The 124,797-nt window shown below is 43.6% G+C and overlaps 6 protein-coding genes across 10 annotated transcripts in view; 2 read left to right on the forward strand and 4 right to left on the reverse strand.

Annotated features, from left to right (window-relative positions):
* The window catches only part of LOC118236211, a 7,565-nt gene extending 1,962 nt beyond the window's left edge, over positions 1–5,603 (forward strand). The window contains exons 2-7 of the mRNA XM_035434383.1: positions 691–820; positions 1,232–1,436; positions 3,104–3,171; positions 3,286–3,513; positions 3,958–4,041; positions 4,302–5,603. Of these exons, the coding sequence (XP_035290274.1) occupies positions 691–820; positions 1,232–1,436; positions 3,104–3,171; positions 3,286–3,513; positions 3,958–4,014 (688 nt within the window). The 3' untranslated portion in view covers positions 4,015–4,041; positions 4,302–5,603. The remainder of the gene's footprint in view (positions 1–690; positions 821–1,231; positions 1,437–3,103; positions 3,172–3,285; positions 3,514–3,957; positions 4,042–4,301) is intronic.
* Positions 5,604–7,031: 1,428 nt separating this feature from the next.
* slc25a1a (solute carrier family 25 member 1a) lies at positions 7,032–15,204 on the forward strand. 2 transcript variants are annotated; one of them, XM_035434381.1, is made up of 10 exons: positions 7,068–7,194; positions 7,312–7,539; positions 8,276–8,383; positions 8,729–8,828; positions 9,011–9,149; positions 9,705–9,789; positions 10,295–10,399; positions 10,908–11,023; positions 12,211–12,284; positions 13,039–15,204. In XM_035434381.1, the coding sequence occupies exons 2-10, from the start codon at positions 7,341–7,343 to the stop codon at positions 13,151–13,153; spliced, it is 1,041 nt and encodes a 346-aa protein (XP_035290272.1). In that variant the 5' UTR covers positions 7,068–7,194; positions 7,312–7,340; the 3' UTR covers positions 13,154–15,204. The 2 variants fall into 2 exon arrangements, with proteins under 2 accessions (XP_035290271.1, XP_035290272.1); XM_035434380.1 differs by having other exon boundaries at positions 7,032–7,539.
* Positions 15,205–15,507: 303 nt separating this feature from the next.
* Positions 15,508–23,750, reverse strand: nle1 (notchless homolog 1 (Drosophila)). The gene is made up of 13 exons (XM_035434379.1): positions 23,673–23,750; positions 22,770–22,912; positions 22,309–22,526; positions 21,760–21,839; positions 21,573–21,649; positions 20,598–20,695; positions 19,687–19,879; positions 19,025–19,160; positions 18,157–18,203; positions 17,773–17,975; positions 16,745–16,904; positions 16,552–16,622; positions 15,508–16,434 (listed from the first exon to the last, which is right to left on the reverse strand). Exons 2-13 carry the CDS (start codon positions 22,902–22,904, stop codon positions 16,422–16,424), a joined length of 1,431 nt encoding a protein of 476 aa, XP_035290270.1. The 5' UTR covers positions 22,905–22,912; positions 23,673–23,750; the 3' UTR covers positions 15,508–16,421.
* A 948-nt stretch (positions 23,751–24,698) lies between these two features.
* On the reverse strand, positions 24,699–45,595 carry inpp5kb (inositol polyphosphate-5-phosphatase Kb). 2 transcript variants are annotated; one of them, XM_035434044.1, is made up of 14 exons: positions 45,450–45,595; positions 43,367–43,424; positions 38,837–38,941; positions 38,311–38,419; positions 37,262–37,378; positions 36,020–36,195; positions 35,015–35,126; positions 34,254–34,363; positions 34,073–34,099; positions 30,604–30,799; positions 29,013–29,150; positions 27,565–27,648; positions 27,307–27,411; positions 24,699–26,774 (listed from the first exon to the last, which is right to left on the reverse strand). In XM_035434044.1, the coding sequence occupies exons 2-14, from the start codon at positions 43,414–43,416 to the stop codon at positions 26,694–26,696; spliced, it is 1,410 nt and encodes a 469-aa protein (XP_035289935.1). In that variant the 5' UTR covers positions 43,417–43,424; positions 45,450–45,595; the 3' UTR covers positions 24,699–26,693. The 2 variants fall into 2 exon arrangements, with proteins under 2 accessions (XP_035289935.1, XP_035289936.1); XM_035434045.1 differs by lacking the exon at positions 34,073–34,099.
* Positions 45,596–48,542: 2,947 nt separating this feature from the next.
* Positions 48,543–72,573, reverse strand: LOC118236778 (phosphatidylinositol transfer protein alpha isoform). 2 transcript variants are annotated; one of them, XM_035435403.1, is made up of 12 exons: positions 72,400–72,573; positions 64,654–64,684; positions 58,061–58,206; positions 57,753–57,844; positions 56,893–56,900; positions 56,133–56,207; positions 55,183–55,266; positions 54,389–54,466; positions 53,976–54,086; positions 52,905–53,027; positions 52,508–52,573; positions 48,543–51,300 (listed from the first exon to the last, which is right to left on the reverse strand). In XM_035435403.1, the coding sequence occupies exons 1-11, from the start codon at positions 72,414–72,416 to the stop codon at positions 52,526–52,528; spliced, it is 813 nt and encodes a 270-aa protein (XP_035291294.1). In that variant the 5' UTR covers positions 72,417–72,573; the 3' UTR covers positions 48,543–51,300; positions 52,508–52,525. The 2 variants fall into 2 exon arrangements, with proteins under 2 accessions (XP_035291294.1, XP_035291293.1); XM_035435402.1 differs by having other exon boundaries at positions 48,543–52,057; positions 72,400–72,568.
* Positions 72,574–77,847: 5,274 nt separating this feature from the next.
* On the reverse strand, positions 77,848–116,801 carry slc43a2b (solute carrier family 43 member 2b). 2 transcript variants are annotated; one of them, XM_035434705.1, is made up of 15 exons: positions 116,681–116,801; positions 113,837–114,117; positions 101,682–101,952; positions 100,029–100,084; positions 99,586–99,662; positions 91,567–91,659; positions 91,264–91,397; positions 88,190–88,386; positions 85,937–86,080; positions 85,280–85,297; positions 84,495–84,627; positions 83,587–83,719; positions 81,854–81,927; positions 80,935–81,058; positions 77,848–80,322 (listed from the first exon to the last, which is right to left on the reverse strand). In XM_035434705.1, the coding sequence occupies exons 2-15, from the start codon at positions 113,994–113,996 to the stop codon at positions 80,161–80,163; spliced, it is 1,776 nt and encodes a 591-aa protein (XP_035290596.1). In that variant the 5' UTR covers positions 113,997–114,117; positions 116,681–116,801; the 3' UTR covers positions 77,848–80,160. The 2 variants fall into 2 exon arrangements, with proteins under 2 accessions (XP_035290596.1, XP_035290597.1); XM_035434706.1 differs by lacking the exon at positions 85,280–85,297 and having other exon boundaries at positions 80,161–80,322.
* Between the last annotated feature and the right edge of the window lie 7,996 nt (positions 116,802–124,797).

The following is a 124,797-nucleotide window of genomic DNA, read 5'->3' on the forward strand; positions in this document are numbered from 1 at the left end:
GCTGGTAAGGTCATTAAACTGATCCGAACTGGGGTTCTATGATAGTGTTGGGGATTTTCTAATTGGGTCGATCACGTTGCGACATTGCAGCGGTGACAGGCGAGCCTGTTTTGGCGTAATCGCCGGTGAGATTGCGTGATAACCTCACAGGACAGGGACTGCTGTAACCGAGCCCGGGCTCGGAGGCGGCCTGTGGAAACTGCCGCACCGCTTAGAGCCATTAAGGGGCAGGGAAGTGGAAAAACAGTCTGGATTAAGTTTGAGGCTTTCGCTTGTCCACAGGGAAGTCCACCATACTGCTTTTTCGGTGCAGTGGCTTTCTAATCCTCTCTTTGGTGAGGGAATGCCAGTCAGGTTAGGAGAGTGGAGATCATGTGTGCCTGTTGGGACTGCAGGACATACAGTACAGTAGCTGTGCATTTCTCCACCTATGCTGCACTCCAACTGTGCCCTCTTTTTCTGCTGTTTCTCTCACTACACAACACATGCTCACGCTCACATTCCCACATCGATACAAACATAAACACATGCACACACATGTGTATGCATACACATACACACACACACACTCAACACAAACAATCTCTCACATTTGTATATCCGAACACACGCCTACACATCACAAATGCACACATAATTACAATCCCTCTCTCTCAACTTACCCACACACACAAACCCACACACACGCAGTACTGAGGAGGCGGCCAGCTGCGCCCCGTGCGGATGTGACTGCGCACAGCTGCCCTGCGTTTGCCCAGGCGGTGAGGAGCTCCACCCATGGCAGCAAGCGGAGGAGCACGGAGCAGACCAGCACAGCCAGGTCAGAGCCAGAACCAGCAGCCTTTCTGCCAATCAGTCACCGCCAGGTCAGAGCCAATCACACCATGTTACTCTTCTCAACTGACCACTGTAAGAATCAATCACAACCCATTAATCATCTCAGCTGACAGTGCCTTATGTTATATCGGATGATCTTTTGGTGATGTAAGATGGTGCTCCCTTTACCTGCTCAATAGGCAAGCGCCAATGTTTTTAAATTGGGAACTGAAACATTTGGAACAGACCTTATACATTCAGAACAATGAAAGCAAGCTGCAGGCTAATTCAAACACTGCCATGGGTATACTGCCCCTGTCTTCACCCTTTTCTTCCAACACATCTTCTTCACCCTTCCTCTCTCTCCATTTCCCTCAACATTTATCTCCTTCTCTCTTCTCGTTCCCGCTCTCAGTCAGGGGAACGTGAGGCCTTGCCGCCATGTTCCGAGCTCCATCAGGAGCTCTCGCCAGACAGTCCGGCCGACCAGACAGAGAGAGTCTCAAACTGCGAGGAAGAGCCCCTACCGTTGCAGGACGGCCCTGACCACGCTGCGCCACCGCAGGGCGCCGCAAACCACACCCACCATCACAGCGCAGAAGCCCAACGCCGTCCGCAGAGTGAGCCTGCCGCCCTCCTGGGCCTCTCCTCACTCAACCATTCAGAGCCTCAGGGGGGGCAGAGTGAGCCTGCCGCCGGGCCGCCCTCCTGGGCCTCTCCTCACTCAACCATTCAGAGCCTCAGGGGGGGCAGAGTGAGCCTGCCGCCGGGCCGCCCTCCTGGGCCTCTCCTCACTCAACCATTCAGAGCCTCAGGGGGGGCAGAGTGAGCCTGCCGCCGGGCCGCCCTCCTGGGCCTCTCCTCACTCAACCATTCAGAGCCTCAGGGGGGGCAGAGTGAGCCTGCCGCCGGGCGGCCCTCCTGGGCCTCTCCTCACTCAACCATTCAGAGCCTCAGGGGGGGCAGAGTGAGCCTGCCGCCGGGCGGCCCTCCTGGGCCTCTCCTCACTCAACCATTCAGAGCCTCAGGGGGGGCAGAGTGAGCCTGCCGCCGGGCGGCCCTCCTGGGCCTCTCCTCACTCAACCATTCAGAGCCTCAGGGGGGGCAGAGTCCCCCCAGGTTGGGCTGATTCCTGATACAGGGAAAGGGAGACCAGCGCCTTGCTTGCGCGTGCGAGTTGGGCCACTTTTTACACAAACCTGCTGGTATTACTGTGTGCTAGCATTACTCCAGAGCAACGTCAGATGCTTTATTTGAAGGGGCTCAAATGAAGCATCTGACTCTACCACTGAATGGTCCAAGTGGATCTATCATCTGAAAATCCATTAAGAGGATGTGACCCCCATTCAATACATTTACAATTGACCGGGATCTAGAATCTCTTGTTGCTAATTAGAACCACCTATTTTTAATTGGGGAGTTCACCTTTGAGGGTTTTTAAAAAACTATATCGTTCATTGTTTTTGATTGGCCCAAAGTGTTTCTTTTTCAAGACCTGAATATGGTTGACACTTACTGCTGTACAGGGACTGGTATAGGGGAATTAAGGGTTGTGGCCTGTGTGCTTTTAATGAGATATCCCAAAACAGCTTGCTTCTGTAACATTATGTTTTCTGAAACAGAGGTTGTACATATAAACAGATTAATTTCATAGCCTTTATTCATAATTCTAAATATAAAATAGAATTTTTATATTGCGATGGTACTCCCTTCCTTCTCAATTCACAAGAGGCACAAGCTCTTCTCTCCCAGGGACCAGAGAGGCATGGTTTACATGTAGCTGGTCTGGCCAAGGTCTAGCCTGCCTGTTCATGCAGTTGCTTGTCTAATGTTACACAAGCTACCTACAAATTGAAACTGAAACCACCATTATGTCTGACTATGAAACAGAAGAGTGTTTCAGCTACATTGACAACTTCCCATTGCAGGACATATTTTCAATAGATAATAATAATAATAATAATAATAATAATAATAATAATAGAGGCATAAAATCACGTAAAAGTTGTTTTGACTTACTTGAAGTGTATTTTCTAGGTTTAGATCACAAACCCCTGAATAAAAATCATTGTAAAGCTGAAAGGTCATTGGATTCTACTGCAAATATCTGAAGTACCCTTCATAGCACACAAAAACTGAAATAAAATACTGTACTACCCCTTTAAGCAAAAGGAAGGGAATCTGGCTGTCTGGTTTGTTTATAAAATCTGTGCTGTCACACAAACCCACCATTATTACTGTGGACAGGAGCTTCACTTTGCCCTCTGTTTTTCTGTGCCTCTGGCAGGGCAGATTCCAGAGCCATGCTGGTACTGCATGAAGTCCCTGACCAGAGACACGCTAAAGAAACTCCAGGTAACTACACGGTCCTGCAGTCACCTGCCACAAAGACTCACTGTGGTCCCTGGCCTTTTTCCATTCGCCTTTTTGTCGTGGTTGCATAATTCCTCCTTCCTCTACCTGCTCCAGCTGGACTTTGAGTCCCTGAGACTGCCCCCTAAAGGAAAACGCTTCAGCTACCAGCAGGACCCCAGGCCTCACTTTGGAGTGGCCCACTCCGCCCGATCTACGCCTTTCCCCCTGTGGGGGTGTGAGGGGCCCCTGAGGAGGGAGAGGAGGCTGGAGGACGGGGATCAGATGAGCGCCTGTCCGCACTGTTACCTGGCGCTCCCACTGGACACTCTGCAGTGGCACGAGGTACGGCACAGGGAGAGACTGGAGCAGTGCGTGCTTTCACTAAGGGCACAGTGCCCCACTAGCGGCCCACTGCCAGCCCATCGGCATTTTGCTAATCGTCACTATGGCAGTCTGCTAGCGGACAGCTGAAACGAGGTAGCTTGGGTAAGAACTGGCTGTTAAGAGCCTGAGAAATAGTTGTTGAATGTCCCTGCCACCAGTGGACTGCTGTAGCAACTATTTGCAAAATGGCTGTGGGCTAAAATCTAGCATCAGTGGCAGTCTGAAAAAAGGCCCCTTCAACACCCACCCACAGCCCAATCCACACCCAGAACTGTTGTCCTTCTTGTCTTTTTTGTTAGTCATTTGTCAAATGTCTCAGATCTGACCTCACCAAACAGGGATTGAGCAGTTTGCTGTTCTCTCCCCCCATACGCTCATCACCCTCCTATTCTCTGTTTCCAGACCAAATGCCTAGTATTTGAAGGCCTGAAAACCTCTTGTGGTAAAGAAGCAAAGTGAATCAGCTGAAGCCATACAGATGAAATGGTGTGTATTTACTTTTGGTTTAGTATGAGTACATTACAGATAAACCCTTAAACTCTTGTAGTCACCAATTATCGTGAGGTCTGGTCCAAAATAAGGAACTTTTATTTTTTTAATAGGTTTTGCAAATTCACACATTACACAGTATGCAGTCCGGTCTAGTAGGTGCAGTGGTTATGCAAATACCTAAAAAAACATTAACTATATGACACAGAATGGTGAATTATAAATAATCATAAATATTTTAATTTGATCTCTTACAGGACAACAAACCAGACCAAATGGGTGAAGAGGAGCGACATTAACATACATGCAAACAAACCTCAGCAAAGAATACACCTGACTTTGAATATCTATCCATATCTTTAGGTCAACTCTGTATCCTTAATGCTGACAGTATCATTTCCCTTCCGGTGAAGCTAACACATTCCAAATTCTACAACCCGCCATAAGCTACTATTATACAGCATCAGTAACCATTACTAACCAAATCCTCCTGTAGCTAACCAAAATGGAAGGCAAAAGGAAATTGAGGGCTGGACATGTGGTTAGTCTATTATACAATATATAACTTCACCTTATCTATGCTGAGACAGGACAGAAGTGGCTATTAGAAATGAAAAGGTATTATACAAATATGGCGGTCTTTTTCAATCTGTGACTTTGTTATCCCTTGAAAGACATTGATTGATCCATCCATTAATCAGAAAGTTCAGTGTACCATGAACTCTAGTGAGATTAATACATTCAACACTGCAGACAACAAAGCCCGTCTTGTTCAATAATACAGTACTCAGGTCCTTTAAATTTCCTACATTATTTAATAACATTTTTTGATACTTGTAGTTTTGTTGTGTTTTAAAAACTACAACTACTTTGAAACACGAATATACAGTTGTAATATAGTTCCATTGTGCAATAGAATTTTGATTTTGGGATACTTTTTTCTCACTGTTGTAGTCACTTTTGAAAATAATATTACTGTAGGACATAACTTCTGAATGTTGGAATATTGTATACAAAAATTTCCTTACAAAATGGTTGGCATTATTTATTACATGGTTCAAGTTGTTATATTAGATTTTTTTTTTTTTTGCTAATAAATTGCAATTGGTATTAAAATATGTTTTTTTTTGTTTGTTTGTTTTTTTTACCACCATTACCTTAGATAGCCAAGGTTGGATACCTGCAGTTGCTATGGGTTTTTGGGCCACAACAGAACTCAGTACCATCTTAATACAGATTCTAAAAAGCTACCAGACATTTGTACAAATGTATCAACAGTAGCAGGTTCCTATTATTGCAGAAATGGCTGTGAGCCATTTAACCAGTGTTAATTCTGAAACTCCATTACAGTTCTCTGTCCTTAAGCGTTCCCTTTCTGTGGCAGCAATTACTCAATTATTCATGGTCATTTAATTGACTAAAATATCACATACAAGATACATAAACTAAATGCTACCAAGGCATTAAATTAATGATATTAGTAAGTGTCATAAAACCACACGAGTGTGGCTGTTTAACTAATAGTTTGCAAATTACCAACCAAACAGAGGTTCCTACAATCAATTAGAATAAGCTGAGGCAGAATGCTTATGATATAGTGCAGATTGGCTACTCCTTGGACTGATAGAAATGATAATTAATTTTTGACCAGTTGTACAGTTACTGCCCATTCAGAAATATATTCAGAAACATCATTAACTATGTCAGCTAACAGGAACAAAGTTGTAAAAGAATGAAATTAGCAGTACAAGTCAGTTAAAAATGAGGTCTCACAATGAGCACATTGATGTGGGTGTTTAATGCAACATGAGATCCAAATAGTGCCAGAATTGTCGGTGCATCAGCTGCAAAATAATTTACTTCGGCAATGCGAACAGTGCCAAAAATGATGGCAACATATGCCAGAAAATTGACAAACTGCATTGACAAAGAGAAACAGCGGTTGTAAGTTGCAAATTGCCAACAGGGACAGATGGACACTTAACAGGACAGTTGATCACTGCACAACTACGGACTTAAAAACGAGCAAAGAATTGAATCAACACCTCTGTGACCCAGTCTCAAGAAAACCTGTGTGTTGTGAACTTCACAAATCTGGTATTTATGGCAGGGCCACTATTCCTCCTTCATTTCCCAAAAAACCAGAGAATTTCCTTCTTGAAGAATGATCCAATATCCCACTACAGACAGTTCAAAACTATCATTCCAAGAAGGAACAAAGCTGTTCTGAAGGCAAAGGGTGACCCTACTCATTATAGTCTGTTACTTAGTTTGATATTCATATATTTGTTAGATGTTATTATTATTTTGTCCAACTGCTGGACATTATTAGTTACTTTTGGAAACAGCTACAGTTTTACAGGTGGAAACATTGCTTCTTCAGAAAATTTTACTATTTCACACCAACAGAGTCAAGAAAATGTTAGGATATTAATATAACCGGCATAACAAAAATGATGAGGAACATTTTCAATTAAAAGAAAAAAGACTCATACTTTCCTAAAAGCAAATTCCTTGAAAAGGGATTTAGTTATGGCTAGCTAGGCAACCCAAAGCATGTCTTATTGGTGTTAGGCTTATATATTTCCACGAAACCCTGGCCTGGTTTAAAAAATAATAATAATAAAAAACTACTTTTATAACTAATTCAGCGTCGTCTTTGACTGCATTTGCTGAGAAGGCTTGATGTTTGTTGTCCAAATTATATTCAAAGGCTGCGCATGAGCGACATTCTTCAGGTCCCTAACTTAATCTAACCCAATATATACACCTCATCCATTGCGGTAAGAGACCTCTCACAGTTAGACCAGTGAAATTACACATGCACATTAAATCTGCACACCCGTCTCGTCTAATAAGATGCCACCTGATTCTTGTATAGCCAATACAATTATTTACATTTCAAGAACACTGACCAATGAAAAATGTGTCGTCGAAGTCAGACAGACTCCATTGGATACACTGATAAATATAGTAATGCAATTGGTCATCTATTTCATTAATATTAAACAAACTGATTGTGAATACAATCAACTGGGCCAATAGATTGGACCGTCGACATGTCCTCATGACATGTCCTAATGTAATATTCATGACTTCCCGCTTCAACAACAGAATCTGTGATTGTGCGGTCGCTAAGTTTTTGACCAGGTAGTTTTGGTCCACAATTTTAAGTCGTCATTCATTGAATACAATTTGCTTTGAGTAGTAATCTGTTATATTTATCTATTATACACGTAATGTCGTCTTTATGTAAACCGTTTTCAGTGTCCGAAGCACCGTGTGATCGCATTAGTATGAGACGAAGATGCTCCCAGCAATCGCATCCCGCTACATTGACCCAGAGTCCATCCCCCCGTTTGTGTGCTGTGTCTGGCGCGGTGATGTCGTGTTGTTCCCCGGAAATCTACACATGGGGTTCGCCAAAGAGAACGTTATCAGCTGCGGCGATCGGGGGGAGAAAGATAACACATCCAGGGAAAGCAATTTTAGCAGGTATGTTCTTTGATTGTTTGTTTCCCTACGCCTAGACAAACCAAATAATCGCAGTCTGTCGCCACGGTTGCAAGTCACTTCATACAGCGACCAATGAGGTGCGTGGAATGATCTAAGCTACATCTTGGGCATTATCCTATTATTCAGAATTTTATTCAAAGACTAAGGATAGTGAAATTCAATATATCCAGAGTTAGCTACATAGCTAGCCACTGAGATGTCAAATATTTTGTACCGGAATTGTAACGAAGCTAATTGCATGAAGAAATGTCTGTGTGCCGCTGTTGAAGCTAACCTGTACTCTTGCATTGCCAAATGATATACAATTTCAGTGCATTAACACCCTTCCACAACATATCATTGATCGGAAGCTACATTGCCCACGAGGAGCTGCACTGCAGACCCTGTTTTATTTTTGTAATTTTAGGAGCGCATTGCTCGCATACCTTCCACTGGCTTCTAAACCAGCGTCACGCCCATTCTTTATTCTTGCACGGGAGGGAGTGGGGGTTGTAGTTAAGAGTACCGTATTAGTTTAATAGTTATACTCGTTTCTATTTGCAGCCAAATTTTCACCAGTGATAACAACAGAATGCTTCTGGGAACAGTCATTGCCAAGCAGGAGTTAAAACAGGAGTTGTATTTTAGAACTACAGTACCGTTAACCCCACAGCAGATTGAATGTACAGTCATTGTTCTGACCTGGAGGATATAATCTTTTCTCATGTACTCACAGGTGGAATCGCAGGGGGCATTGAGATCTGCATAACATTCCCCACAGAATATGTGAAGACACAGCTGCAGCTGGATGAAAGAGCCAACCCACCCAGATACAGGGGAATAGGTGAGAGCAGTTAAAGGATAGTGGAGGGGGGTAAGGTTTGGGGGGGTGGAGCACATGAATTGGCACGGGGAGAGACTGAGGGGGTAACTGTGGCTCTCTATGTACATTGAATAGGCAGGCCACATACTTGGGCCTAAACAGCAGTTTTGGGGTGAGCTCAATTTCAATTAAGTCAATTCAGAAAATTAAATGAACTTCAATTTATGACTTGAAAAAATAGTCATGAATTGAATTGAATTTCAGTTCATTTCATGAATTGACCAAATTGAAAATGGAGTCCAACCCTGCTGATCAGTGTGTGTGCATGCATGTGTCCCCAACCTTTCCATGTCTCCCCAACTGTAGGACACTGCGTGAGGCTGACAGTTCAGGATCACGGTCTGCGGGGTCTATACCGAGGCCTTAGCTCACTGCTGTATGGGTCCATTCCAAAAGCTGCTGTCCGGTAAGGCCCAAAGCGCACACACACACACACACAAACAAACAATGTGCTCTTTGAAAGACAAAACATTAAGACAAATGCACAAAAAGCAAGTTGGAAGGGAGGGAGGGAGGACAGTACTTCAGCATATTTGCGAAGGGCCACGGACTCTGCTTCTTAGTGTCTGCGCTCGACCCCCACTCCAGGTTTGGCACCTTTGAGCTGCTAAGCAACCCCATGCGGGATGCTAACGGTCGCCTGGACAACACTCGCAGCCTGCTGTGCGGGCTTGGGGCGGGCGTGGCTGAGGCCATCATGGTGGTCTGTCCCATGGAGACCGTCAAGGTGAGCAGAGTGGCAGCAACAGCACCATTTCCTGTGTCCTTCGCAGCTGTGAACGGCCCGTGTCTGCGGTCCTAATTTCCAGACATTTTGGTCTGTTTCTGGGATTGGTCACATTTGCAGTGACCACATAATTTCCTTTTATTGTCAATAGTCTTATAGCCAAGAAGGTTTATAATGTACAACAGTGAGCTGCACTTGCATGATGAATTCTACAGTAGTTTCTGTGTGTGTTTCTCTTGCCTCAAGCTCCCATGGTTCATTGCACAGCCTTGCGAATCATTTTTGCTGACGTTGACAGAATTTGTGAAAGGATCATGAAATGAATATATTTGGTATATATTACTACCACAATAAACTTAAATAACACATCTATTTAAGAAAATGAATACAGATGTTGTCCTATTAATATATTGTGAATTTTGAAAGATTAAAATATGTGTAAGTGTATTCCCCTTTTATGTGTTGTAATATTGTGAAGTGCTTTGAGATGAGCGTTTCAAATTATGCTGTATAAGGTTTATAATCATTCTCATTCTCATTCTCCCCCTCTCTCAGGTGAAGTTCATTCATGATCAGTGTTCCCTGCAGCCACGTTACAGGGGGTTCTTCCATGGCGTGAGGGAGATCATCAAAGCCCAAGGTAAGAAGCATTTGTGTTGAAGTCACGGGCACTGGAAAAAAAACGGATATTAATTTCTACTCTTCGATTTTTGCTTTGCAAAAGGTCCATATTTCTAGGTCCATATTTATAAAGTTCCTCAAAGTAGGAGTGCTGATGTGGAGTCAGTTTTGCACTTCTGATTGCAATGCATTGCAATGTAATGTAATGCAAGTTATAATGTGAACAGGGGAACCCTGACTCTAGATTAGCTTTTGTATGCTTTATCAATATGCGTGCTGGTTATATGGTGCAGTAGCCAAATCCAATCACAGTATTTATATTGGGGGGGGTGGGGGGCAAAATCAAATGATGTTACACAACAGCTGATAGCGGGACAGAATGTTCAGTAATAACGGCAAATACCAGTGGCCCCTGGAGACATTTAAGGTCTGAAAATCAGTATTCCTAATTACCTGGCGAAAATCTGGAAATATATTTAGCGCATGTGTTGCCAGTGTGTGACAAGAAACGTGCCATTTCCTAGGAATCCGAGGAACTTACCAGGGCTTGACGGCAACAGTGTTGAAACAAGGCTCCAACCAGGCTATTCGCTTCTATGTCATGAACTTGCTCCGCAACTGGTATAAAGGTAGGGGTGGCTACTTTATTTAAAGTAGGGAGCTAAAATGGCTGTGCTATATATTTAGATCAGTTTTGGTCTCTGTTCTATTCATGTATACCTTTTGTTTGGTGAGAGCAGTAAAGGCCAATGGAGGGGGCTGGGGGTACTAGATGTTATATACATTACGTTACATTTATTTGGCAGACACTTTTATCCAAAGTGACGTACAATAAATTCATACCAAAGGTCATTGTAACAACTACAAAACGCAGGTCCAATAAGGTACAATACTTATTTTGTACAGTTATGCATAGCCATGAACACATTAAGTCCAGTTCACAGAGTGAACATTAGTCTGACCTAACCTATGCTAAGTCAAACTAGGAGGATATAAACAACATAACTACATAAACCGTAGTGCAAATGGTCGCAAGTAATTTTCAGTCAATGGACCTGCCCTGCAAATGAAAACAGGAGCATGCGTGCAGAAGGAGACACAGACATCCGCAGTTTGACCACAGGTCGTGTCCCCTAGGCGATGACCCCACACGCGAGATGCACCCCGTGGTGACGGCAGCTTTCGGAGCGACAGCTGGGGCCGCAAGCGTGTTTGGGAACACGCCCCTCGACGTGGTCAAGACCAGGATGCAGGTGTGTGCGTGTGCGGTTCGACGACGGTCGTGGCCCCGGGCCAACAAATGTGGCGACGTGGTCAGCTGAGCATCAGCGAGAGTGACCCCGATCTGACCTTACACAAATAAATGGTTGTGAATGCCTGACTTTAAACAATGTGGAAAACAAATGCCCCATTTGGGTCAGTAAGTGTGGCGATAGTATTATGCTTAAAAAAGCGCATGTTTCTAGTTCAAATTAACACAAGCCTCCAGCCTCTCCTTGAGCATGGACTAAAGCACGTACTGCACTCCACAGTACATCCTTATCTTTGTGTAGCAGCTCATCTTATTTAACATGGAGAAAATGCACCATACAGTGGTTTAGAGAAAATAACTGGACACAATTCCAAACCTAGAATTATTTGCATATTTAAGAATTTAAGCTTATAAACTGCAACAGTGCTTCTACAGTTTCACAATGAAGGGAAACATTAGAACAACACTGCATCTGGTGTTGTAGAAAGTGAAAATAATGATAAAAAAGAGAGGTGGAGTTAAAGGACGCTTTTACTGGGAATATTATTTTTTTAATGCATTTGTTGTTTATGGTGCAAGTCACTTTGGCCAATGGCATCAGCTAAATTGAGGCAATATAAAATAAGACTTAGCCCACGCTTCAGATTTTCCTGTGGTTTGCACAAAAATACAGCAGGTTTTTCTCAGATTTCGGAATTCGCATTCAATATGGAATCCATGCCCACAGACACAGCACAGCAGATGTGTTGCTGCCAGCTGTCCAAAGTGAACCAGCAGTTATCTGTAGAGGAAGCTCAAAGAGCACCTGATCAGCATTTCTAGCCTGGCACTGACTACTTCACTCTGGAGTGAACCTGATTATTGAAGCTGCCCCCTCAATAGGGGGGTGCTGATCCATGGGGAAAAGACCCAAAGGAGCCTAGCGAAATACAAGGTTTACATTTCGTTCAGGAAAAGTACTAGTTCAGCTGGTTACATTTAAACCATTTGAAAAACCTTTTGCACTTCATGGAATATGCACGTTGAGGTAATCTTAAAAAAGAAATGGTTCAATTTTAATTAAATTTTTTTTTTTTAAGCATTTTACACTTGGTCACGCACAATCAGTAACCTGGAGGTCTGACAAAAATAGGGTCTATCCCTGGTGTGTGTGTCTGTTTCTGAATAATTTGCTTTTTGTTTTTTAAGGGGTTGGAGGCTCACAGATACAGGAACACTGTGGACTGTGCCTTCCAGATACTGCGCAATGAGGGGCCACAAGCGTGAGTGTTGCAACTGGCCCCCTCCAGCCAAAACACAATGCACACCCACAGATAGATACAAGCATATACACACCCTCTGCTGCCCCATAGCCTGAACTGTCAGGCTCGTAACCGAACACCATAATGACTAGGCTGACATTCTGATCTAAGTACACCCAATTTCTAAAGTTGTGATTTGCCAATAACCCGATGGTCAGTTGTTACTTCTAATGAACCAGGAAGTAATCTAGGCAGGGCAGGGCTCCAATCGGAGGGCGAGATTCAACCACAGACCTGTATAACTCAATGCTGGCTAAAACCAGCTAACACCAATCAGACTGCATGATCTTTATCAGAAATGAATACTCCAGCTTCCCGTTCCATGTGCTCTATTGGGGAACGACTAACAGCTACCCTTGCTTTGTGTGCCAGGCTTATAACTCTCAGCTGTAAGTGTTGTGGAAAAGACAAAAGAAAGAACATTTAACCTGCCCATCAATATTTTCAAACCAATTGCAAAGCAGAGAAGACAGGTTTAAGCAGGAGGAGGAGATTCAAAAGTGGCAGTTTAAAAAACTGAGACGCAAGGAAGTGGTTGAGCAGTGAGAGGGGGTGTGCACGAGATGCATCACATTTCTGCAAATCGCCTAATTGAGAATCTGACCCGTGACTAGGCTGTTCCTAGACAGGAAGGTGAGTGAGTCTCGAGATCTGAGGGTCTGGGTTCTGAGAACAGCTATCCTCTAACCTCCTCCTGCGTGGGATTCTTCTGCAGGTTCTACAAGGGCACAGTCCCACGACTGGGGAGAGTGTGCCTGGACGTGGCCATAGTGTTCGTCATCTACGAGGAGGTTGTCAAGATGCTGAACAACGTCTGGAAGACAGAGTGAAGAAAACACTGAGGGAGAGAGGAGAACGGGAGGGAGAGTGGGCGAAGGAGAGAGCGAGAGACAGAGAAGAGAAGGAGATGTGGGGAGAATGACCGGGGAGTGAGGGAAGTGGGTAGGAGGGAGAGGGGAAAGAAGGAAAGGGAGATGAGAGAGGGAGTGAGAGAAGGACGGGGGCTAGACAGGTATAGAGGGAAAGTAGCCATGTTTGTACGCACAACGATTTAACAAGTTTTTCTAACTCAACATAGGGAGATGTGCGATTGATTGACGAGCACGGTTTCCTTTTGTGTCTTTTTCACCTTAACCACCCCACACACCAAGTGTCTTCAACTTCACCAGGCTTTTACAAAGTAATTCAGTAACTGAGCAGTGGGAGTCTACTCCGCTCCACAGAGAAGTACTTATCAGCACATGTGCATATGAGGTCCGAGATTAGTGCTAACAGCCACTAAACTCACCCCACCAGACTAAAAACTCTTCAGGGGCACAATTCTTTGTACCTTTATGTGAATGTCATTTGTCTATATGTGGCCACAAGCGTTGAGTATTTATAATCGTTTCACTTTGTTTTCCCCGTAAAAAGGCCTTTGGTGTAAGAATTCCATGCATGACGAGTGCATCCATGGCATTCATAAACCAGCAAAACTGGGCGCATCTTAAGCATGTCTTACGAGTGAAAACCTAGGCTGTTTACTTTGACAGCGTACCAGTCAGACAGCTGAAGCCATTAAGTAGCACTGGGCAGCACTTTATGGCATTGGCGTTCAGAGGTGTTGGCAAAACTGTTAATGTTGACATGAATTCTAGATGTTGCTTTTGATCTAATGTTGGTTTTTTCCAAGGGCTTGTCCTGTTCTGAAGCCAGTGCAGCTAAACGCATGAGTGCAAGCCTTTAATGGAATGTTCTAGAGCTGGGATGAGTCGTCTCAGCTCGTATGCTGGCTTCTGGTCTGCCTCTGCTTCCACCTGTTCACTGGAGTTAATTTGGTTAGTAAGTCAGACACCCTGCTGTTCCAGGTAAACATCACGTCCTAACTGGAAAGTATACTTTAAAAGGAAATTGACTGCGCGACTATTTCAGCCTGTGGGATTACTTCTTGGAATCGCTCCCACGAGTTGAGCGCTCTCTAATAGCCTAACTGAAAACAGAGGCTCAGATTGGTAGTTCTTCTCAAATTAGCTTTTACACCTGCGATGACACAGAAGTCTTATATACCCAAGCCTGTAATCAGCACAAAGAGTCATTTCACTGATGAAGGCAGTATGCCAAAACCTTTGAATGCTTTCAGAACTTGGGCCCTCCAAAGAATACGACTGCCCATCCTAGCTTTAGAGATAAGACCATCTGATTCTTTAGAGAGACGAAGGAAACTTCACTCCTCCAAATATTCACAGCCTCATGCAAAGCCTTCATTGATGTGGCCTTTAGCAGTCTACGCAACACCCGCACGGGCGTGGCCAGCTCCACCGCCTGTTGCCATTTTCAGAAAGACTTACACAAAATGAAAAAAAAAAGTTGACAGTGGCTTTCTAGGATTGTGTCCTTTGCTTTATTAACAGTTTTTTCTTGTGCAGAATGCAGTGTGGATAAAACTTGTCCAGCAACGTCTGGATCTTGTAACGTATTTGTGTGCTTCAGTACTGAACAGGGATGAAGAAATTCAGAAAATATGCGGATTTCCCCATTTCAGCACGCAGCACCTTCAGTAATTATGACATCAAGTCGCTGTGCTCCATTAAGTGAAAACCTATTCACATGATTGACAACCCATGATTAAATGTAATAAATGCTAACTTTGTGGATTGTGAAATTAAAAAAAAAAAATCTACACAACACGGAGAATTTGAGTTGTTGCTGAACTCTGAAATGCAGAAAACTGAATATCCGCTGAACTCTTTCGCCTCCTGACTGAAATGCGCAATTGTGTTCCGCCAGCAGCCTTACAACAAGTGCAAGCCTCTGAAATGTATTCCACATATCCTCATTTTCACCCGGATCTGAAGTGTACTACTTCAGGACTGAAATGGCTGAATAAACTGAAAAACCTGTATTGTGTTGACTCATTCCTGCTGGTGACCAATAAGCCATGTGCACAGCAGTCCTGAATTCACAGAAAGGGACGTAGTATTGTATAATACACCAGCTATGTTTACACAAAACGTCCGTATGACTTGCGGTTCTAATCTCCCACCCAGCACGTTCTTTAGGATTGAATGCCACCGTCCACACACCTCTCATAAAGCTTGAGCACAGAACTTCATTCCGTTTCCTGGTTTGGCCTCAACATTGCACTATATTTTTAATAAGACTACAACTTTTTAGTCACATAAAAACCTTTAACCTCCTTTAGGGCATGATGCAATAATTTCTTCTTGCATTTTAATTGGGTATTAAGCCACATGTTAAAGATGCTTTTTTAAATTTATGAACAGGAAAAACATCTCCTTTTGATGTAAAGTATACCAGACACGGGGGTGTCAATTCTCTGCACTCACTTGAAGATTACATTTGATTAGCAGCCCAGTAGTCACGACTGATATGTTAAAATGCCATGTTAGTTAGTATAAAACCAAATCTTCCTCTAGTGGGCAGAATGAGGACTTTGTTGCTTCCAAGATAAGAAATAATTTTAAATTTCAAATTTAAAAAAAGGCTTCAAAATATTTTTCTTTGATTCTTTGTCATAACCATTACACTTGACATTGACTTTTTAATGACATTTTATATCCACAGCTAAGTCTGATATCAGTAGACCTACACATGTGTAACAAGCTCTGTCAAGCTGAAAAATACTTTGTGACTCTCAAAGACCCCAGAGAACTGGAGTCTGCATTTATTCAAAACTGGAATGAGGAGTGGGGACCAATGGGGGAGCCCACATCTGATCTGTATTTATTCAGAAAATGAGTAAATACAGAGAGACACTTACACAAGACAAAACAAAGATGAGTTTGCGACCTCATCCATATCTATTTCCAAGATATAACCTCCAGAGACAGTAAGGATTAAGGTAAGGTGATCGGTGAGAAGCTGCGGTTCGATTACCCTCACCTCCTCTGACTTTGTCACATGACTTGACCTCCAGGCAGTGAAGGTCTTTATCACTCGGCAGAGAGGTGCATTGAAGGTAAAAGGATAAGGTTCACTCTGTGCTCCTTAAAAATGACCAGAGTCCCCTTGGCACTCCGTTTGTGATGCAGGGCGACGCCAGGTTGCGAGGAGTTGGGCAGGTGTAGTTTTCACAGGGTGTGTATAGCTGCAGAAGGGCTACCTCCTCCATCTGAGAAAAATGAAATGGAAGTGAAGTCAAAACAGAACAGAGCTGAACAAAATGGCCTTGGGAAAGGACATTTCGATATTTTGACCGGTCAGAAAAACTGGAACTGAAGTCACTCACATCCTAAGACACTTGTCCTTCCCACCGCTGGCTACTCTCTGTCCATCTGGACTCCAGTCCACAGCAAAGACCTTAAAACACACACACACACACACACACAGGGTTCAGTGTCAGAAATGGCCCAATAAAAAGAGGGCAGACTCACTTTGGCGCAGACCTCCGAGCCTGGCAGTGACCAGCAGGGGGCGCTCACCTCATCGGCGTGCCCAGGCAGGTCCACGCTCAGCTTGCCCGTCTTCACGTCCCACACTTTCAGGGTGCTGTCGCTGCTTCCGCTCACCAGAAGCCTGCTGTCGGCCGCCCAGGCCACCTGGTACACGGCCGCCACGTGCCCCCTCAGGGAGGTCAGGTACCTGCGGAACACAGCCCCCGACACTAAGCACCTCCAGAGCCAAGCGCAGGCAGTCACACAGCAAGAGCCGCCATGTTACCAGCCTCTACCTGCCCGGTTTATAGCTCTCCGTCATAAGCAAGGGCAGTGTACACAGCAGGGACGTAAATCACACACATTTCTGACCGTCAACTAGCTGCTGTCCTAATAGGGCAATTACAGACTAACCACTTTTTAACTGTTTGACGTTAATGAGAACACACTTGAATCAGAGCAGATCATTTTTCGCTGATCAGTGTTTTCACTGAGCTTTTCAAAATCCTTCCACACGGCATTCTTTTGCAGGCTGCCCATCTTTTCAATTGACGGTAAGTAAATCGAACGACAACAAGCCAAACGACAACGTCCACACCCCTCTATTACCCATTTCGAGTAGCACCCCAAGTAACATTTGGTGATCTTTTATTTTGGACGGTTTGAGACTAAAAATGTCCAGGTGCCAAGTTGCTAATCCAAGTGCTCAGTGACGTCACATGAACTCGGGACTAAGGCGCAGGGAGAGGCTCAAAGCAGCACTTCTATAGGGGCACAATGCTTTGTACCCTCATGTGAATGTCGTCAGTCTATATGTGGCCACAAGCATTGAGTATCTTTTATCATTTCACTTTGTTTTCCTGGTAAAAGGCCGTTGGTGTAAGGATTGTGCATCCATGGCATTCATAAACCAGCAAAACTGGGCGCATCTTAAGCTTGTCTTAACGAGTGAAAACCTAGGCTGTTTACTTTGACTGCGTACCAGTCAGCCAGCTGAAGCCATTAAGCAGCACTGGGCAGCACTTTATGGCATTGGCGCTCAGAGAGGTGTTGGCGCAAGGAAGCGCGTCACTCACTTGCCCGTCTTGCCGTCCCAGATCTTGATGGACTTGTCGAAGGAGGCGCTGGCCAGCAGCCGGGTGTCGGGGGAGAAGAGCACCTCGTTGATGAGGGCGTGGTGACCCGTCAGGCGAGCCAGCGGCTTCTTCTCCTCCGCGGGGTTCCACAGGAACAGGGTGAAGTCGTCAGAGCCCGACACCAGCCGCTCCGTCCCCTGGCCCTGAGAGACAGCGTGGGGAGGGGAGAGAGAGAGCGAGAGCGAGAGAGAGAAGAGAGGGAGGGGGAGAGAAACAAGGACAGGAGAGAGGAGGTAAGGAGGGAGGGAGAAAATGTTTGACATCGATGTGCACTCTATACCCTCACATCACGCACCACTACAAACACACAAACAGCACACTTACCCTCACACTGTTGTATCTCTGCAGGGCTTTCTCCTTCAGCTCCTCCACTGCAGAAAACACACAAACGTTCCTTCTGAGCCCGACGAATGCATGTCTTTAAAATAGCATCCCATGAATATGTACACACAAACACACACAAAACGCACATCGATGAAGGAGCACAACTGATCTGGTTCCCTTTAGGTTCAAGAGCTGTATGGGGAAGGACACCTTCCTGTACTCAGCTGCCATTCTGTGGAATGGGCTACCAATGAGCATTAAGATGATTAACTCTGTAGTTAGCCTCAAGTCCTCATTGAAAAAATGGCTGAGTGGCCGTCTGCCCTCTGAAATGAGCAGCATGGAACAGTAGTTATTAGGCTGATGTTCTTGGTACAGCACTTTATCTGCATTGTATATTGTTATGATTGCATGGATTTAATTGTTGATTGTGATTGGAAGATTTGTGATTGAATATTTATTAGGATGATGTTCCAGGTATTTTTCAATTGAGGAAATTGGGACCAGTACAGCACTTTACCTGAACTGTAAATTGGAATGTTTATGGATTAATATTGTTATACATTGTATTGTGATTGATCTTTCTTTTCAAATGAAATGATGTATGTTTAGAAGCCCGTTGGCTGCCTTTTCATGATGCCCCTTCAACACCCTCCATACCCATACCCCACCCCAAAAAAAGGACCATAATGGAAATAAGCCTTTGGGCTTTATTGTGTTTTTATCTTTTTGATGATTTCTGTATCCGGGGCATCTCTGGCTAGAGGGGCCACTTGTATTTTAATGATCAATAAAGAATTTCAATCAATCATTCAGTCAATCAGTCAATCGACCAGGCATGCTACATAGTGGTGAAGGCGGCACTGACGCGATCCAGGGAGATCCTGGGCGTTGACGGTGGCGGTTGCGGGTTCGAACGCTCCAGTCCGGAGAACGTAGTCGGTACTGAGTGCCAGAGTGTTAACCCAGTGGGCGTGGCCCTGCAGGGTGCGGCACTGCACCCCCTGAAACACAGAGCGTGATAGAAACCCTGAAACACACTCATGGCCAGCATTTCACTCCCTGAAACTGACACATAACACAGAGACACTAGTGCAGCACAGACTAAACTGGACAAACAAAAAGACACTCGCTCACTGAAACAGGTACTAGTTATACTGTGCTTGCTGAAACAGGTACTAGATATACACCCCTGAAACAGTTACCCTTCTACACCCCTGAAACAGTTACCCTCATACACCTCCGAAACAGTTACCTCTAGTACACCTTGTACTACAAAATACAAATTCATATTGAATAAGTAAAACACTAAGGCACCAACATAGATGTGCTGGTTTGCGTAAAAGCAACACACTTTCTACATGCACACACACACGCAGACACACTGGTGGTTTCCCTAGAAGTGACATGATGTTGCACGTACAGGTACACATACATGAATAGCAATACACACACATGCGCGCACGCACACACACACACACACACACATACACACACACACACACTCCCTCTCTCTCAGACCGCCCTTACATCTTTGGCCCTCCACACTTTGATGGTCCTGTCCTGAGAGGAGGTGAAGAGGAGCCCATCCCCGCCCCACTTCACGCAGGTGACTGACTGAGTGTGTCCCGTCAGGATCTTATCACTGCGGCCCAACACCGTGTCCCAAATCCGCACCGTGCAGTCTTTAGAGGAACTGGCAAGGTACCGGCACTCCGGGTTACTGGAGGAGAGGGAGGCGGAGAATCAGTACGCTAGAGGGGGAATCAGAGAGAGAGGGAGGGGGAGACAAAATGACAGTATGACAGAGGGGAGAGAGAGGGGGAGAGAGAATGAAAGGGAGAGAAAGAGACTGACCTAGGGCGGGGAAGGACAAGTCTGACAGAGGAGGGGAAAGAGGAAGAGGGAAGGAGCAAGAGACTTTTTATGCTGAAAGACAGACTGGTTTAAGGTGAGAAACAGAGGATTGGAGGGAAACAGGCAGAGGACTGGAGATGGGACAGTGTGAACAGAGAGAAAGACAGAAAGACCAACCACAGTATGGACACCATATGATCAAATGTAAATTAATAATAGCATCAAATCTAAGAATGAGGCAACATTCTTAATCAGAATGTGATCTTAGATCACATGTCTCACCCATTCTAACAACAACTAAACCTCTTCACCACATCTGCATGCTGTACATACTGAATTGCCGCCACATGATTCGTTGTTTGGAAGAGCAGGCTATTTGCGTTAACAAGCAGTTGCACCTAATAAAAGTAGGCACTGAGGGTATATATGTATAAATAAACAAAATATTTCAATCAGTAAGTTTATAAATAAAGCACAAACCCCATGATTTTAATTCTATATTCAGGGTTTCTTACTAACCTTTTCTTGCTCTCCTACAGCCCAGTGAAAGGAAACAAAGAACTGAACACGCTCAAAACACTCACAGATGCAGGGGTTCCCAGCACAGCCATGTGATCCACTTGGTGTGTCCCGTCAGGGTCTTCCCAACCTGCTGGCCCGTGCTGGGGTCCCACAGGAATATCTGGGGGGGGGGGGGGGACAGCACCGTAACACGGTTACTCAGGCCACGCCCTCCCACCCCCGTGGATACACGGGCAGACGTCCTCATAAACCTCTGTACATACAGCTACAGACGTCCTCATAACCCTCTGTACATACAGCTACAGACGTCCTCATAACCCTCTGTACATACAGCTACAGACGTCCTCATAACCCTCTGTACATACACCTACAGACGTCCTCATAACCCTCTGTACATACAGCTACAGATGTCCTCATACACCTTTCTGTTCACATAGCTACAGACATCCTCATAAATCTCTGTACATACAACTACAGACGTATTCATACACCTTTCTGTACATACAGCTACAGACGTCCTCATAAACCTCTGTACATACAGCTACAGACGTCCTCATAACCCTCTGTACATACAGCTACAGACGTCCTCATAAACCTCTGTACATACAACTACAGACGTCCTCATACACCTTTCTGTACATACAGCTACAGACATCCTCATAAACCTGAACATGTAGTAGTCAGGGACCGCTGATGTTTTTCAAGTGCACGTTTGCTGCAGTGCTGGCTACCTTCTGTTCTTTCACTCCATATTAAATCAAATTGTGAAATCAGTAAATGAGTTTACAGCTTTATAAAGTGGAATAATATTTTCAAGTAAAACTCCTCTTTTTGTGTTATTGTAGGTAGACATTGAAAATAAAAGTTTATAATTTGGTTTGTTATTCAATTAATCTATATATAGTAACTGAATTCTTCTTCTAAAAACCACAGGTGGCCCAATACTTTTGGCCTATACTGCACATTCTGATATTCTACTGTTAATTAGTGCAGCTTCCAGTTGTTCTGAGAAGGGGGCGAGACGGCCACACACACACCTGGCTGTTCTTGCACCCAGAGGCTAGCTTCTTGCCGTCAGGTGACCAGGCGATTGAGAGAACCCAGTGAGTGTGTCCTGAAAGAGAGACTCCCATGTCACCGCCTCTCCAGGAACAGAAATGCAACAGGGGTCCACACGCGGCGTTGAAAGCGACGGCGTTCAGCGCCGGTGAACTACGCACTGACCTCTGGCAGTGTGGTGTGGCGTCTCCGTGGTCAGGTCCCAGAACCTTACCGTCGTGTCCCCCGAACCACTGGCCAGGTACCTACAGACAACGCAGCGCAAGCAGCTGTAGATCAAACGCTGCAGCTAAAACCATCGCGGCACACCAGGTACATGCACGTACATTCACGCGCCTTACTTTCCACCTTAAATGGCACTACACCCCAATTCCATGTTAATATGTTTTGCAACATTTTCCACTGTTGACTTCACACACAGTAATTATGAAATTACAAAATGTAGCAAAAGGCTAAAAGTCTTGTATATCACAACCTCATTTACATATACTTCAATATGCACCACAGTTAAATAGACATTGTACTGCAGTCTGTAATGGCTGTTGGATGAAGATGTCACTTGAGGTTAGGGAGGGGGGTTATGAGGCAAAGAGGCTTCTCATTTAACCCCCTTGAGAGTGAACAGCACAGAAACCTCAGCACTAGCCCATAAATAGCCATAAGCCCTCTAGCCACAGCCTCAGCCCCAGGCCCAGTCCCAGTCCCGACACTTACTTCCCCGTGGGGCTGAAGGCGACAGAGATGACGGCCTCCGTGTGCCCCTGCAGAGAGCTGGTGCAGCGGGCGACGGCACGCACGCGAAACACCGCCTGCGGCTGGTACACCACCGGGAGCACCCGCTCCGTCTCCAGGTCCAGCGCCTGCATGCACACACGGAGCGACGACACGATCTCCGCCTCGTTCACGAAGAAGGCCAAGGGCACCGGCTCCTCCTGGCGGGAAAGGGGGGAGGGGGGGGGGACGCAAAACATGAGGGCCAGCGACGGATAACTGTGATTCCGGATAATCTGGCCTGTTTGAACCAATCAAAATAAAACCTTTTCCACAGAAAAACAATGATTGCACTTTGGTGAGTAAATGGTAGCTCCTCCCATTTTGGATTTTTAAAAGTTCAAACATTCTGAATGGAATGACTCTGGTAACAGTCCCAGTGCCTTGTAACGGTGGCCACGTACCTTCTGCAAGAGTGCATTACAGACCAGCTGCAGTTTGTCTGGGGTGATGTCCAGCGGGACATCAAAGGGGGACCCCAAGGCCTCGCCACCCTCATCCTGAAACTGGATCAACAAACGCTCTGCCTCCTCACTCATCCTGACCTGGAACACAACCAACAAGCGAAAAAGGTTCCTGAGGGGCTGGGTCAGATTTAAACACAACCTCTGAAAGTGAAGAAGGCGTACTCAATGACATCTGTTCAATAAATCAAACCACTGTCATTAGGGTCCCTGCTCTCTAAATAAAAATGTAGTATGAGTTGTAACAGCAAGATTGACTTCTGTGCAGAACCTTTTCTGCTCATTACATTACAGTGAACATATGTTCATACAAAAACGACAGCATATTAAAAGATTATATAAAGATTCATAAACATACATTTGTTTTTTAAAAAAAATGTAATTTAATCTTTTTTCTCTAAGTCTAGCACTTTTTTTAAAAAAATTTTTTACCATGAATGTGGCTATTCAGCAGAACCACAAACTGAAAATGCACTGTTTGGGCTTCCCAGGTAGCATTTTTTAGCTGAAGACTTTTAACCGATCAACGCGTCAAAGGAGCCACCTAGGTTAACGGGAATCATCTGACAAGCTATGTTAGCTGAATCTGGAATAACATCGCAAAAATAAAATAGCACGTTTGTTTTTGTTTGACGGCCACATAACCAGAAGTTAATGAACTATACAGATTCGCTTAGGTGGCTAGAGCGAACCTGAAATTTAGCTAAGTACACTATTTACTACAAAACGTCTACATGAGGATTCTTAAATCGAGAGCATAAGCAACATCTGACACGGATGGATATATCAACAATATCAAGTATTATAAAGGAAACATTCTGTAAATTGGATGATTAACTTGCCTTAGAGTTGTCTTGAGTTGACAAGTATCACACGTGTTTTCTTTTTTATTTCAGGAGAGCGCATTATGATTACATAGCAGTGACGACAAAGTAGAGCGACAGACGGAAGCAACCGAAGCAACAAAGACGAGATTGCCCTCTAGTGGAAATAGGAGTTTTGATTGAATCATTGGGAAGTGCAGAATTTTTTGACAGTAAATTAAAGCGAACTATTCTTAACTAATTAGATATGCCTTTATGGTCCAGCCAGAACAGCAAACTTGTCATTGGGTTCAACTCTCATCATACATTGATTTCAAAAGACAACAATTCATGCATCCGTCCATCTGTACATTCATACATATTTCCCCTTTGTTCTATTGCATTTTGCACCTGTAGATTTGGTCAGTGAAAAACAAAGGTGAACCCTGTTGTGTAAATGTAAATGAATGTCAACATCAGACACATTACATTACTTTATTAATCAGTTTTGGTACTTGGAATACAGGACATTTTTATTTTTACATTTATGTATTTACAGTTGTATATATTTCTTGGCCTTGGGCTTCCTAATGTATCAGCTTGATGCATTTCTAATTTAGAATGTAGCAGGTGATAGATCACCAACAAAGACTTAACCTGTCAACTTAACAATAGCAATAGTTCACTGGGATGTTCAATGTTTTCACCCGCTGTGTTTACAATCCCAAACACTTTGCTGTTGGTGCTTGGGTTGGTCGCCACCTTACTGTTGGACACAAAAAATCTGGGTTAACTCGAAACCCCTTCAGCTTCCTGGATGAATACAGGCTGATCCGCTTTTTGGTCTGTTCTGTGTGAACCTTGCTTGCTGAAGAACACAAATGTGGAAAATTAGTACACCCAGGAATATGGTAGTAAGGACAGTCGGTTAAAAAAATCCCAGATCAAGTGGATGAGACTCCCATTCCCAATAGGCATTTAAGAGTTGAATTCAGACATAAAGTTGAATATTCACTGTTGAGCGCTGGCCTTAAATATATAAATAAAGCATGCGGCAAGACAGTCATGCACGTGGGTGTACATGCATTGTTTTAATTTAACAGAAATCATCCTTCCTTTCAAATGTGGTTTTCAACCAAAAGGTTATTACCATGACAACTATTACTACTACTACCACAAATAATAGCCGTAATAAAGGAAGCAGGTAACAGTGTAACAACCGAAGCACACCAGAACATCAAATTTATTTGTGTTTAATAAGATTTTTCATAAAACAATTGTGTTTGCCAAATGTTCTCTATTTTTACACCAAGTAAAGAGCACTTCAGGCCTTCCATGGAGGGAGAAATGGAGGGAGGGAGGGAGGGAGGGGGGAAAAAGATAGAGTGACAGCACTTGCTGCACACCATATATGCTAATCATATAATATTCAAAAGATTTTATTCTTGGGACTTTAAAGAAAAAGATAATTGAGTTTAAGACTGATGGCAGAGTTTTAGTTAGAGATTACAATGAGTACAGTATTTTCCGTACATAAAATACAATTGTGAGTTTGTGCACAGATCATTCTGATGCAAGATCCAACACTTCAAGTGTATCAAAAATCAAAGTTTTTAAATTTACATCAATAAATCAGTTTGCCAGATGAAGATGCAGGACAAGAAAATTTAAATAAGAATTATCCTGCAAAAATAGGCTACAAAATTATCTACAGTACATGTCACGCCATATAGTTTTAATGCACATGAGTACTGCAACATACAGCCACATATTCACACATAGGCACACAGGCTCAGATGAGTGGTTGGGGACTGTTTCATCTCTGCAGTCCTGAGCTTGTTTGTGTGTTCAATTGCAGGTGCATTTATTCTTTTCCTTTTTTTTCACATTAGGCCCATTGTTTAATGTTCATTTATCTCCTAGTTTTACAATTCCAGATCAGAAAACAAAAAATTCTGCCGGTGACAAGACACACATACGCAACTAAATGTCATTAGTAACATGAACAGTCTAACAACTGTGTCTCAGAACATACATCTTCAAAAATCCATTAACAGAAAATAAAATTGTGCAAATTTGTGACCAACTTCAAATATTGTAACAGACAGATATCTAAAATAATTCTGAATGTGATCAACACATATATTAAAATTACAGCACATCTCAAGACACAGGCAGTTAATGATAACAATATATAAAAATTACAACTAAGAAAATATATTTATACTTATGTTTTGTCATAATATCACTCTATTTGGTATCTCTCATTCATTTTGACTTTCTACTCTGTTTTATACAATAATATTGACTATTAATGAAATACTGATTAAAATATTGATTAAAAGAAAAAAGATTTCCTTCCAGAGGGACACCAGTTCACCACCATCCCCGACCTTGGACTCAGATATACAAGACTCCAGTCATGCACAGAAAATGCATGCACGCATGTGTGTGCGTACACACACACACACTCTCTCTCTCACACACACACACATGCACGTGCACACACACCCTCTCTCAAACACACACACATACATACATACATATACATACATACATACATACACATGCACGCACGCACCCAAGCCTCTCTGTGCTTCTCTACACAACCACTTCCAATGACATTGCACAAAACCTCACTTTATAATCACCTTCAGTCCTTTAGATCAGGGTTTCCCCGACTCATTCCTAGGGGCCCCCCTGTTTATGCCGGTTTTTGCTAATTAAGAAAAATGAACAGCTTGTTAAAATTCTGGGATTGCAATTGTGGTTAGAACAAAAACCAGCAGACACAGGGTGGTCCCAGGACCATGTCTGTAAACACCTGCTTCAGATACCACATGCTTTACCATACAAGAGGACGATCTTTAAGAGCAAGAGAGAACCACTGATATCAGTATTATTCATAGAGAGGATTTTCAGGAGAAACGGCAGAAGCACAGCTGCGCAAACAGATCTCCCAGCTTCTGGGAAACGAGTGGGCGTGGTTCCAGAGAGGCGTGGCCTATCAGATTGTTCCAAGGAAGGGGGCGGGGCGTGCCCGCACAGGGGTCCGCCTGCATTACTTTGCAGTAAGCTTGTCCAATCCATTGATGTTCTCAGGCACCAACCCCTGTTCGATGGCCGCCTTGGACTCCTGCACCTGAAACACATAATTTCACGCAGGTTTAATTCAGAAGCCTTGTGCTGCGCTGTGAGCTGCTCAAGCCCAAGCCTCCCGTCGCTCCCTTAAAACTCACACTCTTTCTTTCCTACCTTCTCTTCTCTTCTCCATCCTCCATTTAGCATTCCTATCCAACAACTCTGTATCACGTCCGCGCAGAAAGAAGGCGGGGCAGCTTTGGGACTTTACACAAACCTCAGCTCTTAAAGGGATAGTTCAATTTATGTGGTTTTTTCCAATGTCATTTCAGTTAAAATGGATGTTTTTTGATTTGCTCAGACAGTCCTTGTGCACGATGAAGGATATTTTAGATATTTCAGGATTCATGACCAAGCATAAAAATGACAATTCAGGTATCATACAATAAAACAGAAACAATACTAGACAAACCAGACAGCAAGCTATTGATTTCAGTATCCCAGGTTAGTACTGTGCTAATCCTGTGCTATACCTGTGAGATACTGCATGTTCACCTGCATGCCAGTGTGCTCCAGCTTGTACATGCACTCACCTGGAAAGGGGGGCTGATACCCACAATGCTCTGCATATTGCTGCTATAGTAACAAAGCATGTATTCGCCTCCGAGCAACGGGATCTCCTCCTTATTCATGAAAACCTGGGGGCACAGAGACAGGCAATGTTAAACCAATACACTCATTTCACCCCATCCAAACACACGCACACACCCACACGCATACACACGCACACACCCGGACACACCCACACACGTGCACGCACGCACACACACACACGCTGCCATGGGCCATACCTTTACAATCTCATCGCTGCTAGACACCTCATCGTCCTTCACCCAGGTGTAGGTGACGTAGTCTCTGGGACTCTTGAACCCAGTCTGCAGTGAGAAATATAAATGAGACGTCACTCAATTCTATGGGGGCATCATGCAAGAAATATAAAACATGAACACGTGTTACGGTACTCACATCACGGTTTCTACACCTTATTACATTTACATTTTCCGTTTAGTTATTTACCGGACCCATACAGAACGACTTGCAAAAGCGGTGAGGCAAAGGGTAGAGATCACGGCAAGTTATCAACCTTATATAGGCCTGAAACATAACATTAGGCATGACAGCAGGAGAGAGTTTGGGAATGTCATGCTTTAAGTAGAAAATCAGTATGAGGGCATAGTGATAACAGTAGCATAATTAGGAGTATTCATCCCAGACTAAGTCCTCAGAGTTTAGGGTTTGCTTAACCACACACAGTTTTCAGAGTACAGTGGAGGACAGACAGGGGTCTCCTGACCGCTGAACAGCTCATTCTACCACTGGGGGGCGGAGTGGAGAAGTGTCCTGACCAAGAGAGCCGCCTTTCAGACACCTGCACTTTCTTTTCACGTGAACACAAACTCAACCTAATTTTATGCCTACACTCAGGAAGAGCAAATGGAAGATTATTCAAATAGCCTTGCAGTGGCGGTAAAATGGAGTTCACCGTCTTGTTCCCTGGAGATGGTTTTGTTGAGAGAAGCAGTTACTGGTTTGAGGATGTAAGGGGGCAGGAAGTGAGAGAGGAACAGAAAGAAATCAACCACAGAAAGCGAGCATCCGGCTGGGGTGAAACCCTTCAGCTTTATCTGAATCCTCACTCTCATTCTACCTCCACATCACTCTCTTGGTTAGTACTTGGATGGGAGACCACCTGGGAAAAACTAAATAGCTGCTGGAAGCAGTGTTGGTGGGCCAGCAGGGGGTGATCTTCCCATTGGTCGAATAAACCCCAATGCCCCAATGCAATGACAGGGACACTGTGCTGTAGGAGATGCCGTCATTTGGATGTGATGTTGAACTAAGGTCCTGACTCACTGTGTTCATTAAAGACCCCATGACACTTGTCGCAAAAAATAGGGGGCTCCCTTTCCCTTCTGTCTCTCTCTCCCTCTACCCCCCCTACTCTCCCCATTCCTCCTTAATTGATACCTCGCTCTCTCTCTCACTCCCTTTGCCTCCACCCCTCTTTCCTATTACTCTACCACTATCCTCCCCTCCCAGCTTCTCCCTCCCACTCTGCATCTCTCCTTCTCCCTCTCCCTCCTCCAGCTTCTCTACTCCTCCTTAATCTCTTTCTCCTTCTCCCTCACCAACCACTCTCCTTTCCGCCCTGCTTCCTCCTCTTTCCTCTTTCCTCTTTCCTCTTCCCTCTCCCTCTCCCTCCCCCTCCCCTCCCCTCATCTTTCTCTCCCTCTCTCACCTTATAGAGGCCGATCCAGTCCCAGGTGCTGGAGGGAAAGGGTTCCAGAATGCTGTAGGTTGCTATGGCGTCGTGGTCCGCGCTCCACTCGCCCTCTGCACTCACCCGGACCAGCGGGGTCCCAAACTTCTTCTTCAGCTGCAGAGAGGCCCTCATTTAGCAGTGAAAACCCCATCACCCTCATTTTCTGAAAAACTCCATTACCCACATTTTCTGAAAAAACTCCATTGCCCACATCTTCTGCAAAACCCCCATAACCCACATTTTCTGCAAAAACTCCACAACCCACATTATCTTCAAAAACCCAATAACCCTCATTTTAATTGACCCTTAAAATATATATTAATGAAGAAACTGGTTTCAATAAGAAAAAAATAGGACACCTGATGTTTTGAGATTTGTTCTGTTTCATTTGTGTCCTGGAGAAGACAGAACTGAAACTGTGACACAATATGGAAACAATATGCACCATATGACCAAAGGTATGTGGGCGCCCCCTTGGTCTGGGGATGTTTTTCACGGTTTGGGCTAGTTCCCTTAGTTCCAGTAAAGGCAAATCCTAATGCAATGACATTCTAGATGATTCTGTGCTTCCATGTTGGGGAAGGCCCTTTCCTGTGTCAGCATGATAATGCCCTCGAGCACACAGCGAGGTCCATATAGAAATGGTTGATGAGTTTGGTGTGGAAGAACTTGACTGGCCTGCACAGAGTCCTGACCTCAACCCCATCCAGCACCTTCGGGATCAATTGGAAAGCCAACTGAGCCACACGGCAGAAGCAGGGTGCAATACCACCATGCACCCTACTTCTGCCGAATGGCTGAAGCTAAGCAAGTGTGGGCTTGGTTAGTACTTGGATGGGAGACCACCTGGGAAAAACTAAATAGCTGCTGGAAGCAGTGTTGGTGGGCCAGCAGGGGGTGATCTTCCCACTGGTCGAATAAATCCCAATGCCCCAATGCAATGACAGGGACACTGTGCTGTAGGAGATACCGTCATTTGGATGTGATGTTAAACTAAGGTCCTGACTCACTGTGTTCATTAAAGACCCCATGACACTTGTCGCAAAAAATAGGGGGCTCCCTGGTGTCCTGGCTAAATTTCCAACCTGGCTCTCTTAAACTTGCCACCTAATCCCCTGATTCAATTGGCTAAAAAAATGTTCTCTCCCTCTCCACCTCAGCTAATGTGTGGTGAGCGTGTCAGTGCCTGACCTCACTAATGCTCTTCTGGCTGAATGGAAGCAAATCCCTGCAGCAATGCTCCAACGTTTAGCATAAAGCCTTCCCAGAAGAGTGGAGGTTGTTATAGCAGCAAAGGGTGGACCAACTCCATATTAATGCCCATAATTTTGGATGATATGTCAGGTGTCAACATACTTTTGGTTATGTAGTGTATATATACAACAGAGATAATCTGAAGCATACAATAAACTCCTAAAATAAAAATATGTTGGCGGGGAGACGGTGCAAGTCCGTAGTCTGAGAGACTCCAATGTTGATTGAATACAGGCCCCCTTTTTTACGACAGAGACGACATCATTGACCTTCTTCACCCCGTTTTATCATCCATGAGCCAGACAGCCCTTACCTCCAGCCTGAAGGTGCTGATAACGGGCTTGTGGTCGCTCACACCGTAGTCCATGTTACAGGTGTAAGTGTCCTGTGACACTTTAAGGGAAAGTTCATCGTCTTCGTCCTCCAAATTGGTCCGCTCCTCCCCGTTCTCTTTGGGCTTCACTCTCCACAAGATCCTGTCAGTCCAAGCCGGCTTCCTCTTCTTACTACTGCCCAATCAGAGGTGGAGAGAGCAATGATGTCAGCGGCAGTCTCGTGACAGAGGACAGGGGTTTTTAAACTCAGTCCAGGGGCACTCACCATGTATGCTGGGTTTTTTACAGCCAATCTTTTGATCATTTCAGGTTGTCAAAAATGTGTTTACATTCTTCCACAATTGTTTCCTCACACCTATTTTGACACTCACTAGGCTCACTACCATTTGCTTTGTCTTTGAACTCAATTGTCAGTGACCAAATGTAAAAACCATCAGAAATTAATCACCAATAATTCCACCTGTCAGTCTACAATTTAATTAGTAACAAAGGTTAATGTCTTTCTAAATGAGACATTTGCCATATATCACATCACAGAAAACAAAATCATTAGAAGTCTGTGACTCACTTAAGAAAGATCTGGGACGTAAACATGGGACGTCCATTCTTTGTGGCGAGCGCAGCCACTCAATTAGGCTAATTAAGACCAACTGACAGCTCGCTGCGACTGAGAGCTAGCAGCAATGGGCTGGAAGAAAACGAATGTACTCAGGAGGCCCAATGACTGAGTTTGAAAAGCCCTTAGGCGGGACACCTGATCTGTACACGTGGAGCTCTTTCTTGTGTATCTCTTCGTTTCCCCGTCGTGGTGTTCAGGTCTACAGCTGATTGGCCAGCTCGCCCTCTCGCCTGCCATAGAAACACAGCAGCAGCTGGAGCAGCAGCGAGCCTCTCTCTCTATGCATGCAGACCTCATCAGTCATCTCTAGCGCCTCATGCATCACAGCGGCAGCTGTAACGGACATGCTCACTCAATCAGGTGAGCACACTCCAGGAAACACACACAAACTCAGGTCTAAACTACCACATACACACGGATGGTGCGGTTTGGAATGAAAAACAGGCTGTTATTATGCATGTGTGCAAGTGTGCATGTAAACGAGTGTGCGTGCAAAGTAACTGAATGACTGTGAGTGCGTGTTTATGTTTATGAAATTGTGCATGTAAAGAGGTGTGTGTGTGTGTATGCATGTGCGTGTGTGTGTCAATGTGCATGTTAGAGAGCATGTGAGGGAATGTGCAAGTTAAGGGAGAGTGTGTATGCAGGCATGCATGTGAACAGACACACAGAGTACACAACCTCCCAGAGAACTGCAGGCTAACTAACAAAGGCCCGTCAATTCCGGTCCTGAAGGGCTGGTGTGTGTGCAGGTTTTTCTTTCCAACAATTTCCCAGTGAACTAACAGGCTGTATACATCAACACTGTCCACTCATAGAGTAAATCACAGGAGAACATTTCATATAGGGACACAAGAACAGTCTTCAGCTGCCATGCGCATATCAATAACTGTAGCTAAAATGTCAGATGGCATAAATGTTGGGGCTCATTAAGTGATTAAGGCCAGAAGTTGGCCCGAAAACCAAAAACAGATACAGCCCTCGTTGCCCACCTCGGCTCATTACAACAGCACCTGTTGGTTTTACATCTTATTTCATTGTTAAATGCTAAAACGTTATTGAATAGTACTGAAATCTGAAATGTGTATGCGAGGGAGAGATTGACATGGAGAGAGAGAGAAAGAGAGAGAGAGAGAGAGAGGAGCTATTTTCCCCTATTTTTAAAAGTTGAGAAATTTCACCCTAACAACTACCGAATCATTTGTGTTCGTAGCAATCTGGGGAAGAGTCTACGTGGAATCATAAATAGAAGACTTCTATACTTCCTTAACAAGCACAATGTCTTGAGTAAAAGTCAGACTGGACACAGCACAACTGATCGTATTTACACCCTACACACCCAAACAGACAGACCAAAATAAATATTTCAATCCACAATTGAACCAATTGCACTATAAGGCAGCAAAGTTTAGGGTCTGCTTACTAAGAAAGATTTGTGAGACAGAAACTGAAACCCTACATGCAAAGTTCTGTAAAAGCACCCTCCATGTGCAGAGAAAAACACCAAACAATGCCAAAACCCGTAACTCATTAACAGAAACAAAAGAGCCATGGAATTTTGGAAGCACCTAAAAACAGTGACCTCCCCCCACTCATATCATTAGAACGCTCTCAAATGCCAACATCTCTGAGCCCAGAGAAGAGCCCCCTCAGCCATGAGGCTCAGTTGAGTAACCCCCGCTAACACCACCCAGCCTCAGGACAGCCCCCTTCCAATTAAATCAATTAGAATCAACCAAACCATCACACCACAAAAACAAAGTTACATGACTTATCGGGATTGGGAACCTCAAACAAAAAAACATCAAAGCAAATTGGCATGCTATTTGGCCAAAAACGGAGAATACACCGTGGCAGACTATTGGAACACAGTGAAAAACCACAAGCTTAGGAAAACACTGATGAAGAACTGACACAGTGAGCACAGCCTGGTGATAAGAGACAGGTCGACAATGTGAGAAATAAAAAAGAAATCTGAGAACATTTCCCCAGATTCACAACACAATTCCTAAACTTCCCAAACCCACTGCAAATAAATAGAGACAGAGAGAGAACTATCTGCAGGTACAATGACTGTAATCTGTAGAACTGAGTCAAGTCAGTACTGAAGAATCACAAACTTTCTCTCTTTTCATGCCGAAATATTACAGAACTTCACCATTTAGGGGCAATGTGTGAGGTTGCTCCAGCAACTGGCTGACTCAAGGCCAAGTAACATTTATAGAAATGTTCGGGGTTTTTTTTACGTTAGTGTGAACATACTGTAGCCATTATATTGCTGGATCAAACGCGCAAAACTTGTTTAGCGAAAGCATCTATCCAGCTACGTAGTTTCTTACTACAGCAACAAACACAGCCATATAGTTATAACGTTCCCATAGGTGTACATGCACACTGTGGCAGATACTTTGCTGATGTGGTTCAGTTTTTCTTCATTAGCAAGGTTCTTAACATTAGCTAGCTTCTCCGGCTAGTAAGCCAAAGTGAACAGCATCATACCCTCTGCGACTCTATACACCTTGGTTGTGCTATTGACCTACCTCCATCACTTCGTTAGCTCTTTTCAAGTAGTACAGAATAGTCACCGGGACCGTCATGTGCCAACTCGCTACGTGCCATCATCACTACCGGAGAAGTTAATAAGGCAATATTCCGTTTTTCGTGTGCGAACGCCGCTACAGCGAGATGAGGCCAAAGCGCGAAGCCTGCTGTTCTGAGGGCAGCATTCCGACAGAGGGGGGACATTATCATTAGCGGGTTTGTGCGCAGGAAAGACAAGGGGGTGATGTTAAGCAAGGGGGGAGGGGGGCACGTTTTTAAAGTCTTACTTAAACCCCAACCAAGTCTTCTGTGGCCTGCGAAGTGGAAAAGGAAAGAGGACAAGAGTGAACATCGCACGAGCAGAAACTCGACAGCCGTGCGCAGGAAGTACGGCTCTCTGAACATAAGAAGCAGATATGAGCGTGTCAGGCGTGTGTGTGTGTGTCTGTGCGCGTTTGTATGTAATACCTTGTGTCGTAGTTCTCGGAAAACCGATCAAATTTGTACGTGGGCCTGAAAGTGAGAGGTCCCTCCTCAAACTCCTGCAGGAAGGCCTCCTTCTTCTTCATCATCGTCAGCTGAGCGAGACAGAGAAACAGACCTGGGTGAGATGATCTGAGCGGAGAGACGCTCTGCTCTGCTCTGCACAGTGGTTAGGCTACAGCATACATCGGAGTGCAAGAGCAAACAATGACAGAGCCTAGCTGTGTACCCAATGATAAATATGCAAATGACTTTCAACTTCAAGGGATGTAAATCTTTTACAAAAGGGTCTCTGTATAGATGCCTACAAGGAAAAGCAAATAAACCACAACAGAGCACATGATTTATGTGTGTGTGTACACTGTACACAAATCTAAGTTGTATATATTAGGGCTGTAAGAACAAATTTCACAATTTGAACATAATTAAAATGTCAAAAATGCATGAATGTATTTCTTTGTGCGTGTATGTTTGTGTGCGTGCGTGTGCGCATGCGTACATACATGTGCATGTGTGTGTGTGTCTGTGTGTATGTGTATGTGTGTGTGCGTGCGTGTGTGTGTGCGTGCCTGCGTACATGTGTATGCGTGTGTGTGTATGCGTGTGTGTGTTTGTGTGCATGTGCATGTGTGTGTATGTGTGTGCATGAGTGTGTGTGTGTGTGCGTGCGTGTGTATGTGTGTGTGCGTGTGTGTTTGTGCACACGCATGTGTTTGTGTGCGTGCGTGTGCTCCCACGGGCCTGACCTGGTCTCTGTCCCACAGTAGATTCAAGCGGTTGCTGTTGATGGCGGACCGCAGGAAATGCATGCCGTGATCTGCAATCCGGAAGTTCAGATCCCCGAACCAGAAGACCAGCCTGAGAGCCAGACAAAATGTTCAGCGGAACGGAGTGTTCCGGATATCCATATATTACCTCTGCAACCAGCCAGTGTGTGCATCCCTCTCAGCTTGAGATTCAATCATACCACGTTAAAGCCTTTAATTTAAGTTTAAGGCCTTATGCTTCATGTACAATTCAATTACATATAAATATGGAAATTTAGTAGATGCTCCTCTTATCCAGAGGGACCCACGCAATTTACACAGATTTACTAGGCATTTGTTCAGCCAAATACTATTTTTTGCCTAAATTACTAACGCAATTCAGGTTAAGAACCTTGCTCAAAGGTGAAATGGCACTGCCCCACCTAAGATTTAAACCAGCAACCGCTGTTCCAAACCCAGTTCCCTAACCATAGTACAGTGTCACCAATGGCTCAATCTGTTTGTGGGTCCTTGCCCCCCTGGAGAAAATTTCAAACCGGTAATCTCCAAATTACAAACCCAGTTCCCTAAGCAGCAGCAGTTAGGGATGCAGCAGTATTCTTTTCTGAAGCGGCAGGCAGAGTCCAGCCGGGATCTGATTGTGAGTAATCAGAACACCGTGTGTTCGGTTCAGGACGTGCAACATCCTGGACGTCTGTATGTATTCAGAATGAGCATTTCTGTTCTTGATTAGCATAGCTAACTTGCAGTAGCACTTTAAGTGATGGTGTAATATACACAGCCTATACTAGGAATGTTGATAGCTAGGCCTGGCACTGTTGCTCACTTAACTCTTGTGTTTCCCTGTTATTTGCAATGAGCTCTGGATAACCCCGAAAAGCTTTGGCTAAATGCGCGTAATGTAAAACACAGGAGGCGTCAGGCCAGATGTGTGGCGTGTTACCTGTGGTCCAGTATGTGTAGAGTTTTACATGTGGAAGTTACCTGTGGTCCAGTACATGCGGCGTGTTGTGCATGTCGAAGTCCTGCGAGTCCAGGATGTACTCGAACTCGTCGACCCGCTGCGTGGCGTACTGCATGTGCGCCGCCAGGTGGCAGTTGAGGAAGCAGAGCATGTGGCCGTAGAAGGACAGACGCACAGACACCCCTCCCTTGTTGCCCTTAGTGGGGGAGCGGAGGAAAACAATTTTATCTAAAATGTACTGATACTGTGCTGTAGTCTCTTGTTTTATGTGCGGGTTTTTCATTAAATAAAACATTTGTAATCCCATCTGTGTTGGGACTACAAAGTAATCTAACCTTGCAAAATTTAGGTACAACATATTACATTATGGTCATAAAATATTTTTATTTGAACAGCAGAGCTGAGGCATACTGAAGCACAGCCTTCCCAGCACAGCTGAGGCATACTGAAGCACTGTGTCCCCAGCACAGCTGAGGCATGCTGAAGCACAGCCTCCCCAGCACAGCTGTGCCAAACTGAAGCACAGTGTCTCCAGCACAGCTGAGCCATACTGAAGCACTGTGTCCCGAGCACAGCTGAGGCATACTGAAGCACTGTGTCCCGAGCACAGCCGTGCCATACTGAAGCACTGTGTCTCCAGCACAGCTGTGCCATACTGAAGCACAGCCTCCCCAGCACAGCTGTGCCAAACTGAAGCACAGTGTCTCCAGCAGAGCTGAGCCATACTGAAGCGCAGTCTCCCAAGCACAGCTGAGCCATACTGAAGCACTGTGTCTCCAACACAACTGTGCCATACCAAAGCACAGCCTCCCCAGCACAGCTGTGCCACACTGAAGCACAGCCTCCCCAGCACAACTGTGCCATACCAAAGCACAGCCTCCCCAGCACAGCTGTGCCATACTGAAGCACAGCCTCCCCAGCACAACTGTGCCATTCCAAAGCACAGCCTCCCCAGCACAGCTGAGCAATACTGAAGCACAGTGTCTCCAGCACAGCTGAGCCATACTGAAGCACAGCTGTGCCATACTGAAGCAGTGTCTCCAGCACAGCTGTGCCATACTGAAGCGCAGTCTCCCCAGCACAGCGGAGCCATACTGAAGCAGTGTCTCCAGCATAACTGTGCCATACAAAAGTACAGCCTCCCCAGCACAACTGTGCCATACCAAAGCACAGCCTCCCCAGCACAACTGAAGCATACCAAAGCACAGCCTCCCCAGCACAACTGAAGCATACTGAAGCACAGCGTCCAGACTCAGTCTTACCCAGTAGCCAAAGATGCCGGTGCGTGTGTAAGTGGTCTGAATGTCCTGAATGAAGGGGACATGGGTCAGTCTGGAAAAGATCAACAGGAGGAGTCCCTGCATTCTAATGGAGGAGACCTAAGAAGTGGGGGGGAGGAATGAATGAGAGATGGAGGGAGGAAGAGAAAGAGAGTGGGATGGAAGGATAGAGAGCGGGAGGGGAGACACAGAGGGAGAGATTTACGTTTGCACCCCTTTTACATACACATCATAACGAATATAACACATACTGAATATAAAAACAATAAAGAGAAAGAAAGAGAAGGGGGCTATAATCCAGCATATATGGGTGACAAATTAAAGGAAAAACCTGAATAAATGAGTGGAGAAACATAATGAATGCAGATGCTTCCATCCAGGTGTACTGCATGATACAATTAAACCATTAACATTCTATCATGCTCTGTGGCTTGTACAAAATTGCTGAGCAGGCCCAGTTGACCTCCATTTTGGATCAAGATGGCAAGAGGAAAAGCTCTTTTCCTTTAAAAGAGGGTTCATTATTGGGGCACGGATGGCAGGAGCTTCAGCCACAAAGAATGGTCAACTGGACAGTGTTTCAATAGGAACAAAGTGACATCTGCATTTAGATCTATGGGAAAGACACCACTGCCCCACTGCCCTCATTCTCTAGCCACTTCCTCATTATGGTTTCTGATAATGCATTCAGTGAGGTTTGATACGCAAACCAGAAGGAGATCAGAATACAAAGACTTGAGAAGAATACTCAGCCAATGGAATCTCAGAAGGTAAAGGTCTGATGTAGCGCAAAGAAATGATTTTAAAAAATGATTGTTATGTAAATGTAGTCACAGAAGACAAAGAAAGGAGTGTTTGCTATTCAGCCTTGTCCAGTCCTAATGAGGACCCTGCATAAAGTCTCATTGTTTCAGACATTGAATCCACACACACACACACACACACACACATACACACAGACACACGCACTTGCACGCACACATACACACACACACACACTCAAGCAGACACACAACAGAGACCCACTTTACCTTTACATAGCCCATTGGTGCCAGACTAGTCATAAATGCTTGACTCCAGGAGTCCTCGTAGACCAGATCCACAATGAATCTCACAGGAGTCGCATTCACCTCCTGCAGACTAAGAGACAGCACACACACACACACAGACACAAACAGACACACACACAGACACACCATTTCTCAAAAGCGTAACACACTATTGTTATAATGTTAATGATGTCTGTCAAAACCATGACAAGTTTAATTTCTGCATTTTCTGTTTGCACAGTACTGTATATATTCATAGGACTAGCCTGTTTAGAATTTCTACAGCCAATACAAAACTGTACTGATACAAATATTCAGAGTACCCCTTACAAAAACAGTCATAAAAAAGCCCACTCAACAGTCAAGGAATCAAACCTCAGGCCCTTCTAACATGGAGAGATGCTTTTGTGTGCCATTCAACCAAAAGCAGCCTCTCGTTCGATCCCTTAAGCTATAAACAATGTGGTCACGGCAAGCCCAATCAGAGCAGAGTACCCCTGCTTCTCACCCAATCGCGTAGAGGTCGACTGCATCCTGGGAGTCCAGCTCCAGCAGGGAGGTGACATCACTGGGGGGTTCCGCAGTGCCCACGTTCCATGTGACCACGTGCAGCCTGGGAAACAACAGAGGACAGAAAAGAACATCAGATGAATCATCGCCCATGTACTTCCAAGAATTTCCTCCAAAGAAGACCAACCACGCTTCCCCCAACTTGCTCGTTATCTGCCCTCACTCACTGTCATTTTAATGCAGCCATTTTGATTGTCTAAAATTCAAACTTACATCTTGGGTACTATTCAGTTTTGTTTCTGTCCTTACTGAAAAATAATATACGGTAACATATTGCATGTGGACTTCTTGAAATATTTCACAGTGTCACATTTGGAAAATATACTGCATATGCATGAAAGCTGCAAAAATGTGTCCATATATTTATAATATATTTTATTTCAATATATTTTTTGTACATTCAATTCCCAAAAGTGTGCACTATAAGACCACATTAAAAACAAGAACTGGCTAAAAATATTATAATCTGCAAAAACGAGAGTGGGAATGAAAAACTCCACATAAACACAACCTTGTGAATAGGATTAAACCAGAGGTTGACGTAAATAAAATGGATGTCTGTCTGTTCCCTGATCACGTGCCTCCGAGTCAAATTTAATCCACATCAGAGCGCAAGCACACAGACGTACGTGCGGCGCCAATGACCTTTCTCTCCATTCATTTCCCTAAGTGCAAAGTAGTGTTCATCTGACCAGATCTAATCACAGCTAAAACAAACAACCAATGGGAGGGTTTACTATCTAAGGCTGCACAACGTGCAAATCTGACATTGAACCTCCCTCAATAGAGCCCTGAACACGAGGGCAAAAAGCATTCCCCTCCCAAGACACAACAATCAATATTCACACAAATGTACACACACAGCAAGCAATGCCAAGGCAAATACTAAATTCTAATTTAAAAATCCTCCTATATCGTTAAGAAACTAGTTGTAATCTATGGATCGGGATGACCCTAGCTTAACGTAGGGTGTGATTCTACTGTACAGCAGATCAGTTAGAGTAGCAGATTTTGGAGCGGCCCCAGTAGGACGCCGGCCGTCGCTGAGGGGCCACCTGAAGGGGTCGGTCCCACTCCAGAGGCCGCAGAGGAGGAAGGCCTCGTCCAGCGTGCGGGACACCTGGGCGTGGATCTCAGACTCCTCCGCGCTCAGGTCCTCCACACAGGCCAGCAGCTGGGAGACCCGCTGCCGCAGCAGGAGGCGGCCGGCCCCCGACAGGGAGGCCGTGCTGGCCGTGCTGTCTGAGCGGCTCCGCGGGCTGTCCGTCTCCTCGTCCATCGTCTCTCAGCCAATCGGCGGGAGGGGGAGGGGGAGGGGAGGAGTTCGAACCAGGAATCAGGAAGGAAGGATCAGCAGCTAAATTTGGTTCTGGGATCTTTCTCCACTTTCTTGGGCTTTGGAGGAAATGGCTTTAGCTGTAAAATTTTGTTTCTGTAAACAGATTTATGTAAGGCAGGTTTTTAATTTAATTAAGGAAACTATAAAATCATGTCAATTAGTCAAATTCTGGATTCTGAAATTTAAAAAAAAATGTATCCAACTAAAGCCAGAATACAACAAGTGTCCAGCAACTTCTTTACCCACTTATCTCCTTTAGTTATGTCTTCTCAGATTTTTCAAAAGGGTTCTTCCTCAATTTCCCGTTTATACGAAATCACACGTCTGTTATTTCAACAGCCTCTTCTGCATTCACGCAACTTTCCTGGTCTCTTCTTCTTGTGATATGACTGCTCCCACTTCGCAAATGCAAAGAGCCGGCTGCAAAAACCCTTTCACAGCACCTCTAGAGCTCAGGAACCTCTCACAACCCATAAGACACTGAACTCTGCAGGCTAAAAAAAAATCTCAAACACTTAACAATGCGCGCCAAGAACTGTCTGAAATTAAAACGGATAAAAAATAATGAAATGCTCGGCATACAGCAGCGTTTTAAATCTGGCTCCTGTCCATTTCTTCTGCCCCCACCTAGCCAGCGCTTTCTGCTCCACCACCTTTCCTTCGGCTGAGAGTGAGCGAGACTGAGATGTGGGCAGGTCTTTTTTGAAGAACGTGCAGCGGAAGGTGCTGGATTTCCAGGGTAATCTGGAGCAGGGGGCTGCCCACGTGAGTTGGGGAACATTCACCCAGACAGGGGAGCGGCTGATCCCCAAATCACTGCCAGTGTTGTTGCCAGCGTTGGGGAATGCGTCGAAAATGGCCTGAGTTTATAATCGGGTTAATTTACGCATTTACTCGATACACATTCACTACAAGGAGACCTCTGACACACATGGGTGAGAGACGCATGCGTGAGCATGTGTGTGTGTGCATGTGTATGTGCGCGTGTGAGAAAGACATGTGGTTAACTCAGGAGTTCACAGTGAATTAGTCATTTTTAAATGTTTCAAGCTTACAGGAACAAAGGTCAAGCATCTAAGGTTGAGATGGCACACTTTATGATACCCCATACCCCATCTCACAAACTTGTGTGCCCTCATTATTGTGATTGGTTAACAGAACTGAAGTCAATCAGATTATAATAATCACAGTCATAATCAAAGATATACGCAATGTTACAACACATGTAGTACCACACATTCATACAGCAAACAGAGCCGATTTAACGACCCTGGGAATAACCAGTCATTACCCAAAGTTCACACTGACTAGCTCTTTCACATCACAGCAAATTGACCATTGTTAACTGTAAGACTTTATATGAGTCCAGCTGGAATGAAATGTAATCTGTCAGAACATTTTACTGTGATTGATTTGAGCACAGGATTCCTTTTCCTTCCACTTCCTGTGTTTCCTATTCTGTTTTGTTTTTTTCTGGCATTTTCTGCTACAGTTACAAGCTCAGAGACCTTAACGACGGTGGCACTGAGCAACAATTAGGAAGACAAATACTTCAGTTCAGATTAGCAAAATAAGACAGAACAAGGCACTGCCAAAAGCTGATTTTCATCTCCGGAGTCTCCCAGGAAAACAATGCATTCCAATTAGCGCTGCCTCCCAAACACTAGTGCGAAAAAACCCACACAACTATGAAACTGGCCACAGACAAGCAAACACAAGCAGGGCAGAACAGGCCTATCTCCCTTCCCAAAATGTCAATACAGAGGTTGTAGGGAGAAAACCCAGGATAAACAAGTGCCTGACAGAACATTTTAATAAATCTTCCTGAGAATGACTGTGTCGTGACTGTGTCGTGACTGTGTCGTGACTGTGTCGTGACTGTGTCGTGACTGTGCGGAGCCCAATTTAGTAGAACAGACTCTGGGGTAACAAATTAAGACAGCGGCTATTTCGGAAAAAAAAGAAAGAAGAAAAGGCCTGTTACACAAGAAGAAAGAACAAAAAAGGCAAAATGCACCCTTTCAAAAAAAAACTAGCTAATCCCTAAATGCCGCTGGGTAATACGGTCACACGCAGATTCTTAAGAGTCATTCCTCTGAAAGCGAGGACAAATGGGGAGGAGAGCGAAAGGGAAGGGGGAGGTTGTTGTCCTGGTCTTGTGAGAGATTAAAGACTCCGTGTAATCACTTTTTGGGTGTTAACCATTAAGCCACAAAACATGTATAATTGCTTTTTCTCAAATTTATAAACAGGAAAACAATATCATTTCCTTTCAATGTCATGCATGTCATTTTTAGCACAAGCGCTCCGGGTCTACGGTATGTCTGGTCTGTATAGATATTCACTTTAAGTTCACTTGCGACTGCAGCCCATGAAACGATTTAACCACTGATAATAAAATTCAATAAACACGCTCTCATAATTATGAATGCCAAATCCTCCTGTAGCAGGCAGCATTAGAACTGTCAGGGTTTTAAAAAAATCTAAATCTCAAATAAACCACTTTCATTATCACAGTATTTGTTTTCTTTGGTAATAACAATTTTAAAAATTACGATTTGCATGCAGGCTCTTTAAACTTCTCTTTGTAGGGTGCCCCCTACTGGAACCACCCCACTCTGCAGGACTAACTTGAAGCCTTTCTCAAAGAGTCCTTATATCACTGCACGGCTTGTGAGTTTCTAACACTGCATTACACAACCGTCATTTAGCATACACTCTTATCCAGAGCAGCTCACAAAAGAAGATAATGTCCAGAGTCATGAGAACAACAGTGCCAGACCTGGCTAATAACATTCCCAAACCAGCATGTGAGCGCATCATCAATAATACACTAAACATAAGCTAACTTCTACCAACCTAGAAGCATAATACTGGTGCGAGTAAGCAATCGCAACATAATACACCATTCGCATGGTGTAAGGCTCCCTTGAATAGACTCCCTTGTTCGAGCCCTGTGAGCCTGGACGAGGTTGCAGCTGCACACGCTCATACGACTTCTACGTCATTCACATCAGCAGGGACAGTAAGAGGGGAAGGGATGGGATGAGGATAGTAAACATAGATTGAGGAGAACTGCGGGAAACAGCACAAAGGCGACAGGCCTCAGAAGGCTGAGCAGGTGGATACCTGAAATTCTCCTTGGAAGCCCCCTGGCTGCTGCTCCTCCCTGCCTGCATGCTCACACCTAGAAAGACAAAGAGCATCAGAAACACACTCTGTGTCGTACACATGCTGTCTCTCTCTCCCACACACAAACACACACACTCTCTCACTCTCTCAATCACTCACACATACACACACACACACACTCTCTCTCTCTCGCACTCACACCCACTAAATATGCAGGCCCTCAATATATTAAAGTTATTTACCAAGCATTATTTTTTCATACCCTTTAATACAGTATAATCCATTATGAATGCTCACAGGCAGGCCTGAAGTGAACAATCTAAATTAAAGAGGTTTCTGAGCTTGTTGTTTACATGGCCACAACACACATCCAGGGAGTCAGAACGAGCCATGGTCCTATCCCTCTCCTGCAATTGCTGGGGGTAAAACGAAAATGGTGGAATCTTGTAATGTGTTTTTGGTCACGGGATACTTTCAGAAATTAGGGTTGTTAGTTCCTGGCTTTGAGCTAATCCAGTAGAAACTGTCAAATTGATCACTTCTACTTTTGCACCGATTTTCTTGCAATAGGTGGCCCCCGGCAGAGATGAAACAGAAAGCACCAATAATTCTGAGTTCCATGCACCCTTGTGAACACTGCCCTGATGCTCACTAACCCTTGAGAATTTAATCTTTGGAGAATCCTTGAACGCACACAGCTAGCATTTTCAAGTCATTTTGAGTACGTCAATGATTTGCTTCATATCATTTCAAAGATGTAAGGTTTTAACTACAGACTGTAACCAGTATTCACAGTGTATAGTCAATCAGGCTATGTCCAGGTTTCATATGAGGATAGGCAGCGAGTTTTTGCGAGCTAATTACCCAGTTACAGTTGCTGATAATTAGACCAGCACAGTATTCTTGAAATTTAGGTCTAAAACGAGATTGTCTTCATGTCTACGTTATTGGGTTCCAATGGGTTACTTTAAGACTGATTCCAGTAAGTCCAGACCGGAATCAGCGTGAATAAACCACATATACGCACACCAAAATTAAGCGTTTCTTTTTCATTGGACTAATTTCGCTACCGCCTGCTGTTTATGTGCTAATGTAAATTTGTACGGAGAAACCAATGAAAATGCACCTTCGTTATCGCCAATTAGACTAGTAATAGAGGAAACATCATCAGATTTTGATTATTATTTTACGCACTAACGGTGATAAGTGTGACACAAACTTGTGAGTAAGTATCGATAACACAATGCCCGTGAAAGACAATGTGCAACAGCCTGACTGGTCAGTAGCTATTTAACTTCTAGCTAGCTAAAGTATCAGTCTTGTGTACTGTAACCTACTGCAACTTCCAGCTGTCACCGAGCGATGACATAATATTTTGCTGTTTACCACATAGCATAACCGGCTCTCAAGTGCCAACAATTTCGCAAGCAAACTATGATCCACGTCAGCTGCTAGTTGACGACAAATAGTAGCCTAAAAATAAAGACAAATTACAAAGCAGCGAAATCAGGCATGAACAGAGAGCTAAATTAAGCTGCTGCTATACTAGCAAGCTAGCAAGGAAGTTTAAATTGCAGAGATGGTGTTAGCTAGCGTTAGCTAGCGCAAAGTGCTGAAGTCCGGTTGCTGTCATTAAATATTTGTTTTCGCTATGACAGCACGCATCAATGAAACCGGTCAATCTATACTCCACCCATCATCAGGGCATCCACACCATGAACAAATTAGTTAGCTAGCTGATTTAGCCAATTATATTTTGGGGAAGAGCAACACCTTATAGCTTACATTAGACCAGCTAACTTAACTGTAGTCTTGCAGTCACTGAACTGATTAAGTAGCCAAGTAAATGTATTCATAGCTTGACTGCAACTATTTAGTCACAGTTAGCTAAAAGTGGTAAAAATGAAAAGATAGTTAACTAACAAGCAAAATATCCTGCTAGCATGCTAGCTGTCATAGATTACATCCTCTTCCCACGGCTAAATTATTCATATTTGCACCACGCGCATACCCTTGCAAAGTTCTCCTTATCAGTGCATTCCCGCTTATCTGATTCAGTAAGCGCGTATTCCGTACTCACAAAAAGCAGGTTCGGTGTTCCAGGCAATCGAGCGAGAACGCAAGTGTAAACTGTAGTAGCGCGCTCTGGCTTGTTTTGCCCATTCACTCCCCCTTAATGCTCCTTGTTTCCACTTCCTCCTCTTATCCAACCCAGCAGCGCCCTCGGTTTACAGCGTCAATTCGACGAATCAGCGACAAGCATAACGTTGTACAATAGGCCTACAAAAAAAAAAACACGGCAATATGTCTTAAGAGGGTAATGAATGATGTGATTGTCACAAACAAATCCCTGGATATTGATCAGAATGTGACATTGGGAGATATGGCCATAACATTTAATGATTTCTTATGAATCTTTTGTAGGATTGTCAAGTTAGGATGTTTAAGTTTTCAACTGATTTCCTTACCAACATTCATTGCTGAGGTACTTTAATCATGCAGTGAATCACCATCACCCAAGTTAATTTCCAAAGCAACCAAAGTTCAACATGTTGATGCAGATAACATAGGCTATGTAATGGCACAGAAGACTGCTCAGCTCATCCTTTTAAAAAGGCCTATGGTAACCTTCAGATGACCCTATGTACCGGTAATAAGTTTCTTATTTGGCAATGTTGTTACTGAAGTCACACTGTGTTGTAAAGTATTCAAGTTTTAAAGCACTATTTAAAAACGACCAAACTATTGTGATTGGGTTTGTCATATCACTTACAATTTTTAAAACGAATAAATCTTATTTTACCTGGACTCCTTAACCCTTATCAGTGCTGATCCGATCCTATACAATGTATTATTATGCTAATATCAATGTTATACTATATATCTTTATATTAGCATAATTAGGGAATCTCCTCATAGTCACCAGGCCCTAAGCAGCTGCCTATGGTGATGTGATGTTTAGCTACAGAAAGCAAAATTGTGGTTGTTATTTTAAAAAAGAAACATAGGATTTCATGTTGCAATCTCCCTTCTGCTATGCAAATCCAGATTAGATTTAGGAGTTCTTGCTGCATACGCAGTTATCCAGTTATCCGTCGACAAGAATGGCTCACTTCTTCTCTTCTCTGATTGCCAACTTTGCTTCGACCATCTGATTGGATGAGGGCTTTTGGCTCCTTTGTTGATCAGGTTAGATAACAAAGCCGCAGTCCTCGAAGGCTGGGGAGGCTGAGGGGGAGGGGGAGATGAAGGATCAACGGTTTGGACCTCAGCATGCATGTGACAGTTAGGCACCCTGATGACGTCAAATTACACTGTGAAAATATTGTTTTGGGAGATTCTGAACAATGATGAGGCAAGAAATGGGATTATGACAAAGTGGAAAACTTGAAGAAAAAGTTCACTTTCTGAAGTTTTATTTTTTTAAATATTATTAAAATTTGAATGCATAATGTTTAATGTTTTTGATTGCCGCAGACATTTTTTAATAGGCCTACAATCGAGGAAATTTTAGACCAGTGATGTCTTCATGTTGGGCTAGAAATTACCTGAACCCACATTGCCCTTTCGGTTAAGATTGGACACCCATGTTTTAAATATTTTAAGTTCCTGACAACCTGCTGGCTTTAAAATGGCTGGTATAGGGGCACTTGGGATATGGTGTAGAGCAAGAAAATACACTTGTGCAGCTTGTAGAGGCATTATGTTTCCAGAGGAGGCACATGAGTATATAACGAGTTTAAACTTGCTTTCATTTGGCATGATTTCCTATGCTGTACATTAATTGAGAAGGCATAGCTTCCTTTTGAAACATCAGAATATGACACATGAAAATAAGATTACTGCATGAGAGACCTGAAAGCAACAAACTGACAAGAAGTTCTCGCTTTTAGAAAACTGCATTTTCAAAATGAAATATAAAAAAGAAAGTGAACTATCCCTGTAAATGTATGAAGAATGTATAAAAGGCACATATACATATAATGAATACATGTAATTATTTCACAATATACTGGAAAATAATAACCTTTGAGGAGTAAATCATTTTTCAGAAATCTTTTTTAAAGTGAAAGCTGACTCTTCTAGTCAATGAATCAAGCCAACAGCACTGAAAATTCATATCATCTGGAAAAGGAGGGCTTTTGGGTGGCTTATTCAGTTAATGCAACACGCTGTGGTGCAAGGATGAAACCCATGGATTTGAATCAAGTCCAGACTACACCAGTATTAGCCCATAGCATTGCCCAGGGTATGGGGGGTTAGTTTGGGGTCCACATTTCATCACTCTCCAGCGACCCCTGTGGTCGATCAGGAGTCCTTGGACTACTGAAAGGTCTTCCTCCACTCTAATCGAGCTTAGCTGTAGTCTGGGGTGTTAAAAAAGCATCTGGCAACATTTTTCAGAGGAGAATTGCAGATTCTGCTCTCTCCCTAATCAGCAATGGGGTTCACTCTTGAATGCAGCTGCGGTTGTAGATAACTGGACATTCTAAATTAGGGTGGGAGTTGGACATGTTCAAGCCAAGAAAATGTAAATACATGTATAAATACTATAAGCAAGTAAACACTACTCCATCAAGAATACATTACATATGTTCAATTGAAGAAAATGGACATACAAGACATGGCTGAAAGTATGTGGACACCTGACATCCAACATCTCATCCAAAATTATGGGCATTAATATGGAGCTGGTCCACCATTTGTGCCTATCACAACTCTTCTGAGAAGGCTTTATACTAGATGTTGGAGCATTGCTGCAGGAATTTTCTTACATTCATGCAGAAGAGCATTAGTGAGGTTGGGCAATGATTGGGCGATTAGGCCTGGCTTGCAGTTGGCTTTCCAATTGATCCCAAAAGTGTTGCATGGGGTTGAGGTCAGGGTCCTGTGCAGGCCAGTAAAGTTCTTCCACACCGACCTCAACAAAACCATTTCTATATGGACCTCACTGTGTGCTCGGGGGCACTGCCATGCTGAAACAGGAAAGGGCCTTCCCCAAACTATTGGGGAAGCACCGAATCGTCTCGAATGTCATTGTATGCTATAGCATTAGGATTTGCCTTCCCTGGGAATTATGGGCTGAGACCAAACCATAAAAAACCCCAGACCAAGGGGTATCCACATACTTTTGGTCATATAGTGTAAGCCAACAAAACAGAATCCCAGAAAATCAGACTTTACTTGTTTTTATTTTCTTAATTTTTTCACATCTCCAATATAACTTTATTGGAAGATAAGATGACAAAAAGGCACAAATTCACAGTAAAAGAAACAAAAACAAAACAGATGACACAAGAACAAAATTTTTAAAAATGATTTGGAATTCTAAAATCATGGAATTCATCATCCTAGCTAGAAAGCATGGGAATCTAACAACAACATCTATAGAATCATCTGAACCATTCTTTCCATGTTACTGAATGTGCCATACTTCTCATGACAATGACAGTGTTTTCCTGGAACGGCACACGTTTCTCCACAAGTTCCGGCAGTGCAGAATGCACCATATCCACCTGTCACCTTCCTACTGTAGATCCAGTGTTCAAATCGTATCAATTCCCCCTCCGTTCTGTGATTTCCCCACCCACTTCCAGAGGAAGTGGTTTGGAGGGGGGGTTGAGCTGCCTTTTATACGAGAGATCAGAATGGTTCAGAGTCAGACGACGTAACTACGGCATTCAGAACAAAAATATATTTATGCACTGTCCTGCCAAAAACATTCGCCAGAGTGCCTGCTGGGAGGCTGACATCACGGCTGGGTGAGGGTGAAGCCAGCGCAAGTGAACTTGGTGCCCTGCATAACGTGTGGGCTGCAGCAAGGCAAAAGCCTGCTCTCCAAATAAGCTCTGCCTCTAGCTCTCAGTGTGCAACAGCTCTTGTTAAACTAATGCAATGAGAGTTCTAAAGGTGACAACTTGTTTGGATAGGCTAACATCAGAAATAAAAATACTTCAGAGACATTAAAATGTCTTATTTGCAGCATCGCAACTTAATACTATTTTTTCCTGCTTTCATGAGTTGTCAAAGAGTATCAATAGCCAAAAGCATCATGTGTATAATTGGGTACACCTATCAGTGGAGCCCTATCTCTTCATCTGGCCTGAAATCAACAGAAAAATCGACAAAATGAAGCAGTAAATGGTAGAAAGACCAATTAGTATTTGTGAAGATCAACGGCGAGAAAAAGCAGTCGGCTCTGGAAAGAAATATATCTCTGTGTGAAGCTTGGATCAGCCCAGCCTATCTGGATTGAGAGTAGCATGCTGAAAGCTACACAGCCTTCCCAGAATTCATTTCACACAAAGTCCCTGCCGAACATGGCTGTGAGAAAATTGTGAATGGCGGATTTTTGGGTGTCAGGTGTGCTCTTCATTTGGCAGGACAGTTTTACCTATATATGTGTTCATCTACATATATTTATAGACTATATACATTTCAGTACATACATCTCCATTATTAGATTTTTCATAAAGGATCCATATCATTACATAAATAGACTTTCTACTCTTTACAACATTGTGAGACAATTTGGGGTTGTAAGCTTTTGGGGACATCGCAGTATTGTATTGCTAATGGATTTGCGCAGAGCTGAGAGGAAGAGGAGGGATGGGGATTAATGACAGAAATCTTGGATTTGCGGTGTGAACATCCCACCATTCCACTGTGGACACATGTACAGACTGACCGACTGACAGATACACCCATTCACCTCTGTCTTTTCAATAAATCCACAGCCATAGAACTGGTAATCCATGCACTCTCTCACACACATGAACACACGTGCATGCGCACACAACAAGCCATGAACCCAGACCCAAACTCCCCTACTCGACACCATTACAATATGGGAACAGTTTCACGCTGAGCTCAGTGCCTGACAGTTTAAAAAACTGAGAAAAGCAGTCGGTTCTGAAAATAAATATATCTCTGAGTGAAGTTTTCATCAGCCCAGCCTTTCTGGATTGATAGTGTAGCATGCTGGTCTATTTAATACATATGCACAAAAGATATTTTTAATATATGTGGTTATATATTTGACCAAAGAGATCCAAAGACAAGAGGACGAGTTATTGCTTATGGTGGAATAAAATAATCCTTTATACTTCAGAGTTGTATAAAGGCGTTTAGGGCCACTTTGCAGCCCCAGTGGTCACAACTGTTGGAGCATAAATGGTTTCAACTGTCAATATACTCCATACAGCATAAGTATTATCAGACTATAGGCCCTATATGGTAGTTGGTCAGAAGAAACCTCAACTTAATTTTCTCATACAATCAGAATGCGTTATGGAGTCTTGTAATAGAAGGTAAGTTGAGCAAACCTGTAGCATTAAGGCCAACTGATTTTGGGATTTTCTGTGGTCCTGCTGCATAGGATATTCTTGTAATCTTTCACAGATTCACGTCAGCTGCCCCTGGAGAGGTGAGTGGGAGATACATATCTGTTCCCAAAAGGCTAAGAGAGTGAGGGGGAGAAATGGATCTGGGAATCGCACATGAAGAGAGAGAATCGTTTCCACATGTTTTTAAATGCAGAGGGAAAAAAGCTTTTAGGACTGTGAATGTTATATTCATAGAGACACTTATTGCATGTGTTGTAGCTAAATAAAAATTAAATTAAATTAGGAGAGGTCAACAAAGACAGGTGAAAAAGTGAAAGAGGAGTCGGTAAGGCAGTCTGAACGACTGCAACGGTTCATCACAAAAAGGACTAAACACGGAAACTAAAAATCCAAAAACTTTACACAAATTCAAAAACACAAACAGCCAAATAAAAATTACAATCAAGATATACATTTCTTTTTTAAAATTAAGAGCAGGACAGTAGTGACCCTGTAGTAAGCATTAGAGTGCAGGTCAGCACAACACAACACACAGTGTTTCCTTGTATCCGAAGAGAAGTCTTTCACAATACTGCAAACAGTACCCTGTAAAAACAGAGCGAAATCAGGGATGTGACCACTCTCTAACCTCTTTCACCAAAAGACAGAGCACACATCATATCCCTGGCCCAAAAACTTGTATCTACCCCTTGTTACCCCTGAGGGCAAATTTAAGGGGGCAGGGCAGGGCAGTGGAGAGAGAAGTTAGATAAAGAGGGCATTCCGTTAAACATGGGATATTAGCTTATCTCCGATAGACAATGAACAACAAAAAATACAAACTCAAATCCGAAAATTGTGTGGGAGTGTGGGACTACATTAGTATTACAGCAAAAAAAGAAACTACAAGGGGAAAAATCACAACATGATTCAAATTAAACACTGATAAGATTCAGCTTGGTCCATAACACACAGGAACGTACAGAAAAGAATCTTAAAACCCTGATATTAATTTCCCATAATAATTTGTCTCTCAACATACATATACATATTTATATTCCATTAAGTGAAAACAAAATAATTTTTAGACTCTGCCAACCTATTCTTTTTAAAACAACTGACATCTTGGATAATATATAGGAGTTATTACAGGTGATAGTCCATATTTAGTGTGTTATTTTGCACTTGCTCTTGCCATGTCGGTGGTCCCCCCACCCCTGGCTCCACCCACTGAGCTGAGAGGAGAGGAGACAGGCAGCTCACAGAGGACTGTACCACACAGGAGAGGGAGAGGGGGGACCAAGTTCACAGAGATGGTGTGCCAATAAAAGTGGTTGAGGCAATGCCGCTGGTGTTTAGGGTACTGGTTTGGGAGACAGACAGACAGATAGACAGACAGACAGACTTTTACCATTATAAATATTTAAATATAACACAAATTAAAAATTTAACACATAATATATCATTTGAGTCACAGATTTCAAATGCGCCTTTGTGTGCGTCTGTTTGCACGCTCACGCGCGTACGTGTGTGTGTGCTTGTGTGAGTATTATTGGATCAGATCCAGCCATTAAATCAGCCCCAATCTTCACAACTGTTGCTGCATGTGTGTGTTTGCGCAGCGCTGTTTGTACGTGTGTGTTTGGATCAGTGCGTCTGTGTGTAACTGGATATTACTCAGCCATAAAAAACACTCCCAATCTTCTGAACTGCCAATGCGTCTGAACTTTGAAACAAACTCTTAATGGTGTACCATCAATCCCCAGAACTCCCAGAACCCCCATTGATTACCAGTCCGAGCGGCAGCACTCACAGTCACAAGGGGACAGCCTCAGTCTTCCAAGGCCACCATTCCTTTCACCGGATCCTTCACCCGCATCTAGGGACACAAAAGAGAACCCCAGCTCTTCACAGCCATAATTATAAAAAGCCGCGTGATTAAAAAATAGAAAGATTACATTTTTGTGAGAATAGTTTCTTGTATTACTTGCATTACCAATAAAACAGATGTAGCAATACATGTGATGTACAAATGATGTATGCATATACTTTTTTTTGGGGGGGAGGGGTAAGAATTGTGTGTGTGTGTGTAGCTATCCATGGAATCTCGTTTTATCTATTATATGTACATGAAACATAAAGATCTCTTTGTCTTCTCACATTCTTTCTCTCTCACACGCTCACAAACACACGCGGGCACACTCACAGACCTCATCTAGTTCCTTCCTAGTTTCCTCCTCCATGCGTCGAATGTCTTCCATTGTCAATTCAATCCACTTATCAATCCAACAGAACAGTTGCCGGTGGAAATTGGTGAACAAGCGCTTCTCTTGCTGCAAAGAGAAATGCAAATAGAAAATGAAAGCCCAAAGTCAGATGGGCCATGAAAACCCAAAAGTACCCTACATACTACAAGGCAGGGGTTCTCAATCTTATCCAGAAAGCGCCGGTGTGGCTGCAGGCTTTTGTTCTTTGCTACGGACCTTGATTAGTAGAATCAGGTGTATTACTGCTTGGCTGAAACAAAAGCTTGCACCCACACTGGCCCTTTCTGGATAAGATTGAGGACCCATGCTATACGAGAACATTGACACAAAAAAAATAAATAAATAAAAAATCACACTGCAATACAAACAGTTGCCCACTAGAGGCCAGACAAAGCATGTGATCAAAATGTCGCAAATGACATCATGCGAACAGTTAATTAACGTAATTAACACCAGAAAGGTGAACAGTTTAGCTAGGCTTTCCTTATTAACGCAATCTACAGGCGAGTCAGTACACTCTACAAAAATGGATGACTGCAGTCCAGTTTCAGGGTTCTCCAATTTTGGGTTACAATGCTGGAAACGGGTTGGAAGTACTGCATGCCTGTTCATGCTCTGTAAATCCCACAGGCTGGGATGGCGGTGGGGGGGAGAGAAAGGGGGACTGTGAAAGAAAAGAGATCTGCTTCTTCAACAGCCCTGTCTACTGAGCAGTGTTGTAAGAACAGAGGAACAGTAAGACAGGAACTCCTCAGCTGAACTCCAGGTACAGGACAGTACATACTTAGGCTCATGTTCATAAGGTATCTTAGCATAAGATCACTGCTCTAGCATCAGGCTTCCCTGGTCCATATCCTAACCATATCCAATGTGAGCTAAAAGGCAAAACCCCTCCTGGATCAGTACTCCTACTCAGAGGACCTTTACAAACGCAGGTCTTGGTCTGTTCTCATACAGGAAACGCTGCACACGCATCAACAAGACAGACACACAGAGGTCCCGCCCCTTCCTTGCCTTCTGAATGAAGTTCTCCACTTTGTTCTGTAAGCCCCACCATTTAAACTTGACAGTGACCAGCTTATAGGCACACATGTGTGGGCAATCTGTCTTCTTAGGAAGGTCTTTCTGCACAGAAGGGAATGGGAGAGACAGAGGAGGACAGTGAGGCACAGACACATAAAAAGAATGCAGCGAGTTCACATTTCATTCAGTGGTAAAAGTACTACTGTACAGTGCAAACTGTAAAAAAAAACAGCAAGGCAACATGGGGAATTTCAGACTAAAATACCAAAAAAACAAAGATGTCTTAAGTCTGGCATTCCCCCAGGTATTAGATTACTATGAAGTTACATGAACACCAGAAATACAGACCATATGAACTGCAGAGAAATATAAAAGAGGTAAGAATGATACACTGCGTTCTATACCTTCCAGTCAGGGCCCAGGGGCCCTCGGCCAGTCTTTACAGACTTAAACTTGGAGGGGTCCTCCTCTGGCTTGTAGTCCTAAAGGGAAAGAAGAAAAGGGGGAGGAGAGATCAACAGTGGGCGTGCACTGCATCACCTAAACGCTGTCCTGTGGCCGAATATGCAGGGTACCCTCAGGAATAATAACCTTGGGGTAAGATGATTGTGATGTCATCTCACTCATAGGAAGAACAGAGAGGGGGCTGCTGGGTGGCACATCCTGTTAAGGCACATTTTCAGTGCACAAATAGGCCCAATAGTCTGGTATGGCATCTGGGCCACACCAGTGCTGAAAGTGGCCAACTGCCCTACAGGGTGATGTTAAAGTCAATTGCACAGGAATGGGAGGGTTTTAGCAGGTTGGGATGACGGCGTCTCATCTGCTGGTCGATCAGATGCCCGCAAGCCACCAATCCACCAGCAGCACAGCTCCACTAATCACAGACTAAATAGGTAACAAGGAGTACAACAGTGCCAATGGTGAGTGGTGGGTACTTTCTGGTTATGTCCTGGTAATTAGAGCAGAATATCCACCAATTGCCAGTGTTGATGTTTTGCTGGTTGTTACCAAAACATTCTGTGATTGGTGGAGTTGCTCCTTGTTTTTCTTTAAGTAGGATGACATCACAACTGTCTCATTCCCACTGTATTATTTCTGCTCTCTGTGTCAATGATGCATTACAGGCATTTATGCACTGTACTTGTGAGCCTTGTTTCCCTGCAATATCATTGCAGGTGTAAGATTAATGGCCCACCTTTGTTTCCACCTGGCTTCTGTCTCCAATGTCAATGTAGACCACATCCACCTTCTTCCAAGTGTCAGGGTCCAGACCATGCACCTGCACAGGCAAGAACAGAGTGTGGTCAAGCGTAAGCTTTAGACACACATCAAGGAAAAAATACAGGTTGAGCACAGGCTGAGACACAATGCTGAACGCAGGGTGAGACAATGCTGAACACAGGCTGAGACACACAACACCGAACACAGGCTGAGACAGACACAATGCTGAGCACAGGCTGAGACAAACACAATGCCAAACGCAGGCTGAGGCACACAAGATTCCAAGCACAGGCTGAGACACACACAATGCTGAACACAGGCTGACACACACAATTTTGAACACAGGTTCAAATACACTATTCTAGACACAGCAGGAGATGAAGACACAGAGCTAGCATAACTCTTGTTAATGAGCCTAATTGGCCTTGTCAGGCAATTACACAAACCATAAATAATTCAGTGAAAAAACAATGCTTTCAGAAAATGCAATCAACTCACTCAGACCGAATTAAAAATCGAACAAAGTGGTCAAACAAACTGTGCACAACAATCGCTCAGCACTTCACAAAAGGAGGAGGACAGAGAGAACGTAAAGTGAACAACAGTTCAAAAAAGGTTCACCCTGCAGTCAAGGTATGTGGCCAGGAAGTTTCTGAATATGAGAACTGAGCTCTCAATGAACACACCTGAGCAAATATATATTTAAAATATGAAAAATAATAAAATGGAGAGTTCAAATAAAAGGCACATTCACAGATGTGCAGTTGGAATGAATGAAACTAGCAATGTGTTATATGAAATTTGCAAAACAATAGTCTAATATGGATATGTGAGAATTTGAAGTCTGGGCACTAAAGCTGAGGGGGGTATGGGGGGGTGGGGTCAGATTTTATTAAATTTTTTTCCATTCATGTTTTCACTCACATTCTCCTGATGGCCCATGTCAGGTTTGTGCCACGTCTCTATCTTGATCAGGAAGTTGTCCTTCATGTACTCATTCTGCAGGAAGAGGGCGGAGACCAAGAGAACAGCTGGATCATTAATGAGGATTTTTGCGTACAGGCACCTGCACAGGGCCCCTGCTTCCCTGAAGAAAACACAAAACACAGATTATCACAGGCTTGAGCAAAGTATGTTTCATTACAGGGGAAATCCCATGAAGCCAAGACAAACCAAAACTACTGACAGCGTTTATGTTTACAGGACGTTTTTTCTGGTAACAGTGCTCCGGAATATTCTAGAATAGAAGTAAAACTCAATCAGTCAAAGCCTATAGGCAGGCACATATGACACAGAGTCTATGCACATGTGCACACACACACACATGCAAACATGTATGTGCTTGTGTACATAGTAAATCTGCATTTGTAGCGACTGCCCCCCTCTCTCCTTTCTCCTGCACAGGTACAGTTACCTCCTTCTCTTTCTCAGAGGCCCATGTGTTTGCAAGGCAGCCTTTGTGACTGACTGTAGGTATGTGTGTGTGTGTGTGTGTGCGCGTGTGACAGAAAGACAGAATATGAATGAGGATATGCGTTCTTATGAGAGTGTTTCTGAAAGAAGAGAATGTCAGCGCCACTTTGGGTGCAGATGTGCATTTGTGTGTGCGTGTGTGTGTGTGTGTGTGTGTGTGTACACATGCATGAACGTGTCTGCCAAAATACACAAATAGAGGGGTACTTACGGTGATTACTGTAAGGAATGGGGGGAAGAGAGAGAGAGAGAGAGAGAGAGAGAGAGAAAGATCATTCAGATCATCTGTTTCACATCATCAACCTTCAGAGTGCTTTTATGAAGTATTACCATGCTAAGTACTTATTCAGTTTATGATTAGCAGTGTTATAAACATTCAAATAACAAACTGCATTTTCGCAGCACATATAGATATCATCATCAGATACATATTCATAAACAGTAAAAGGACATGCATGAACTGGTCTGTCTTTGAATCGATCTCTCCAGTCATCAATCTGAAACTCTGCCTGGCTGCTTGTGCAGCAGTGGCGCTGTGTGTTCAGACTGCGTCCTTATATAGCACGGCCCTGCCCTCTGCTGTAACTCCACTCCTCCTATCCCCACAGCCACAGTCAATTATTCAACAGTCTCCCACACTGGAGAGAGAGACTGAGAAAGAGGGAGGGAAAGAGAGAGAAAGGGGGGGGGGGGGGTGTAGAGTGACAGCATTTGCTCTCTCCATCTTTTACTTTTTCTCTTTTTTCTGTCACTCTCATGTTCTCTCTTTCTCTCTCTTGCTTTCTCTCTCTCCTCACCTAATCTATTGATCCCTGTCCCCTGTTTGTCCTCTCCTATGGAGATGTAGGTTGTGTGCACTGGGATGTAGGGTATATGTTTTGGGGTGCAGGGAATAGGTTTGGGAGTGTAGGGTGTGGGTTTTGGGTGTAGGGAGCGGGTTTTGGGTGCGAGGTGTACGTTTTGGGTGTAGGGAGCGGGTTTTGGGTGCGAGGCGTACGTTTTGGGTGTAGGGAGCGGGTTTTGGGTACGAGGTGTATGTTTTGGGGAATAAGGTGTGGGGTGTGTACGCACCGGTGCGACAGTAAGGGTAGGCATTCCAGGCCTTCTCGTGGATGTTGAGGGCTGATGCAGGCGCCAGCATGCGCACGAAGGTCGGCACTTTGCTGAAGGGAAGAGAAGAGATGGAGAAATTGTGAAATTAATGAATCCGTTTTCTTTTTTTGGGCAGGTGGGGAAGATCCCATTTAAAGTAGACACTGGCAGCATGATTATAAGAGCTGGCAGCATGATTATAAGTACCAACAGGAACCGTTACATACTGTAATGAGCATGACAGCTCAAGAGACCGTGGCCTATGGAGGTAGTGGTGCAGGACTTACCTCTGCAGGTGATAGATCTTGTGTGTATACTGGCCCCTCTCCCCATCTTTCTCATAGGGTTCGTTCTTCAGCACCTCCACCCCCTCTCCACCCCCCGTCTCATTCTTACTGGCCTCTGCCACAGAGTACAGCTGCCCCACTTGGTACTGAGACAGGTTGGGACAGGAGAGAAAGGACAGGGGGAAATCATGCCTCCATCCTTTCTTCCTACCAATGTCAGAGCAATCAGCACACACCATTACACTGCAAAATGTCTTATGCAGGCTAGCAAAATGCCTTTATGTAGCCTACAAAAATGTCTTCATGTAGGCTAGCAAAATGTCTTCCTGTAGGCTACCAAAATGTCTTTATGTAGGCTAGAAAAATGCCTTTATGTAGGCTAGCAAAATGTATTTATGTAGGCTAGCAAAATGTCTTTATGTAGGCTAGCAAAATGTCTTTAGGTAGGCTATCAAAATGTCTTCATGTAGGCTACAAAAATGTACTTACTGTATGTAGGTTACCAAAATGGCTTTACATGTATGTAGGTTAGTAAAATGTATTTATGAAGGCTAGCAGAGTGTCTTTATGTAGGCTACAAAATGTATTCATGCAAGCTACCAAAATATCTTTATGGAGCCTAGCAATGTCTTTATGTAGGCTATAAAAATGCTTTCCTTGCTCCCCTGCCATATTCATCCTCCCTTTCCTCATTCACCAGCTATTCTTCTCCTATTTTCCCTCATCCTCCTCTCCTGTCACTCGACATCCCACAGCACAATGATTTCTGTCATAATCACCTTTAATCCACTATGTACTGTGTACTACACACTCACAATCACTTCCCCACTCCCCCCCAAACGCACCCACATCCACACTCAAAGACCATTTATCCACCACACACAAAGGCCATTCATCCACTTACAGTACACATACATACACACACACACGCAAGCATGCACACACACGCGCACACACACACACACACACACACACACACACACACTTTATACTACTATGTCACAGTACATACAGCCGGGCAATCATAAATGCAAACGCACACACAAACACACACATATTCTATCACTCTCACTCATGCTCACTTGCACAGATACGTCACAGTGTTGTGTATCCCTTTAGTAATGCTCCTCTAAGGTTATGATATTGTTTTCTGAAATCATACTCATAGTAGTTTTATATATACAATTATAACAGCAGGAATAAAAGTTAAGTTTCGACATATGAGAAATTATAAGGACCATGCTAAACCATGTGATAAGACTTTGTCAAGAGCCTCATTGTAGGAATGACAGGGAGAGAAAGAGAAGGAAAAACACCATGGAGCACTATATGGAAACTTATGCATCGCTTTGCAGGGCTGCAGGCCACAGTCAGCAGTGGCAACACTAATGTGCCTTCCAATCACCCCATTGAAAGGAGTTTAGGAGGAAAGTCCCCGCATACTCCACAGTGAATTTAGCATATGTTCTTATCCATCTTGATTTTTTTGTCACATACAGTTAATTTGTCCCACTTGGGAATCAAACCTGCAACCACTTTGCCCAGTATCTCTTATCATTACATTACACTTTCACCCAAGAAATCAGGGTATCGGCATGAGCTGCAGCTCAGTGCCCAACTGTCATCGAGCGGCATAGATATGAGCTGTGGAATTCTAGTGCACGAGGGCCACAAGGTCAGCGCGGCTGCACCTACATCACCGTTTGGCAGAGCGGCCGCATTTCCCTGCCACTCTACCCATCAGCAAGATGCCCTGGCAGACTGTCAGCACCTCCTCCGGCTCTGGCATCGTCACCGCACCAACGATAAACACGGCGCGGTGCTGAACGGTGCAAGCAGGGTGGGGGAAACGGTACATCACATCACATTTCACCCCGTTCCACGAGTCTCTTTCTCCCTCGTTCGCTCTCTCCCCAGTTGCGTTTTCTGTCCCTCAAGCCCTTCCTGCAGCTCTCCTTCTTTCAGCTTAGTCCAAATTGGCTCAAATCTCTCTCTCTCTCCCTCCCCCGCTCTCTCTCTCGCTCTCACTCTCTCTCTCTCTCGCTCTCCCTCTCTCTCTCTCTTGCTCTCCCTCTCTGTCTCTCTCTCTCTCTCTCTCTCGCTCTCCCTCTCTCTCTCTCTTGCTCTCCCTCTCCCTCTCTGTCTCTCTCTCCCTCTCTCTCCCTCTCGCTCTCTCTCTCTCTCTCTCTCTCTCTCTCTCTCTCTCTCTCTCTCTCTCTCTCATTTCGGAACATGGTCGTCTGGCGGCGTCGCGTGGCCCGCGCGCACGCTTGTCTGCGTGTTTCACGAGCGTGTGCGCGCATCTGCGGCACGCACGAGAGCGAGACGAAACCACTGGATGCAGGGAAGAGTATTTTTAGCTGTATGTACATCTCATCTTTAGCACTTAGATGCAGAGCCGGGAGGAGGGTGGGGGGGGGGGCATAGAACAGGAAGCAGGAAGCAACCGCTGTATTTATAGAGCAGCATCACCGATCCGGTGACAGAAACGATGAAGCAGCAGGGAATGTGGTGCCAGACGAGACGTAGGGAGAAACGAGAACATGGACAGAAGAGACAGCGGAAGAGCGGAGAGAAAAAGAGATTCACAGAACGGGAGAGAAGTGAGAAAGAAAAGAAGCAGTTTAGTTGTAACGAGGTTGGAGGCTAAGATCAGACAGCCCTCCGCTCCCACTGCAACGTTTCAACACTTAGCTACGGCTCAATGCCACGCCCAAGACCCCCGTGTCTCACGCAACAGCACTCCCATTATCCTGCCAGAAAACCTCTAGCGCCTGAACCAGCTTTGCAAAAAAGAACCGGGCCCTGCCTACACTGTCCCCCATGGCTCCACCCCCACATACTGCTACGCACACACACACACACACACACACACACACACACAAACAAGCAAACACACCCGTGGACACACACTCCCTGCCTCCCTGCCTCCCCGCCCTCAGCCCAGGGTTGCGTGGGGTCGCGGGCAGGTCACGCTGGAGGGCATGGGCGGCACAGGACAGCGGAAATGAAAGCGGTGGCGGTAATTCAGAGTGCTCAGAGCCGCTCACGACTACCCTCACGCGTCACGCAAGCTGTGGGGAAAACCCGCCTCCTCGCGTCACAATGGCACGCTAGCGTTAATGCAGCAGAGCTCGCCGCTGTGCGCGAGCGAGCAGAGAGAGGAGGAGGAGAGCGGAGAGGAAATCAGAGGAACTCACACACCAAATCCCCTCAGGACCAGCCAGGGCAGGAACCTATGGTCTTTCACCTCTCCTCCACAGTCCTCCACACAAACACACACAGGCACACACACACAGACACACACATCATGCACTGCTGCAGCTTTTTGCATTCCCTCTGTTCAGTAGTCTGCCTACGTCTCTGCGAGATGGTGAATTCTGTTTTCCGAGCAGGGCATCGTTGCAGGCAGAGTGTGGAGGGAGGGCTGGAATCTGGAGCACAGCCATCTGACAGCTATCGGTCTGCAGAGGGACTGTGGGAGGGATTAGAGTCCAGCTTATCTCTCCTGCACATCGCTGCGGTCTGTCATCTTCCACCTCCCCAGTGCCCGCCCTGAGGCTGCCCTGTCAGACAACAGCCAGGCTGCCACTCACTAGCGTTTAAGCCAGTTCTGCTCATTTCTTCTGCACTGACCATGCTGCCTGAATGACAGGTGAACTGGCTGGTGAACTGGCTGGGCGGATGGTTAACTGACCAGCTGTCTGACTGATTTACTGGCAGGTTGGCTTGCTGAATGACTGGGTGACTGACTGGCTGATTATTTGACTCATTTAGCAGCCAGACGACTCCCTAATTTACAGGCATTCGGAGCTGATGCCTGACAGCCTGACTTGCCAGCAATGTGAAAAGCTGGCCAGCTAACTGGCTGCCTGAAAGGCTGATTCACGACAGGAAGCATTAGATGCTTCCAATGGCTTCTCCCAACTGTTCTTCCACTGAGGAACCGACAGTGACACCGCAGTACATGTCTTAATGTGATCCTCTAAGACAACTTCCATAAAATATTTGGATACACCACAATAGATTATTTTCATCAGCAGTTTTATTTTGGGATATCTTTTTGAGAGCAGCAGTGCAGCATTAGGCTTGTAACTCAGAGGTTGCAAGTTTGATTCCTGCCATTGTACCCTTGAGCATAGCATTTAACCTGAATTACTTGGGTATATAAATGGACCATATAAATGGATTGCAAGTAAAAAAGAGTAAGCTGTGCAAGTCTGTCTGAATAACAGCATCTGCTAAATTTCTAAAATGTAATATAAATCAGACAAATATTGTTTGTACTTTGGGAAACTGGCAACAGAAACTAATCAAATTTAGTGCATGCTTAATCAAGCATATTACTTTAATCAACTGCAAAAACTGCAGACAATGACTTATAGATTATAGATTGGTGGTTGGTAAATTTGTGGTCAGGACTCAGGGGTTAAGGGGATTTTCAGTTATGGGTACGAAAGAGCAGCAATTCCCTGGAGCTGCCCTAGGCTCTGTTCCCACAATGCCCCAGCTGAGACCGAGCGTTTGAATGGGCAGTAAAAATAGTGTGTGCTGCATAAAAGCACCGGCCAAGTTAAATACGTCTTTAAGATTTCTGTACACGTGGGGATCAGTGAAAAGACGTTCTGGAAGAAGCACAGATTTTCATTGTTACCAAAGAAAATAACAAATGCTGAGGATTTGTTGTGGAGAGGTTGGTGACAAAGCTGCTCAGAGCCAGTAGGCTCAACTTGAATTGCTGGTTGGATACACTTGCACCTGATTTTCTTCAGAAAATGCAGTTTAGCAGTATATTGTAATTTCTATGGTTTTGATGCAAAGAGTATAGCTGTCCATGTGTACAGCTGTTCTTGACTGAAGCAATTCAGGTGAAATCCTTGCTTGAGGTTACAATTAGAGTGCCACCACTGGGAATCACACCTGAAACTTCTTAGCTGCTGCAAAAGGACTTGGATTTTCTTCCTGTTTAACTCTCAAAGATAAATATTTGGCATTATTACACAGTATTGTCTATACTACAAGAATACTCAAGAAGATGGTAATTAATTAATGTGCTTTTGGGAGCGCTGATAGTACATGATTAGAAGGGGAAAGTGCATGGTGTGTAAATTTGCCAGTTCTCTGCTGAAAAACCAAAGATCATCTACTGTTTTTACTCAGCACAAGACTGCTACAACAGCAAGCTCTTGCCTCTATAATTCGCATTTCATCCTGATATTTTTCATTATAACAGTTGTCATTAGCAGGTCCTTAAATAAACATCATCAGTCATAATTACGTAAGTAATACAAATTAAATTTGATGACTGATTATTATTAGGTTACCAGCAAGCTTGCTTACCAATGTAGCTTAAAGGTAATACGATTACTAGTTTGCTACTTTAACTGTTTAAAGTTATTCACCAAATAACCACTGTGCAACTCTGTGGCAGATTTCTGAGCACCTCTTTCACTCAGTAACATTTGTGGTATTTTTCCAGTGCTATGTTCTTACGCGGCATTAGCTTATTATTTCTAAACACCTGTCTCACGATAAACTACTCATGTTATTTTGCCAGTATTTTGGCTGTACAACATTAAATTATATATTTAAGCATATTTCCTCCACAGAATATCTGTGGCATTGTGCCGTATTAGGTTTTTATACTGTATCAGATAATGACTTCTAAGCACCAAATTGGGTTTGTTTTGGGTTGCACATTTTATTGTTGAACATTTACAGTAAGCAGATTTTGCAGCCAATCCGTGAATGCGATGCAACTACAGTACATAGCACTAGTTAATGGCACCGGGTGCCATTAATGTTGCCCATCAGTGTTATTACTGTCTGTCCATGTCACAAATACATCTCCACAAAGGCAGCTGACAGTGTCACCAGACATTACACAGCCTTCCAGCGACAGGTTCTCTGGAGACCTTGGGTTGCATAGTTGAGAGAAGGCAGCACACGCAGAGCCCAGGGTGAGGGCACTAAATGTAGCACGGAATGGAGTGAGTCAGCGCAGCTACACGCTGTCCTAGCTGCCAGTACGCCACACACACACAGGCAAACAAACACACCTACAGACTCGACTGGGCTTACAAACACATACACACACACACACACACACACACACATACACTTGCGCTTACAGGCACAATCATATGTTCTTGCACCTAAAAAGATAACACACATTTTCATATGCATATGTGCACACACACACACACAAACTTGTGCTTATAGGTACAATCATATGTACTTGCACTTACAAACATCCACACATATACATATACATTTATGTATTTATATGCACCCCCACACGCGCACACACACATACACTCAAACCCACATTCAATCCCACAGCCTATTCCAGTCTGCTGTAACATTAGGAAACAACACCAAAACACATGAGTTTACTACAAATATAATATAAATGGACAAATTATTCTAAGCATTAAGAATGCATTGTGCCTTTGTATTGAAACCACGAAAAAAGCTAGTCTAGCCTGTGGATTGTGAGAGTAGGAATTCAGCCCTGCAGCCATAAAGATGAAGTGACTGACGTGAATAACACGACCAAGGAGGACACAGAGAAACACAAAATCAGCACTTACCTCCTCCACCGAAATGGGCAGGATCACTCGACTGGAAGAGAGAGAGACAGAGAGGGAGAGATTACAGACAACAACCTATTATCACACAGCCAATCAGAAACACACAGAGCAGGGGCAGGGCAGGGCAATCTCCACTTCCAGGACCAGCGTGCAGCATTTCCATCATTAAGGCGGCACAGATGCATGATGGTTAGACAACAAGGCTTGTAACTCTGCGACAGCAGGTTCAACCCCAAGCTGGGGCCCTGCCATAGTACCCTGAATCACAGTATTTAACCTGAAATGTTTCCGTATATATCTGGCTGTATAAACACACTGTAAGTGGAAAGAATATAAGTTGTTTAAGGCACTCAGGATAAGAGTGTTGGGTAACTGCCTAAAATGCAACCATGAATTACAGCACCATAACCAAATTTTTGTCATCTGTGTAACCCAGAGCCAGATAACACTAGTTCCAAACACAGGATAACAGGGAATCTCAGAAGCCTCTGAGAAGCAGGGCAAGAATAGGTTTTGACTGCTTCTAAGCTAGTCTGGAGCATTCAAGAAGACAAATAAATAAGGAAACCGCCCTTCCAATCAAGGACAGGAATGAAAAAAATCACTCAACTGTTTCACTATTTCATTGACCTTGCAATGTGTGTTATCAGGTCCAATTTTCTGGACTTATTTCAGCTTCAGAATACTGTGAAGTGTAAACCACGTGAAGCCGACCTTGGCGGTCTGATCGCCGAACAGCGGCGGGGAGGCGGGCTCGATGTCATTACCGTGAAAGCCCACGCCGAGGCGGAGGGCACATCCTGAAAAGCCCCGCACCCCAGAAACCAATTAAAGCCGTTGTTCAGTTCCCCCTTTGAGCTGCCACACACGGGGTAATTAATCTGTGCCCGCTCCCATTCTCACCGCCCTGAATATTTTATTAAAACAGATATTGGTGTAAGAGGAGCCCGGAGGCCTGCCTGCTGCGTCAGTGCTGACTGCAGGCCTCGTGCAGGAAGAGAGAGGCAGTGGAAGAAGCTGGAGAGACACCAGCGAATTCTGAATTGCACAGAAGCATCTTCTCAAGTTCAAGCAAAATCCTCCAAACTCATTGGACGGCACTTCATCCTACAGCAAGACAATGATCTCACACCTACTTCTCTAAAGCAAAGTTTATAAATAAAAGCTGAGAATGTGCATTTTAATCACGTGAATTGTTTGATTACAAATCTTGTAATGCTTACAAATGGTATCTACAGACCTGAGAAGCATCTTTGCAGCTGCTAACAAATTGAGCGTGAAAGCTAAGAATCCAAAGAAGAAAGGATTTGTTGCAGCACTGCATTCATGCAACACAGAAGCATCATTACAAGCAGGGTCGCAGCAAATCTTTTCTTCTTTCGATTACAAATCTAGAACTGTGGAGTACAGAGCCCAATCAAAAAAAATTTCTTCGTCCCAAACATTATGGAGCTCACTGTATATACATCATTTTCGATATATATACATTGAATCTTGTATGTATGTGTGTGTGTATATATATATATATATATATATATATATATATATATATAGTGAGCACCATAATACTTGGGACAAATACATTTTTTGTTGATTAGGCTCTGTACTCCACAATTTCAGATTTGTTTATATTTTTGAAAATCTCCTTGGTTGCTTTAACAGTGTGGGGTAATTGACCTGCTGCAATTTTGTTCACTATGGAATCCATCTTTCTGCTGCCATCAGCAATCACATCATCAATAAAGACAAGTGAACCAGTTCCTGTGACAGCCATACATGCCCAAGCCATAACACTTCCTCTACAATAATTCACAGATGACAGGGGCGGGGGGTGGGGGGGGGGGGGGGGGGGGGTATTTGTATCATGGGCAGTTCCTTTCTTTTTTCACACTTCTCTCTTTTCATCTCTTTGGCACGCGTTAATACTCATCTCTTCTGTCCATAAGAGTTTGTTCCAGAATGGTAGTCTTTGTACTTTTTTCTAACTTTAACCTGACCATTCAGTTCCTGAGGCTTTCCAGTGGTCCGCATCTTGTAGTCAACCCTCTGAGGTTATGCTTGTATAGTCTTCTCTTTATTTTTGTATTTGAGACATCTATGCCTACATTCTGGAGAGTGTTCTTGATCTTTTCAACAGTTGAAAAGAAAAACTGAAAGCATTTTTGTGTCATCCACTACAGTGGTCTTCTGTGGTGTAACAGGTTGTTTGCTATTGTGGAGCTCACCAGTGCATTCTTGCTTCTTAGCAATGTACCACACTGTTCATTTTGACATTACAAATGTTTCAGCTACATCACTGATCATTTTATTCCGATTTTTCCACCCCATTATGGCCTGCTTTACTAGCACTGACACTTATCTTGTCCTCATGTCAAGAGACAGCCACAACAGACCACAAATGTCAATAATGATGCAACAACACACAGCTTGTCAAGAAACAGCAGCCATCTTGTGAGCAGCCAATTGTCCAATTACCTTTGGTCCTCCAAAAACAGAGGGGTTGATATGGATGTAAATGCCTGCAAATTAAAGCTGACAGTCTGCACTTTAATCTCATATTCATTGTTTTATTTTAAATCCAATGTGCTGGACTACAGAGCCAAATAAATAAAAACTGTGCCACTGTCCAAATACTTATGATAGCATTGTATACATTTTTCCTGATATATATGCATTGACACTGATATATATATATATATATATATATATATATATATTGAACCTTAATATACAGACAATCACTCTCACATAATAAAATTACACAAAATTGCACGTTATTTTTCTTTTATCTGCCTTTGGGTTGTATATTTGCTTAAGATAAACAACAGCCTAGCTTGCCCCATTCGTCCTCCCAGAACTCTGTGCTAGAATCTCGGCCTAATACAGTTGTTTCTTCTACTTAAGCATTTGATACCGACTGACTGGTTTGTTGATATCCCATTCCCCCACCATGCCTACAGGCTGCATTCTGACAGGATTACTTCTCCTCCGCAAATCTCCATTCGTCACGCCAGTGAACTGTGCATACACAACAGGTCTATCCACAGCCCCTCCCCCCAGGACAATACCAGCAACAGTCTACCCTTTAAACATGTAACAACTGCAGTACTTCTGTCACTATGTAGGAACCCAAGAACCCGACCCAAGGTTGAGTGTTCTCACGTCACGGTCACATCAATCAGTGGAATGCTGCTCCGAACCACAAGCAATCTGCAGGCTCTCAGTCAAACTAATAATCACACTGAATGACTGAGACAGGACATTTAGGGATATTTAAGGACAACAGGACAGTTTGTCTTTGGGAAAGGCGCAGAAGTAAAATAAATCAGAATAAATTACTCAGAACAGCGGTGTCTAACTCCAGTCAGGGAGAGCCACGAAGTCTGTTGATTTTTGGCATGCTTCAATACTCAAGTGAGGTATTTGAATATCTGATTTGCTAAAGTGTCCACACAGGATGTTTCCGAGGCCTACACTGGCTTTCGATTGAAGAGAAACCACAAAAACCCAGAGAAACTGTACTGCAGCTCTCCAAGACTGGAGTTTGACACCCCTGTCCTAGATTACATCTTCTACTGTATCCACGTTCACTGTTTTCAGTTGTTTTCTTGTTAGCCCTCCAAACAAGGTCTTTTTACATGCTTGTGAATGTTAACTCAGGGCTTGCCATATGACAATGAGATGACTTCCTTGCTGAAGCCATGCTTACACACAGTCATGTTGCAAAAATGCATCTCTGAACACAAAAACCAAGCTACCTGCTCAACAAACATTTTAAAGCATGTACTGTATGCAAACTTTTCAGGACATTTAATGGTACAGGCTGGAAAGAAAACACACCAGGGTGCAATTGGTTAGCAGAGGCTTTATGGAAATGAAACATAGTGTGTCCCAGAATATACTGTGAATGTGTGGGCTGTTTTGAAAATATAGTGATAAATACATTTCACCATCACTGGATTATATAATGTCAACGTCTTCTTAATATATTTTATTTCAATATATTTTCCATAATTCTTCCCTAAGGATGGGGGATTTAGAGTGTTTCCAAGCATGACCATTCAGTAGGAGGAGGCAATAGTGTTTTTAGTTCAGCATTCATTATTATCCTACTATTTGCTTGCATCCACAATAACTTGACGAGCTGACATTTTGCATATACATTTTTGCAAGTGATATTATGCCAAGTCAAGACCCAGCAGCATTTTACCTGTGATTCAGAACTTCAACTGACTGAAATATTACCTTCCTCATGTAAAAAATAAAGTTCATCTGGGATCATCAAACTGTTTGTTGGGTCATTTTCGCTTTTACGATTCACTTCTTTCCTGGCACCAACGGTGACCTTCAGATATTTATGCATTATTTCACTATCTGGGGTTTGACTCTGTAGTCTTGTGGTTGAGGTTCAAGATCCAATCAGGAAAAGGTTATTTGAGTCCACTGAGTGGAGTATTGTATCAATTACCAGACAAGTTGAATTGAAGAGCAAAAAGGAGACCACAATACAAATTCAACTTCAGCATTAAACGTGTGAATTTGCATCTGGCTTAGGCCCTCTGTAGGTTTCAAACAATGACCTTCCATGGCCTCTCCTTATGATTTACAATTTGCCACGGTCTGGCAGCCAAGGGAAGTAACCACGCTCTTATCGCTTTTCCAGGAGTGATATCGCAGCCTGTGCTGAACATTCACGTGTTAACTCTTTGCGGTGAACACTAGGACATGGCAAAGCTCAACACATTAGACCAAAAAGGTGCAGTGAACAGAATTTAAGCAGCCAACAAGCAGTATGCTCCAGGGAAGCTCCAACAGCAGGCTGTAACCGAGCGGTGCTTTTGGTTTTTCAGTGAAGGATCTTAGGTCACCGTAACATGTTGGACAAACATTTAAAATATTCCCACGTACAACCAACAGTCTAGTTCATACTAAAAATTCTCTGTTTCTTATGATGGTGTGTTATACTGGGTCTCTTCGGATCCATGTATAGTGAGGTTATAATCCACATCCGTGTTGGTCGCCTGGTTTATTTCAGGAGACAGTATTTGTGCAGAATCGTTTGTGAAAACATTTCTAACTAGGAAAATTGTGCAGAATTCAAAAACCCAGACTTCTGAGGTGTCACATGACTTCACGCAGACATGGTGGCATGCATGGCGAACTACATTGTGAATGGTAAACAATTGTCTCAAGACAGTTTTAAGATATTAAAATACACAGCTGAGTAAAATTGGTGTGTAACCACACGGTTAATCACTAACAAGCATTAGCTTCTCCGATTCAGCCATTTTTTTTCCTTAAACGCCATCTTTCCGAGCTCAGGTTACTGGAACGCTTTGCGGTCGGAAGTAGGAAAAATCAGGTCGGAACTTCCCACATCCGACTTTGTCTGGAACGCAGCAATAGTTTCAGAGGCTTTTCCCCTGAGTAAACAGGGGCCGGTGTAGTCCAATTAGGCTCCTCCCCTTTGGGAAGGCTCCACATGTATATTACTTCTTGCATTTAATTTGGAAAATTCTCTCATTTTTTGTGCATATTCTATGCATGTATGTATTACATACTATAGTACATAGCATACAAGGGTTTTTCTTAACAATGATGTGAATTCATAGGCTACTTCATTTTCCATATAGGGAAATTCATTTGGTTGCTGCTTTCATTCCTTAAAACCATTCACAATACAAAACATAAAATATACCACATGAACACAAATGTAACTCTCATTTCAAAACCTTATGGCTATTGGAAGGAACAAGCAAAAAAAAAACTGTATAACTTTATATTTTATTTTATACTAATTAGATTATTTCTTTTCAGGCATAATTGCTCTAAGTGAGGGTAGAATTGTACAGAATTTTGTGTAATTGCATCATAAGATGTAAAAACAATATGTGCAAAAACAATAAATGCACAATAGTATAAGTGAAGACAGTTAAAACAGTTCAAAGTGAATAAAATTGCTCTGAGATGTCTCTCTCTCTGTTTAACATACATACATATATAAATTATATATAAATGCTTCTGGTTTGTTGAAATATGTAATTGTATGTTTAAGCTCAAGTAGGTACAACGGGCTTAAATAATAATACATTGTGCAGGAACAGGCTGATCCTTTAAATGTGATCTTTAAAGAAATGTTTTTAACTCAAAAAGTCAAAACTCATCACCTGTTTTTACGCGCTCCTCATTGTAACTGGTTTTTCACACAGGCAGTGCATGTAATACGAAGGGGTCGAGTAAACAAACCTATGTGTATTGATAGTCCTTATCTGCGCGACGAACGATTGTATAATTGGACTAATTGAAATGATTGGATTATTGCAATCTTGTGGATTTCATAATTTTAATCTCCCACTAATAGTCCAGTATACAGATTATCATGTTCTGCGATGTTTCACTTCACAAAGTAAAAAAACAAAAGAAAGAAAACAAACAGGCAGCCTAATACCCATTTCATTGTCATCTAATTTCAGCGTGAAACGGGAGAAACTATTGGATAGGTGTAAATTACTGATAATGATAACCATTGTATGAATGATTATATAAATAGATTTTTTTTTTTAAGTGCAGGTCTATGATTTCCCGATATACCCGTTTTTAACGGTCTGACTCATGCATTAAAAACGCCAGGGGAGAGATGAGTGTGCATTTATTAGAGCTATCCTCGCCATCACTATGGCGATAATAAGACCAAGAAAAATCTAATTCACCAGGCACCGGCTCAAAGCCAGCATTTCTGCGCTCCCGGTGAACGGTTACATAAGATCGGCGACGGCTCAGTTGACGTTGTGTGGCCAACATTCATCTGCCAGCTGTAAGCTACTCCTTTTTCGTACCCAATTTACGAGGCCTATACGGGAGCTGTCATTAAATTCACAACCTGTACTAAACCGTAAGCAATGCCCTTCGTTGCCTGCAACCATGTTCAGGCTATGCAGTGAGTATGTTATTACGCCTGCCACAGTCGTTGTAGGTGATACAAATCAAGAAATATACAATGCAATGCAAAAAATGTTCGACAAATATAGCTAGTAAAGACAACAGCTTGTTAGTCACCAAGCAAGTCCTGCGTTGGTATTACAGGCGTATCATTGCTTGGTTATTGGCTGACCAATCAAACACGCGTTCAAATTACACACGTATAGCCTACACTAAAACATGTTGAGTCGCTGAAATGCGTCTCGTTTTCGCTGTCATTTCTTAATGACACAAGAATTGCTTTTTAATGCACGAACACAAAAATCCAGAGGAATGTGAAACAAGAACACACGAGCGCCATTTCATTTCAAAACGTTCCACGGGCTTTATCCAGTTGGGGTTCACCTTCACCGCGGTGCTACAATAACACTGATGCGTCGCAGTGAGGATGGATGTCGGCACGCAATGCTTATCTCTTTACCTCAAGTTGAAAGCCGTTTGTGAAACAGATGAGACGAATGTACATATCATTATACACGATAATTAGACAACAATGACACTTAACTCGCCGGTAAGCTAACGGTTTTGCGCGAGAATCCTTGAATGACATCAGCACAGACCATTTCTGGAAACACGCACAGCCACTAGCCAGGTCAAGTTTATAATGTCGCCATAGCTTTACCAAGCTGTATTCGTTTTCAGTTTTCTGGATTGCAATCTGTCGAGCTGCATAAATGTCAATAATGCTAGCTAATGTTATGTTGCTTGTTTTCATAAAATTGATTTCAATGAAAATAATGCAAAATAATAATCTGGTAGAATACTTACAATTCTTTAATGAGCATTCTTGCAGATCTGTCGTAATTTACTGCTAGTTCAAATATACGGCAATAAGGATCCAAACAGGCGGCAACCCCTCCGTCTGTCTATCTCTCTCCCTCCTCTCTCCCTTCTGTCACATTCTCGGTCGGGTTTTCTATTTTCCTTAAATTCACTTCCTGATCGGGGCCGAAGGGGGCGCGGCGTCGTCGCGGCAACCACGACCACTGTGTCATGACATGGTGAGTGTGACGTCAAGTAACGGGTTGATCGTCTCACAAAATCTTGGGAAAGACCATCTGCAGACACCGGCCACCGACCGGAGTTCCTCATAATATGACATTGGTGTACCACGTCAATAAAATGACTCTTTCCTCAAGATTAAATTAGATTGCAGAATAAATCTGGGATTAGAGAACTAGGTTACATCTTTGCTTTCAAGGGACATTCTTATTGTGCCACTGAGTCGCGTAAAGTGACGATAATCAAGCCTGTACAAAAAGCACATCTGTAGGCCTATATTCTACCGTGAAGTATGTTATCCATTTTGATGCTGCTCTTCAAGACAGCATGTTATTTAATTCCTTCCTCACTCATATTGAAATTCAAATGTATAATGGCAGTATAATCCAGTATAATGGCTAAAATCACGGGGATTCCGATTACTAGACCAGAGCAAGCGTCTATACGCTTGCAAACAGTATAACTTCCATTGCAACATGTTGTCTTTTTTACACGACGAATTTAACGTGAAGACAGACAATACCATTATAATCAAGCTGGTTATTGTTCCGCCCGTTACAGACATTCCAGCTGTTTTAAAAATGGTCATCGGTAAATAGATTTACTGAACCATGGATGAGTCTCACCAAATTTGCATTGTCTTTTTGCTTTTGTTTTATTTTTATTTTTAAAATAAGATATAGGCTATGTGTAGCTATGGCTATGTGTACACACGGGAAATAATAGTTCGCTAAGACTAACAGAGTAAAATGAATACAATGTAGCCTACATCTTGAGTAGTAATTAAATGCAAACCATGGAATATGGCCTCTTTTTGGTTTGTTTTCCCACCGCACTGTCAGAATGCTTACGGTCTCTCAATGCTTGATCCTGACAAGTATAACGCGTTTTGTTATGCAAAACAATTGCCTCATAAAGGAGGGAAAAATTACAAAAACGATTACCATCAATTGCTATCTAGCATTACAGCTCAGTAATATGGCACTTCTTTGATTAAAAACCTTTGTCACTGCCACCAAATGTTAATGTTTTCTTAAATAATATTTGCTATTTTGTATAATATGATAAAACAGATAATTATAAGAGAGAAAAAGATAGATTAGCAATCTTATTTCGAAACTGAAGCAGATTCTAAGGTAGGGCAGTATAAAAGTATTGATTCTTCCAAGGAGAGAATGGACACTTTAATTCCACATTTAACATGCTAGTGTTGGCTGGATTGACATTATTTTTGCATTCAAACTCCAAACTTTACCCAGGATAAAATCATGGCTGCGCTGACATCCAGGCCACATGTATGCTTTACCTTAGCAGACTTAAACTAATAAATAATAAAACAATTATGTGCAGGGAATGCATGTCTCACAGCATTTCTAGGTGAATGTGATTCAAAATGAGCTGGCATTGTAGTCTCTCATCAGGCATGGAGTTGTAGGCTGTGAATCACATTCTGTGCAAAGGCATACTCGGGAAAGAAGAAGAAACAGAACAGAGTGGTAACTGGAACAGCTAGTCCTGAATTGTCTATGAGATAAGATGCGCTTCTTCCAGTTGCAGTGTAGTTCTCTAACTCAGTTCATATAAGCCCAACAGGGACCATATGTACTCTGTAAGAGTTGATTTAACACTGAGCATTTTACTTTGTGGTATAGGGGTTTAAACCAGTTGCCCCAGAGTGGGTCATCCATCCAGAGGACAGAGTGAATGCCAGATAGAGCACTTGCATGAAGTCCTGCTCATTTCATTGTCCTGCAGGGTATAATTAGAGATTTCTTACATTTACACTGCTATACTCATATTTTGGTGACAGAATCACATGTGGATGGACAGGTTAACATGACAATATGGATATTTTCTTCCCTGGGTCAATCAATGGATTACCCATTATTCATTACCCTTTCAGCCATAATGGGCAGCTCTTGTCGATTTTCCAAACATTTCATTATTCAGAGACATGCCCAGACAAAACATGCTCGTAGTGGCAATTTTGTCAGATGCAAGAATCACACCCTGCAGTGTTAAACAAGTTCCTGTGGTTTCCTAACAGTGATTGTAATTATTCTAGTAATAATCTAACTGTTAGGGGCAGGAACGAACACATGCATGCGCGTGCACACACACACACACACATACACACACACACACACAAAATTAAATGTGGCAGAGGAATGTGCACAAGGGATATTAGTCTTCATTCGACAGATCTTTTCTTACGAGACCCTTTGTAAAATATAAAATGAGAATTCAAGCTTGCTGGGTTAATGTTTGGCTGGACCGCAACAGCGGGCCAGCCCTACAAATGCGAATGTCTGTGAGTCGCTGAGTGATTAAGTTACACCATTGGTCAGCCGAGTTATGAAGTTAGGTTGGTCAGCCGGTCCAGCCATATACTAGGTTTTGACCTGGTCTTGTGTTCCACAGAGACTGAAGTCTTCAGGTTTGCTGGAAGGTATGTGGCTAATTAGTGTGCTAAGAAAAAAACAAATATCTTTCTTTGAAGACAAGTGCTTTTTATGCAAAATCGGTAAAAAAGACACACACACATGCACACACAGACAGACTTGCGTGCAAGGAAGTTGGCAGGGTGTGTAGTAAGGAACACTTGAATACAATAAATGATCTATTTTCCTGGTAGGCTAATCAAGCCATTTTAGCAAAAAATAATTTAAAGCTTTCAGTTACTGTTTTAAAGACAGAAAAGCACAAACCTCTTAAAGATTCAAGGAACCTAGGTCCAAAGGAGTATGTTTGCAAGCCTTTATTTTAAAACTAATATATCAATTATTGCTACTTTTATCTGAGTAGGAATATAATCCACAATATACAAAAATATTATATTTCAATATGCATAAAATAACTTGCAATAATTGATATATATGAAATACATCACATATATTTTGGCATTATTTATTTTTGAGCAGACACTTATTAAATGTGACTTATTTAGCACATATAATACATACAGTGTTATTGACTGTTTCAGCTAGATATTTACAGACAAAATTCCCCTCAGGCACCTTGCATAAGAACACAGTTCCTCTCCTGGGATTCAAACCCACAACTCCACTTTACAGACTACATTGCACTGGTACGCACTGCTCATGCATACTGCTTACCTTTCTGTATTTAATATATAAATAAAAATATTCTTTAAACTTAATATTAAGTTATATTACGGGAAACACTGGATAGAGCAGAACCTGGTCAGTATCATACCACAAGTACATTAACACATTAAATTATTGCTTTTACAGATTAGAGTAGGTTTTACAGGTGCATATCGGTTCACTTCAGTGAACACATACAAAGAATCATATTAGTAAAAAGGAAAAGAAATAAAAAAAATAAAAAAACAACAGATGGCTCAGAGGAGTGAGTGTGGAGTGAGTGCGGAGAATCCGCCCCTTTCTCACCACCTACTCAACCCAGCTCCTGGTCCAAGCAATGGTACTGTCCCGCCTGGACTACTGCAACTCTCTTCTGGCTGGACTACCGGCATCTGCCATCAGACCCCTGCAACTCATTCAGAATGCTGCAGCTCGTCTGGTCTTCAACCTCCCCAGACACTCCCACGTCACTCTCCTGTTCACTACCCTCCACTGGCTGCCTGTTATAGCCCCCATCAAATTAAAAACATTGGTCCTAGCATACCAAGCAGTCAAGGGATCAGCCCCAGCATACCTCCACAAGATATTCAAACCCTACATGCCAGCCAGACCCCTCCGTTCTGCTACCTCAGGACGCCTGGCACCTCCCCCTCTTCGCACCTACGCTTCCCGAACACGTCTCCTGTCTGTTCTGGCCCCACGATGGTGGAAGAACAGCTGAGACACTGACCCACTTCAAGCGACGACTGAAGACTCACCTCTTCAGGCTGCACCTCTCCCCATCTCTCCCTACCTCCCTGTAAATGACTGTAAGCTTAGGGTTGTAACTAGGTAGCTGTTTTGTAGGTGACTTAGTTAATGCACCTGTCTTAACTACTGCTTGTATTTTTGCATAGACTGCGTTGTTGCTGTTCTCGTTTGTGTTAGTGTTAAACAGTTAACCTTCAGGGTCCAAGTTGAACTATGCGGTTGTTCCCTGCACTTGGACCGGTACTTCTCTCTAGGGTTTTCGTCATACTTGTTCCTGGTTATGGTTACACACTTTGTTGTACGTCGCTCTGGATAAGAGCGTCTGCCAAATTCCTGTAATGTAATGTAATGTAATGTAATGTGTGGAGTTCTGTGATTGGTTCAGCAATGTTCAGCATCACAGAGGTGCAGAATAATCTAGTCCGCTGCACTGCCTTTCTGGGTTCACATTACTGATGGTCGGAGTACCTCAGCCCATGTCTCTCACTTGTGCAAACACACACTCACACACACACACTTGCACACATGCACTAGCGCGCGTGCAGGCACACACACACACACCCACCTTTCACAACCTCCTGCATTATCCCAGATATTTTCCCATCTTCTCCTCTGCTTTAATCCTCGTGAGTTTGTATGATCGCTTTGAAATTCTGGGACAGAATAAGTTGCATTTTTTTCCCAAGCAGCAGGGAATCTCACCTATAGACCTCTGCTCCAATAATGAGCAGATTTGCCTGGCCAAAGGCACCTGGGCAGAAATCTAGAAGTCCCTCGGCCCAGAAATAAGTTACTGGTTAACCAATTAATTTACTGACAGGCACTTTTGGCTCCATACTAAATCATTAACACTAGCATCCCCCTGCAACCCCCAAACTTTTCTCAGCAGAATTCTGAGCTGCCCTGGAGGGAGGCCTTGAACCAGAACAAGGGAACGTCATGTGAAAGGATGGCTGGGATGCAGGGACATGGGAGGAGGAGGAGGTCGAAGAGGAAGGTGAAGGGGGGGAGGGGCAAATGCACACTAACAAGAAAAGGTGCGCTAGATTACTCTGACCCCTTTTCTCCAGAGGAGGGGCAGACTGTGTACGAAACATCCAGGTGTATATGCACCCATTCATCTCTCTTTAAGAGGCCAGGACTCTGTAATTAAGATGAGCCTATACTGCCTCCATCACCAGCTCACCTTGTGGTGCCATTGACGGCAGCTTGCATGAGTTATGACAGTCATCAGCATGGGGGGTGAGCAAAATGACATACACAGGGTCAGTTCCATGAGGAATGGGTACACGTACACCTGTCCCTCTCTCTTTCTGTCCTTCTGCTTTATTTTTCTTTTTTTCTCTTCTCTCCCCCCCCCCCCCCCCCCCATCCCTTTCTCGTTCCCTATCCACAAATTAAGTGTAGGAAGAGATGCTAGAGCTGGAACACTGCCCGGCAAGAGTATGAGCCAGCAGTACCTGTCGGCCCACTGGCAGCACCAGCTTCTGGTCCACCAGTGTTTCGCAAATCGGTGCAATAGCAGCGCTCTGGTGGCAGGTCCGCTCCGTAATCATTGTCTGTTCTTTTAACAGCGGACCGTCATGGCGACTGCCTCGTTAACAGACCGCATAGTGCCCGTTTGTCAGACACTGGGGGTGGCACAGCTGCGCCAACGGCGGGCTGCCAGCGGGTAGCTGCTAGGCATCGTGCTTTCACTGGCTGGATGGGAACCTGGCAGTGCGTGCAAGGGGGTACGTGTGGCCTGAACACACGGACGCTATTACAGGGAATTGCCACTCCAACCAGACGTTACGCCATACCTGAAATCTTTGTGTGTGAGGCCTTCATCTGGATTCACCAGTTCACACCTTCGGGACGGCTTCTCTCCCCAGCAACCAGGCAACTATTGCACCGCAGCCGGTGCCAGCTGTCTGCCTGGCAGCATTTTACAAACAGGCACAACAGTGGTTGACAAGCAGGCACCAAGTTGGCACTTTACTGCATGTGTGCGGCCAATTGGTCTCCGTCAGGAGGTGGTGGACGGCACCCCTGTGTGTCATGGTGAGTTTAAACTGGTTTAAACTGACAGCTGGTTGGACTCAGGACTCACAAACTCACTCCATCTCCATGGCTGGGGATCTCATTCATCAACTCCTTAGAAAAACCATCATCTACATCTAATTCATTATTATTTTTAATTGTTACAATTATTTAGCACCATTAAAAGTGATAAGATAGTTTTTTTATGTTTGGGGCATCAAAAAAAAAACCCCAAACATAACCACTGTATTACACATTGATTCATTTAACCTAATCTGTGAGACAAAATGAGTGCCATGTGACTTGTGACCATGAAAATAAATAATTTTAGAAAACCCCTTTAACAGATCACCACTAGTAAAAAAAAAAATGCTAGTAAGCATTGAGTGAAATGACATTGAAATGAGGATCATCCTCACAGGACGGTTCAGTCTCTCCATCAGTCTTCTTTATCTTGGGTTAAAATGGCAGGAAAAAACATGGTTGCCAGGTAGCTCATCCTGTTAAGGCACTGTTCCGGTGTGTGGAGGAGCCATGCAGCCTGGTATCAAATCAGGACGGTGCCAGTGCTGACTGGGGGCCAGTGGTCCACGGGGGGGGTAGGGAGGGATTCAGTCGGTCAAGATGATGGTGATTCGTTGCTCACCAGCGACCCCTGCTGGTCAATCAGGCACCCACAGTGTGATCGCTCAAGCTGCACGTTAAGCGTCTTTCCCCCGCTCCTGCCTCTTCAGCTTTGGGACTGCGGTGTGATAAGAAGCAGTGGCTTGACCTCAAGTTTCAGAGGAGAGCGCATGCCAGTCCGTCTCCCATAATGACAGCAGGGGTCACAGCGTTGTGTGTGGCTGGTGAACACTAGTGAGCATTACAAACTAGAAGAAGCAAAAAAAATAAATAAAAAAAACTATGAAAATAAAGACATTGGACCTTTAAAAACACTGGCAGTGAAGAATACTCCTGAATCCTCAAAAAGGGATATAATTGAAGGCATTCTCTGGTTTTTCCTTTTCAGGCCTTTTGAGGAAATGCTCTGCTGGTTCTTCAGTAGTCTTGGTGGCATGGAACAGCCCGACAAAGAAATGCACGGAGGTGAGAAGAGAAAAAGTCTCTCTTCTCCTCTCCATCCCACATCTTAAGTGTCAGTCTCCATGACAACAGCATTATCAGTCCTTCTGCTGCCTCACGCCAGGCAGGCTGGTATGTGTGTGTGTGTGTGTGTGTGTGTGTGTGTGTGCGTGTCTGCGCATGAATATGTGGCGCGTATGAGTGTGTGTAAGTGTGACTTTTTGAGTTCTCAGGATGAGCAGGATAAATGCAGACTGCGTTATGGGGACTGTGTGAGCTCCTGTGTGAGTGTGTGCGTGTGCGAGTGTGTACATGTGCGTGTATGTGTGTGTGCATGTGTGTGAATGTGTGTGTGTGCATGTATGTGAGCGTATGTGTATGTGTGTGTGCATGTGTACGTGTTCATGTCAGTATGTGTGCATGTGAACACATTTGTTTCTCAGTAGTGTTGTTCTACGAGAGGTGATGTACATCTACAATTGAATAAGGCTAAAAAAATCTGAGAAAGGACATAAAGTCACAGTTAGAGCTACTCTCCCCCATCCTCCTCCCTCTCTCTCTCCCCCCCTCTCTTTCCTCCTCTCTATATGAAGGCCTCTGGACTGCTGCTGCCGTTGATCTTCAGGTAGATCTTGGCATCCTCGTCCTGCTGGTGCCTCTTGCGGACGAGCTGGTTGCGGAAGCAGATCAAGTAGAGGGGCAGGCAGAAGCCAAATAAACTGAGCCCAAGCAGGCCCACATCCACCTGCGCAAGAGAGAGGAGGGTCATGGGACTTCAAACACACGTTCTCTGTACAGTACTGCACTATGTTAATGTATTAATGTACATTTCGATATTAGTCGCACGCTGAGAAAGTCAGAATATTCTTTGTGTATCCTGTGTGTGTGTGTGTGTGTGTGTGTGTGAGCACAAGTGTACTGTATGTGTGTGTACACAGACGTGTGTGTCTATGAATATATGTACATGTCTGTGTTTCGCAAATGTGTCTCCAGTTATGCATCTGTGAGCGTTTGTGTATATGTCTGTGTGTGAATTTGTGTATGTATGTGTGTGTGTGTGTGTGCGCACTCTTGTGTGTGTGTGTGTGTGTGTGTGTGTGTGTGTGTTTGTGTTGCGCACTCCTGTGTGTGTGTGTGTGTGTGTGTGTGTGTGTGCGTGTGTTTGTGTTGTGCACTCCTGTGTGTGTGTGTGTGTGTGTGTGTGCGTGTGTGTTTGTGTTGCGCACTCCTGTGTGTGTGTGTGTGTGTGTGTGTGTGTGTGTGTGCGCACTCTTGTGTGTGTGTGTGTGTGTGTGCGTGTGTGTTTGTGTTGCGCACTCCTGTGTGTGTGTGTGTGTGTGTACATGAGCAGGCCTACCCAGAGTGGGTCTCCCTTCAGTGGGCCCATCATGGCCATGAAGAGAGGCTGCTGCAGTAGAGCAAAGAGGGCGCTGACCAGGGAGTGCAGTCCTGTCAGACTGCCGAACTGGGAGGACGGGTACCTGGGGAGAGCAGAGAAACATCACATTTCATTTACATTTCCACCCTGAATGTAAAAACATCGCTATATTTCAAACCTTCAGCTGGGCATGGGTAGCACTACAAGTTCTATTTCTGAGAAGGCAGTACGATCAGGTTGTTAAGGAACTAGGCTCATAACCGGATGTTTGCAGGGTCAGTACTCTTGCAATATACATTGCCTATGCAAACAATTATGCATAAACTCAATATCTAGCACTGCAACTATAAAATATGCGCTATTTAATGATTCAATGTGTTGCAGAAGGGAGAGCTCCCTCTTCTGTACAAAGTTAGTATCAACATACAAGATATTTAAACACGACTAGACATAAATACAAATATCCATTAGAAAGGAATATATCAAGGTACTCCAAATACATTTTCAAATACATTCCAAAACATTGTTAGTTTTGCTTGAAAAATGCATTCTGTTTGTCCTATTCAAATATGTCCAACCAAAGCAGCGAGTGGTATTAACTATTAATATATTTCTATAAGTGAATACACATTTTGTTATATACTCTAATATATTGTACATGTACAGTAACAGATTCTTATGTCAGGTTAGAAATACATCTTGACATTTTTGGAATGTGTAGGTAGATGCTGAACAGAACAGCCTTCCATTGTAACAAACAATGACACATAAACAGCCAACAATGCAACTTACAAAAAGTAGAACGGGCAGATACATGTAGGGTAATTCTTGAGAACACAGGACCATGTAACTGCCAATCAGACGCGTATTGTTTCCTGGACTTAGGGATCACACTTACACAGCAGCATACAGCCCGCCGGCGGCGGAGTGGAGGAACCCTCGAACAATCGTGTGCAGGATGAAAGACAGAATCTGGAGGGAGAGAAAAAGACAAGGAAGAGAACCCATTTACCTCAGGGGCTGTGTCCCTGTGCAACCCCTGTTTCAGAGCCCTCTCTGTGGCTTTGTGTGTTTTCTTTTGTCCCGTAGGGAGTTCCCTGTTAAATGAGAAGAGCGCTGACCCAAATCCATTTGTGCTGCTGTTTCTATACTGCAGGGACCAGATATGACCACTGGGGGGAAGCACTGTCACTTCACAACCGAGGGGCCTTGTACTGAAGCAAGACCCCATAGCAACAGTTGCCCAGTTCACATTTACAAACTGAGTAGGTAACGGTCTACTATGAGACTGAAGGCAAGCGCATGTGTGTGAGCAAAATGATCATCAGTCTTCCTGCACCTTTCAGGACAGCTGGAACAGGCATTTGCTTGTAGAGAGATTCTCGGTGGCCATTTTTTTCTGTAGCTAAGCTAGTTCAGATTCTGAATCTGGCCTTATATTACATTACATTATAGGCATTTAGCAGACGCTCTTATCCAGAGTGACTTACACAACTATTTTTACGTAGCATTTACATTTCATCCATTTATACAGCTGGATATGTACTGAAGCATTGCAGGTTAAGTACCTTTCTCAAGAGTGTGTCCTACCTGGGAATCAAACCTATTACCTTCAAGTTACAAGACCAACTCCTTACCCATTACACTACACTGCTGCCAGCATACTGGCCTTTTGAGCTTGTATGCTGTCCTGAGTATGATAAAGTGAAACAGTAAGAATCACAGGCACAAAGTCGAAAGAAACAACCAAGCTTCTGTCTCCCACAAAGGAGATCATACATGTTTACTCTCTTTCAATGCTGGAATAACAAAGGAACACCAGACCTGTCTATGCCTGTTCCGATTGAGAAACCTTTGCCCTCCCCCCTCAGCGTGACCTTGAGTTGAGTTTGACAGCTCAGCTGACTCTGTGTTCCTCCTGTTTTAAACATCTCTCCCCCCCCCCCCAGGGACTTTTCACCATGTACGCATTTAACCTCAGGGACGAGGAAGAACGCCTCTGTCCCTTCTGTCTCCGCGCCGCGAGAAAGAGAGAGAGAGAGAGAGAGGCTGTCGGCCCCTCGGCGGGATTAATGTGCATTCCTCAGACATGTGGAGCCAGAGTGAATGGGAAATGAGCCTAGAGTCTCTGTGCTTCAGCCAAAGCAATACTCATGTGTCTCTCGCAGGCAGTGGCTTTCTAAGCACTGGAGGACAAGGAGAGAAGTGAGCATTTCCAATACATGGACTTCACTGGAAACGCGCATTTGCATGCATGCATTGCAAATGCGATACAGGTTACTCGTTCCATTTTTTGGTTATAATGGTGCAATTTACAGATACATTTATTTGGGAGGCATCTCTTAACGAAAATACATTTCTGTGTATTTTTGCCCCCCTCCCCACCGCCCCCAACACAGCCAGCAAGTGAATCCCTTCTGGCCTATTATGAGTAGCAGCTGTGGTTCTGCCAGCATTTTACACATCGGCACTACAGTGGCCCGCCAGCAGCATGCTGCTCTGCCTTCATCTAACAGCGGCCCCTCACCTCCGCCGCCTCACTTTGACCGGACTGATTGGCAGAACGCCAATACGGTCGCTGCCCGGGCAGTTTCCCCGGCACGGCACCAGGTACGCGCCCCCCCCGCTCACCTGAAGGGGAAGGTTGGGCACCAGGCAGGTGACCCCAAAGCCCACCAGCAGCAGGTTGGTGAGGAAAAATGCCCGAGTGGCGTTGGTGACCTTCTGGACCTGACGGTCTCTGCGCTTGGGCGGTGGCTGACCCCTGTGGAAGGATGGAGGAAAGCACTTCCAGGGCATGTATATCTGAAGCACAAATGCTTTATATAGTTTATACCTCATATGTGTTTAGACCTTATCTGGCTTATACCTTATATGGTTCCACCTGCAAAGCAACCTAAGGCCCAACCCTTCTGATCGTAGTTTTATCAGTCAGAGTCAGCTGACTGTCCAATAAACCTACAGCTCTTACCTCTGTCTGCCTATCATGAAACAGTATGAAAAATGAGAGAATGTAAGCCTGTTTGGATCTAGCCCTGTACCAACATATAGGTACTGTATGTGAAACATGTATTCTTATTGATGCCTTTCGTAGGTGATACTGTCGTTGTTTCTGTTCGCCACCAGAGGGCGACAAAGAACTGATTTTGCATCTGTGAGTGAACCTTTTGTGTAATTATTCATTTCACTTGTTCCTTGTTTGTTTGTGTATTCAGGTTGCCCTTGTTCCCTCCTTAGATGCTCGGTCTTTCTGTCTATCTAACTACCTGTCTGTCTGGGTGGCAGTGGCTCTTGTAATTTGTGTCTCGAGTTCCAGTTTTTAGTTGTCCTTGTACCCGGTTTATTTGATGCTAACTGTGCTTATTTTTATGCCCGTGCTTATCTTTGTTAATGAGATCCTTGTTATTGCGCCTATTTCCTGTGTCTATGTCCTTAGGTTCGTAAATGAACTTGCACATGCACACGCACGTACGTGTCATGCCGATAAAGCTCCATTTGAATTTGAATGTAAAAAGTGAGAGTGAGAGAGAGAGACTCACGGTTTGACTTCCTTCTCATTCGCTTCCCCATCATCACAGTCCTTCAGCTTCCAGTCCATGATGCAGCCAATCGCTGGGGTGGTCATGAGACAGAGGAGCTGCAGAATTCCAAAGATGGAGGAGTACAGACTCACTGAGAGAGAGAGAGAGAGAGAGAGAGAGAGAGAGACAGCCGGGGGGTTACTCAGTAGCTCAGGTTAGTAAGACAACCCCTTAATTAGGCAACAAAAATATACTGCTATATATTTAGAAAAATATTATATAATACACTTGAATAATGAGGCACTCCAAATATATTTTCATTTTATACCAACATATTGTGATATTTTTGCCTAATAATACAAGACCATATCGGCAATAAATGTAATATTTTGTCATTTATTTCAGCATTTTTTCAACAATTTTCTCATTACAGAGTAAAATATAGTAATACTATAATAGGTTCGGTGTTGATGCCATTGGTGTGTGAAGACAATGGCCGAAAATATAATCAGAATAGACTTCAATTGGCAAAACAAATGACAATCAGAATACGTGTATACTGGTCTCCATATATTTGAAAATATCTATCGATCTATATATTTATAAACCAATATAAATATATATTGATTAATGATGAGGCAAGAGTAAAGTGAAATGGAGGTTAGATGGTTAAAGATGGTTCACAGGTTATCAGGAACACTACCAACAAAAGCACGGAGCAATGAGTCAAACCAAAAGGGGTCATGGTTTAGTTTGTGGCACTAAAGCTAAGGTCACTCCATCATATCAAAATACTGCCTTACCCACTTCCATTTTCTCCACTGGTAAAGCATAAACAAGGAAGGGGGGAGTGGAAGGGAGAAAGAGACCAAGACAAATTTAAAAAAGGTTGCCTTGCTGTTGCAGGCAGAGTGGTGGACACCTAATTCAGCACTGAGAGGAAAATTTTTAGAACACAGTGCAGCAGCTTCAAGATACTGAGATTGACCATACATTATGACAGTACTCCTTTATTGACAAATTTATGGAAAAAACAGAAGAGAGAATAGCAGAGAAAAAATGGTCCCTCGTTTGCTTCTAGAACAAAAAACTAAAATAAAAACACAGCCAGAGGCACTGAGCATCCTAATTTTCAAAGAAAAGAGAGAAGCAAGCAGTTTTCTGTTTTTTAATTGGCACACCAACCTGACCCTTCCTTATACACATTGGTATTACCTATGCTCAGTCTCTCTTCATCTCTCTCATTCTCTATCCATCAATCTCTCTCTCCCTTTCTCTCTCTCATATACACACACACTCACTCATACACACACACACACACACAATATTTTGATCGGATCCTCATTAGCTGCAACCAGCATTGCTTGCAAAGTAGCAGAATCTCAACACATCACCCCCCCCCCCTCCCCCACCTCCCACCCACCCACTCCTCTCCCCCCTGGAGATGCACACACACACACCTGTGTCGAGGTCTCCGTCTGACAGGGACTCCAGGATGCTGTTCATGGCTCCCATGTAAAAGATGAGGCGGAGCTGGGTGATGGACATGGTGAGCAAACACAGCAGGTACAGAGGGCTTAGGGCACTCTGCATGAAGGAGGGAGCTGAGGGGAGAGAAGGAGCGATGGAGAGAAAAAGGAGAAAGCGAAAGTATTGAAACATTACATTTGCATATATAAAAAGCATATTTCAGTACATATTCCCAAACTATGAATTACTTCTCTTTATAGTTAACAAAAAACTTTAAAAAAACACCAACAACTGCAGCCAGTGCATTTCACCCTGCTGTTATCTGAGTGACCAGCAAAATACAGATAAAGATTCATTTCAATTTGAATGAATTCTAATAAAAATTAAAGTGTAGTGGCTGTGGGTTAATTGACCGTGTGCGCAGGAGGCTTACTCATGCTGTGTTCAGGTGAATACTGACTCTGTGTAGATGTGTTCAGGTGAATACTGACTGTGGAGATGTGTTCAGGTGAATACTGACTCTGTGTAGGTGTGTTCAGGTGAATACTGACTCTGTGTAGATGTGTTCAGGTGAATACTGACTCTGCGTAGGTGTGTTCAGGTGAATACTGACTGTGTAGATGTGTTCAGGTGAATACTGACTCTGTGTAGATGTGTTCAGGTGAATACTGACTCTGTGTAGGTGTGTTCAGGTGAATACTGGCTCTGTGTAGGTGTGTTCAGGTGAATACTGACTCTGTGTAGATGTGTTCAGGTGAATACTGACTCTGCGTAGGTGTGTTCAGGTGAATACTGACTGTGTAGATGTGTTCAGGTGAATACTGACTCTGTGTAGATGTGTTCAGGTGAATACTGACTCTGTGTAGGTGTGTTCAGGTGAATACTGGCTCTGTGTAGGTGTGTTCAGGTGAATACTGACTCTGTGTAGATGTGTTCAGGTGAATACTGACTCTGTGTAGGTGTGTTCAGGTGAATACTGACTGTGTAGGTGTGTTCAAGTGAATACTAACTCTGTGTAGCTGTGTTCAGGTGAATACTGACTCTGTGTAGGTGTGTTCAGGTGAATACTGACTCTGTGTAGGTGTGTTCAGGTGAATACTGACTCTGTGTAGGTGTGTTCAGGTGAATACTGACTCTGTGTAGGTGTGTTCAGGTGAATACTGACTGTGTAGATGTGTTCAGGTGAATACTAACTCTGTGTAGCTGTGTTCAGGTGAATACTGACTCTGTGTAGATGTGTTCAGGTGAATACTGACTCTGTGTAGATGTGTTCAGGTGAATACTGACTCTGTGTAGATGTGTTCAGGTGAATACTGACTGTGTAGATGTGTTCAGGTGAATACTGACTCTGTGTAGCTGTGTTCAGGTGAATACTGACTCTGTGTAGCTGTGTTCAGGTGAATACTGACTCTGTGTAGGTGTGTTCAGGTGAATACTGACTGTGTAGGTGTGTTCAAGTGAATACTAACTCTGCGTAGCTGTGTTCAGGTGAATACTGACTCTGTGTAGGTGTGTTCAGGTGAATACTGACTCTGTGTAGGTGTGTTCAGGTGAATACTGACTCTGTGTAGGTGTGTTCAGGTGAATACTGACTCTGTGTAGGTGTGTTCAGGTGAATACTGACTGTGTAGATGTGTTCAGGTGAATACTAACTCTGTGTAGCTGTGTTCAGGTGAATACTGACTCTGTGTAGGTGTGTTCAGGTGAATACTGACTCTGTGTAGCTGTGTTCAGGTGAATACTGACTCTGTGTAGGTGTGTTCAGGTGAATACTGACTCTGTGTAGGTGTGTTCAGGTGAATACTGACTCTGTGTAGCTGTGTTCAGGTGAATACTGACTCTGTGTAGGTGTGTTCAGGTGAATACTGACTCTGTGTAGGTGTGTTCAGGTGAATACTGACTCTGTGTAGGTGTGTTCAGGTGAATACTGACTCTGTGTAGGTGTGTTCAGGTGAATACTGACTCTGTGTAGACATATTCAGGTGAATACTGACTCTGTGTAGGTGTGTTCAGGTGAATACTGACTCTGTGTAGGTGTGTTCAGGTGAATACTGACTCTGTGTAGCTGTGTTCAGGTGAATACTGACTCTGTGTAGGTGTGTTCAGGTGAATACTGACTCTGTGTAGCTGTGTTCAGGTGAATACTGACTCTGTGTAGCTGTGTTCAGGTGAATACTGACTCTGTGTAGGTGTGTTCAGGTGTGGACTCGTGTACCGACGGCGTTCTGCAGGCTGACTCTTACATTCCTCGTCGGTCTTGCACTTGAGCTCCAGGTCCATGGTGGACAGGCAGAGCTTGTTGCCGTCCTGTGAGGTCAGCTCCTTGTGCTTTATGGAGTTCCCCGAACTCAGACGCTGCCCCACGGTGGTCACCTGCCGGTAGAACTGCTTCCCGGTGATCTTGTGGTCAAAGCCCAGCCAGCTGAACTTGATCTTCACACTGGAGAGGTGGATCAAGAGGGAGGGAGAGAGATATTACATTATTGCGTTTTATCAATATTACATGATTATTTGTTAGTAGTATGTTTGCATGCTAAACAATGCAGCATAGTGGCAACACTTAGCTTTAACTATATGATACAAAGCCTATATAACACTATCATAAGCATGATATTACATATGTCATAATTAGCCATGACAGTTTCTTATAGCGTGTGACAGGTAAAATAACACTGTCACAATGCATGAAGTGATAAATATTATGACACACAGATCGAAATAATAGCTAATTTCACATAACCCACGCAAACTATGCTGCAAGCCTAAAGTAGGCTTTCCAGTGTTACTGGTATAGTTGGACCTTCTTTTAATTTAATTTGCATGTGTTCTGTATGTGCTTTATCAACACTGCTCTGGTTCTCCCCCCAACGTAGCATCATTGAACTGAAATTAGCTGAAGTGGACTGAGACAGAAGTAGAGAGAGAAAATAAGCACAAGCAATGTCAATGTATGTCTCAAAATGAAAATGAAATGAATAAAGGAGAAGGGTCAGTTTGTAGTTTATTATGCGTGAAGCGACAGAGAGAGGTTGCGCTAATTCTTCCTGATGGGCCCTGAAAGTTACAGTAAGAATCGTAAACTCTGCACAACACCAGGACCCGTCAGACTCCTGCACAGTAAAATGTCCAGTGTTAATTCCGCTCTTAACAGATAACATTTGGTCCCACATTCCAGAGTGGGACCAAATGTTATCTGTCAAGATTTAAATTAAGACCGTTAGAGCTGAATTAACCCTGGACATTTTACTGTGTGCCCTTTCCACTGTGACCCCCTCAGCTCAACCTGCTCCACCACACCAGGGTACAGAGCATCTGTGGAAGGCATGCAATATATGGAAAGCATATTTAGAGCTGGGAAGAATGCCAGCATTGACCTCTGACCTTTCAAATCAAGACGGGATTTTTTTTTTTTCCTCACTATTACTGAAACAACACCCCTAATGAAACAATAATATATATGTCCTTATTTAAAACATATAATGCAATATATTAATTTGTTTTCTGTGACAATGGAAAGCTGTTCTGATCATACTCCTATATATGTCAATTATTTCTGCTTTTGTCCAAGTGGGATATATTGCAATTTAATAAACAGCAAATAGCAGCTATCTGAGTTCAAGTGTAAGAGGAATCAGACCAGTAACCGTGTTGTGCCGGAAATAAACCAGATATATATGACAGAGGCAGATTTCATTAGCATGGTGGTCAGAATGTCATAGCATGCCAACCAGGAACTTGAACTGCACTTAAGATTGGGTCAGAATGCAGCCTGATGTTGTAACTTAATATCAACGGTTAAAACAAGTGTCTCCCTGTCTGCCTCTGTGATGTATGTATGCATGCATGTGTGTGTGTGTTCGCATGTGTGTCTGCTACACGTGCAGCATTATTGTGTGTGTGTGTGTGTTTGCGTGTGTACACGTGTCTGTGTGTGCAGTATGCGTGTGCTTAAGCAAGTCTGTGTTTAAGCATGTGTGTGTGAAAGCGTGTGTATAATCTGAGCATGTTTGTGCAGACGTTTATGTGTGCACGTGAGCCTAAGCATGTGCGTGTGTGAGCGTGTGTATAATCTGAGCATGTTTGTGCAGACGTTTATGTGTGCACGTGAGCCTAAGCATGTGCGTGTGTGAGCGTGTGTATAATCTGAGCATGTTTGTGCAGACGTTTACGTGTGCATGTGAGCCTAAGCATGTGTGTGTGTGAGCGTGTATAATCTGAGCATGTTTGTGCAGACGTTTACGTGTGCATGTGAGCCTAAGCATGTGCGTGTGTGAGCGTGTGTATAATCTGAGCATGTTTGTACAGACGTTTACGTGTGCATGTGAGCCTAAGCATGTGTGTGTGTGAGCGTGTGTATAATCTGAGCATGTTTGTACAGACGTTTACGTGTGCATGTGAGCCTAAGCATGTGCGTGTGTGAGCGTGTGTATAATCTGAGCATGTTAGTACAGACGTTTACGTGTGCATGTGAGCCTAAGCATGTGCGTGTGTGAGCGTGTGTATAATCTGAGCATGTTTGTGCAGACGTTTACGTGTGCATGTGAGCCTAAGCATGTGCGTGTGTGAGCGTGTGTATAATCTGAGCATGTTTGTGCAGACGTTTACGTGTGCATGTGACCCTAGCATGTGCGTGTGTGAGCGTGTGTATAATCTGAGCATGTTTGTACAGACGTTTACGTGTGCATGTGAGCCTAAGCATGTGCGTGTGTGAGCGTGTGTATAATCTGAGCATGTTTGTGCAGACGTTTACGTGTGCACGTGAGCCTAAGCATGTGCGTGTGTGAGCGTGTGTATAATCTGAGCATGTTTGTGCAGACGTTTACGTGTGCATGTGACCCTAGCATGTGCGTGTGTGAGCGTGTGTATAATCTGAGCATGTTTGTGCAGACGTTTACGTGTGCATGTGAGCCTAAGCATGTGCGTGTGTGAGCGTGTGTATAATCTGAGCATGTTAGTACAGACGTTTACGTGTGCGTGTGACCCTAAGCATGTGCATGTGTGAGCGTGTGTATAATCTGAGCATGTTTGTGCAGACGTTTACGTGTGCATGTGAGCCTAAGCATGTGCATGTGTGAGCGTGTGTATAATCTGAGCATGTTTGTGCAGACGTTTACGTGTGCATGTGAGCCTAAGCATGTGCATGTGTGAGCGTGTGTATAATCTGAGCATGTTTGTGCAGACGTTTACGTGTGCATGTGAGCCTAAGCATGTGCGTGTGTGAAAGCGTGTGTATAATCTGAGCATGTTTGTGCAGACGTTTACGTGTGCATGTGAGCCTAAGCATGTGCATGTGTGAGCGTGTGCGCTCGTCTCTCACGTGTAGTCCATGTCCTCGGGTCCTGGGAAAGGCTCCAATGGCCAATTGAGGAAGCAGTTGATGAAGACGAGGCCGGCACCGCCTGTCCAGACGACCAGGATGGTGATGAAGCTCACGCCAAGGTCGTAGATCACCTGAGAGGCGTGAAGACGACATTGAAACCCTCGGGCCCCGTGACTGGGGTTAGTCATAACCCACACACTTCCCCTCAGGGGCGAGGCGATAAGGCCGAGGCCTCGCGGCTGGGAACTGGATGTTCTCACGCCAGCGCTGGAGGGGGAGCAGACAGAGCATGCTCAGTACCTTGACGCCAGGGAAGGTGACAGCGGAGGAGGCGTAAGAACCGATCATCAGAGCGATGAAAGTGGACCGGAGGTCACCAAACATGTTGGGTAGCTGGAGAGGGAGGGAGAGGGAGGAACAGAGAGGGAGAGATAGAGAGAGAGATTTTATCTTTACATACCGTTTACTTGAACAAAAATATTTACAGAAACAATGACCTTCAATCTACAACAAGATTTTCTGAAAAACGCTTACATTACTAGTCCAACAAAAATACACATGTTCTATATGCAGAGAGAGAGAGAGGGACCTGATTATACTGATGCAATAAGGTCATCATTAAATGTGTTCAGTAACAGCAGGTTTGGGTACCCTGCCTGAACCTTGTGACGTGAGAAGTGTCCAGTACAGAGGACACCCAATGCAGGGGTGCGACTGGGTCCCTCCAGAGACAAGCCGTGGAGCCTGGTGCAACAAGGCTCTTTGAAGGCACCAATTAAAAATGCAGCTGTGTGCTGGATTGTGTAGGCAGGGCTTACGTGTGTGAGAGGTCAGCGGTGTTACAAAAGGACAACCAAAACAAGAGTGTGGAACAACGTCGCTGTTTTGATCTCAAAGACAGAGCACAGCCTGTACCCAATACTAAAGCAAACAGCTTTCATTAAAGGGCATGAGTGTTTGTGTGTGTATGTGTGTGTGTATGTGAGGGGAGGGGTGAATGTAAACAGTATTAACCAGGTAACACGTGCCTCTTTCAATCTGAATAAATCAGTCAACGCACGCAGACAGAATTCACAGAAAGAAGGAGCAATGGAATCTCAGCAGCTTCCCAACTTTGTCTTGCTGGCACTATTAAGCTTCCCTAAGCAGTAGTATCCATTAATGGGGAAACAAAACTGGAACTGGCGGCAGTTTCAATGTGCTCACACGTGTCCCTTTCATCAGAACCACCAACCCCCCCCCCCACGCATTACCCTCCTGTCTGCCCTCTCCATCCATCCCTCTTATTTTCCTCCCTCGCCTCATTCTTCCCCCTTCAGCCCTGTATATTTCAGGCTCGTTATTTTCCTAATTGGGACAGAGGTCGCCTGGAGAGACAAGCAACCAAAATGGCAATTACAATAATAACAATACCAAACTCCCCGACCCCCCCCCCCCACCAATTTCTGCCTCAACAGGAGCTGATCTGGAACGCTCTGTTTATGAATGGCTGGGCAACTACAAGCACTTCATTATACAAGAGAGTGTGAGGCTGAGCACATTGGTAGGAGAACCAAATCATGATGAAATTTAAATTCTTTACATGCAATTTGAAATAATTTAATTCACATTTTCTATTGAATTTTAGGAAATGAATTACATTCAGTTAAATGTATCAAGTAACATGTGACTTTCTTAAACTGGTAAAATGTCAATCATCTAAATGAGAATGACGCATTTATACGACCAGCAGACACTAATTAAAAAAATAATTAAATGCAAAATGTTTTTAATTGAATTTTAAACGCTACAAGATGATTCATAATTTTTGTAAAAAAACAAGGCAGAGCTCGCATAAGGAGGTTTTGAAAGTTGCTGCTCTGTTCACCTTGAAACCAGACGCCACTGTGGACATACGGGGGTGGAACAGGAAGAACACAACGCTGCTCAACCATTAAACGACCAGAACAATGACTGTTTGGGTTTTTTAGTAGCCACCATTTTCTCTGTTCCCACCTCTTCCTCCTTGCATCTACTTCGTATGCTGCTAACTTTGCTAGGGCCTTGCCTGTTTGTGTATTTCACTCCCAGAGCTTTGGCCTATGGCACAACAGCAGAGTCTCTCATTTCAGTGTGTGTTCTTGTGTGTGTTTGTCTGTATGTGAGTGTGTGCATGTGCGCATTTGTCTGAGTGTGAGTGTGCATGTTCGAGTTTCTACGAGAGTGTGTTAGCATATGTGTGTGCATGTATGTATGTGTGCACGTGTGCCTTTGTCTGCGTGTGAGTCTGCATGTTTGCGTTTCTACGTGAGTGTGTTAGCATACAGTACGTGTGCACTTGCATGCGAGCGTGCGTCTGTCTGTATGTGCGCGTGTATGCGAGCGTGCGTCTGTCTGTATGTGCGCGTGTATGCGAGCGTGCGTCTGTCTGTATGTGCGCGTGTATGTGAAAGTGCGTCTGTCTGTATGTGCGCGTGTATGTGAATGTGCGTCTGTATGTGCGCGTGTATGCGAGCGTGCGTCTGTCTGTATGTGCGCGTTTATGCGAGCGTTTGTCTGTCTGTATGTGTGCGTGTATGTGAATGTGCGTCTGTCTGTATGTGCGCGTGTATGTGAATGTGCGTCTGTCTGTATGTGCGCGTGTATGTGAATGTGCGTCTGTCTGTATGTGCGCGTGTATGTGAATGTGCGTCTGTCTGTATGTGCGCGTGTATGTGAATGTGCGTCTGTCTGTATGTGCACGTGTATGTGAATGTGCGTCTGTATGTGCGCGTGTATGCGAGCGTGCGTCTGTCTGTATGTGTGCGTGTATGTGAATGTGCGTCTGTCTGTATGTGCGCGTGTATGTGAATGTGCGTCTGTCTGTATGTGCGCGTGTATGTGAATGTGCGTCGGTCTGTATGTGCGCGTGTATGCGAGCGTGCGTCTGTCTGTATGTGCGCGTGTATGTGAATGTGCGTCTGTCTGTATGTGCGCGTGTATGTGAATGTGCGTCTGTCTGTATGTGCGCGTGTATGCGAGCGTGCGTCTGTCTGTATGTGCGCGTGTATGTGAATGTGCGTCTGTCTGTATGTGCGCGTGTATGTGAAAGTGCGTCTGTCTGTATGTGCGCGTGTATGTGAAAGTGCGTCTGTCTGTATGTGCGCGTGTATGCGAGCGTGCGTCTGTCTGTATGTGCGCGTGTATGTGAAAGTGCGTCTGTCTGTATGTGCGCGTGTATGTGAATGTGCGTCTGTATGTGCGCGTGTATGCGAGCGTGCGTCTGTCTGTATGTGCGCGTTTATGCGAGCGTTTGTCTGTCTGTATGTGTGCGTGTATGTGAATGTGCGTCTGTCTGTATGTGCGCGTGTATGTGAATGTGCGTCTGTCTGTATGTGCGCGTGTATGTGAATGTGCGTCTGTCTGTATGTGCGCGTGTATGTGAATGTGCGTCTGTCTGTATGTGCGCGTGTATGTGAATGTGCGTCTGTCTGTATGTGCGCGTGTATGTGAATGTGCGTCTGTCTGTATGTGCGCGTGTATGTGAATGTGCGTCTGTCTGTATGTGCACGTGTATGTGAATGTGCGTCTGTATGTGCGCGTGTATGCGAGCGTGCGTCTGTCTGTATGTGTGCGTGTATGTGAATGTGCGTCTGTCTGTATGTGCGCGTGTATGTGAATGTGCGTCTGTCTGTATGTGCGCGTGTATGCGAGCGTGCGTCTGTCTGTATGTGCGCGTGTATGTGAATGTGCGTCTGTCTGTATGTGCGCGTGTATGTGAATGTGCGTCTGTCTGTATGTGCGCGTGTATGCGAGCGTGCGTCTGTCTGTATGTGCACGTGTATGTGAATGTGCGTCTGTCTGTATGTGCGCGTGTATGTGAATGTGCGTCTGTCTGTATGTGCACGTGTATGTGAATGTGCGTCTGTCTGTATGTGCACGTGTATGTGAATGTGCGTCTGTCTGTATGTGCGCGTGTATGTGAATGTGCGTCTGTCTGTATGTGCGCGTGTATGTGAATGTGCGTCTGTCTGTATGTGCGCGTGTATGCGAGCGTGCGTCTGTCTGTATGTGCGCGTGTATGTGAAAGTGCGTCTGTCTGTATGTGCGCGTGTATGTGAATGTGTGTCTGTCTGTATGTGCACGTGTATGTGAAAGTGCGTCTGTCTGTATGTGCGCGTGTATGTGAATGTGTGTCTGTCTGTATGTGCACGTGTATGTGAAAGTGCGTCTGTCTGTATGTGCGCGTGTATGTGAATGTGCGTCTGTCTGTATGTGCGCGTGTATGTGAATGTGCGTCTGTCTGTATGTGCACGTGTATGTGAATGTGCGTCTGTCTGTATGTGCGCGTGTATGTGAATGTGCGTCTGTCTGTATGTGCGCGTGTATGTGAATGTGTGTCTGTCTGTATGTGCACGTGTATGTGAATGTGCGTCTGTATGTGCACATGTATGTGAATGTGCGTCTGTCTGTATGTGCGCGTGTATGTGAATGTGCGTCTGTCTGTATGTGCACGTGTATGTGAATGTGCGTCTGTCTGTATGTGCACGTGTATGTGAATGTGCGTCTGTATGTGCACATGTATGTGAATGTGCGTCTGTCTGTATGTGCGCGTGTATGTGAATGTGCGTCTGTCTGTATGTGTGCGTGTATGTGAATGTGCGTCTGTCTGTATGTGCGCGTGTATGTGAATGTGCGTCTGTCTGTATGTGCACGTGTATGTGAATGTGCGTCTGTCTGTATGTGCGCGTGTATGTGAATGTGCGTTGAGTGCACGTTGTGCTATGCAGTGTGCTTTTTCCAGGTGTGACTTCATGAGGTTGAACAGACGTGTAATGAGGCCTGCTGATTGGGCTAATCAGTAACCAGCCTCGTCCTTCCCAGGAGGATACAGAACAGAGAGTGTTCACCTGACACACCACACAACCTGCTGTCACACGCTGCACGCGGATCTGGGCTGGAGTTCACCGGCTTGACTTTCAGCCAATATAGGCCATTTTCACGGATCATTTAAACAACTGTGGCTCTTACATAATGAGGAACGGGACACAGGGAGGAAGAAAAAGAGCTCAGAAAGAAGGGACCTATAGAGAACATCCCGTATATGAATGGATTCAGTGACAATTCATTGGAAAACTGCAATGGTATATTTGCCTGTTCTATAGGCAAGTCCACCAAATCCTGTGTAGTTTGCTGACAAAAAAAAAAGAGAAAGAGAGAAAGAGTATGCACGAGAGAGAGAGAGAAAAACAGACAGAGTGCAAAAAAACAGAGTGAGGCTCACTGACAGGCAAATGAGAATGAAGCAAGGGAGGGGAGGAAACGGTGAGAGGAGAGAGGAGAGATAACGGAGAGAGGAAGAGAAGCTGTGCGGTGGAAAAAACTGCAGTAAACAGGTTACAGTTTAACAGCAGCTGACACAAGCCGGCTGTGACCGGTTTGTGTCCACACGCACACACAGAGGCAGCACAATTTCATACAGCACAATCTGCCACTGGGCAGCGACCGTGAGGGGAGCGCTGTGACGTCACAGGCTCTGGTCTCACTTCATTTCACCGCTGGTCGCCAGCTATGGCCAGAGCAGAAAACTTTACAATATGCGACGGTGCCAATAGCCACTGCTTCGGCTAACAGCTCTCTCTCTCTCTCTCTCTCTCTCTCTCTCTCTCCTTCACACATGGCAGAACTGCAAAAGCAACCAGAGACCCAAAGAATCTCCCTGTTCCGAAAGGGAACAAAAGAAAATGACAAAAACAAAGGAGAAGTGGTGGGTCATGTGACGGCACTCGAGCCTGCTCACAGACGCAGGGCTATGTGTGCGTGACCTTAAAACGCTAGGGCAGGAAGTTACAACACAAGTCACACTCACGGCTAAGCAGGATTTAGTGTCTGAAAAAACAACAATTAATGCTGACTCCCGAGCAAGAGAGAAGAGAAAGGAAGTGGGATTTTAACGCTTACATCACAGGTCTTCAGCCCTCGGCCAGGGCGCACTGCTTTCTTATTGGTAGTCAGCACTTAACTGATCAGTTTGACTCCACAGTCAAGACACCACACCTGGAGTCTTTAGTGTAAACTGGTTTCTGTTTTCAAGGTGAGAACAAAAGGCAGCAGACCAGGGTTTTCAGACCACCCGCCTCACATGCTCATTATTAATGCTATTATTCTCCAGCCAGGTTACATAACCTTGCCTCAGGTCAGACAGGTTCAGTCCAATGCCAGCACACCAATGTGTGTCTGTGTAGCACCCCGTCCCCCGATCCACCCCTGTGGTGTCGCCAACTTTTTTTTCGAGGAATGTGGTTAATGATTGGTCTATTTGTCACTAGAAGCCATTAGGTGATGTTGCCATGCCAAACATGATGACATATTGATGCAATGATGTCATTACGCAACAATGTGATTGCATTCATGCATGTACGCAACCTTTTTCAAATTTAAGGAGAGTAAATACAGAGTGTTTAGTATTTACTTAAAGTTACAATCTCAAAGATTTCAGTTTCGTTCTCTTTGGCGGTACCAATGGCGAGAAGCGGTAATTGCAGGTGTGTTTTTGGGCCTCACTTTCCATAGATCCAACCGGATCTAACCGGTGTCGCCTGTGTGACTTCAGTCAGTTGGCAGTCAGTCACCTGGGCCACGCCAACTGTTAGACTTATTATTTACTGAATAAAAAATGGTTGTTATACAAGTAACGTTATGTACATACTCATTCATCTAACATTAGGCTAACTTAAGCTGTCTTTACACTGCCGAGCCGGGTTAAAATGCTGTAGCAGACCTGGGGTAGAATTAGTGATGATCAATTTCCACAAACGTTCTTTATCCCCCTTTTGCTCGGTATGAACATCTTTACACTGCAGAGAAGAACTGGCGGGATTCACTGTGGCTCGTGCAATTATGTATCTCGTGCATCATCATCGTGAATGATTGTTGTGTGATATTTTTGAAACAACTGCCTTGTTTCTGATTTTGCTAGCTAAACTGTTCTAAAATAAAGCTGAGCTGGGTGTTAAATTAGCAATCAGAATAAGAAGAATAAAACAAAAACAAAGGAGATTTCATCAAAAAGGGCATCAAGGCTGAAGGAACATACGAGGAAGCATAATAAAATAATAACAACGCTAATCCATACTGCCGTATACTTTTATTTAGTTTTCTCCGGCTTGACATCTTTACACAGAAATCAGACCCGGCTCTGCTCCACCTATACCCCGCCTTTTATATTGATGAACTTTATTGATGATGGCAATGTAAATAGCGGTAATGTTAAGGCCAGTTAAGATCAATGATTCGCAACGAGACGAAACGGTTTTAGAATGTTGCAGAGAAAACTGCAGCGGTGTGAACTGGTTAGTAGCAGAGCCTCTGAAGCCGTTGCCTAGGGTCTCAAAAGACCCACCTTGTCAAATCGCCAAGTGCAGTTTTGGAACGTTTACAATCAGATGTCTTGGAATTTTGCAAGTTGCATCCAGTCTCATTGCGAATCATTGATCTAAACTGGCCTTTAGTTAGCTACACTGCAACGTTGCAACAAGGTAGCATTGCATTCAAGAGACGGTTTGCGAGGTCGGTACCGGTCGGTAGCGTTAGCTAGCGTTTTTTCTAATTGTTAGCTGACATTAGATTGTGTTAATTACATTAGCTAGCTAGCTAACGCAACGTTACCTGATTTGAGAGATGGATACTGTGCGCAACGTTGTCTAAACTAATAATGCTGCCTTTATTGACATGGTCTGGTAGCTAGCGTTAGCTGTGCAAATAGCTATGTAATTTAGTAACATTACATTGTCATAAAATATAATACGAAATCTACATCAACAAATAATATGACCTCTCATGTTACACAAACACTTCTTAGGGTTCCATAACCCCCCCCCCCACCTTTAACGCTAGCAGACACCGGAAAAAACAGTACGCTGCTCACACACAACTGAGTTGAAGAGCAAGGCTGTTGCGTTAGCTCCGCCTACCCTCTCTGGCGGACCAACCACTGATGGGTGATGGAAAACGCGTCACTGTCTATGCGCCGCTTGTGATTTTTTTCCCGGGAATGTCGCCACAGACACCCAGTTCTTTAATCATAAATGATAATTATTATAATAATAATAATAATTATATAAATTAATATAATAATAGGCTCAATCACCATTGTGTTACCTAATTCAGCAATAGATAGTGACTTAACAGACATTTATTTTAATGAAAATCTTCGAGATTATTACTCGTAAAAAAGAACTCATTTTCACTGCAGTTGCTTTTAGGGGGTTCGTACGTGTTGTTGGATCTGGGGACAAAGCTGGTGAGTTGGCAACAGCACGTATGCTCCCCCCCCCCCCCCCCCCCCCCCCCCCCACTCACCGTCAGAGATGTGAAGGTCAGGCACATGCCTCCGAAGCCATTCAGGGCCAGAGCGATGAAGATGAGGACAGACATATCTGTGAAGGACCAAAAAAGACAGAGTGTCAGAGAGAAAGACAAACAGGGAAAGCGCCTGGTGCGGAGATTTGGAGGACAGGCAGGCAGGCAGGCAGGCAGACAGACAGACAGACAGGCTGGCAGACAGACAGACAGACAGACAGACAGGCAGGCAGACAGACAGACAGACAGACAGACAGACAGACAGGCTGGCAGGCAGACAGACAGCCAGACAGGCTGGCAGGCAGATAGAGGTGGTGAAAACAGATGAAGAAAACAGGAAGCAGGGCCATAGAGGTCAAAAGTGGTTTGAAAGTGAGAGATAATGACAGAGAGGCCACACTGAATGAGGTTAACCACACAAAGAGGAGCGTAAGAGCACTTACTGTCTGGGTCATTGGCTCCATAGGCAATCAACAGGCAGGAGAGGCCAAAACAGGCACTGTAATCACATACAGTAACAGTGAAATTAAAGCTAGGGTCATTTTGTCATATTCAGGCAACCCTACGGGTCTCTGGATAAGAGCATCTGCTAAATGCCTGAATGTAGATGTAAATGGAAACTAATTATCTCATGAACAGTGGCTGACATAAGCAGTACACAAGGAAGCATGCAAGGGAAAAAGACAAAAATTAGCTACAATTTTACTGTATCTATTTTTAGGTACGTATATTTTTAGATAGCTTCTCATTACGATGCAAAATTTAAATCTTTTTTCTGTGCATGCTGCTTTGTACCACTAATGTCAGCCCCAGCTCATGAAATGCAATTAATTTATTTTAAAGAAATTTATTTAAAATCCAAATTTATCTGCAATGGCTATACTTTTTTTCCCTTTGTCTACAACGTATTGTAAATATAGACTAAGGATGACTCCAATGACCAAGGGGTCCGCTGCCCACAATCTATACCTGTCTGATAATGATGCTTTAGGAGGTTGGTGCACCTTTTTCTGAAGCACAACCACTACACAACTCCATACCACACAAAACACAACTTCAGACCATAACACACCACACCATGGACAGCAACACAACTTCACAAACTAACACACCACAGCAAAACACAACTTCACAACCTAACACAGCACATCACAGCAAAACACAACTTCACAGCCTAACACACCACACCACAACATAACACAACTTCACAGCCTAACACACCACACCACAACAAAACACAACTTCACAACCTAACACAGCACACCACAGCAAAACACAACTTCACAACCTAACACACCACACCACAACAAAACACAACTTCACAGCCTCACAACTTCACAACTAACACACCACAACAAAACACAACTTCACAACCTAACACACCACAACATAACACAACTTCACAACCTAACACACCACAGCAAAACACAACTTCACAACCTAACACACCACACCACAACAAAACACAACTTCACAGCCTAACACACCCCACCACAACAAAACACAACTTCACAACCTAACACACCACAACAAAACACAACTTCACAACCTAACACACCACAACATAACACAACTTCACAACCTAACACACCACAGCAAAACACAACTTCACAACCTAACACACCACACCACAACAAAACACAACTTCACAGCCTAACACACCACACCACAACATAACACAACTTCACAGCCTAACACACCACAACATAACACAACTTCACAGCCTAACACACCACAATATAACACAACTTCACAGCCTAACACACCACAACATAACACAACTTCACAACCTAACACACCACAACATAACACAACTTCACAGCCTAACACACCTCAGCAAAACACAACTTCACAGCCTAACACACCACAGCAAAACACAACTTCACAACCTAACACACCACAACATAACACAACTTCACAACCTAACACACCACAACATAACACAACTTCACAGCCTAACACACCACAACATAACACAACTTCACAACCTAACACACCACAACATAACACAACTTCACAGCCTAACACACCTCAGCAAAACACAACTTCACAGCGTGACACAACGCTGCTCCCCGCCCGACCCCACGGCGGCTCACCTCCCGAGCAGCCTGAGCATGCGGGGCCCGTATTTGTCCATGACGATGCCCAGGGGCAGGGTGATGGCGCTGAGCAGGAAGGAGCCCATGGTGAAGGCCAGGTTCAGTATCTCGTCCTGCTCCTTGCAGATGAGCCAGCCGTTCATGCGCAGGACCTCGTCGGTGTGGCCGGGCGTGGCCTCCGTCTCCTCACCGTAGTAGTCCTGGTAGTCCGGATCCACGGTCACTGCGGAAGGCTTCGGCTGGGTGTGGTTCTGAACCGAGCTGTTCCCTGGAGGACACAGAGACAGTGAAAGAGAAAGAGAGAGAGAGAATATCAGCTTAGATAACCAATGTATGTTCGACATACAACAAATTGAAAGAGAGAGAACTTTAATAAAAGTTTTATTAATTATACTCCATAGTATTCATAATTTTATTTATGTACAATTCAAAATACAGAAGAACGTGTTGACTGAAGGAGAGGCAAACAGAGAGAAAGAGAGAGAGAGTGCAACAGCACTGTCATCTTCAGTCATCTAAGTGCATTTTCAGTTCTTCAAAGGACATCCACTCAACAATGCTACTGACAATACAGCAGTTACTGGAGCAGCGGGTGGAGCTGATAGTTGATGGGAGCAGTTGGACAGAGGGTGAACACATCATTTGACAGTCATTTCCCTCTTCTCTCTAGAAGACTTTGTGACCGGTCAGAATGATTAATTTTAGAATAAGAACGATCGCAATTCTTCCACTGAATCCTTCGTGTAATGTTTCAGCGTGCACCTGCATTTATAGACGTTAGTTTTCATATTGCTAGGAGATCTGATTCAATTAGATCGTCATCTAATTGAATCAGATCTCCATCAACGTCATCACACTTGTGTAAATAAGACTTTCAGATAGAAAGCTGTGAAAGATTAAAAAAATTTGTTAGTCACTTACAAAATGTAACAGCAATAGAATCAGAGTACAGTGAAGCTGATACATATGTACTGTACATTCTCTTTTGCAGCTGCGTTACTGGCTTGTGACTCAAGCCCGATTGAAGCTATATGTCAGCACATCCAGGGAATTTGTCAGGTTTACACTACCTCCTGATATACCTTGGGCCAGGTCAGGACCTACTTTCACATAGGTGAAAACGCTATTTTGTCTGAGAGCAAAGGCAATATGCAATCAATGCTAGCCCTTCAAATATGGATGTACGTCAGGACTTCCCAGACTCAGCCCTGAGGGCCCCTTTTATGTACACTGGCATCTATGTTACAGCTTGTCTCTTGATTCATTTATGTTTGCTGAGAACATACGTTTAAATTTAACTTCCATATTTTTTCTCACACTTATTTGGCTAGTTGCTATTTGCTTTGTCTAGAAACTCCGCAATGTTACACGAATGATTTCGTTTCAGTGGCCAACAATTTCAGCATTTAGAGCACCGCTGAGTTTACCTGAAAGGTGAAACTAGGACATTGCAGCCCAGCAACCACATAATGCAACAATTTGCCTTACAGCACATCACAGAAAATGAAAGCATTAGTTGCCTGAGAACGGATCTGACTGATTATAAGTCCTAAAGACTTTCATTGTCATACACTACAGTACATCACAGACACTCAACAGATGCTCTTATGCTCTTTTGTGTTTTAAAAAACATTTAAACACTCTTTACACGGCTGGGTATGTACTGTAAGTAGTTAAGGTTAAGCACCTTGCTCAAGCATACAACGGGAGTGCCCTACCTGGGAAGCAAGCCTACAAGCCCAGTTCCTTAACCGTCATACTACTACACTGCCACCCTGGCAGTAGAGGCATGCATTGCTTTCACTGACATAAAGAGTAAATCGGGGGGAAAATCATTCCTCACTTCCCTCAATATTCAAAAGTGTCAAATTAAGAACAATTAACATCTTGTCATAATTCAGAAGCTAGTTGTCGTCAGAACAAAAATCTGCATAAACAGGGAGTGCCAAGTACAAATAAGCCCATCTGAATTCAAATAAATTAAGTTAGAACATAATTCACGCCGAGCATCTGACTGTGCAGTGTCACTCAGTGTTCACGTTTTCTTTGCTGTAAATGCACCTTCCACATAGTCAGCAAATTTACACACCGCTCTTAAAGTTCCTCTCGCCAATTCCTGAATCCCACCCCCTGCTCTGTGCGCTGATATGCTCTCACAAAGCAAATCCCACAATGCTCTCATCTTCTTTCCTGGCGCGCAGCTTGGGAGCGCGCCGGCACGGCGAGGCCCTGCGCGCTGTTCGTCTGAATGAGGCGCGTTAGGGTGAGTCACCGGACTCCATGAGTAACACTGCTCCTCTAAGCAGTGCTGAGTCAATGGGAAAATGCTCCAGACCAGCTGAACACTGCGCCGCACTGCTCCACACGCTTAAATGGTAATGGTAAATGGACTGCATTTATATAGCGCTTTTATCCAAAGCGCTTTACAATTGATGCCTCTCATTCGCCAGAGCAGTTAGGGGTTAGGGGTTAGGTGTCTTGCTCAAGGACACTTCGACATGCCCAGGGCGGGGTTTGAACCGACAACCCTCCGACTGCCAGACAATCGGTCTTACCTCCTGAGCTATGTCGCCCCATGTGTTATGCTTAACACAGGGCTCACAAAAGCACAGCACACGCTTAGCGGGCCACGGTCCTGCCCATCAGCAGAACACTAGCGCTGGTCCGTCGTATGCTGACTGGCAGTCATTTCAGTATGCGACAGGCCTATCATACATAAAGCTTTCAGTGCGATGACAGGCACGTCTGGCGGCCCAATTCACATCTCTCCAGCAGAGGGCCCGGGCAGGAGCCGTCAGTTTGGAGCCCCACTTAGCAGAGGTGTCAGAATGTCAGCGCGCTCTGCTCCACGTGCTGACGAGCGCCCGTCATTTCTGCTGACACCGGCTCGCCAAATATGCTTCTGCTCACCCTTTACTGAAGCAGGAGGGAGACAAAGTAAAGAAAGTAAAGAAGGATTGGCGGTGGGGGGGTTGGGGGGGACCCAGGGGACACGTGAGGCCCCTGGGGAAAGGGTGACGTTAGCATAAATCCCGGCCGCACTTCCCTGGTGAAGTAACACCCACTCCTTATTCCTGGTATTCGCGGCTGCCTGACACAATGGGTACGCGTACATGACTAGCCCCATCCCGCCCCACCTCCCCCAGCGGTTCCTGGAACTGTGCCATTGAACTGTGCTTTGAATGTGTTGACCAGCCTTGATCTCGTGCACACGCTGGAGGGGGGGCTGGTGGGTGGGGGGGACAAAGAGAATGAGGAAGTGGGGAATATGACTTGTCCTGCCGCACAGACATCAAACGCATCATTCTGCCATGATAGGAGAAATTCGACCTTTGCCCATCCTCTGACGCTGCACTGAGAGTATTTTTTAAAAAAGCTCCTTAGACTTACTGACTTCAGCATAAAAAAGTCTGTTCATATAGCTTAGGGCTGAGGATAAGAGATAGTCCAGTACAGTTTATCAACTTTTATTGCCCCTTTTGGAACACCTGTTATCAGACCATGTACATAAGCACTTACATAATCCTCTACCTGGGCTTCTTTCAGGAGATTGTAGCATGTTTAACTGCAGATGCAAAGAATCGTGGGTAAAAATACAGCCACAGGTGAGCTATGTCAGCAAAAATCTGTGGCTGGTAGGGTCACCTGGGAGTTCAGCTTTCTCCAGAGTCCTCCCCCCCCCCCGGCGCACTCTGTGTTTGGAATGTGTGTAGTGATTCGCAGAAATAATTTCATTTTATTCCTGGCCTCTCTAAAGAAAAAAAAATGCAATACTTTGTGGTGAAAACAATTATTTACAGGAAATTCTGTAACAAGGTCTTTCCCAGCGATTGTACACTGTAATGTGCGAGCGTGCTTTCTTGTCTCAAAATCATCTTGCCGACTGCTCACAAATGCAAAATAAGATCTTGCAATACTGTTTTCATGATTATTATTATTATTATTATTTTTCATAATGTAATGTTTGGATATTCAAGCTTGATATATTTGACCACTCCAGAAAAATGACAACTTTTCATAATGTGTAGTCTGGGATGAAATCAGCTGACTCATGCAGAAAAAAATGATGCTGAAAAGAAATAAATGTATTCAATTTTCAAAGAAACACTTAATCTAAATTATAAATTAATCCTTCACTGTCTAGTTTTTTTAAACGTCTTTTTTCTTGACACAAATTTAATGTGTTTTTATGTAATCAACCTTCTGTAAATCAACTGTTAAACACAGCAATTTATGCTGCGGGTACTACGCAAGTGTTATACCGAAAATTACTTTTAATAAACTTAGAAAACTCTTTCTTGCGAGACTTCCTCAGGGCAACTGGGAGGGATTTCATTTTCACGGTTTTGTGAGGACTTCTATTGTCATTTTGCTCTTTTAAATCTATTTTGTTTTCGGTGTGGTTCAGGTACAACCTGTTTTGTCAGCACAAACAGTTTGCTATCCTAACTAAGGTCTTTTTGGTATATATTTTGGGGTAAATATTGTGCTTACGAAGAGACAGAGTTGTAATTTGTGCGTGTGGGCTCTACTGTCCTCCGGCCTGTATCCTTGGTGCTGTATTAAAAATGAAATAAATCAGTTTAGAGTTTTATATAAATACGTACTAACTAATAGTTTATTGAGTTTGATGATAAAAATGTCAAACATAATGCAATGTAGACCTGAGTTGTTGTTTTTTTTTTAGTTTATTACGACAATTACTGCAGCATAGAATAATAAATACAGAGAGAAAAAGAAATACAAACTGAGAGCAACAGAAAGTGAGAGGTGATAATGCGTGTCAAATGTAGCACCATTCGTGCCTAGTCCAGAGAATGTAAAAAATAGAAAAATGTAAAAAATAGGCCTAGACACAAATTACTGCGACCGGACCTCTGCTTTATTGGGGTAGGGATTTTGACACAGCACTCAGTACTTCCGCAAACTCACAGTCCGATCTTGAGCGACCAATGCCAACCCCTCAGCTATGTGACACACGTACTCCGTCCATCGGAATGGTGTCAGCGACTGGTGTGCGCGGTGGTGCCACGCTGTGGAATTCCGTGACGTGTTTGGCGGTGGACTGGCGAAAGGGCTGCAACGCGGGGCATCCCGCGGCTCCGTGATGACGGAGAATGCCAAAGCAGAGAGCTGTAGTGCTTTACCGTATACTAACCCCATTCCCGAGGCGAAATCACCATAATGAGTGAAACCAAGTCCACAGCCACGGCGCAAAGCAACACCACCAGCTCCTGGTACCGCAATCCTCATGCAGGAGTCAAATAGTGCTACTTTGTAGCTATACTGATTAAAAAGCTTACCAGCGATTTGGCGCTGTCGACGACCTCACACAAAAATAAAATAACGAGGTGCAAAGTTTTCCGAGCGCGCTCACGTGTAACACTGAGCAAGCGTCAGGATGCCCTCCGATTGCAAGCAGCCTACCTTAGCTAACATGTAAGAAGAGTCCACACCTTAAGAGATACGTCTCAGATCTCCCAGTAATCAACAGAAAAAATACAGCCGCGGAACGCCCCCCGTCTTGCTTTATTAATGTGTTCCTGTTCAGATGGTTTTTGTGGTATTGAGGATTTGTAAATTGTACACTAATGAATTCGTTTATATAGTTCCAGGTAATTAGCTGGGTAGGGCTGTGACCGGACCTGTCAGCACTGGGCTGTCTCACACACTCATCAAAACGAATGAGCACTAAGCTTGCTTTGGCTGCGATCTCTGATTTTATGCGTTGGTGGTCCATTTCCTTCGATTAAATGGGGTCGGGGATTTACAGAATTCCGACTGCTGTATTTGCACATTGGGAAATGTAGTTCAAGAAGGAAGGCTGCAGTGCGTGTCCCAACGGGACTGACGTTCAACCACCGTGACACTAAACAAACTTTTTGCATCTTTTCTCACACCTCAGCGACATATCAGAAGGTGATAGGCTGGAATTCAAGCGGCATATGTGAAAGTGTTCTTACAGGGAGATTGAGGTATCCTGGAGGGAACTGGCCGTGCCCATATCACAGGCAGAGTAAGGCACAGGCAGACCCATGCTTCAGCACAACACATAGAAAGTACTGGGAAATAAGAAGCACACCTCCAAGAAATAACTACGGACTCATAATACCCCACTTGGCAGGAGATGACAGGACCACTGACGGGGCAAATAGAGGTAAAGAGCACTCAGAGCTGGCCCTATGGTCTTGGTGGCCCTAAACAAGAAAAAATGTTGGCCCAGGGATGGTTGTGGCCTAGAATGACTGCAAAGAGTGTTTATGCCAGCAGCTGTCTCTGGCAGAACTGGTAGCCCCTGTAGGCACTGTCTCAGAAACTTCATTTAACTACTCATGCATTGTATACTTCTATCCCAACCAATGTTTATTACATAGTAATATGGGGTGTTCAGTGTTGAATAAACTCAGGTAGAGTACACTTTACTCTGATAGAGTGCATGTGCTCCCAACCACTTCGAATCATATCAACCCCACTAAAGTTAAATTAACACCAAACATTTTTTGTTAATTAGGTATTACTATTACTATGTCCTTTCATTGCTGTGTTATCGCTCAACATGGTCATTCCATTATACTACATTTTATTTGGCAGACGCTTTAATCCAAAGCGAAGTACAATAAGTGCATACCAAAGGTCATTGGAACAACTACAGAACACACGTCTGATAAGGTACAATTCTCATTAAGTACCAGTTATCCATAGCCATGAACATCAAGTCTAGTTCATGCAGTAAGCATAGGCTAAGTCAGTAAAGTATGTTCCTGTACATACTTTCTTTGGCAACATGAATGAATGGCATTATAGCCCATTTGTCCTTAATTTGCCAATGCAGAATTCCCAGTAGCAACCAAAAGCCTGTCCCATGTGCTGCTGCGTCCTCTGTCAGTTTTGGGAAGCACAGAGCAGGAAGGGGTGCCCTCTGAAATGCACGCTTCCAACTGCCACTGAGCTGCGCAGCCGTGGGGAAGAACTGCACATGTTACGCAGCTTGTGCACTGGCAGCAGGTAGTTCAAAAAAGCTGTGTCAATCTAAAGGAATCTCGAGTGCAAGTTTGGAGGCAGAGAGGGGTGGGGACTGGAGGGGGTTACCCTGGGTGATGCTCCAGTCAATTAGGCATCAGATTGTGAGTTTCCCAGGTGCAGTTAGGTACTTTAACTGATAATGAGGAGGTGGGGGAAAAGGGAGAAAACGGTGAAAAGAGATTGACAGAAGAGATGTTTTCTGATACGGGAAATAAGAAAGCCAGCAAAAGGCAAGAAGTAAAAACGGGAGAGGTGATCAAAGTTCTGTGTGCTGGCTTGCCCATTCGTGCCCATTTTGAGCTTGCCAGATCTGATAAAGCCAGCGGAACAGGACAAGACCGTGCTGCACCGAGGAACACAGTGGAACACAAGGTTCCGCTCTTTCTGCTGAGCCAATGACTTTCCCTCAGTCAAGTGACGCTGATAACAAGAGCACTTTATCTACCCTTACGTAAACCCCGCGTAGCTACACACAAACCACACACAAAACACATAAGACTGACTTCCTTCCCCCATGCAGGGGGTTGTCATGGAAATTATGAGCAATCGGCATTCATTAAAAGTAATTACGCTGCAAGCACACGTGACTCCTCCGAGTCTCGTTTCAGTCACGCGTGTGCGCGCCTCCGCCCACCTCCTTTATCTGTCCCGTCAGTTATGCGCCCTCAGCTGAACTGCTGCTTTATCAGCCGGCTTTAAAACGCAAAGTCCACGCCATTACGCCTCAGGTGAGAACACCTCCCTGTACTGCCAAAGCACTCACTGCTCCGGTCCTGGAAGCAGCTGTGACTTCAGTGATGTAACATCAGCCTTTCAGCTTCGAGAATCAGATATTATACATAAGTAAAATGCAGCAACGTACCGATGAAGGAAAGGCCGAATTGCTGGACAAAAAAATCACTGAAAGCTTTATACACTACAGTTAAATGCGAAAGTATGGGGAGAGTTGTTGTAACATTTGATGACTACATTGAGTATGTGACTCATGGACGTCATTAGGGTTCATGATGATATCCTCTGCAATGTTCTGAAAAGCATCTATCGCTGCCTTTCAGTTATTGTGTGTTTGCTGGAGTTTTGAACCTTCAGTTGCCCCTTGAGCAAGTGAAAAGCAAGTTCATTGGGGTTTAGATCTGGTGACAGACTGGGTCACGTCACACAATTCCACCTTGTCTTCCTCATAAGCTCATTGGGTAAATGTCTTTGGTGGTTGTCTTGCAGCACGATAAATTTCCATCCAAAGAGCTTGGTAGCATTTCTCTCAATAGTGGTGGACAATATTTTTCCTTACATTTTATCTGTTAGTCTATTGCTGCCATCACTGGTTTCATCATCAATAAAGACCCCTGAACCGGGTCCAGGTGCAGCCATACAGGCCCAAGCAATCACAATGCCTCCACCATGCTTGGCAGATGAAATAGTACATTGAGGGTCCAGAGCAGTGCCTTCACCCACACTTCCACTTTTCCCTCGCTCCATTTTGCATTCACAGCTCTTATAATCATCCTGTCATCACTTTCTGATGTCCTTTACAGATGGCCTGATTAGTCGTGTGATCAGTAGCTAGATCCTCTTTAGAACATTCCATACTGTTGACTTTGGAATATGCAAACATTCTGCAATAGCTTCAATTGATTTTTTTGGATGTCATCCTCACAATAGCTTTTTTGGTAGTCATACTCAGTTCTCTGGCCCTCAGAATCTACAAATGCTTAAAAAGGATAACCCATGCCCTGACACTCACAGCTTTCCATTTATAAACAGTAATATGGTAAAACTGAAATTTGAAATTGTTGATAGTCATTTGTCCCAATACATATGCTGACTTGAAATAGAGGGACTTGACTCATGGAATTGCATTGTTTTAATAAAGCACAATAATACCCAACAGACACAACTGCCTATTCCAAAATAGTGAGGAAAAGCGGGTAAAAAAGTGAAAGGGAAAAGTTCCAAAAAAAAAAAGGATTTGAAATGAATGACTGACCAATTTCTGTTCTCAGGAGCAGCCAATGAGTTGTTCCTTGCATAGCAACCATGGAAACCCCGCCCCTCCCCCTCCTCTGCCACAGGCCATGACTACCACAAACAACTCCCTTAACGGTTCACATATCGCATAATAACATTTAAAAACATTTCAGCAACAGCTTTCCTTAACCTGAAATGAACTGTGTGGTTTCAACATCTCTGTATTCCCATTCTTCTGTGAATCCGCTTTCAAAATAGATTTCATATCTGCTTTTTGATGTATTGTCTGTATTAAGTATTGGACGGCAAACTGTAATGCAATGCTGTTGCGTAGCCTTGGGAATGGATTGGAAATTGTTTGAAAAATGCATTAGCATAAGATACACTTTATCGTTTTTTTAATCTGATATGCACCGGTCGTGAACAAAAGCAGTTGAATCTCAAATAGATTCATGGCCTATTTGCTGTTGTATAAGCCACCCCTCACCCCTCTACTCCCTTCTACTACTCTGAAAGGGACAGCACCTGAGTGTCTGTTTATCTCATCCCTTACTTTGGGCTGTTTGTGGTGTCAGAGAATCAGAGATCTGACACTGCCCGAACAAGAGCACCTCTGTCTCATTGTGTCGATCTGAAAGTCTGTTGGACTGGGTCTCAGTTCTTGCCAAGGGGGGTGGAGAGCAGTGGGTCCCAAACATTCGGCACACTTTGAACTTTTAGCCAGGTTGAATGCAGACATTTATAAACATCGTCTTTCAAAAAGCGTTAATTACTGTTTGGTTATTTGGTGCTTGCAGTCCAGCGTCAGCTGAATGATGACAACAATCTCCAAACAGTCTTAGAACATATGGTCTTCCAAAATGTTCTGTTAAAGTCACAGAAAAACATTCCAGGCATGTCCCGGACAATCTTACTAGCAACATGCCCTCGTGGTTATCATTTGTACATGAGAAAACAATGCAGCATACAAGCAACTACATTCTAAGTACTGAAATGGCAGATATGCGCAACACTGTTACCATTCCTGATAAAAAGTAACACAAATTACCATCCATAATTGAAATAAAATTTTATTTACTTTAAAATTCCAGAGCTATCCCTGCAGTACTACTTGTGATACAGAGATTATGTTCAAGGGACACCAAGGACAAGGGAACAATTGGCACCCTGTGAACACTGAACCTAAATTTCCAGAAATGTTCCGAGGATCAAAAACTGTTTGGTGAGATCAGACGAGAGGTGTGAGCCAGGACGAATGTGCCCCACTCTCTCATGAAACCCTACCCAGAGGTTCACAGTAATTATTACGGGAAAAATAAAATGCTTGTTCAGCTGCAGAGACGCAACTCCATAAGAGACAGGAGATATCTACATGGACTTTGCCCAGCAAGCTAGCCTCCCGATAAATCGTTTTATAACGCATGGACACATCCACCGCACCTTCAGCTGGAGACAACAGTTGAACCCTCCTTGAGATCTAACACAACGCATAACGGACTGCCTGAGGCCAAAGACTCAATGTAATGGAGAAAGGTAGCAGAGGTACACAAACACAAACCTCTGGCACTCAAGCAACCAGGTATTCAGGTATTCTGGGAGAGGTGCAGATCTCCCAGTGAGATTAGCTGCTCCCTTCTACTGCCCATTCTTTAGTCTCCCCTGTGCACAGAGGCTCTCTTTCTGGGTTTTGCTGGTGAGAACCACATAGATCAATTCCTCTTTTGTGCTAATGGAGGCCTGACTGGCAATTCAAATTCAAAATGGAGGTCCTCTGCCCAACTCAGGCCTTCCCAAAGAGGTGTAGCCCGGCAGAACAGAAAGGAATGCATTCTATTTCACTAAATACATCACACTGCAGGGTCATTCTACATAATCGCAACTGTAAATCAGTTTTCCCTTCTGTCTCCTTGAGGGAAGGCAATGTCTTATTAAAGCATAAGAACCTTTTATTCTCCTCAGAATTAGCTTATTTCCGATTACCTTTTTAAATCAAACCTACTTAATTGAAGCTGTCTGTGATTCATTCATCATGAAGCTGTTTAATTTCATTTAACACGTTTGGTAAGAGAGATTTTTAGGTAAGTGGAACAGTTGCGCACCTTCACCTCCAGGTCCTGAGCACAGTCATGGCTCCGCACAACCTGTGATTAATCTTGCTGCTAATGGCACACTCACAGCTAGCTGTACACTCAGTCTTCATTTCAGCTGACAATGTTCTTCCTCCAGACAAAAGTGGGAGTAGAAACTGTCTACTGCAGATTAAATAAGGAGTTTTAAATGCCTGACTACTCATTTAAACTGAATCTACATCTTCAGTCAGACCTCCTTCTGGACTATGCAAAACACCAATAATATTATTAATTTCTTATTTACAGCAATTACAGTACCTGAGAGCAGACAATGTGTACAGAAATGTCCCAGTGGCTGTCCTTACCAGGCTATAGCCTTACCGGGCTCTGGTCTTACTGGGCTCTGGCCTTACCGGGCTCTTATTGGGCTCTGGCTTTACTGGGCTCTGGTCTTAATGGATTCTGGTCTTATTGAGCTCTGGCTTTACTGGGCTCTGGCCTTATTGGGCTCTGGTCTTACTGGGCTCTGGTCTTACCAGGCTCTTATTGGGCTCTGGCTTTACTGGGCTCTGGTCTTAATGGATTCTGGTCTTACTGGGCTCTGGTCTTACCGGGCTCTTATTGGGCTCTGGCTTTACTGGGCTCTGGCCTTATTGGGCTCTGGTCTTACTGGGCTCTGGTCTTACCAGGCTCTTATTGGGCTCTGGCTTTACTGGGCTCTGGTCTTAATGGATTCTGGTCTTATTGAGCTCTGGCTTTATTGGGTTCTGTTCTTATTGGGCTCTGGCTTTATTGGGTTCTGGCCTTATTGGGCTCTGGTCTTACTGGGCTCTGGTCTTACCAGGCTCTTATTGGGCTCTGGCTTTACTCGGCTCTGGTCTTAATGGATTCTGGTCTTATTGAGCTCTGGCTTTATTGGGTTCTGTTCTTATTGGGCTCTGGCTTTATTGGGTTCTGGCCTTATTGGGCTCTGGTCTTACTGGGCTCTGGTCTTACCAGGCTCTGGTCTTATTGGGCTCTGGTCTTACCAGGCTCTGGTCTTATTGGGCTCTGGTCTTACTTGACTCTGGTCTTATTGGGCTACGGTCTTACCGGGCTCTTCGCAGAGGTAGGAGTAGAAGCCCTCAGACTTCAGCATGATGAGCAGGGAGCCCCAGCCCAGGAGCACGGCGGAGAACAGCAGGTTCTCCACAACGGCAGTGATCGCCATCCACCACCGGCGGGCGAAGGCCGTGGCCAGCGTGGGTGCCATGGCAGCAAGGTGGGTGTGACAGACAGACAGAAAGAGACACAAAGCTCGTTGGCCAATGAGCGGGGGTGCTTCTGTCACTGCTGATGATGGGGAGGTGGCAGTGGGAATGCTCCTGGGGACTCTGTTGAGAGAAAGGGAGAAAAATTATAATAAACCATTCACAGAGCCCCTTGCATTCAAGGAAACAAGCAGTTCAAAGCAATTCACAGTGGAGTAAAAAAGACAACGAGAGTACAAAATATGTACTCTCGCATACATGAAGAATAACAAAAAAAACTTATGAAATAGTTATCCTCAAGAATACTTTAGCGTACTGTTTGTCCACAGGGGACTACAAAAAGCAATAGTAAAGGCACCAAAAATCAAATCTGTGGATTAGAATACAGCCTTTTAAAAAATAGAATAGAATAGATTATAGCCATTTTAACCAGATAACTGATCGAGACACATGCTCTATCTTACAATGAGGACCTAGCCAATATACATAGAGCATTATACAATAATAGACATCAGTTACACAAAGGAAACCCATATGCGTGTTAGCACAACCAAAAAGGTGGAGGAGCTGGTTGCTTTGCGAAATGGTGCAGAGGTATGAATCACGCAAAATAGGCGTTCAACTGCTTATTTGGTCATGTTCTCTTTTAAGGGAACTGAAAGTGTCTCACAAGCAGACAGGAATAGCTTCACTGAAGGGTGCTTTTGTGTGAAAAAGGATGAGTACAATCGCACGTGAAGATAGGCCTGTGTTCTGGCTTTGTTGGTATAATAGTAGGTTTAGGGTTGAGGTACTGGTTCATGAGGCAAACTGTAATTTAATGGAAAACTCCCTGCATTAAAATATTAACAAAGAGTTATGCCATTGCTGACTGACTGGAATTATTTTAGAAGTGTACTGTTTAAGATTATTTATCAGTTTTTAATAGTATGAAGAAATAGCATAGCCTACAGATCTGGCTATTTGAAATAGTCAGATGGTATAATTACCTTCAAGTAATGTAGAGCCTGGCAAGGGAACATGCGATAATCATCAGGGTCAAGGTCAATTCCATTTTAATTCAGTCAATTCAGGAAATTGAATTCAGGAATGGAAAAGAATGATTATGTTCAATAAAGATTTACAATTAATTAATTGAATGTCAACTCATTTTCTGAATTGATTGAACTGAAATGAAACAGGGCCCAGGCGGCCCTGATAATTGTGATTTAAGTCCTTACAATAAAATTATATTTTATTATGGGCATAGTAAACTAAAAACCATCTGACACATATTAGCAGCTAATCGACACATTTGCTTTCATGAGCCATAAAAAAAGCTTGCTGTTTCGTTGTTTTCGGTACGTCCATTCGCCGCTGAGAGTCACTAATCTCGTGCTATTCTAGAAACACCGCTTAACGGTGCATGACATTATTGATGCCCCATGCTGCTCTTTAGTGCTGGAAACTTTTTTCTTTTTTTCTTCACTTTACTCCATCTAAGGGCAAGTTCCAGTTGATGTTGAAAAGTGCGGGGTCATGATTTCAGGCCACTTATATTTCAGGTCATATAATATATTCACGACTGTTTCATCATGCTGTCCATGCAAGCAATATAATAATTATTTAACTGTAAAAATCAGGTTTTTAATTATCTGAAAACAACCAGTATGTTGAGAATAACAGTTGGCTGAGGGACAAAAAATTGGCAATCGTTTTATGATTTTGAAAGATTACAAGACATTAGTCATCTACAATAATTGTTTACATCAGCCTTTGTAATAGGCATTATATAGATGTATGCACAATGCACTTACTGGGCACTTATTTTTTATTAGACCGCTGACAGCTCCGCATATTCTTTGATTCAAATGTTTGTGATCACTAAAGGACGGTTCCTGTTTTATTGTGTCTGTGTTAATTGGTGAACTACATGAGATAATCACCGTTGTACTCCGCCTATCACCGTTCCCTTGACTAACGGGTTCACACGGCTCATTCATTCTTTTGTATAAAGCTTCAACTGCAAGTAATCAGGTGCATTTTACTTTCATGACAGATCTCGCAGCACCTGCAAGTACGCTTCCCGTCATCCCAGAACACACTATCCCAGCATTTGGCGGTAATCCCTGTAAATGTGTCGTAGGCTATAGATCATGCTTTCAATAGTGAAATAAAATGACTCAGGTGTCGACCTACAGCACTCCGTTGTACTTTATATCTGTGCACGAGCGCAGCCCCGTGGCAGGCACTGTATTTGAAAGGTGGACATTCATCTCATCACTCCCAGTATTCACGGTGGTATTAGAACCCATAAACTCAGGTACCTATCCCCACCCTCCCCCTACCCGTAGGGGACAACATTTATTTCAAGAGTCCAGGAAACTGCTAAAGTCAATACAAGCACACCGGTTCGGAGTTTCTCTGCATCTTGGATTTCTAAATTTAAAACCGAAACCAAACTAAACAGCGCTGAGCTCACGTGAAGCACACACTGTGCTCATAGCCATCCGGTTTAACCAGGTAGGCGTATAGCATGTACTGGTTCAGCATATTAATGATACACATCGTGTGAATATCCTGAATTTCATTGCCCTTTATAAACCTCAAAGACAAACAAACAAATGACATTATAGTTTGTCCAGTAGCACCATAAGTCACAGCCTTCTCAGCCTTGTTAACATAGTTCATATAAAACGTATCATACCTCAGAGAATATAAAAAATAAGAGCTCTTCCGATTCCCGTCACTGTGACCAGTTGGCTTTGGTTGACACTTTCGTGGAGATTACCTCACTTCTCGTATAACTCCGCATCAGTACTTCTCCCTCAGCTAAAGGTGGCCGGTTTTATATTTACGCAGACCGTTGAACAAACAATACTGCACTGCCATTGGTCAGTTGAGGAGCTATAACTATCTACATCCAATCAGAGCCGAATAAAATCTCTTGTATGTGCTGAGATCTCATTAATAACTGGTACAGGCACAGCTTTTTAGCTGTTCAACAGAAAGTATGTGTAGAAAGTGTAGAAAAATGACGCTAGGAGGCCAAAGACCGCAATAAAGCAGATTAAAGTAAATTAAAATACATCTATTTTCTAATAGACTATGAATTACGTCAATTTCGTCTAATCTTACTCCACATTTTATCCCACACGTCGCAATGATTAAATCGTCTATTAAAAATAATGTATTCCATCTATTACATTGTGTAGAAAACAGCAATGAAGTGTGATAGCTTAAGAGCACAATTACACACACACACACACACACACACATATATATATATATGGGTGTGTGTGTGTGTGTGTTATATAGCCTATGTATGTATTACAGAACTTCTATTGCGTTTTTATGACTTAATGATCATTCTATCATTCCCGTGTCTTATTACTTGGTTGTGCAACACTGGCAATTTCAAGCGTTTAACCGGTTGCTGCATGGGTAAAGGAAATAAGAGGTCCCACAATATTTTAATAATTCGCCTTTTTCGATGAAAAGTCGTTCTGACATATAGAAATAACATGTTTTGCGCTTCCTGTCCAAAACTCTAAAATAAAAAAATAAAATAAAAAATAAACGCTCAGTGTATGCAAACTTTAATTAATCCTCTTACTGCAATGAAATGACATGAAGAATTTTTGTAGTTTCAATAAAATCAGTTTCAATGTTTCCTCTTCACTCTACAGCTCCTGTGACCATTTAGCTGAGACATAAGTTATTCTCTCATTTAATGAAGAGCACGCGAGGCGGTCTCCAGCATTGCCACCAGGTCTCCTTGGTGACGACAGATTGAGGTAATTACTCACACGAGACAGCTCGAACCGCTTCACTAGCTGCAGTAAGACAGTCTATGTGCGTGTGTGAACTCGGAATGTCCTGGCAAGTAGGTGTCCGTGCAACTACACGCAAAAACCTATTAAAGCAGACTGCCACCCTATCGGAGACAACAGACATTCCAAGAAAAAGAATGACATGTCCAAAAAAAAAAAAAAATGAAAGTTTTTTAAAAACCTGCGTTAAAGCCAAAATCCCGAAGAATGTAGACTGAAGTGCTCCAAGTGGTAGATGAGGCAATATTACAGATAGTCATGTGGTGTTGCGCAGGACATTTATGATGGGGAATGTTTCATCTACAATTTTTGTGTTAACGTCATAAAATCAAAGGACAATCACTGCACTTTATTTAAAAACTTTTTTTTATTTTTGAAGGCAGAGAGATGAAACCGGCTACATACCATCAATGAGAAGCGTAAGCGGTAAAAAAAAAAAAAAAAAGAAAAGCGTAAGCGGAGTGAATTGGCCGTATTAAGTGAACAATGCCTCCTACAGGCCTGCTGTAAAATGCGCAAGTCAGTTACAAGGTCACTCTGTTAGAAAGCTGCTTTGTATTTCGTCGCGTTCTTGTTGGCTACTTCAGAAATAGTATGTTTTTTAAAGGCAAAGGGGAAACAGTGTAACCCACGTCTCAACATGAATTCCATAAGGAAAGGCAACCGGTGCGTGCAAAAGTTGGAAATCGTAGCGCCAGAGTCGCTACAGTGGAATCTGTGCCTCATTTGAACAGCCTATTTTAGTCGTTCTCTCGATTTGGAAACCCGGTCAATATTTTGTATAAAGGGCACGGAAGCAGACTCACATTCGCAACACTAACAGCCAACCGTGGCGTATTTCCAGCCTGCAGTCCCTGGGCTTGGCCCACCAACTGAGGTGGTTAGCCATTGCGCCAGAGGACTTCTGTTCCTCTTGCCCAGTTGTGCTGTCGTGTCTAGGGACCGACAGAATTCAAAGTCCAATCATTAATTTGTATAAAACAACTTCACGAGGGAAAAGATACCACAGCAGCAAGCTCTTCAGAAAAGTTAGACTTTATTTGCGCAGGCGCACAAAGCCGGATCAATTCTGCAGAATTGAACCTCGATTGTCAGTTTTACATTCATTTTATACACTGTGCACCCCACAACTCCCCCTAACACAAAATACCATCTGTCCTTCTTGGCACCACAATGATTTTCTGTTATTGGGTGATAACGTCATTGTGTCATAACTTTCCCTTAAAAAATATTAGTCTTTATTCTGTAATTTTCCATTAAGAATATAAGTCACAGCCTCCTGTAATTTTCCATTGTATTCAGGTTACATAGGGGTCACTGTAAAATATTAGTCTCACATTTATTAGCAGTTGATCAGTTTGAAAATATAAGTGTATGGTTAGTATTTGATTAATGTTTTCTGCTGAGTGAGTAAGTGTGGTTTTTTTTAAGCCTTCTGCATTCTCTTGCTTTTTCTCTACAGTTGATACTGTGGTTTCTTGCGTTTCCATAAGCTCAGCTGCAACTAATGATACAGGTTTATTGGATTACATATTGATTATATGAGTGAATAGTCATACATATGATGTACTTTTACCATGGAGCATCGAGAGTTTGGAGGAACCAGTTTGATCAGCATTGATGGGAATACCCTAACTTTAACATGTGACGTCACAACAATCATAGGGAGTCTCAGAATTTTCCTACAGTGCCACGTTAGAACGTGGGGGCTAGATAATGGAGTTAGAGTTGTGTCATCAGTATGCAATTAAAAATGAACATTGCAAAAAATAAATAGCTTTGCTAACAAAACATTTTTGCGCATGTCTAGCGCAGACGGTGTCATCTGGGTTTGGCAGGCTATGGCAGTTCCCTTGACCTAGGCCAGTGTTCAAAAATATCTAGTTAAAACAACAGCTACTAGTGCTCTAAAAGACAGTAACAGAGACAGTTCATCAACCCTAGGAACTGCAAGTGGGATGGTTAGCGGCATTAGTCTGTTAACCAGCAGTGTTCTTAACCAACGTTAGGTAGTCAGCAACAGCCACAGCTAGCATACAAGCGCAGAAGCGTTTCAGTTCTGAGTCACACTGTAACATGCGAAAGCATAAAGCATTATCATTGCCAAACGGAATTGCTGATCAAGAGCGCTTGCAGGGAAGGCACATGTGGAAAACGGACATGTAGGGCTCTTCTTATTGACGGTTGAACCGTATCAAAATCTATTTCCCCTACCATTAAAAAATTAAATTAACAAAAAACTTTAATCATATTCCCCCCATACAAACGTTAAATAGTCTATATCAAGTTCACAATGGTACATGAAGGTAATAGCTCTATTATACTCTGGGTTATTGACTTGCATTCAGTTGGAACATTTGAACTAATGAAATGATTAACTGTTTCCTTAAATCCAGGCAAGATTACAGTTTGCCAAACACCTATAATCCCTCATTTTCACTAACAGTTTTTTTTTTTTTTTAAACTTTTGAAAATACATAACACGTTAGAGTTAGACCTGTCAAATTCATACCAGAATAGTTATGGCATAAACCCTGTAATTTTTCAAATTGATTGATTGAGTAATCCAACACCATAGGGTCTAGTTTTTATCAGTGAGGGGAGGGTCTGAATGTCGGGGAAGCAATGGAAGACAGTGCCAGCCAGAGTGCATGCTAGGCTACTAAAAGTGTGTTAGTAAAAGCTTTTTAAGAGGATGAATAATTACTTTTCTTTGGCATGGATCCATTTGAAGACAGTATCGGTTGAGTTCGTTTAGTCTTTGAATCTGTCCTTATGCGAGAAATAGCTAAACCATTTTATTGATAGGTTTTGAGTTTCTGTGCAAACGCGTGAAAACACGCTGGTATATAAAACAATGACGGTAATACATATATAGTCCGCTTCGTTCCATTGCTACCATAACATAACAAACTATCTTGTGTCTACAGCTGCAGTTTCTCGCTGCAATTACTAGTATTGAATATAAACAAAAGACGCAATTTATGCTGTAGTAAATAATACTACTTAAATAAATAATACGGTACTCTGAGAGCAGTAGGCTACGCAGGTAGCAGGGATGGCGAGTTAATATTTCGTTTTTTGCTACTAAAAGTTTGTTAGTAAAAGCTTTTTGAGAGGATGAATCATTATTTTTCTTTGACATGGGTCCATTTGAAGACAATATCGGGTGAGTTTGTTTAGTCTTTGAATCCGTCATTATGCTGAGAGAAATCGTTTTCTCAATTTAATCTCTAAATTGACTGTAACCTTTTGATCTTTGGTAATTTATTTATATTTTTTCCTATTATTTTATATATTGTACCATGTCTTCTGTGTTTCAATAAGATACTGTAACATTTGAATTTACATATTGCTGTACTTTCCTGCTTCAACCTGTACTTTGTAATTTCTACCAATAAAAAAATAAAAATAAAAAAAAAACACTGATCTCAAACCTGCTTTCCTGCAGTGCGTTCACGTTTTAACCAACAGATGTCGCTGGTGAGCTTTTCAACCGAGCCGCCCCACTGTAACTGTACTTTAAAAAACATCTTAAAAATACATACATTTTTTTATTTATTTTTTTAAATTCCCCGATGCTTAGGCCCGGCGGGGGGTCAACTTAGGCCCGGCGGGCCGCCGGGCTTGGAATACACTGGCGGAAACCCTGGGTATCAAAGTCAAAATTTAGGTATCGTGACAACACTAGTCTGAAGCCTTTTTTAGTTGCAGTGCTGAAGCATTGCAGCTCTACATACATGCCAGGCCATCTAAGTGTTACGACATAGTTAAGGCCTTTACGGCAAGCGACACATCCATGGCGACGCAACTAAGTAATCTGACAGCGTCTCTTAGCACAAAATTGGCCGTAAGTCATCAATATTTTATACAATCATCATGATATTCAGTAGATATGTTGGATGAAGGTACATGATCATGAGGACAAAACCATTTTAAAATTGCTCCATAGGGGGGCGCAATAGTACCAATGCTTGGACCCCTCCCAACGCCGCTTGCGGCTTTAATTGAAATTATTACTGTAAGTGCTCTAGATCTCGTCTTGGTGTACCAGCTTTTCACAGGAAAATTTCATAGCCAAAACAAGGTGGAATGATAGATACGGTTTAACTCTGGAAATGCACCAAGTTCGATATTGATACTACAATTATGGATTTGTCAGATTCATTAATATTTCCCATGCTCATTTCGATAATTCTAAACGCCAGTGTTTATTCTACTATTTCAGCTTTGGAACATTGGCATTAGCCACTGTATGGTCATATCAGGATAATACTGTAATAGGCTGTTGAAATTACATAAACCAAAGAAACGAAGTCGCCATCTTGTTGTTGAAATGAATGCTCAAAGCCGAGATGCCCATGATGCTCAGTCACAGGTGGCTTTTGTATCTCTATCATATGATGTAGTTGAAGACATGTAATGACAATAGAAGAATGCCTGAAATGACATCATTCATATCAGTCATTTTATTGTTTCATAGTACTTATGGATGGTTCCACAGAAAGGGGATATGGCTTGGGGTTATTCCATATCAAACCACACGACCACTGCCCACAAAATAAGCTGGAACTCAAAGATATTTTAGGGAAGATATTTTTGGGAAATCACTGCAAATCATGGAGGTCTAAAAACGAAACCAGGAGTATACTTTCAAACTGACATCCATATACCAAAAAGATCTCAGGTGTTCTTTGGAAGTAATATGTGGATTCATACACACACACACACATGCACAGATGCACAGACACACACACACATACATACACAAGCCATGTACACACAAGCCCAATACATGGATACAGAATATTAATTGTGTCTTGCATAGTGTATGTTATATGCATTCTAATATAGTAGTCTTTTTCTTGCTAAGCCCATTGGTCTATCCTACACGAAAAATGTATGACTTATTTCTAGCCCATTTCATACAAGATACATAAAAGATGTATCTTTTTTGAGAAGTTTAAATTAGGATGTTGACATTACTAGTGTCTTGTTTTGTGGCAGATACAGATAATCTGTGCAACATGGTGCATGGAGATTAGGGGAGATACAATTTACTCAAAGTAAATGGGTACTAACCAACAGATTCATAATCGTTTCATAAGTCGGAAATTAAAATGTTTTTTTTTTTTGCCTCTGCCAAAACTAATTGGCATAGCGAGGGCTCAAAGCATGTAAAGCCGGCATGTTGCGCTATTCGCCAATATGGCAGATCAGAGCAAAAGGAAAAGTCATGTATGGTGCTTTTTCAACATTTTCAACCACAAGCGTCACACAGTGTTATCAGTTGTCACCCTCTCTATTGTCTGGGCTTGGAACCACTGTCCAAGAGATGGATAACTTAATGCTTGTGTTCTGCTTACTCATTAGCAACTGTGAAACTGTTAGCCTGGGTCATTTAAGCACAGGACATCATTGGCATTTAAAAGAAATACAGAAAAAATGCAAAAATACTCAATATGTATTATCTTTATCTTTATATTAGTTCGATACAATATAAAAATATACGTTTAATGTTTGCCATTTATCTCTGCTAGTTCACATTTAACGATAAAAGTGTCATTATTGTTATTATTATTATCTCTGCCTGGCGGAGCCTGGAAGGGTTCATGCGTTTTGTCGCGTGTGTTTGTGCGTGTGTGTTTGTGTCTCTGTCCGCAGCTAATCTCGCATACTACTGGGCCGACCAGCCTAATATTTGTTGTGCATGCTCACAGCAGGCCAAGGACCTGAATTCTCTAATATTTTGCAAATCGGTCAACAACAAGTATTTTATTTCAATTAATTTCCATCATTGTGGTCCATTGAAATAGATTGAGTGCTAACTCCTAACAGGCCGCTAGGGGCCGCAAGTGATCAACAACTGCTTCCGTTTGGAAAGCATGGTGGAGATCACTCTAGGCTAGTTCATTTTTTGTGATAAAGATCTAATAAATCATGCTTATCTATGAAAAAATGTAATGGAACTATGTTTTCATGCAATAGATTATTCATATTTATTGTTTTGAACTGACATTCTCAACTACTTTTTATCTTTATCTTATAAGCCTATATTCAAAGATGCCATATAGGCAAAAAGCCACAAATCAGATGATGAACAAGAAATACAAATACAAAACAAGGACCAAATGTGCACTGGTTCATAGTCATGGCAATAAAAAACATTTATCAAAAGCATCATTCCACTTTTACTAAAATCGTACTGGTCCAAACGGAACACAAGATAGGGCTAATTGTAACTTAATTTAGCGCATTTATTTCGCACAATGACAAATATTTTGTCGCTGTTGTCCTCCGTGCCCTGCTAATGAAGTGCTTAATCTATTGTTACGTCTTCATTTGCCGGAATAACTAAACTTTGTCGAGCCTGTCTATTAAAGCCAAATAATTATAGGAAAGGAGACGAATAGACATGTAGGGCGTTTATTCACTTTTAATTAATCTACAAATCAAACGGAATTTAGGCTACATAAAATGAGTCTTTATTTTTTGCATTGACTTCACTGCATATCCCTACGGAATAACCTTCCTTGCATCAGGAAGACTAAAAGTAGCTTGCTGCTTTTTGCTATAGCCTTGGTTTTCAACAGTTTCTGAGTGAAAATTATCATACCGTATTTCTGCCGTTGCTGTCTGCAGTAACCAAGTGCTCTGGAACCACCTGCTGCCCCGACCGGCCTCGGGGCCTGAAGAAAAGCCTGACCTGTCCCGGTGTTCTATTTGAAGTAAAGCCGGAGAAAGTGCACTGGGACGCCTTTAAGCGGGTCTGGTACTGCAAAATTGGCTTAAAGACCAAACAAAAACCTACAAGAAAGGAGAAATCAGCCCCATCTCAAACTGGGATTCCTAAAATGTTACACTTTTAATGTTGCATTTTGGTACATGAATTTAGCAAATAACAGGGATGAAAGTATTTTTGAGGCTGACCAGTAATTGTGTAATTATATGCTGTGTGTTTTATACATTAAAGTAGTATATCTTTGTACTC

This window comes from Anguilla anguilla, chromosome 9 (assembly GCF_013347855.1).
Source record: "Anguilla anguilla isolate fAngAng1 chromosome 9, fAngAng1.pri, whole genome shotgun sequence".
In the NCBI taxonomy this organism is placed as follows: Eukaryota; Metazoa; Chordata; class Actinopteri; order Anguilliformes; family Anguillidae; genus Anguilla; species Anguilla anguilla.

Excerpts from the sequence above, each read along its gene's own strand:
- inpp5kb (XM_035434044.1), bottom strand. The coding sequence starts at position 43,416 with ATGCAGGCAGGGAGGAGCAGCAGCCAGGGGGCTTCCAAGGAGAATTTC. Across the intron at positions 35,127-36,019 it reads CCGCATGTACTGGACCACAG|GCTGGTCTTCTGGTTCGGGG; the intron begins GTAACTTCCACA and ends TCTGGCTCTCAG. Across the intron at positions 26,775-27,306 it reads GTATCAGCCCCCCTTTCCAG|GTGCAGGAGTCCAAGGCGGC; the intron begins GTGAGTGCATGT and ends TATGTGTTTCAG.
- slc43a2b (XM_035434705.1), bottom strand. The coding sequence starts at position 113,996 with ATGGCACCCACGCTGGCCACGGCCTTCGCCCGCCGGTGGTGGATGGCG. Across the intron at positions 99,663-100,028 it reads TGGAGCCAATGACCCAGACA|ATATGTCTGTCCTCATCTTC; the intron begins GTAAGTGCTCTT and ends GGTCCTTCACAG. Across the intron at positions 83,720-84,494 it reads AATGAGAAGGAAGTCAAACC|GGGTCAGCCACCGCCCAAGC; the intron begins GTGAGTCTCTCT and ends ATCCTTCCACAG.
- slc25a1a (XM_035434380.1), top strand. The coding sequence starts at position 7,284 with ATGTCGTCTTTATGTAAACCGTTTTCAGTGTCCGAAGCACCGTGTGAT. Across the intron at positions 11,024-12,210 it reads TGGTCAAGACCAGGATGCAG|GGGTTGGAGGCTCACAGATA; the intron begins GTGTGTGCGTGT and ends TTGTTTTTTAAG. Across the intron at positions 12,285-13,038 it reads CGCAATGAGGGGCCACAAGC|GTTCTACAAGGGCACAGTCC; the intron begins GTGAGTGTTGCA and ends ATTCTTCTGCAG.
- nle1 (XM_035434379.1), bottom strand. The coding sequence starts at position 22,904 with ATGAGTGAGGAGGCAGAGCGTTTGTTGATCCAGTTTCAGGATGAGGGT. Across the intron at positions 20,696-21,572 it reads CTGGGTGCAAGAACAGCCAG|ATATTCCTGTGGGACCCCAG; the intron begins GTGTGTGTGTGG and ends CCCCCCCCCCAG. Across the intron at positions 19,161-19,686 it reads AAGTGTGGAGGGCCAAAGAT|GGGGTGCAGTGCCGCACCCT; the intron begins GTAAGGGCGGTC and ends TCTGTGTTTCAG.
- LOC118236778 (XM_035435403.1), bottom strand. Across the intron at positions 58,207-64,653 it reads TGCCCATTTCGGTGGAGGAG|TACCAAGTGGGGCAGCTGTA; the intron begins GTAAGTGCTGAT and ends AACCTGTCTCAG. Across the intron at positions 52,574-52,904 it reads CTAGGAAGGAACTAGATGAG|ATGCGGGTGAAGGATCCGGT; the intron begins GTCTGTGAGTGT and ends TTGTGTCCCTAG.